This window comes from Pezoporus occidentalis, unplaced genomic scaffold (assembly GCF_034315485.1).
Source record: "Pezoporus occidentalis ecotype Australia unplaced genomic scaffold, CSIRO_AGI_Poc_V1 ctg390, whole genome shotgun sequence".
In the NCBI taxonomy this organism is placed as follows: domain Eukaryota; kingdom Metazoa; phylum Chordata; class Aves; order Psittaciformes; family Psittacidae; genus Pezoporus; species Pezoporus occidentalis.
The window spans coordinates 1-128,255 of record NW_026915714.1 but is presented as its reverse complement, the minus strand read 5'-3'; the positions used below and the strand labels follow the sequence as shown (position 1 = coordinate 128,255).

At 59.3% G+C, this 128,255-nt stretch overlaps 12 protein-coding genes across 35 annotated transcripts in view; 8 read left to right on the top strand and 4 right to left on the bottom strand.

Annotated features, from left to right (window-relative positions):
• Nucleotides 1–2,306, top strand: part of CLP1 (cleavage factor polyribonucleotide kinase subunit 1) — a 2,615-nt gene extending 309 nt beyond the window's left edge. For both annotated transcript variants that reach the window (XM_062632561.1, XM_062632562.1), the window contains 2 exons: nucleotides 1–578; nucleotides 1,547–2,306. The exon at nucleotides 1–578 is cut by the window's left edge. In XM_062632561.1, the coding sequence (XP_062488545.1) occupies nucleotides 1–578; nucleotides 1,547–2,218 (1,250 nt within the window). In that variant the 3' untranslated portion in view covers nucleotides 2,219–2,306. The remainder of the gene's footprint in view (nucleotides 579–1,546) is intronic.
• A 141-nt stretch (nucleotides 2,307–2,447) lies between these two features.
• On the top strand, nucleotides 2,448–21,963 carry ZDHHC5 (zinc finger DHHC-type palmitoyltransferase 5). The gene is made up of 12 exons (XM_062632575.1): nucleotides 2,448–2,564; nucleotides 6,965–8,137; nucleotides 15,812–15,933; nucleotides 16,230–16,387; nucleotides 16,470–16,642; nucleotides 16,714–16,816; nucleotides 17,929–18,020; nucleotides 18,098–18,230; nucleotides 18,628–18,751; nucleotides 19,450–19,562; nucleotides 19,681–20,528; nucleotides 20,954–21,963. The coding sequence occupies exons 2-12, from the start codon at nucleotides 8,034–8,036 to the stop codon at nucleotides 21,117–21,119; spliced, it is 2,136 nt and encodes a 711-aa protein (XP_062488559.1). The 5' UTR covers nucleotides 2,448–2,564; nucleotides 6,965–8,033; the 3' UTR covers nucleotides 21,120–21,963.
• Nucleotides 21,964–22,546: 583 nt separating this feature from the next.
• MED19 (mediator complex subunit 19) lies at nucleotides 22,547–24,077 on the bottom strand. The gene is made up of 5 exons (XM_062632583.1): nucleotides 23,864–24,077; nucleotides 23,317–23,573; nucleotides 23,137–23,233; nucleotides 22,961–23,055; nucleotides 22,547–22,846 (listed from the first exon to the last, which is right to left on the bottom strand). The coding sequence occupies exons 1-5, from the start codon at nucleotides 24,060–24,062 to the stop codon at nucleotides 22,784–22,786; spliced, it is 711 nt and encodes a 236-aa protein (XP_062488567.1). The 5' UTR covers nucleotides 24,063–24,077; the 3' UTR covers nucleotides 22,547–22,783.
• Nucleotides 24,078–24,231: 154 nt separating this feature from the next.
• TMX2 (thioredoxin related transmembrane protein 2) lies at nucleotides 24,232–26,450 on the top strand. 3 transcript variants are annotated; one of them, XM_062632578.1, is made up of 8 exons: nucleotides 24,232–24,454; nucleotides 24,717–24,777; nucleotides 24,907–25,020; nucleotides 25,371–25,447; nucleotides 25,522–25,628; nucleotides 25,724–25,789; nucleotides 25,877–26,006; nucleotides 26,116–26,450. In XM_062632578.1, the coding sequence occupies exons 1-8, from the start codon at nucleotides 24,266–24,268 to the stop codon at nucleotides 26,251–26,253; spliced, it is 882 nt and encodes a 293-aa protein (XP_062488562.1). In that variant the 5' UTR covers nucleotides 24,232–24,265; the 3' UTR covers nucleotides 26,254–26,450. The 3 variants fall into 3 exon arrangements, with proteins under 3 accessions (XP_062488562.1, XP_062488563.1, XP_062488564.1); XM_062632579.1 differs by lacking the exon at nucleotides 24,717–24,777 and having other exon boundaries at nucleotides 24,281–24,454; nucleotides 25,285–25,447; XM_062632580.1 differs by lacking the exon at nucleotides 24,717–24,777 and having other exon boundaries at nucleotides 24,330–24,454.
• A 330-nt stretch (nucleotides 26,451–26,780) lies between these two features.
• Nucleotides 26,781–28,116, top strand: SELENOH (selenoprotein H). The gene is made up of 5 exons (XM_062632560.1): nucleotides 26,781–26,858; nucleotides 27,230–27,376; nucleotides 27,445–27,590; nucleotides 27,668–27,781; nucleotides 27,853–28,116. Exons 2-4 carry the CDS (start codon nucleotides 27,231–27,233, stop codon nucleotides 27,766–27,768), a joined length of 393 nt encoding a protein of 130 aa, XP_062488544.1. The 5' UTR covers nucleotides 26,781–26,858; nucleotide 27,230; the 3' UTR covers nucleotides 27,769–27,781; nucleotides 27,853–28,116.
• BTBD18 (BTB domain containing 18) lies at nucleotides 28,110–29,324 on the bottom strand. 2 transcript variants are annotated; one of them, XM_062632558.1, is made up of 2 exons: nucleotides 29,144–29,324; nucleotides 28,110–29,009 (listed from the first exon to the last, which is right to left on the bottom strand). In XM_062632558.1, the coding sequence occupies exons 1-2, from the start codon at nucleotides 29,271–29,273 to the stop codon at nucleotides 28,186–28,188; spliced, it is 954 nt and encodes a 317-aa protein (XP_062488542.1). In that variant the 5' UTR covers nucleotides 29,274–29,324; the 3' UTR covers nucleotides 28,110–28,185. The 2 variants fall into 2 exon arrangements, with proteins under 2 accessions (XP_062488542.1, XP_062488543.1); XM_062632559.1 differs by having other exon boundaries at nucleotides 28,110–28,966; nucleotides 29,144–29,281.
• A 9,761-nt stretch (nucleotides 29,325–39,085) lies between these two features.
• CTNND1 (catenin delta 1) lies at nucleotides 39,086–62,965 on the top strand. 10 transcript variants are annotated; one of them, XM_062632564.1, is made up of 21 exons: nucleotides 39,086–39,147; nucleotides 47,196–47,313; nucleotides 48,075–48,383; nucleotides 49,415–49,486; nucleotides 49,764–49,922; nucleotides 50,118–50,650; nucleotides 54,306–54,769; nucleotides 54,879–55,062; nucleotides 55,340–55,457; nucleotides 56,087–56,240; nucleotides 56,635–56,652; nucleotides 56,856–56,924; nucleotides 58,267–58,394; nucleotides 58,973–59,123; nucleotides 59,357–59,549; nucleotides 59,656–59,770; nucleotides 60,325–60,412; nucleotides 60,728–60,775; nucleotides 60,912–61,009; nucleotides 61,086–61,235; nucleotides 61,425–62,965. In XM_062632564.1, exons 3-21 carry the CDS (start codon nucleotides 48,189–48,191, stop codon nucleotides 61,434–61,436), a joined length of 2,949 nt encoding a protein of 982 aa, XP_062488548.1. In that variant the 5' UTR covers nucleotides 39,086–39,147; nucleotides 47,196–47,313; nucleotides 48,075–48,188; the 3' UTR covers nucleotides 61,437–62,965. The 10 variants fall into 10 exon arrangements, with proteins under 10 accessions (XP_062488548.1, XP_062488552.1, XP_062488554.1 ...); XM_062632570.1 differs by lacking the exon at nucleotides 39,086–39,147 and having other exon boundaries at nucleotides 47,190–47,313; nucleotides 61,161–61,235; nucleotides 61,428–62,965; XM_062632569.1 differs by lacking the exon at nucleotides 39,086–39,147 and having other exon boundaries at nucleotides 47,190–47,313; nucleotides 61,161–61,235.
• A 658-nt stretch (nucleotides 62,966–63,623) lies between these two features.
• On the bottom strand, nucleotides 63,624–67,104 carry LPXN (leupaxin). 10 transcript variants are annotated; one of them, XM_062632549.1, is made up of 9 exons: nucleotides 66,944–67,104; nucleotides 66,112–66,182; nucleotides 65,956–66,008; nucleotides 65,575–65,671; nucleotides 65,339–65,503; nucleotides 64,674–64,847; nucleotides 64,482–64,606; nucleotides 64,240–64,388; nucleotides 63,624–64,155 (listed from the first exon to the last, which is right to left on the bottom strand). In XM_062632549.1, exons 1-9 carry the CDS (start codon nucleotides 66,954–66,956, stop codon nucleotides 63,671–63,673), a joined length of 1,332 nt encoding a protein of 443 aa, XP_062488533.1. In that variant the 5' UTR covers nucleotides 66,957–67,104; the 3' UTR covers nucleotides 63,624–63,670. The 10 variants fall into 10 exon arrangements, with proteins under 10 accessions (XP_062488533.1, XP_062488535.1, XP_062488534.1 ...); XM_062632551.1 differs by having other exon boundaries at nucleotides 65,575–65,668; XM_062632550.1 differs by having other exon boundaries at nucleotides 65,339–65,500; nucleotides 66,944–67,097.
• Nucleotides 67,105–72,139: 5,035 nt separating this feature from the next.
• ZFP91 (ZFP91 zinc finger protein, atypical E3 ubiquitin ligase) lies at nucleotides 72,140–90,938 on the top strand. Its single transcript, XM_062632576.1, has 11 exons — nucleotides 72,140–72,498; nucleotides 73,170–73,195; nucleotides 83,921–84,136; nucleotides 84,389–84,425; nucleotides 84,911–85,003; nucleotides 85,348–85,470; nucleotides 87,618–87,668; nucleotides 88,158–88,236; nucleotides 88,569–88,683; nucleotides 89,188–89,287; nucleotides 89,663–90,938. Exons 1-11 carry the CDS (start codon nucleotides 72,140–72,142, stop codon nucleotides 90,171–90,173), a joined length of 1,710 nt encoding a protein of 569 aa, XP_062488560.1. The 3' UTR covers nucleotides 90,174–90,938.
• Nucleotides 90,939–91,041: 103 nt separating this feature from the next.
• On the top strand, nucleotides 91,042–96,745 carry CNTF (ciliary neurotrophic factor). Of its 2 annotated transcripts, XR_009967391.1 has the most exons (4): nucleotides 91,042–91,182; nucleotides 93,901–94,187; nucleotides 94,488–95,853; nucleotides 96,527–96,745. XR_009967391.1 is itself a non-coding variant. In XM_062632586.1 (3 exons), the coding sequence occupies exons 2-3, from the start codon at nucleotides 94,074–94,076 to the stop codon at nucleotides 94,959–94,961; spliced, it is 588 nt and encodes a 195-aa protein (XP_062488570.1). In that variant the 5' UTR covers nucleotides 91,042–91,182; nucleotides 93,901–94,073; the 3' UTR covers nucleotides 94,962–96,745. The 2 variants fall into 2 exon arrangements, 1 of the variants encoding a protein (XP_062488570.1); XM_062632586.1 differs by having other exon boundaries at nucleotides 94,488–96,745.
• A 3,001-nt stretch (nucleotides 96,746–99,746) lies between these two features.
• DTX4 (deltex E3 ubiquitin ligase 4) lies at nucleotides 99,747–108,133 on the top strand. Its single transcript, XM_062632546.1, has 9 exons — nucleotides 99,747–100,081; nucleotides 102,942–103,665; nucleotides 104,507–104,568; nucleotides 104,686–104,847; nucleotides 104,967–105,028; nucleotides 105,322–105,474; nucleotides 106,179–106,340; nucleotides 106,684–106,773; nucleotides 107,161–108,133. The coding sequence occupies exons 1-9, from the start codon at nucleotides 99,871–99,873 to the stop codon at nucleotides 107,392–107,394; spliced, it is 1,860 nt and encodes a 619-aa protein (XP_062488530.1). The 5' UTR covers nucleotides 99,747–99,870; the 3' UTR covers nucleotides 107,395–108,133.
• Nucleotides 108,134–109,697: 1,564 nt separating this feature from the next.
• MPEG1 (macrophage expressed 1) lies at nucleotides 109,698–112,932 on the bottom strand. The gene has a single exon (XM_062632545.1). The coding sequence runs from the start codon at nucleotides 112,837–112,839 to the stop codon at nucleotides 110,680–110,682; it is 2,160 nt and encodes a 719-aa protein (XP_062488529.1). The 5' UTR covers nucleotides 112,840–112,932; the 3' UTR covers nucleotides 109,698–110,679.
• Nucleotides 112,933–128,255: the final 15,323 nt, after the last annotated feature.

The window sequence follows — 128,255 nt, the reverse complement described above, 5'->3', positions numbered from 1 at the left end:
AGCAAGTGGCCAAGTTCGAGCTGGAGCGGGAGACGGAGCTGCGGTTCGAGGTGGAGGCGTCGCAGACGGTGCAGATGGAGCTGCTCAGCGGCATGGCCGAGGTGTTCGGCACCGAGCTCACCCGCAACAAGAAGTTCACGTTCGACGCCGGCGCCAAGGTGGCCGTGTTCACGTGGCACGGCTGCACCGTGCAGCTCAGCGGCCGCACCGAGGTGGCCTACGTGTCCAAGGACACGCCGATGCTGCTGTACCTCAACACGCACACAGCGCTGGAGCAGATGCGGCGCCAGGCAGAGCGCGAGGACGAGCGTGGGCCCCGCGTCATGGTGGTGGGACCCACCGACGTGGGCAAGTCCACCGTGTGCCGCCTGCTGCTCAACTACGCCGTGCGCCTGGGCCGCCGGCCCACCTTTGTGGAGCTGGACGTGGGGCAGGGCTCTGTCTCCATCCCCGGCACCATGGGCGCGCTGTACATCGAGCGGCCGGCCGATGTGGAGGAGGGCTTCTCCCTCCAGGCCCCGCTCGTGTACCACTTCGGCTCCACCACGCCTGGCACCAACATCAAGCTGTACAACAAGGTGAGAGCAGGAGCGCCCGTGGGGGTTTGGGCCTGGGAACTGACGCAGTTCAGAGCAGGTCTGTCCCATTGCTTTTGACTCCGCACAGGATAGCGGCATGTCCCTGCCTGAGCACTGCGCCCACTTGTGTGCGCCACAGCTCCACAGGGGTGTAGGGGATGCCAAGGTGGAGAGCAGAGGTGTGTAACAGCAATGATGGAGGGTCTGGAGAAGCCCCTTGAGGGAGCCTGGAGCGGGAGGGCTGAGGGCCTGTGACTGAGCTTCTTGCCCCCGGCCAGGCCCCTCACAGGCTACTGTGGAGAGTGAAGCCAAAGCTGTGGGTTGCATTGAGCGAGCTTGGCCCATGGGATTGTTGAGTGAGAGGGCACCAAGTGTGGGTGTGGCCATGGTCTGATTGCTCTGGTGTGGAGCTGGAGTGAGCCTGAGCGTGGTGGCTGTCACCATGCAGCATCCTACCCCGTAGGGTCCCCCCTGGATCTTCCTGCTGCTGCTGTTTGATGAGAGAGGCCTTGCTTGGCTGAAGGCCACCATAGCCATGTGCTGCCCTTGTCCTTGGAACAGAAAAGCAGCTCTCTGTCCTTTAAGTGCTTGTAGAACAATTTAGGAATGGTTTCTGCTGCTCTCAAGGGAAACTGGCCCTTGGGCTGTCAGCTGAGGGGGGAGTGAAGGATTTTATTCCAGGGGCCTGCTCAGGAGCTCGACATGGCTCTGGTGGCCCAGCAGCACATAACCAAGGGTCCTGGGGAAAGTGGAGTGTCACAGTGTCCCTGAGCAGTGGGACAGGCCCAGCCTCTGGCCTCCTGCCATCCCTGCAGGACTGCTCCATGGAGTTCTCACCGTGTGGTGCTGCTGCAGCGATTGAGATTTTGGGGTGTTGAAGGTGGTGGGGGTGGTGATGAAGTGACCCAGGACATGGGTGCCCCAGTGGGTGCCTGTGTCCTGACCCCTCCGCCCGTGTCCCCCTGCAGATCACGTCCCGCCTGGCCGACGTGTTCAACCAGCGCTGTGAGGTGAACCGCCGCGCCTCGGTCAGTGGCTGCGTCATCAACACCTGCGGCTGGGTGAAGGGCTCTGGTTACCAGGCACTGGTGCACGCCGCCTCCGCCTTCGAGGTGGATGTGGTGGTGGTGCTGGACCAGGAGCGGCTCTACAACGAGCTCAAGAGGGACCTGCCCCACTTTGTGCGCACGGTGCTGCTGCCCAAGTCTGGTGGCGTGGTGGAGCGCTCCAAGGACTTCCGCCGGGAGTGCCGGGATGAGCGCATCCGTGAGTACTTCTATGGCTTCCGTGGCTGCTTCTACCCCCACGCCTTCGATGTCAAGTTCTCCGACGTGAAGATCTACAAGGTGGGGGCTCCCACCATCCCGGACTCCTGCCTGCCGCTGGGCATGTCGCAGGAGGACAACCAGCTGAAGCTGGTGCCGGTGACGCCGGGGCGGGACATGGTGCATCACCTGCTGAGCGTCAGCACTGCCGACAGCCCTGACGACAGCATCTCGGGCACGAGCGTGGCGGGGTTCATCGTGGTGACAGGCGTGGACCCCGAGCGCCAGGTGTTCACCGTGCTCTCGCCCGCGCCGCGCCCGCTGCCCAAGAACTTCCTGCTCATCATGGACATCCGCTTCATGGACCTCAAGTAGGGCCGAGCCGGAGCGGCCCCGGCGCCCCCCCCCCCCCGGGTTTATTTTACACTTTTGTACCGGTTCTTATTAAACCTCGAGGCCTCTCGCTCCCGGGTCGCTGTCGGGGCTATCCGGGGCTGGTATCGGACCGGCCGGGGCGGCGGCAGCGCGGGGCCGGACCCGGTCACGGTCTCTCCACATGGCCCGGCCCCGCCATCCCCCCCCCGCGCACCCGCCGTCCGCGCGCAGGCGCGCCAGTGACGTCAGACGCGGCCGTGACGTCGTGCGCAGCCGCGGAGCGCGGCCGCCGTCCGTGCCCGGGAGTCCTGGTCGCGCGCTCGCGGCCTCCCCCCGCCCGCCGCCGGTGAGTCACGTGGTGCCGCGACCCCCCGCGCCCGGTGCAGCCGCGCCCTGCCCCCCTCGCGGGCCCCATCCCCGCCCCGGTCCCCGCGGCCCCGCCCCGCACCGGAGGGGCCGCAGCCCCGGCACCGGCCCGGGCCCGCCCGCGGGAGAGGGCTCAGACCCCGCTGCTCCCGGGCCGGAGCCTGCCCCTGCCCCCGCCGCGGCCGCCCCTCCCCGACCCCCGCCTCACGGCCCTTCCCGCTCCGCTCCCGCACTCCGGGCGAGGCCGCGGCCCCCTTGTGCCGGGGCGGCGGAAGCGCGGATCGACCCCCGGGAGCAGCCGGTAACCCCGCTCTGCGCGCCCCGGCGGCCGCGCTCCCGGGTTAGCCGGGCGGGGGGGGAGCGTTCGGCCGCGCCTCGCCTCGGGAGTCCCGGATCCCACAGCGCGGGGCGCGGATCCAGGCTCCCTGCGCCTGGTTTCGGTCACAGCCCCCGGCTCTCCGCCCCCCCGCCGCCCCCCCGGTCCGTGAGAATGGATCCTCTCCGGTCCGCGGTGCAGGAGCGGGCCGGGGCTGGGCGCTGCCGGTTCTTTGGGTGTCACAGGCGCTGGGCGCCTATGTCGGGGCCAGGCAGCGGCTCTGCTCCAGCTCAGTCCTTTGCCTTCTGGCCTCCTGAGGTGCGAGCTGGAGCTGGGGAGGGTGGAAACGGGGTCCTGCTTTAGAGACCCGCTGAGGCCGGTCCCAGCATCGCCGTGGTTCCATCACCGCGGTGGCGGTCCCAGGGGCGCAGGGCTGGGCTTGTTCCTGGGGAACGGGACCTTGTTCTGCCCTGCTCGCTCTGCAGAACGGGGCTAATCCCGGGTAAGCAGCGGGAGGCGGGCGGGCAGCTGCTGCCGGGCTGGGGGTGTGCACCCAGGGGTGGCAGCGCTCCACCTGTGCCTGCAGGACGATGCTGGGTCCCTGTGACCCGGTCCCACCCTCCCCGCAGAGCAGGAGCGTGGTGCCCGGTGCTGAGCACGCTCCTCCTGGCTTAAACACAGCAAAGTGCCACCAGATCACCCCTCTGGGGCAGGGTCTGCTTTGCCTCTGTCCAGAGGCAGAACCCCCCTCTGGCTCCTCACGTCTGGGTCCTATGGCCACAGGGATCCCCCTGCAGCAGAGTGGGGCTGGATGGAGCCGTTTTCATCCCTGGTATCAGACAGGCTTGGGGGCCAGTGGGGGCCGGAGGATTTGAGAACACTGCTGTGCTCTCTGCTGGGTTTTAGTGTGCAACCTGGGTGTGGGTGGGAGCTCGTTGTGCCACGACAGTGGAAACAGAGAGAGAACAGGGGTCCCCTCATCGGCAGCCCTGTTCTGGGGCTCAGCCCCCCCTGCAACCGGCTCCTCCCCTCGTTCCAGAGTGGCAACAGGTAGAGCACATCCTGCCCAGGGGTGATCCAGCATCTGCCCTAGTGAAACCAGAGCAGGAACAGGTAGAGCACATCCTGCCCCTGTGTGATCCTGGATCTGCCCCAGTGAAACCAGAGCAGGAGCAGGTAGAGCACATCCTGCCCCTGTGTGATCCTGGATCTGCCCCAGTGAAACCAGAGCAGGAGCAGGTAGAGCACATCCTGCCCCTGTGTGATCCTGGATCTGCCCCAGTGAAACCAGAGTGGGAACAGGTAGAGCACATCCTGCCTCTGAGTGCTCCTGGATCTGCTTCAGTGAAACCAGAGTGGGAACAGGTGGAGCACATCTTGCCCCTGAGTGCTCCTGGATCTGCCCTGTCTGGGAGGTGCCTCGCGGGGCAGGACCTGTTCGTGCTGGGCAGGGTTCCGGAGCTGCCTCCTCCCCGTGCCCTGCCCCGGGCGGTGGTGGCAGCGTGCTCCGGGGGAGGCCGGCGATGGGATGGGTGTGAAGCCTCTCTGGGGGCAGGAGCGTGGGGAGGAGGCCCCAGCAGCGGGTGCGGTGAGGACGGCAGTGCTGGGAGCTGGTTCCACGCGTTCGCCCAGCCCGGCCGGGCTCCGGGTCCTGGTGCCTGGGGCCGAGCCTCGCAGTGCTCGGGTGGGTTGGGAGGTGTCGAGGGGAGCGGGGCGGGAAGGGCCGCAGGAGGGAGGGAGCATCAAGTGCTGGAAGGAGAGGGAGCTGGAGTGGGACCTCACAGGGCCTCAACCAGAGCAGAGGAGACGGGCGGGAAGAGGTGGGCGGCAGCAGCGTTCCTACCTGCAGCCATCCCCAGCGAAGGAATCCGTAATTTCCTCTCCAGAAATGGAGAGGGGAGATGGGAGCAGCCCTTGGTGCGAGTGCAGGGAAACCCTCGGGATGGGGCAGCGCTCTGGGGGTGGCTGAGAGGAGCTGGGAAGATGCTTTGAAAAGGGGGTGCTAGGATTGGAAAACCCGGTGGAATTCTCGAGGGAGAGCAAAGAGGGAGTCACCGGTGGCACAGGGCTTGCCTGGGGCAGGGAGGAGCGGGGCTGAGCCGAGGGCAGGTCTGGAGGGGCTGGGAAGGAGGAGTCGTGGGACTGGAAGCAGCAAAGCCAGAGGAGTTGGGGGCAGGAGCGGAGCCGCGTGTGCCCCAGGGATGTGGGATGAGCTGAGGGTGCCTCCAGCAGGGAGCCTGTGAGTGCCCTTGTGGATGGGGACAGTGACAGAGAGAGGAGGGGTTTGAGGCGGGCAGGGGCTTGGAGGGGCCGGTGGCTGCGGCTTGTCTGGGGCTGCAGGAGGGGACAGATCCGGGGGGCTCGGGGGGTTGTGTTGTTGCTCTTGCACACCGGGGTGGGCATGGGGCAGCCGTGGTGAGGAGCTCCATGTCCAAGGAGAAGAGACAAATGCTGAGCCCATGGCAGGGGTCTGGGCACACTGCCCCATCCCTGGCAGTGTTCAAGGCCAGGTTGGACACTGGCGCTTGGAGCAAGCTGCTCCAGTGGAAGGGGTCCCTGCCCGTGGCAGGGGTTGGAGCTGGATGGGCTTTAAGGTCTCCCCAGCACAAACCAGGCTGGGATTCTGTGATCTCTGGAGGAGGGATGTCCCAGGGAAACTCCTCCAGCTTGGCAGTACCTGTTTGAGTTCGAGGTGTGGCTGTTTCATGGTGAAGCCTGTCGGAGGGCAGGGTGCTCTCGCAGCAGAGCAGCACTTTGCTCCTGCTAAAGCCATTAGCAGTGATCTCATCCCCAAACTTCCGAGTAACCGGCCCCTGGAATCACGGCGCTGGCTCCGGCCTCCAGCACTTCCCTGCGGGGCGGCAGCACAGCTTTGTCCCCAGCTCCTGTGTGTTTGTGCTGGGCTCTGACCCCAGCCCAGTGCTGTGTGTGGGGCAGAGCTGCTGCTTCTGCCGGGGCCAGCACCGGCTCTCTCTGCTGTCACACGTGGGGGGTGCCGGAGCCTCCCCGGCCCATCGGCACAGGGGCAGGGAGGCGTGGGGTGAGCTGAGGGCCGGGCTCAGCCCTCCCAGGAGAGAGCTCCCGGAGGCAGGGCCGCGGTGGGAGCGGCTTCGTTATTCAGCCTGTGTCAGGCGCCCTGTTCTGAGCCCGAACCGATCCCTGTAAGGTGTCCGTGTCGTTAAATGTGCCTTTAATCCGGGGCCACAGCCCTCGGCCCTCACGAGCGTTTGGTCAGCAGGAGGTGTTCTCCTGTGCACCCCGAGAGAAGGGCTGAGAGGCAGAGGAGGAGAGGACTGGAAGGAGGAAGCACAGGGGTGTTCAGTGCGAGGGGAGGCAGCAGCGTGGGGAAGGGGTCCCAACTCTCCAAACCCCTCCTGTGCTGTGGGACCCGTGTCTGTCCCGTCCCCGGGCTGCGCTCGGCTCCCGGTGTCCGGTGCCTCCCGCTCCCATCTCCAGAGGGTTCGGTTTGCTGGAATTCTGGGGTGTTCCCTCCTGCATCCTCATGAGCAGCCGAGGGTGGCACCTTCCCACCGGCACCCTCAAACAGTTGGGGCTGTGCAGTGAGAGGCCAGCGCTGCCTCATCCGGAGCCACGAGGGCTTCCTCTGGCCCAGGGACCCGAGGTTTTTCCATGGGCCCCTCCCATGTCCTGCCCCCCGGGGAAGGAGACGGAGCTCCCGGCTGTCCCCCGCGCTCCTGAGCCCCTTGGCCCCAGGGGCTGGGCGTTCTCCAGCGTTGGACTCAGCTGTGGCTGCAGGAAGGTGTTGGGCAAGAGGCTGTGGTGTCCTGGGCTGGGCTGGGTGCTGGAGCTTTGGGGCTGGGAAGGGCTGGGCCAGGCTCGGGGCTGATCACAGCCACCACGGCCGCTGCTCTGGCTCTGCCCATGCAGGATGGGGCCGCGGTGCCGGGGCCAGGCTTGGGGCTGACGGGTGCCCGCCCACGGGCTTCGATCCTGCACCTTGCACTGTGTGCCTGCTTCGTGCCCAGGGCAGCTCCTGCTCTCTGGTGAGCAGTGTGACCTGCTCTGTCTCTGCTCTGGCTAACCGGGCTCTGTCTCTGTTCCAGGTGAGCTGTGCTGCCGGATGTCGAGGTTGAGTGATTTTATGTTGGGTTTTTAGAAGACGAATGGATTAATGAAGAATTTTAGTGAAGGAAGGGGAGGAAAACATGGAGCGGTTTGGAACAAACTGAGACCTACGCAGGCCATGGGTGAGACAGACCCATCCAACACCATTCTCCCCATCGGCTGTCTTTTGGGGCCGTGAAAGCTCTCTGCAGACCTCCTGCTGACCTGCCCCGTGCTGCTTGGAAATGGTGCCTGCAGAAAGGATTTCATGAGGTTCCTGTGGATCCCCGAGCACCAAGCGGCCGCTGAGCCCACGGAGAGGCCTGGGGGGTCCGGAGGCAGGAGCGAGTAGGAGGAGGACAGAGCGCGGGCTCCGTGTCACGGCCCCCCTCGCCAGGGCAGGATTTAGAGCTCAGCCTCGCGCCAGCTGCTCCTGGCTCCACGGCCAAGGCACAAAGAAGGAAAATTAAACGTGCACGGCGGGGGGACCAGGGAGAGCCCCCGGGAGCGCTGTGGAGGGGGCAGCCGGGACCCCCCCGCGCCGCCGCGGCTCAACGCGGATTAAAAAGGAGAAGTGGCTTCCTTGGGGCTCGGCTGCTCCGCACGGAGCTTCCCGGGACTTGCTCCTGCCCAGCGCCACTGCTGGGAGCTGCTCCTCGGCCCCGAGCACTGGAGGAGCCCCTTCCCCGTGGAGCCTGGCTGCTGCCCAGGGCACTGAGGACCTGCTCTTCCCAGGCTGCTGCTGGAGCGAGGGACGCTCCTGAGGACTCGGTTCCTGCCCCAGCGACTGCTCTAACCCCACATCCAGGGCTCCGGCCCCACATTTTGATGGTTTTACCCCCCCTGCGCTGTGCCCGTGAGCGCCCGCAGGGCAGAGCCTAGCGCCGGCTCCTGCCCAGCCTCGTGCCCTGGGACCACCGGGGGTGTCCGGGCTGCTCCGGCCGCGCTCCGCTGGGAGCACGCGGGGGCTGGGGGCCGGTCTGCCCCGTCCCCCTGCCCTTCTCGCCTGGCGCTGACCCGCGGGGCCTGGGCTATGCTGCGGGGCGGACCCCCCACCACAGCTCCACCATGCCAGCAGCTTCTGGAAAGAGATTCAAACCCAGCAAGTACGTCCCGGTCTCGGCTGCTGCCATCTTCCTAGTGGGAGCCACCACCCTCTTCTTTGCCTTCACGTGAGTCCCATGGCTCTGCCTGGGAGCGGGGAGGGCGAGGGCAGATCTGGGGCTGGAGCAGCTGCTGTGCTCCGGACGCTGGAGGGTGGGTGATGAAGCAGTCCTCCAGCCCATGGAGCGGTTCAGCCATGGCTGGGCCCGTGTCCCTTGGCTTTCCGGTGGGGTGAGGCAGAGGAAGCGGCGCATGGTGGATCCAGCTCCTTTGGCTCCAGCTCCTGGCAGCTGCTCCCATGCAGTGCTGGGCAGTGCTGTGCAGTGCTGGGCTGTGCAGTGCTGGGCTGTGCAGGGCTGGGCTATGCAGGGCTGGGCTGTGCAGGGCTGGGCTGTGCAGGGCTGGGCTGTTCTGTGCTGGGCTGTGCAGTGCAGTGCTGGGTGTTGTACAGCGCAGGGCTCAATGGTAGCTCTCGCGCATGAGCCAGGCTGGGGATTAGTCCATGACCTGCAGGTGGAAGCGGCAGCGATGCTTCTCCCTCTGGAGCCCAGGGCTCTGCAGGGCTGGGGCGGGCTCCCTGTTATTTATAGAGTTTCGTAATTGCTGTGTGAGCCACAAATGGAAGCTGAAGCAGAAGTTCTGTGACCCCTGCGTGGCCCTCACTGCTGCCAGCCTGGCCCCAGGGAAGCGGGGGTCTGAGGGCCATCGCTGGGGCCTTGGGTCCAGGGTGTGAAATGGTTCCGGTTGCTGAAGCGGGCTGGACTGTGCCATAGGGATTTCCCTGGGCAGGGAATGGGCTCAGGCTGCTGCTCACGTTAACACTTTCCCTTCCTGGGTGACCAATGGCTTGGTGACACCAATAGGGACACTGGGAGCTGGGTCTGGGGTCGCGGCAGGGGGAGGTGGCAGAGCTGTGCTGGGGCTGAGCCGCAGTGCTGTGCAGGAATGCCGGAGGACAGCAGAAGGGACTGGCTACTGACCCTGCAGCATGGTCCTGGGGTCGGGTCGGGTCTGAGGGGGTGTCGTGGGGGCCAGCACTTTGGTCTGGGGATCAGAGGTGTTTCTGTGCTCACACCTTGGAGGTGGCTGTGTGTGAAGGGGTTGTTGGGCACTCGGGAGGTCTGGGGTGCAGCAGCTCCAGCTCCAGGCTAGGGAGGAGGAGGCAGAGGAGCCTCTTGAGCTCCCTCCAGCAGGTCCCTGCCCTTGCCTCTGCTGTGCCTCTTGAGCATCCCTCATCTCCCCATGCCTCCCTCATCTCCCCATGCCTCATCATCTCCCCATGCCTCATCATCTCCCCATGCCTCATCGTCTCCCCGTGCCTCCATCGTCTCCCCATGCCTCATCGTCTCCCCATGCCTCCCTCATCTCCCCATGCCTCCCTCATCTCCCCATGCCTCATCATCTCCCCATGCCTCCATCATCTCCCCATGCCTCCATCATCTCCCCATGCCTCATCATCTCCCCATGCCTCATCATCTCCCCATGCCTCATCATCTCCCCATGCCTCATCATCTCCCCATGCCTTCATCATCTCCCCATCCCTCATCATCTCCTCATGCCTCCATCGTCTCCTCATGCCTCCATCGTCTCCTCATGCCTCCATCGTCTCCCCATGCCTCATCATCTCCCCATGCTCCATCATCTCCCCATGCCTCATCATCTCCCCATCCCCCATCTCCCCATGCCTCCATCATGTCCCCATGCCTCATCATCTCTCCATCCCTCATCATCTCCCCATGCCTCCATCATCTCCCCATTCCTCATCATCTCCCCATCCCCCATCTCCCCATGCCTCCATCATCTCCACATGCCTCCATCATCTCCCCATGCCTCATCTCCCCATGCCTCCATCACTTCCCCACCCCTCATCCCCCCATGCCTCCATCATCTCCCCAGGCCTCCATCATCTCCCCAGGCCTCCATCATCTCCCCAGGCCTCCATCATCTCCCCATGCCTCTGTCATCTCCCCATGCCTCCATCATCTGCCGTCCTTCCTGTCCCAGCACTGCAGAGCGGTGGCCGCAGCCCCCATGGCTGCTGGGGGTGCCTGGGGCTGCCGGGCAGCAGGAAGGTCACCGGCTCCAGCGCCTGGCAACAACCGGGCAATAAAGGAGTAATCTGAGGCCTGAAGGACGGAGCGGAGTGGGGCCGAGTCCCCTGTGGGGCGGGGGCAGCTGCTGGTGTCGCTCAGAGCAGAGCCCCACGAGCCCTGGTGCTGCCAGCTCCAGCCTCGGCTTCCGCTGCCCCGGGAGCACAGGGGGGGCCTGGCTCTGTGCTGTGCTTGGGGGGCACAGCGGGGCAGCCCCTGCCGGGCTGGGGGCCGCTGCAGCAGCTCAGCACGAGGCGCTGCTGGGATCAGGTGTGTTGGAGCAGCAGCAGTGGGCAGGGGCTCTGCAGTCGCAGGTCAGTGGATGTGGTTTAACCTGCTTCAAGCCAGCGCGTCAGGGCCTCGAGCAGAGCAGCCGAGCGCCCGCACCCCGGTTACTCGGCCGGGAGGGAATTGTGCTGCTTCTGGGTTACAGTTCCCTTGGGCAGTTCCTGATGGATGAAGGGCCGTGGGGAGCCAGTGAGGTGTTCTGGGGGTCACTGGGCCCCTTCCCTCCCAGGCAAGCAGCCTGTGCTGCCGTGCCCCTGCAGCGCTTGCCGTGTGCCGAGCTGGGGCTCACTCCCAGCATCACACCCAGCTCGAGCTCTGGGAAGTGGGATGGGAGCTGTGCTCTGGGACACGTCCCGTGGGCCTCGTCATGAGCAGAGCAGCTGGGGCGCAGTGCAGTCCTCCACAGGCCCCACTTGTGTTACCTGCAGTGTGCCTGCCTTTGGCCCATCCCCATGGCCCAGGCTCCGTGCGTCTGAGCCGGGAACTCCCTGGAATTGATGCGTTCATTTGGGATGGCTGCAGCAAGGTGAGGCTGAGGCACTGGAGGGAGCAGGCAACAGGAGAGAGGATGTGGAGAGAGCCCAGAGGAGGCCATGGACCCGCTCTGGAGCCAGGCTCAGAGAGCTGGGCTGGGTCAGCCTGGAGAAGAGAAGGCTCCTGAAGGGGAGACCTGAGAGCAGCTCCCGTGCCTAAAGGGGCTGCAGGAAACCTGGAGAGGGGCTTGGGACAAGGGCCTGTAGGGACAGGCCAAGGGGAATGGCTTGAACCTGCCTGAGGGGAGACTGAGCTGAGCTCTTAGGGAGAAGCTCTTCCCTGTGAGGGTGCTGAGGCGCTGGCACAGGGTGCCCAGAGAAGCTGTGGCTGCCCCATCCCTGGCAGTGCTCAAGGCCAGGTTGGACACAGGGGCTTGGAGCAAGCTGCTCCAGTGGAAGGGGTTGGGATTGGAGCTGGAGGAGCTTTAAGGTCCCTTCCACCCAAACTGCTCCAGGACTCCATGCCCTGCCCTCCCTGGGGGTCTCTGACTCGCTGGGGTCTCAGACAGGGGCTGCTCTAGGACTGAAATTGTCCTTTGGGGTCAGTTTGTCCATTTCTCTATCTCCCCCCGGCCTGTCCTTGTCCCTGCTCCTTGTGCGCTCAGAGCTCAGCCTCTCCTTCCCTCTGGAAGCAGGGAACACCTCCAAGCAGCTCCCTCAGCTGCCCTTTTCCTTCCGTCTGCCTCCACTCTTGCTTGTGGCTACGCTCATGGCTTTGGGACTGTGTCAGCGCCTGCACTCGGGTGAATCTGCCCATAAAGCAATGAGCCCGACTTTCCCTCCTGTCCCTGCCCTGGGCAGGCGGCAAGGGACCATCTCCTGTCTGGGAGGGCAGCTCCAGCTCCACAGGAGGAGAGGACGGGGATGGAGCCAGGTCCTGGGGACAGGCGCAGCAGCCCCTGCAGTGGTGGTGCCTCTGGTATCTGGTGGCAGGAAGGGGTCCCTGGGGGGCAGCAGGACCCTGGCACCCAGGGCCCGTCCAGGGTCCAGCCGTGACTCAGGGTGCCGGAGGCTCCCTGGGTTCTCTGATGTGGTGCCAGGGACGAGGCTGTTGGGCGCTGCTGCTATGGGCGTGAGGAGCGGCCGTGGAGCAGCCTCCCTCCTGCTCCTGCTCTGCGGAGCCCGAGCCCGTGCTCCTGATGCTGCAGCAGCGCCCGCAGCCCCTGCCCCTGTCTGGGAACGGGAAAGGCAGGAGTGCGTCAGTGCCGCTGCTGATGGGATCCCTCAGGAGCATCTGGGGGTGCCGGTATTGTTGGGTGCCAGTGGTGAGGTCTCAGTAACATTGGGTTGTTGGGGTCCTGCTTCCCTCCCGTGCGTGGTGGGGCCCCTGGCTCTGCTTGTGACAGGGGAGTGCTCCAGGTGAGGCCACCCTCATGAGCTGCACGTCCCGGGGGACAGTTGGGCTTGCAGCAGCCCATCGGGCCCTAGCTCAGCACACAGCCGGCGTGTTCAGGGCCAGGCTGGCTCCATGCAGAGCAGCCGGTGAGACCTGATGGGCCAGGGGCTGTGAGGTGGCCCCGAGGCGCCGGCTCCCCAGCAGGTCTCAGTTCTGAAGGGCGATGTTGAACCTCATCACCTCCGGTCTGGCAGGTTGGCTCAGGAGGAACCGGGGCCCTGCTTCAGGGCTTGGAGGCTGGGACTGGTGGATGTGCTGCAGAGAGCCCCCTGCTCCATCTGCAGCTGAACACAGCCCCGGAGCAGGGCTGAGCTGGCAGGTACTGTGTCCCTTAACTGTGTCCTGTGTAAGGCTCTGGCACTGCCCCATGCAGGGCTCTGGCACTGCCCCGTGCGGGGAGCCTGGCACTGACCCATGCGGGGAGCCTGGCACTGCCCATGCAGGGCTCTGGCACTGCCCCGTGTGGGGAGCCTGGCACTGCCCCATGCGGGGAGCCTGGCACTGCCCGTGCAGGGCTCTGGCACTGCCCCGTGTGGGGAGCCTGGCACTGCCCCATGCGGGGAGCCTGGCACTGCCCATGCAGGGCTCTGGCACTGCCCCATGCGGGGAGCCTGGCACTGCCCCATGCGGGGAGCCTGGCACTGCCCGTGCAGGGCTCTGGCACTGCCCCATGCGGGGAGCCTGGCACTGCCCCATGCGGGGAGCCTGGCACTGCCCGTGCAGGGCTCTGGCACTGCCCTATGCACAGACGCTGGTATTCGGTCTCCCTGGCTCCCCTCCATCCTGTTCTGGCAAAGGCTTGGGCTGGAGTTTCCCCATCTCGAGACAGGAGCTCCTTGTGGGTTATTTCTGGAAGGACGCTTCCTGCCCCTGGGGCTCTCTGAGCCCCTGCCCCAGTTCTTGCCCCAGAGTCTCCCCTGGCACCGTCAGCTCATCTGCGGAACAGGGAGTGGAGCAGGGAGGCTCCTCTGGAGCTGGGTGCTTGGCTCTGCCCTGCCTCGGGGCGCAGGGACGCTGTGAGTGGCCACCTCCCCTTTAGCACTGTGTGTGTTCCGTTCCCAGGGCATCAGAGCAGAGGTGCCCCTCCAAAAGGGCTGTGGTGCCATGAGGTTGGAGAGGAGCCCTGCTGGGTCAGGACAGCAGCAGTGATGGAGAGAGATGGGGCTATAGAGTCCCTGGATGTCCCTACAGGCCCTTGTCCCAAGCCCCTCTCCAGGTTCCCTGCAGCCCCTTTAGGCACTGGAGCTGCTCTCAGGCCTCCCCTTCAGGAGCCTTCTCTCCTCCAGGCTGCCCCAGTCCAGCTCTCTCAGCCTGGCTCCAGAGCAGAGCTGCTCCAGCCCTTGCAGCAGCTCCGTGGCCTCCTCTGGCCTCGCTCCACATCCCTCTGGTGCTGCTGCCCCAGGGCTGGACCAGGACTGCAGCGAGGGGATCCCCGAGCTCCTGCTCACGCTCTGGGGTGAGCCCCGCACGCAAGGGTTCTGCCAGGGCTGAGGTGGGTGCCGGGGCAGCAGCTCGGTGCTGGCGGCTGGGACGAGCCCTGTTCCTGGGAAGTGATGGGGAAGCGGCTCCCATGGCAGTGCCGGGCCGGGTGGGCTTGCTGTGGTCAGCGCCTGCTTCCCTTGCTCAGCGCTTTGCAATGTCCTGTGCATCCTGTCCCGCTCCAGTGCAGCTCCCGAGGGGCTCGGGGCACAGGCTGGAGATGGCTCCGCCTTGCCAGCCCATCCCAGCTCACTGCGGGACCCGCGGTGGGAGATGCAGGGCAGGTTGTGATGGAGCCGCTCCAGCCCCAGGGCGAGCCCTCCCAGACCTGTCCCACACGGGCAGAGGTGCCCCAGGAGGTGCCCAGCGGCGCGCTGGGGGCTCCTCAGCACAGGGGCAGCGGGGATGGGTGCAGGAGAGGGCTGGGGGTGGCGGTTGGAGGCAGGGCAGCAGCAGCAGCAGCAGCAGCAGCAGCAGCCTTGTGCCGGGTGGCAGCGGGGCCGGGGCCGGCTGCGTTCTGCTGAGTCCAGAGGTTTCTCCTCCGTCCCCGCTCGGGCCCTGCCTTGGCCTTGGTGGGCAGGGCCCGGTGCTGGGTGCAGGGATGGGCCGGGGCATGGAGCTATGCCTGGGTGCACCTCGTGCTTCTCACCCTGCTCTGCTGCCAGGGCGGTGCCGGGGGGGGGAGCCCTGCCCCTGCTGCTGGCCCTGGTGCAGGGGGTGAGCGCTGCTCCCCCTGCCCGGCCCTGTCTCACCTCCTGCTTGACCCTTGCCCAGAGGCAGCCCTTAGCCCAGCACCGTCCCCGTCCCCTCATGCGTGGGAGCGAACCCCTCTACCCTCGGTCATTGCCCTGCCAGCCCTGGACTGGGCTGAACTGGGGCAGAGCCCTGGAACAAGGGTTCATTCCCAGCTCGAGCCTTACCGGCACTGCTGGAGCAAGGGCCGGGGCTGTCCCAGTGGTGGGACCGGTCCCGTGATGGTGATGGGATCTGTCCCCAGCCTGGCCGCTGTTGCTGGAGGAGGGGCCGGGGCCAGCGCCTGCCCCTTCACCTCTGCGTGCCGGGGCTGGGGGATGGCAGCGCGGGCACCATCTGTCACCCCCGCGCCGCCACGCTCGGCTCCCGCTGCCTGTGCCGGGACAGCTGCTGCCCCAGATCTGCGGGATTAGGCCCAAAGCAGCTTAGGGCATTACGGCAGCGATCCCCTCACTGCTCGCGGGGCCGCGGCTGCGGTGCACGGGGTGAGCGGGGGCTTCGCTGCCTGGAGATTGAGCAGAGCCCTTCCCACAGCCCCAGTGCGCTCCCCAGGGCTGGGCTGAGCTGGGTCAGGGGGGCCTGGGTGCAGCTGTGGCTTAGGAGTGAAGGGCACTAGGTGAGAGCAGAGTTCACAGAATCCCAGCCTGGTTTGGGGTGGAAGGGACCTCAAAGCTCCTCCAGCTCCAACCGCTCCCATGGGCAGGGACCCCTTCCACTGGAGCAGCTTGCTCCAAGCCCCTGTGTCCAACCTGGCGTTGAGCACTGCCAGGGATGGGGCAGCCACAGCTTCTCTGGGCACCCTGTGCCAGCGCCTCAGCACCCTCACAGGGAAGAGCTTCTCCCTAAGAGCTCAGCTCAGTCTCCCGTCTGGCAGGGTAAAGCCATTCCCCTTGGCCTGTCCCTGCAGGCCCTTGTCCCAAGCCCCTCTCCGGGTTTCCTGCACCCCCTTTAGGCACGGGAGCTGCTCTCAGGTCTCCCCTTAAGGAGCTTTCTCTCTCAAGTTGATGGCAGTTGATTGCAAGGAACCTCTACAGGTGCCTACCTGGGTGGGAGCCTGGAAACATGGACCAGGAGAGGGGAACAGGGATTTCCTGGCCATGGTGGGAATGGCTCACATGGATGGCTGTGGGGCCTAGAGGGTGGTGATGTGGGGAGTGCTCCATGCAACAGGGCGTGGGTGTCTCACTGCTTCTGTGCCCGCAGATGCCCAGGGCTCAGCCTCAACGTGTCCCCAGTCATTCCCGTCTACAATGCTGTCGTCTTCCTCTTTGTGCTGGCCAACTTCAGCATGGCCACCTTCATGGACCCTGGCATATTCCCGCGAGGTGAGTCTGGCTCTGCTGGGGCAGTGCCTCAGGCGGAGCTGCTTCCTGCCCTCCCTCCGAGGGAAGGACATTCCCTGACCCCAAAGGGCTCGAGGGAAGGCCTCCGTGCCCTGCCACGTGGTGACGCTGGGGTCAGCACCAGCCTGTAGGACTTGGGTGGAAGCAGTGGAAAAGCTGGCATCGGGTGCCTGGGGCTCAGGGGGTGTCATGGCTGCGGGAGCTGGGGAGCCACCACCTCTGGTTGTGTTCGGGGGTCCCTGTGCCCTGACGCGTGGCTGCGCTGCCGCTCCCCTCAGCTGAGGAGGACGAGGACAAGGAGGACGACTTCCGTGCCCCGCTCTACAAGACGGTGGAGATCAAGGGCATCCAGGTGCGCATGAAGTGGTGCGCGACCTGCCGCTTCTACCGCCCACCACGCTGCTCCCACTGCAGCGTCTGCGACAACTGCGTGGAGGTGAGGAGCCGTCGGGCGCTGCCGCGGGCTCTGCCGGCGCCTGGAGCTGAGCCCTCACCTCCTCCTCATGCTCCCACCACAGGAGTTCGACCATCACTGCCCCTGGGTCAACAACTGCATCGGGCGGCGCAATTACCGCTACTTCTTCCTGTTCCTGCTGTCGCTCACCACGCACATCATGGGCGTGTTTGGCTTCGGGCTGCTCTACGTGCTCTACCAGGTGGAGGAGCTCTCCGGTGTGCGCATGGCCGTCACGTATCCTTTGTGGGCTGGGGGGGGGGGCGGGGGTGCGGTGCTGCGGCTCTTCCTTAGCTGCCTGCGCACAGGATGGTGGTGATGTGCGTGGCCGGACTCTTCTTCATTCCTGTCGCTGGCCTGACCGGCTTCCACGTGGTGCTCGTGGCAAGGGGCCGCACCACCAACGAGCAGGTACAGCTGTGGGGGGGCTGCAGGGGTTGGGATTAGGTTGTTCCTCGGTTGCGCTGCGCTCTGCTCCCGGGTTACGCTGCGCTCTGCTCCCGGGTTACGCTGCGCTCTGCTCCCGGGTTACGCTGCGCTCTGCTCCCGGGTTACGCTGCGCTCTGCTCCCCGGTTACGCTGCGCTCTGCTCCCCGGTTACGCTGCGCTCTGCTCCCCGGTTACGCTGCGCTCTGCTCCCCGGTTACGCTGCGCTCTGCTCCCCGGTTACGCTGCGCTCTGTTCCCGGGTTACGCTGCGCTCTGCTCCCGGGTTACGCTGCGCTCTGCTCCCGGGTTACGCTGCGCTCTGCTCCCCGGTTACGCTGCGCTCTGCTCCCGGGTTACGCTGCGCTCTGCTCCCCGGTTACGCTGCGCTCTGCTCCCCGGTTACGCTGCGCTCTGTTCCCGGGTTACGCTGCGCTCTGCTCCCGGGTTACGCTGCGCTCTGCTCCCCGGTTACGCTGCGCTCTGCTCCCGGGTTACGCTGCGCTCTGCTCCCGGGTTACGCTGCGCTCTGCTCCCGGGTTACGCTGCGCTCTGCTCCCGGGTTACGCTGCGCTCTGCTCCCGGGTTACGCTGCGCTCTGCTCCCCGGTTACGCTGCGCTCTGCTCCCGGGTTACGCTGCGCTCTGCTCCCGGGTTACGCTGCGCTCTGCTCCCCGGTTACGCTGCGCTCTGCTCCCGGGTTACGCTGCGCTCTGCTCCCCGGTTACGCTGCGCTCTGCTCCCCGGTTACGCTGCGCTCTGCTCCCGGGTTACGCTGCGCTCTGCTCCCCGGTTACGCTGCGCTCTGCTCCCGGGTTACGCTGCGCTCTGCTCCCCGGTTACGCTGCGCTCTGCTCCCCGGTTACGCTGCGCTCTGCTCCCCGGTTACGCTGCGCTCTGCTCCCCGGTTACGCTGCGCTCTGCTCCCCGGTTACGCTGCGCTCTGCTCCTTGGTTACGCTGCAGTCTGTTCCTCGGTTACACTGCTCTCTTATCCTTGGTTACACTACCTCCACTCCTCGGTTACACTAAACTCTGCTCCTCGGTTACACTGCTCTCTTATCCTTGGTTACACTGCGCTCTGCTCCTCACCCTGTAGGTTACGGGCAAGTTCCGTGGTGGTGTCAACCCCTTCACCAACGGTTGCTGTAAGAATGTGAGCCGGGTCCTCTGCAGCTCCCCAGCCCCCAGGTGAGCCCGGCCCTGCCCCAGCCCTGCTCCATCCCTGCCTTAGCCCTGCCCTCACCTTCCTCCTGCCCCCTTCCCAGGTACCTTGGGCGGCTGAGGGCCGAGCAGACAGTGCTGGTGAGACCCCCCTTCCTGCGCCCCGGGGTGTCAGACGGTCAGATCACGGTCAAGATCATGGACAATGGTATCCAGTCAGAGCTGAAGAGGACGAAGGTGAGGAGGGTGGGGAACAGCACTCCCTGCGCTGGGGCCCTCTGCGGAGCCCAGGGGTGCGAGTCTGCATCCGTGAGTAAAGAACCGAGTGAGCCTTGTCACGTCCCCGTCCTCCTCCGTGTTGTCCTGGTCTGTGTCCCCATGGGACAGAAGCTGTGTCCCACCCATGCGGCAGCAGCCACATGAGGCTTTGCCCCCTCCATTGCCCTTCCCCACCCTGTTCCCCCCAGCAGTGTTCTCTGGTGGTTCCGCTCAGCACTTGCAGCACTCGAGGCACCTCCAAGCGCCAGTGGCAGCGGGAGCCCCCGTAGCGCTGCTGCCCACTCACTCCCTGTCTGCAAGGGGAGGGCTGAGGCCTCGGCCCCCCCCTGACCCCCTCTGCGCTTTGTCTCTGCAGTCCAAAGGAAGCCTGGAGGTGACCGAGAGCCAGTCTGCTGACGCCGAGCCGCCACCCCCCCCTAAGCCAGACCTCAGCCGCTACACGGGCCTGAGGACACACTTAACCCTGGCCACCACCGAGGGTAAGGAAGGTGTCAGAGTCCTGGGCAGCCCCTGAGAGAGAGCCCACGGCTGCACCAGGCAGAGCAGGAGCCAGGGCCGTAGGTGGACCAGGCTGCAGGGCAGCCCCGACGCGCCGCCGCACTGTGGGCAGGACGTGCCCGTGCCCCTGCGGGGCGATGCTGGATGTGGCCCCTCATGCCTGGAGAAGCCACGGGATGCGAGCGGCCGCAGCAGTGCCGTGCGGGAGCATCGCTGGGATGGAGGAGGCACAGGAGGGTCAGGCCTGGCTTGGTGGCAGAGCGCGTGTGGCAGCCTGAGACTCGCTGTGACCACTGCTGCTGCTGCGAGGGCTTGGCGAGAGGTGGGATGTTGAGGGCAGAGCTCGGGAGCGGCTGCTTCCTGCAGCTCTCCCTGTCCCCATCTGGCCCCGCTGCCTGGAGAACGGCTGTGGCCAATGGGGCAACAGGCCCAGGCACCCATGGGGCCCAGAGGTCACCCGGCCCGGGAAGGTGCCAGCCCCAAACCCCTTGTTATGGGGACACATTCTCCATCCCACTCCGTTCCTCTTGCCCCATTGCCCCTCTCCTCCTGCCCATCCCTTCTCTGCTTCCACCCCTGGTCTGTGTGCCCCAGGCTCAGAGCCGGTTCTTGGGGAGGGCTGGGAGGCCCCCCACGTGTTCCCTGTGAGTCTGAGCATCCTCCTCTTGCTCTCCTGCAGACAGCAGCTTGCTAGGCAAGGACAGCCCCCCGACCCCCACCATGTACAAGTACCGGCCCGGCTATAGCAGCAGCAGCAGCTCAGCAGCCTTGCCCCACTCCACCAGTGCCAAGGTAAGGGGAGACCCGGCCCCTGGGGCTGCCACCACGCTCCAGGTTGGGGGGCTTGGGGTGGGCACCGGCAGCTCCGCAGGGGCCCCTGTGTGGTGATGGCTGCGTCTGTGTCCTGCAGCTGAGCCGAGTGAACAGCCTGAAGGAGCCCAACTCCATTGGCGAGAGCGGCCACAAGCCCAGCTACCGCTCGGAGCCCAGCCTGGAGCCCGAGAGCTTCCGCTCGCCTACCTTCAGCAAGAGCTTCCACTTCGACCCCCTCTCCAGCGGCTCCCGCTCCTCCAGCCTCAAGTCAGCGCAGGGCACGGGCTTCGAACTGGGCCACCTCCAGTCCATCCGCTCCGAGGGCACCACCTCCACCTCCTACAAGAGCCTGGTGAACCAGACGCGCAACGGCAGCCTCTCGTACGACAGCCTCCTCACGCCCTCTGACAGCCCTGACTTCGAGTCAGTGCAGGCGGGCCCGGAGCCGGAGGCACCGGTGGGATACACATCGCCCTTCCTGTCAGCTCGCATCGCGCAGCAGCGAGAGACCGACCTGCACGGCCGCTTCGGCGGCACCGCGCCGCCCCGCGAGCCCTCGCCCGTGCGCTATGACAATCTGTCCCGCCACATCGTGGCCTCCATCCAGGAGCGGGAGAAGCTGCTGCAGCAGCCGCCGGCCACGGGCCGGGAGGACGACACGGGGCCAGTGGCCGCCGGGGTGCAGTCGCCGCTGCGCTCCAGCAGCTCCTTGGACGATTCCAAGCGCTCGCCCCTGGGCAAGAACCCGCTCCCCCGCCCGGCCCTGCCGCGCTTCGGCAAGCCCGAGCCCCCCGGCGCGCTGCGGGCGCGCTCCCTGGGCTCCCCCGAGCAGCCCCGAGCCCCCCACCTCGGCAAGTCCGTGTCCTACAGCAGCCAAAAACCAGCCCCTCAGGCCGGCGTCCCCGAGGCGGAGGAGGTGGCTTTGCAGCCCCTGCTGCCACCCAAGTGAGTACCGAGCCGTGCACACAGCGCTCAGCGGGACCCTTGCCCTGGGGGGGAGCTGGGGACCACTGCATCTTCCCCCTTTCCCCTGCCTGGGTTGTGTCCCCCTCCCTGCCTGGCGTGGCCCCTCCCACTGCATCAGCACTCGGGCAGTGACGAGCCCCTCATGGGGAGCGATGCCGCACGCAATGGAGGGGAATCTTCCTCCTCCTCCAGAACAGAGCTTGTGCCCCCCTGGGACCTCCCCCCAGCCTCCTGGGGAGCTGGAGACATGCTGGGGGGCTGGAGGTGCTGGGGGAGGGCTGTGGCTGCGCTGGGTTCTGGGGCCCCCCCATTGGTGCACACGCTTGTCCTTACCCCCACCCCATCCCGTGGTGCCCGCTCCCTCCTCCTCCTCCTCACCCTGTGTCCTCCATCCTCCCCCACAGGGACGAGGTGCAGATGCGAGGAGCCCACAGCAAATCCAACGGGCAGCCAAAGAGCCTGGGCCCGGTGCCTGCGGGCGCGGGGCCGGTGCCGCTCAGCAGCCCCACGCGTGGAGGTGTCAAGAAGGTCTCTGGTGTGGGGGGCACCACCTATGAGATCTCGGTGTGAGCTGGCACTGCTCAGCCCGTCCTGCGGGCACTGGGGCTCGTCCCGCACCTGGACGCTGTGGGCACCGGGGGCACCGGCTCCGCTGCTCCTCCCACCCCCGCCGGGGCTCGTGCAATGGCCTCACGCCGCGGGAACGGAGTTTTTAAAGCAGAACACTTTTTTTTATGATTATTGTTACGGATTCTATTTTTTTTCTCTTTCTGAGTTTCGGGGTGTGTGTACATAGAAATATCTATATCTATAAATATAAATATTCAAAAAAGAAGCAGAAATTATATTATCTTACCCAGAGAGAGGAAGAAACAACCCGTTCCCTGTGCAGGGCCAGGGCTCCGGCCCCAGAGCAGGGATGTGGGGCTGCTTCCGCCTCCTGTGCCGATGCTGGAGCTGCAGGGCTGCGGACACTCGGACATGCTCCTCCCCGGCTCTTCGCCTGTGAAGCGCCAGCCCCGGGGCTGTGAGGAGGAGGAAGGGTCGAGGGGCAGTCCCGGCCCCAGTGCACGGACAGGGGCTGGTGCAGCTGCAAACCCCACTGCAGCTCCTGCTCTGTGTGCCCAGGTTTGTGTGGCCGGGGCGGTCTGTGCCGTGGGGCTGGCGGGACTCTCGCTGTCACATGCGGGTTTGTGACCGCTAGGTGCATCCCTGAAGCAATATTTCCTCATCACATGCCAAAACCCACCCGCAGCCAAGGAGCCCGCGCTCCCCCCGCGCCGAGGCCACGCACTTGAGGCACTACGGGACTCCTCGCCGCAATACCTGCCCCGTGGCCGCGCGGGGCCAGGCCATTGGTTTTTATTGATTACCCATTTTAAAAACGAGGAATAAAAGGCTATTTAATGACGCAGCTGAGTGTGTGATTTGTTCAGCGTTCCTCGAGGGGCCCGTCCAGTGGGATCTCAGCATTCCCCCCCCCATCGCTGTGCAGGGCCCGCGTGGAGCTGAGCCCTGCTCCTCCTCGGGCTTTTTATGGGCAGACCCCCCCCCCCCGAAGGTGAGTGTTCCCAACGTGAGGGGGGCGGCTCTGGGGAAGGTGTCACAGGAGCAGGTGAGGTTCAGGGTCCTGCACAGGGCGTTGGGGACAGGAGAACCTTGGCATCGCTGTGTGGCTGCTGCTGGAGCTCCCACTGCCCACGGCAGCAGCATCGGCTGCTCCACCAGTGGCTGCTTCCACACGGGGTCACTCCTGCCCTGGGCAGCAAGGGGCAGCGGGCACAGAGCCCCTTGGTGCAGAGCGGCCACCAAAGCCAACGTAGGAGCCCCCCTTGCTCCTGCCTCAGCAGGATACGGGCTCAGAGCTGGAGCAGGGGCTCAGCCAGGATCCTTGTGCTGGGGCAGTGCCGATCCCATGCGGCCCCTGGGCTCCTCGGTCTCGGCTCCTCGCCCCGCACTGACAGCCGAGGGTTGCAGCAGCCACGGCCACCAGCCCCTCAGAGCAGACACTTTAATTAAAAGGTGACTAAAAAAGAGAGGCCCCGATGCCCTGGGTTCTTTGGGTATAAAAGGCCGAGGCCGCAGCCCCGGCACCAGCAGAGTCCGTGTCCCCTGGTCCCGCAGACTGGGGCTGTCCTCTCTGCCAGGGGGGTCAGGCCACCCCGAGCGCTGCGGGAGGGATGAGTCCTCCCAGCTCAGCTGGGGCCCTTCCTGGCAGCCAGGGCTCCGTGGCCTCACCGCAAGCTTCCGCTGGCCTGGGAGCTGCCCACGCCCGGGTGCTCCGGGCTGTGCCGGTTCTGCAGAGGAAGGACAGACAGGGTCCGGTGAGGCCTCCCACTCCACAGCAGTGCCCCAGGGAACGGCCCCTGCGACGGCCACAGGGGGACCCTGCCCCAGCTTCCCCCCCCCACCTTCTTTTTCTTCTTCTCTTTCTTCTTCCTCTTCCGCTCAGGGTCCTCCTCTTTTTTCTTCTTCTTCTTCTTGTGGTCGGAGTCTGAGGGGGTTTCTGGAGGAACAAGATGGGGGTGAGCGGGCGCCCCTGGGCTGACGCAATGGGGAAGGGGTGGCTGTGCCCGCAGCCCCATACCTGGGGGGACGGGATCCTGCGTGCGGCTTTGCTTGTGCTTGTGCTTGTTCTTCTTCTTGGGTGGCTGGATGTGCATGAGCCGGCACTGCTCGGGCAGCTGCGGGACAGACGGGGCGGGTTAGGCCGGGCCGGGCCCCTCCGGCCCCAGCAGCCGCCCCCGGCTCCGGGCCCCACGCTCACCGGGCCGGCGTGGAGGCGGAACCCCGTGAGCATGGTGCTGGTGAGGGGGGTAAAGGAGCTGCCGCAGATCGGGGGCTTCTCGATGAGGGAGCGGAGGCTGCTGTTGTCGTGCGAGCCGGGCAGGTCGATCATGCCGGGCAGGTCGGGTAGGAAGTTGCTGAGCTTCTCTTTCACCTTCTTGCCGCAGAACTTGTTGTAGGCGTGCTCCAGGTTGTAGTGCGTGATCAGGTTCGTGCTACCCGTCAGCTCCGTCGTGCCTGCGCCGGCGCCGCAGAAGAGGATGGGGAAGGTGCTGCCCCCGCCCCCCCCCGGCCCCGCTCCCCCCGCCCGGCCCCGGGATCGCGGCCCCCGCAAGGCCCCACTTCCCCACCCGGGCAGAACCGCTTGGCCCCGCCCCCTTCACGGCGATTGGTCCGTTTGCACCTCCTCGTCCACCACCCTGTCCCTCATTGGCCCGTCGCTCAGCCAGTCACCGCCGCACCCTCGTCCCGCCCCGCCGATTGGCCCAGCGCGGCGCCCGCCCCCGGCCCGCTGTCCCGCCCCGCACCTGGCAGCTCCCGCAGCAGGTAGAAGGGGCCGGCGGCGGCCTTGCGGGCCGCGTCCTCGCCCGGCGGCGGCGCAGCGGCAGCGGGGGGCGGCGCGGCCCCGGCGCCAGGCGCTTTGGCCGGCCCGAAGCCCAGCGCGGCGGCGGCGGCGGCAGCGGGCGGCGGCTCGGCCCCGCCGAACAGCGCCGAGAAGTTCTCCATGTTCCCGGCGTGCCCCGCGCGGGGCCGCTCCGCCTCCCCGCGATTGGCCGAGCTCCGCTCAGGCCCCGCCCACCGCCCCGGTTGCTAAGAGACACTCAGTCCGAGCCCTTTGATTGGTCGCTCCTCTCTTCCTTCCTCATTGGCATGCCGGCGTCCGGCTAGCGCGGCGGCGCGGCTCGCCATTGGCAGTGGCGCCGGGCAAGATGGCGGTGCTGGCGCCGGTGCTGGCGCTGCTGTCGGCCGTGCCCGCGCTGTGCCGCTGGCTCGCCCGCCCGTACTACCCGCTGTCCGCGCTGCTCGCCGCCGCCTTCCTGCTCGTGCGCAAGGTGCCGCCGCTCTGCCGCGGGCTGCCCTCACAGCGCGAGGATGGGAACCCCTGCGACTTCGACTGGGTGAGGCGGCGCGGCCCGGCCCGCTGGCGGGGGGCGAGCAGCCCCATAGGGATGCCCCGGCGCTGGTTGGGGGGGAGCGGTGCCCGTCGGTGCAGGGGCACCCCCGGCTCCGGGAGAGGCAGGGAGCGGGCAGCCCTGCGGGGCCTCGTCTCTGTGCCTTGCGGGGCAGGAGCTCCGCTGCGGCTGCGGGCGGCCACTCCCGGGCTCTGCTGCTGCAGAGGCCCAAGGGCGCCTCCCGCTCACGGCGTCTCTCCCATCCCAGCGCGAGGTGGAGATCCTCATGTTCCTCAGCGCCATCGTCATGATGAAGAACCGACGCTCCAGTGAGCCGGGGCCTGTGCGGGGGGGGAGGCTGGTTGGGTTCTGGAGGACCACATCTGATCCCCACTCCCAAACTCCCCAGCTCCTGGTGGGATCTGGCCCCATCGTCTGTTCCTCTCTCCCTTTCCCAGTCACGGTGGAGCAGCACATTGGGAACATTTTCATGTTCAGCAAGGTAGCAAACGCCATCCTCTTCTTCCGCCTCGACATCCGGATGGGTCTGCTCTACCTCACACTCTGCATCGGTGAGACCTGCCGGGGGGGGGGTCCATAGTATGGGGGCAGCAGTTGTGCCCCCAGGTCCTCAGCACCCACTGTTCCTGCTTGTCCTCCACACCACCCTGCTGGAAGGGCTGGAGCGAGCTCTTGCTGCGGGGCTGGCTTGTGCCTTTCAATGTAGGGGAAGGCTGCAGGTGTCAGGAGCCCCGTGGACAAGGGGGGCCTCAGGAAGCACCTTGATAGGGAAGGGAAGTACCTGACCCACAGCTTGCTCTGCCTTGGCTCCCCAGGCTGCTCTGGGGAGGGAGGAACCTCATCCCAAACCCTGCCTGGCCCTTCCAGGCACTGCGGGGGGCTCAGGGCTCTGTCGTTGCAGTGTTCCTGATGACCTGCAAGCCCCCGCTCTACATGGGCCCCGAGTACATCAAGTATTTCAGTGACAAGACCATAGATGTGAGTATCCCCTCCCCATGGTGCAGGGGCCTCTGCCTGCCCCTTCCACACTGAGTACTGTGTCCCTGTGGTAGGAGGAGCTGGACCGGGACAAGCGGGTGACCTGGATCGTCGAGTTCTTTGCCAACTGGTCCAGCGAGTGCCAGTCATTCGCCCCCATCTTTGCCGACCTCTCTCTTAAGTGCGTGGGGCCTGTGTGGCCCCAACGAGTGGTGGGGCCAGGGCTATTGTGACACTCACAGGGCACTCACAGCCGCGTGTCCCAATCCTCCCTAGGTACAACTGCTCGGGGCTGCACTTTGGGAAGGTGGATGTCGGCCGGTACACGGACGTCAGCACCAGGTATGGGTGGCAGGGCAAGTGCTGGGGCAGAGTCCCTGGGAGCCCCCCACCTGCCTGAGGGTCACTGTTGGCCTCTCCCTGCCACAGGTACAAGGTCAGCACCTCGCCCCTCACCAAGCAGCTGCCCACCCTCATCCTCTTCCAGGGTGGGACAGAGACCATGCGCCGGCCTCAGATAGACAAGAAGGGCCGGGCCGTGTCCTGGACCTTCTCTGAGGTGGGTGGGATGTGCCTCAGGCTCTCACCTCTGGGACAGGATGGGGCTTGGCCACCCTTGAGGGGGGCAGGGAGGTCCTGGGGGTGCCAGCGCTGCCTCTCGGCCACAGGAGAATGTGATCCGGGAGTTCAACCTCAATGAGCTCTACCAGAAGGCCAAGAAGCAGGCGAAGCCGCGGGAGGAGGAGCCCCCCGGGGGGCAGGCACCCACAAGGCACCCCGATGGTGAGGCCAAAAAAGACAAGTAGAGGCTGCACTGTGCTGTCACCCATCGCCTCCTCATGTCACCCTGGTGGCACCAGCCCCGGCGCTGGGCCTGCCGGCCCTCGCCGCGCAGGGAGCTCCCGGGTGGGCCCGGGGCGAGCAGAGCCCAGCAGCGGGGCCGCGGGACAGACCCTGACGGGGAACGCGCATCTCATCGCTGACAATAAACGGTTCGTCCCGGTGCCCGTGTCCGTGCCCGGGGGGCGGGGCTTGCCGCGGGGGCGGGGGCCGCCGCTAGCACGTCGCGCTCTGATTGGTCGGCGCTTGCGGCGCAGGCTGCACCGCAGGAGGGGGAGCGGCGGGAGCGCGGACGGAACCACTGAGCCTGCGCGGAGGGAGGGAGGTAGGGCACCGAGGTTTCGGTAAGAGCGAGCGGCTCCTGCGGGACGTGAGCGGGGGGGGGGGGGGGTGGTCCGAGGCCCGGTTCCCATTTCCCGATTCCCAGACCCGCGGGGCGCCGTTCGGCCCCGTCCGCCCCTTCCCGCTACCCCCCCCCCCCCCCCCCCCCCCCCCCCGAGGGGGCTCGGCCGAGTGGCGCAGGCCGGCGCGGTGCCCGCGGTCCCGGCACGTGGTCAGCGCGGCGCGGCAGGTAGGAGGCGGCGGGGCCGCTGCGGGTAGCCGGGACCCCCTTCTGCCCACGGGACTTTTTCCCACTCCCCCCCCGGTCCCGGGTCCTCTCCCGCCCACACCTACCCTGTTCTCGCGGCGGCAGCCCCGGGGCCCTCCTTCCCTCCCGCTCCCCCAAAGTGGGGTCCTTGCCCCCCCCCCCTTCTCACCCTCACACAGGGGCGGGTTACCGGGGATCCCCTCTCTGCCTCCCGTGTTAGGGTCCCGGTGGGGATCCCCCTCTACCCCAGTGGTAGGTCCCTGCCCCCCCACCTCCCGCACCTCCCGTGGAAGGCTCCTCGGGACCCCGGGTACCCCCCGTTGCCCGGCCACATGGCGCCGCGCTTTCCCTAGGATGGCTCCCCGCGGGAGGAAGCGCGGGGCCCAGCAGCCGGCGGCGGCCGAGGCACCGGAGCAAGCGGATGCCCCGCGAAAGCGGGGGCGCGGCCAGGGCGAGGGCAGCCCGGGGGGCACCGGTCCCCGCGTCGTCATCGAGCACTGGTGAGCCGGGCCGCGGGGGAGGGTACGTGGGTGCCCTCCCGGGTTCTGACCCCCGTGTCCCCCCCTAGCAAGAGCTGACGTGTGTTCGGGCGCAACGCGGCGGCGGTGAGCGCTGCCCTGCGCGGGGCCGTGGCACACCTCGCCGTGGACATCAACCCCCGGCAGCCGCGGAGAAACAGCTTCGAGGTGTCCCTGGTGAAGGAGGACGGCAGCAGTGAGTGCCGGGAACAGGAAGGCTGCGCGGGGGGGGGGCGGTCCCGGCACCCCTGACCTGTCCCCTCGTTCCCCCAGCTGTGGAGCTGTGGAGTGGCATTGGGAAGGGGCCTCCCCGCAAGCTGAAGTTCCCCCAACCGGAGGACGTGGTGGAAGCCCTGAAAAGCAGCTTAGCATAAAGATGGCGGCTGGGTGAGTGACCACAGGGACAGGACAGCACAGGGATGGCAACGAGGATCACACACAGCTCCCTCTCCCCGCAGCCAAGCTGGGACCAGTACCCGCGGCAGAGCGTCCATGAAGAGGCGAGACCAAGTGGGGGGCAACTGCCAGCCCCAGTCCTGTCTCTGATGCTGCAGCTCTGCCGTGAGCAGCCACTGCTGGACCCCCCGGCTTCCCCCGCATCCCCCTGCCTACCCCCTTTTCTCCCCTGCATCCCTCTTTTTCCCCCTGTATCCCGCTTTGTCTTCCTGCATCCCTCTTTTCCCCTTCTCATTCCCCAATAAAGCCCCACAGCTGCTCTGCCAGCTCTGATGCTTTATTTCAGTACCACAAAGCCAGGGGTGAGGGCAGCAGCAGGGGCAGAGCTGTCCTCCCTAGGTGAGAACATCCACCTCCTCATCAGACTCGGACGAGGGGCAGGGCCAGATGCAGACAGTGCCTGGGGGCAGGCACAGCTCCAGCGTCCCCACATCCACCTCTTCCTCCTCAGGGTCACCCATGGGGTTCTCCAGTGGCACCAGCCTGCAGCCCTGCTGGGGTGCAGCGCACCCCTGGCACTGCTTCTTCCAGGATGCCCGTGTGCAGCGCCTGTCCGCCTGCCCCACTGCACCCGCACCCAGGGTGGGCTGGGGGGCCATCACCCCCCCATCGCCCGTGGCCATGGTGCTGGGGGGCTGCCTCTCCTGCACCACCTCCCAGCACCCCCCACTCTTCACCTTCCGCAGTTTCACCCGCTGCACGGGGCTGCGGTGCATGGGCTCTGGAGAGTGCAGGGGGGGTGTATCAGCACTCTCTTGTGGGGAGACACAGGTGCTCCCATAGGGATTATCTGTACCACCGGGCGCAGCGCTACTGCCTGCAACCGGCAGGGAGCAGTGCCGGGTGGAGCGCAGGCAGGAGCGGTTGAGCTGCCGCTGGGGTCCCGGCCTCACCAGGCGTCCCCCCTGGAGCTGCAGCGACTCGAGCTCGGTGACCTGGAGGCGGCGTGCGGCCGCCAACACCTCTTGCACCTCCTCCCATGTGGCGTCCAGCTCGGCGGTGTAGAGGAAGCGCACCAGCTTGCGCAGCGCCCTGATCTTCAGCCCCCCCAGCTCCAGCACCACCCTGCCGCCCCGGGGAGGCAGCTCCCGGCCCAGCTGCTCCATGAAGAAGGGGCTGCAGACGGAGAGGACGCAGCAATGGGCCACCACTGCCTCGCCTGTGAAGGAACAGCGGCTGTCACTGCCTTGCAGCCCACCCTGCTCTCCCTGATCCTCCTGGGGGGGTTCCCAGGACCCTGCCGGCAGTACCCCAATGACCACGGTGCCTCCATGGGCCGCGCTGTCCGCTCACCTTCAGCCTGCAGGACCACGTCACAGAAGACATCGGCGCGCTGCTGCTGCTGGTGGAGCTGCTGGAAGGCCGTGCGGAGCAGGCGGGTGCTGCGGTAGAGCAGCCTCGGGGCAGCTGACGGAGAGCCCATGGGTGCCCTGCGGGGATGGGCACAGGGATCAGCACCCGTCTCCCCTGCTGGGACCTGCAGCGGGGTGCGGGAGCGGGGCGCGGGACCCGGTGCACCACGCGCAGTGCCCCCCCTCGGCCGCCAGAGGGCGCCGGACGCGCCCAGTTTGGGGTCAGGCCGGGAGGGTTTGGAGCCCGGAACCAGGCTCCGGCCTGAGGCGCGGCCGCAGGACCCAGGAACCCCCCAGCTCGCGCCGGGAGGGCGCCTCCCGCCGCGTACCTGCCCGCGGGGGTGGGAGCTGCCGCTACGACCGGGGCCGGGCCGGACCGGGACCAAAACCGGGCGGACGCGGCCGCGACCCCTCCTCCGCCTCCTCACAGCACCCACGTGCCTCGCGCCCGCAGCCTCGCCCAGCAACAGCCGCCGCCATTGGCTCACCCCGCCCGCCCGTCGCGCCCTGCTGGCCAATGGCGGCGCGGAGGGGCTCAGGCGGGAAGGGCTGAGCGAGGCGGGGTCCCGCCATGGCGGTGCGGGCGTGGGGCCTGCCCGGTTCGGAGCCTGCGGCCGGCACCTCCCCCGGGGACTTCGCTAAAGGCAGCCCCGGGCCGGGTGCACGGGGAGCACGGGGCGGCCGAGCCGTAGTGCGGGGCAGAGCTCCGCTGCTCCGGGCACCGTCAGCGCAGCGCGGGGCTCCCGGGCTCGGGGCCGTGCGGTGGTGTTTGACCGCGGGTGTGAAGCGGCGGCTCCGCGGCCCTGCCCGGCCCGCGTGCGGGCGGTGCTGCCCGCCTGGCTTGGGAGCGTTCTGTCGTGGTACAGCGCGTCCACTGTGGAACTGTCTGCGTCAGTCACTGCATGCCCAGGGACAGCGATTCCAGCAGTCCCATTGCCTGCGGCTGTCGGCGGTTCCTGCAAACAACCAGCGCGAGCGGAGGCCTCGGGGCCTGCAGCAGGACAGGAGTGTGCAGTGGCACCGTGGATCATGACCCTACGAAGTGCTCAAACACGGTCTCAGCCCCTGAGGTTTCCGCGTGTCCCAGATGTTTTCTCCCATTTGACATCTGAGGGTGCTTTTTTGGGTGCTTTTTTTTTGTTTTCCTCTTGTTTTGTTGTGCGCAGAATGGATGCAAACTGAGAAGCGAGCCCGATGATGGGTCTGGGCCAGCAGCTGCTGAGGTTAGTGGCAGCCTTTCTGCTGACCTCTGGTGGCTTGGAGCCCAGCTGTAAATACCAAGGGGTACAGCAAAATCAGTAATTTGGTATCAAAGTGCTATCATATGCTCATAAAAATAGAAGAAAAGGAGGTGTTTCCTCCCCCAGCCCTTCCATGTTCTGGAATTACAAACTGCCACTTGGAGAGCTCGAGCTCCTCAGGAGCAGATGGATCAGACACTGAAAAAGCACCCTGCCTGGTCCCTGTGGTCCCATCCCTGGGAAGCTTCAGCTGCAGAGACCTCCTCAAGCCCACAGAAGAGTCACAACTGGCTCTAGGACATGGTGAGCGTCCGGGCTCCCCCACTGCTGCGAAACACTTTGTGTGGTGCCTCAGCCACAGCAGGGGAGGGAACAGGGAGTTAATATCTTGAGCGGGGACCAGAAGTGAAGCTGGGAGGAACAGCCGTTCCCTCCAGCCCAGGCTGAGGTGCCTGGTGCCTGCCAGCCTGCTGCAATGGGCTGAGCACCGTTGGCAGGAGGCCTGGCAGCAGAGGCCAAGGTGCTCACCTCGCTCCAGCTGTGGAGGAAGGAGCCACATTTGCTTGTCCACCCCACGGAGGATGCCAAAGCATGGCTGAACTCTTTCTCCCCTTTGTATCCTCTTTCCTCTCCCGTGGCCACCCCAGAGGCAGGGGTGATAAAACAGTGAGTGACCCAGGTCTGTCCCTGTCCTTGGACATGCTCAGGGCCAGCTGAGTTCCTATCTGCAGGAGGAGCAGAGCGCCGGTCGCTGCCAGGCACCCCCTTGGATCACAGGGGTCTGGAGGCCCTGTGGGCTCTCGAGCAGGCAGATGACAGGAGGGGTGAGGCCTCTGCTCCAGAGGCACTGGTTACACTCACCCAGTGCAAAACAGGTCCCTGAAAGGGCAGAGGCGCCCTCACCGTGCCACCTCCCAGCCTATGGGAAGTGCTTGTCAGGTGGAACATGGCGGATACTCCTCTGCCTCATGGGTCCTCTGTGGATCCCAAAGTCCTCCAGGGGTGGCCCTGCAGCCTGAATCCACCCATGGCAGCCCAGTGTGTCCTGGGAGAGAGTCACCTTTTGTCCCACTGACCCTCTCTTTACACACCAGGGCCGGTGTTTGCAGCCAGGATTTGAGGGCTGAGGATTTGAAGTGCCCGTGGTTCCTGCTGCTGTGTAATGCTGATTCTTTCTGTCTACCCCCAGGTGCTCGGAGCTGGTGACCCGAGGCTCAGGCAGTCCTTTGTCCTTGGCTGGTGGCTGGGCAGAGCCATGGGTGACTCAGTGACCGGGAATGTCAGGCAGGGTTTATCTCCTGGTGGGATTCCCTGGGGAGGGGAAGAGATCTCAGGCTGGAGGTGTGCTGGTTTTCCAGACTGCCTCTGCAGTTGGTAGCAAGAGGCCTCCCCACAGGACAAGTCACATCTTCTCTGTGCCTCCCAAGCCAAGTCCACGAATCCTGAGTTGATTTCTGTGAGAAAGGAAATTACCTTGGGTCTCGCAGCTGTGATGGTCTCCCAGCAATGTCCCCTTTTGCTTTTGTTGCTACATTGCAGGGCAGGAGCTGCCTCTCTTCCCATTCTTGGGAGGTACCTTGTGCTTTGCTGCCACAGAAGGGAAGGATGGAGGCAGGAGCCCATGGCTGGGAAAGGCTCTGAGGGCAGATGGAGGCGGGAGACGTGGGGCTGCTCCAGGAGGAGCTCAGGGCAGGCTGTGGACTTGCCTTACTGCCTTGTGCCTGCTCCAGGCTCCCCTCCTCCCTCCCCACTGCTGTCTGACATGAGTTGTTCCATCCCCCGGTGCCGCACTTCCACTTGTACAGGGGGAAGACAACAACCTGTTGGGATTCCCATAGGAAAGGGGCTGCGGAAGTGCCTCGTTATCCTGATTTAGAACAATGCAGCCACCCCTGTGATGGGCCTGAGGCTGCAGGCTCCCCTCCCTCCTCCCCTCTTCACCAGAGAGCACCGAGCTCTCCTGTAAACAGTCTTGCTGTGTCCCAGTGGCTCTGCCCCCATGGCTCTGCTCTGGTGGCAGCCGTGTCCCATGGATGCCACAGCTGGGTACAGCAGCACTGCAGGGAGAAGGGGGATGTGCGAGCTGTTGTGACACATAATTCCTGTAAGAGAGGGCACATTTTTCCCATACCAGTCCCACATCTCCTCCTCTTCCCAGGACATCGTGGGACGGACGCTCCGCCACGGGACTCAGATCCAAACGAGCTGGACCAGCTGCTGGGGGAGTAGACACAGAGGGTCAGGGCTCAGCCTGTTTCGAAGGTATGCACAGGTAAGCATACCTTGCTGGGTGCTCTGGGGGCTACTGGGGCAGGGCTGAACCAGGAGTTGGAGCTGATGGACCCTGTCCAGCACCATCCTGCAGCTCTGGGTACAGGAGGCACATGCCCAGCTTCAAAGAGGCCTGGCCTCCAGCTCCAGCTTGGAGCCTGCAGAGGCGTATTCTCACACAGTGTTTAGCCTTTAAGGACGTTAAAGAAATTCTTTGTGAGCTGATGTGGGGCCGCTCCATGGTGGTTCCCCCACACCAGCACTGCTCTATGCTGGTTTCAGCTGTGTTGGCCCCAGGTTTGTGGGAGCTGATGTCCAACCACCCTGGCAGGGGTCGTGCCAGGGCAGCTAGTGCTGGGGTGCAGGGACAGGGAGGGACAGGGTATCACTGCTGCTGCTTCCCTGAGGGAGAGCTGTCCCTTTGGAGGGGTCACAAACCCCCGGGACTGCCAGGCCAGGACTCTTCTCCCTCCTTGTCCACAGGGCTCAGGGGATGCACCCACCTTCCTCCTCATGTGGGTGAAGAGCAGGGGAGGGAAGCTGAGGGTTGTGCGCTCCGGGAGCAGTTCTCAATAAAGGCACAGGGCCGAGAGGGACCTGACTTTTGGGTGACCATGAGAATGGGGGGCCACAGGGATGAATTGGTTCCCTGCAGTGGGATGGAGAAGTCCTCCCTCAAGGAGCAGAGGCTGGCTCTCTCTGTCCTCTGCAGCCTTCAGCCTGAACAAGCTGGTTTACAGATCAGGGAGGATTTTGGGGTCCCAGGCCCCCATCACCTCCTTGAGTGTGCCCTTCGTGTGCATGGGTCTCACTTCTTGTGGGTTTTTGCCACGGGTAGCAGGCCCTGGATCACTTTCTTCAGGCATTCACAGGCTGCTGTCGCCTCTTCCTCACCTCCTCCTCACCTCACCAGCAATGTGTGTTTACCCCAAGCATCACCTGTCCCCACCCAGAACCTTCCCCACCTCTTATTCTCTTGTCTCACTGACAGCTTGGCCATCAGGAGCCCGCAGGATTACCCCAGTGCATGAATCCCACCAGCCCGGGCTACAGCCACTGCTGGGGGACTGGGACCCGGACTTCTCCCAGGTGAGGGGCATGGACAAGAAGGGGCCGGCTCCTCAGCACTTCCTCCAGTCCCAGGGAAGGGACTGGGACGGAGGCTGCAGCCACGCAGAGCGCTGCCGGTGCTGGAGCCACAGCTGCCTGCCTGGACCAGTGCATTTGTTAAAACTCACGTTTGAATTCCCTGCCCCGGGCTCGGTGCCGTGGCCGAATCCCTCCCCTGAGCAGCACCGGTGGCTCCTTCCCCATCTGCTGCGAGAGGCGCCGGGACGGCAGTGCCAAGCCCCGCGGCTGAGCCAGCCCTGCCCCGTGCTGCCGTTCTGGCGTCGACCACGCGGCTCGGCCCGTGCGAGGGGCCTCTCAGCAGAGCCCGCGATGCCCGCGGCGGGGCCTGGGGGTCACAGCCCGCACCCCCGCTGCGCCTCGTCCCGCGCCCACGGCTCGGGTGAAAGAGCCCGAGGGACGCAGCGGTGGGGGCGCGGGGACGGAGCCCTCCGGGAACGAGCTCCAGGGGCCAAGCGCTGGTGCGGGGCTCGCGGTGGTGTCCCAGAACGAGCTCCGGCCACAGCGGCTCCCTGAGCCTGCGGCGGGCGGTGACCCCCGGTGGATCCGCAGCCCTGCGCGACGTCACGCGGCTGCGCTGCTACAGCGGCACGGGGCCAGGACCGCTCCCGAGGCAGGATCCCGCGGGCGGGCCCTGTGCCTGCACGGGAGCCCCTGCTCGGGAGCGCGCACCGGGAGCGGACCCCGCGGGGCGCGGACCCCACCGGGCACAGACCCCCCCCATCCCCGCTCGGGCGCTGCCCTCTCCCGCCCTCAGCGCGGCCGCCATTGGCGGGTCGGGGTCGCGGAGCGCGCTGACGTCAGGGGGCGGAGCCTCGGCCCCGCCCCGCCGGAGCAACTTCCATTTTAGGTGCGGGAGCGGCGCGGCCCGACCCGACCCCTCCGCCCGCCCTGGTCCCGGCCCCGCGCGGCGCCGCCACCACCCGCACCCGCCGCGAGCCCCGCCGAGCGCCGCGCTCCGCCACCGCCGCGGAGCCCCGCGGGCCGGGACCGCCCCCACCGCCGCCACCGGAGCCCGGCCACGGTGAGTCCCGCTGTCGTGGCCGCGCCGCTGCCCGGGGACAGGGGACGGGAGGGGAGCCGGGCCCGCAGCCGGCGCCGGTCGGGAGCCGCACCCCCCCGCGGCAGGAGAGGGGCCGGGCCTGCCCTCGCCCACCCCGCGCCTTCCCGTGGGGGCCGGGGCCCGGCCGCGCTTTCCCGCCGGGCCCGATCGGTGCCGGGACCCCGAGTCCCGTCGCCGCCCGGGAGCCTGGAGCGAGGCGAGGCCGCTCCCCAAGGGCCGGCCGGAGCGGAGCGGAGCGGCGGTGCCCGGCCCTGGCGGGGGCGCTGGCGGAACCCAGCCCAAGGGGGGCGACACAAAGGCAGCTGGGCCGGGCGGCCGCCGCGCTCCCCGCCCGGTGCCGGCCCGCCTCCGCCGCCCGCCCTGCCCGGAACAAAGGCAGCCCGTGTGCCAGCTTCCCGCGGCCAGCAACGGTGGCCGCCCCCCCCTCCCCCCCCCCGCGCCCTTTGTGCGAGGGTCGGCGCTCGGCTCCGCCGCGGGTCTCTGCCGGGCACGGCACTGGGCTCCGGCTCTGCTTCCCGGGGTAGCCCCGTCTCGGCAGCCCGGGCTCGCCTCTGCCCGGCCCTGGACGGACTCCTCTCCCGGTGTATGCTCTCTCCGCGCCTTTGTTCTGGCAGGGAAGGGGCTGGAGTGCCCGAGGAGGGTCGAGTGTGCGCGGAGCAGGCGTCCCCGCTCCTCCCGGGTACATCTCCTTAGAGAGCTGGACGCTCAGAACCGGCTCGGTGGAGCCGCGGGGAGCAGGTGATGCCGAGAGGCTTCCAGGCGAGGCACGACCCGGCTGGGCCGGGCCCGGGGTCCGGCTGCACTGTCAGCTCAGCGGCCTCCCCCCGGCGCCCTTTGTGCGGAGTCGGTGCCCTTCTGCGGCTTCGCCTCCTGCAACGCGGGCGCTCCCCCGCCAGCGCCGCAGGGACTCGGCTGGGGGTGAATGGGTGAGAGCTTGGGGAGCTCTGAGGGATTCTGGCGTGTGCGAGGCACGGGCGGCTCCGCTGTGCCCGCGGCTCCGAGCCGGGGCAGCGGAGCTTCCCCTCCACAAAGGCCCGGGCTCTGCACGGCGCCGGCAGCACAGGAGCACCGGGTGTTACTTGGGCTGCCCTCCCCAGCCGGGAACCCGTGGTGGGGCTGAAGGTTGCTGTACCAGGGCTGCGGCACCCGGCCCTGTGCTGGCTTCTGCCCAGCTGCTGGTGAGTGGACGGGGGGGTCTAACTGCAGTCCTGCTGTCCCCTGTGCTGTGCGGGTGCTTCTGGACTCTGCTGCCCAGTTCTTGGAGTGGGATTGAGAACGGGCTTGTCCTGGGCGTTGCGCGGAGCAGGGGAAGCTCCGCGCTGTGGGGACCAGGCCCTTGGTACTTGCAGCTCCTGCTTGATGCCTCCGTTCATGTTCCTGGACTCCCTGCTCTGGGAACCTCCTGCCGGTGGTAGGTGAGGTCAGGGCTGGCTGCACAGGCTGAGTGTGTGGCAGATCCGTGTAGGGCTGCGGGTACTGGGAAGAGCCAGAGCAGGGTGATCGCTGGTCCTGCCCAGGGTGACCTCCGTGCTGCTCCAGCGCTTCCCGGAGGCAGGGTCCTGCCTGTCCTGGTTCCTCCTGTGCGTTAGAGAAGAAAAGGCAGTTTTAGGGCTGCTGTGCTTCCACGGGACGGGCTGTGGCCGGACTGCTGCGGGAGGGACTGCAGTGTGCAGCCTTGGCTGGAGTCTGGCGTGGAGCCTTCATAGGAGGGGTGGGAGGATGAAAGCTGGTTCAGTGGAGTGTGCTGAGGCTGCCTGGGCTGAGTCTCCTCCCTTCTGACATGGAGGTCAGGCCCCAGTCCTTGTGGTTGAGGAGCCCTCGAGGCCATCTCTTCCCTAAGGATGGGCTGGGAGTCAGGCGATGCTCCAGCCCAGACCGCAGCTGGCATCTCTGCCCCTGGGTTACCGCTCATCCGTTCCCTCCTCCACCCTCTGGCATGGAGATAAGACGTTGGTCCGTTGTATCTTCGCTGGGGGTGGTTTTAGGACACCTAGAAAATAATAGCCTGGCTTGGCCCATGCTTGGGAGGCTGTTGTCTTCTCAGAATAGCTTAGCAATGTGTGTGACCTCAGGGGAGAGGGCTGGCTCCATCTCTTGGTTTCTCTTCCCAACAACCCCTCAGAACTGTCTCTCATTTACTGCTGGCAACGACAGACCCTGTCCCAGGCTGAGTGGTGCTGTCTGCAGGGCAGTGCAGAGCTCTCCCCGGCTCTAAACCCCCCTTTGCAGAGTGGCTGTTGCCCCATCCCAGCCCCTCTGGCAGGGGAGCAGGACCCAGAGCTCGTTTGGTCCATAAAAGGCAGCAGGTGTTGCCTGGATGCGGTGACAAAGCCCAAACTTGTTGGTGATTCAGGCAGCTCCGCCTGTGACGTGGGCTCAGCGCAGGAGGCCAGAGTGCAGGAATGCTGCTGGAAAGGGGCTGGATTTACTGGCTCTTGACCAAAGTCCTCGACTTCCCCAAGGTGGCCACAACCTTCTCTCTGCTGTGTGTCATCGAGGAGGCTGCTGGGGGGGAAGTGGTTCTTGGAGCCAGCTCTTGTCTGGAAACTCCCAGCAGCAGCAGGGCCATGAGTCTGTCTGGCTCCTGCCTGTCTTGTGCTTGTTGCTAATCTGCCTCCTTCCATCCGGGAGGGCCAGTGCTGCGCTGCTGGAGCTGCTTCTGCACGGGGTGCCTGTCCCCCCAGCTCGCCCTGTCCCCTGCTCACTGCACACAGCGTCTGCACTGAGGAGTAGCTCCTGTTCTGTTCCCGTGTGAGCTCAGCCTGCTGTGGGCTCCGGGGTGGGAGCGGGACCTTGTCCTCCTGCAGTGCTGTTCCTGTCCCCAGTTCCTGTGGAGGAAGCAGGGGCTGCTGCTTCCTTGTGTGAGCCACAGGAAAACCGCCCCTGTGGTGCGGAGGGGCAGAGGAGGTGGCTGCGGGGTGTGGGGCAATCCAGTGACTCAGGAGCATGAGCTGCCAGGCGTGGTGCTGGGATGGGTGAACCCTGAACCAGGCTGGCCGCCCCGCTGTTTCCAGCCCAGAGCAGCAGGTTGGAGGCGGCAGTGGGATGCCTGGTGTGTGTGGGCCTTGGCTGAGGTGGGGAGGAGTCTTGGCTCCCCCCATCCCTCTGCCCAGGGACATGAACTGCCTTGCAGGAGGGCAGTGACAGAAGCAGTGTGTGCCCCAGAGCTTGTCCCCATCCTGCGGGTCCACAGTGACTTTGTGCTGCAGAGCTTGCACCCACTGCAGAGGTGTTTGTGCCAGTGCAGGTGGGGGACCTGGCCCAGGCTGATGTCTCATTTTGGCAGCTCATTGCCCACATGTCGGTGCTGATGGAAGGATTGGTTTTGTGTCACCAGAGCTCTGGTGTCTCAGGGTAGCTCTGGGGCTGTGGAGGTGCTTTTGGGGTGCTCATAAGGGCATGGGTGCATGGGCTGGCTGCACCACACAGCAGAGCAGGCTTGGTGAGGTGATGGTCCAGGCCAGGGGCCACTGGCTTTCCAGCACAGATATGGAAGGGTCTGGGCAAGCTGGGGAAGGGACATGAGCCCTGGGAGTAAATCCCCGTGTACTCCTAGGTTAAGAACATTGGGGCTGCTCAGCCTGGAGAAGAGAAGCTGCGTGGAGACCTCAGAGCATCTTCCAGTGTCTGAAGGGAGCTACAAGGATGTTGGAGAGGGAGGGACTCTTCATCAGGGGCTGGAGCGATAGGACAAAGGGGAATGGGTTCAAACTGAAACAGGAGATTCAGGTATAAGGCAGAAGCTCTTCACTATGGGGGTGCTGAGGTGCTGCCACAGGGTGCCCAGAGAAGCTGTGGCTGCCCCATCCCTGGCAGTGTTCAAGGCCAGGTTGGACACAGGGGCTTGGAGCGAGCTGCTCCAGTGGAAGGGGTCCCTGCCCGTGGCAGGGGTTGGAGCTGGAGGAGCTTCAAGTTCCCTTCCAATCCAAGCCATTCCATGATTCTCTGGCCTGGCCAAGGTGTTGCTGTCCTGGGAGGGCCTGTCAGACATGTGCAGCTCCAGGGGTGCTGGGGGATGTCCCCTCTGCACCAGGCCGGGCTGGGTCGCTCTGGTGGCAGCAGGGGCAGGACCTGCTCCTGCTCCTTCATCCCAGCTCCGGCTCTATGGGGCGTTGGCCCCAATTCCAGCTAATGCAGCTCAAAGTTCACGGGCTTCCTGCTGTTGGCTGTGGGCACGGGGAGCCCTGCATGGGCCGCGTTCCACAGGGACCAAGAGGAGCTGCTCTCCCCTCGCCACGCTGGGTAGGACAGCGAGTACCTGGGGCTGGGGGTTCCTCCCGGCAGCGAGGTGGGAGCTGGAGCACCCCAGGAGGCTCTGGGGAGCTGGGTCCACATGGACCGGAGGGTGGAAGGGGCCTGCTGGCCCCAGCCCTGTGTGTTCCCATCGCCCCGCTCTCGCCTGGTGCCTGGGCTGGGCTTTCCCAAGGAGAGCTCCCACATCCCGGTGTTGCCCCCCCTCGTGCTCCGTGCTGGAGTGGGGCCGCGGGCACACGGGTAGCAGCGGTGGGAGGGAGCGCGCGGAACTGCAAAGACGAGTTTTTCCGAGTGGGAAGGGCAGGGTGGGCCGTGCCGTGCTTGCGCCGCTGGCAGGGCCCTTGCCCGGTGCCGGAGCACATTCCTGGGGCGTGTTGGAGCTCGCCGAGCTGCCGGCGCTGCCTGGCTCCAGTGCGGGCACCGGGATGTGTCATCCCAGCGCTGTGCACCAGGCTCTGCTGGGGAGCAGGGGCAGCTGGGCGGCTGCAGCAGGGATCCTGCGGGGTTGTGGGGAGCCTGCTCCAGCCCTGCCACTCTGCTGCTCCTTTTCTCTGGTTTCCATGCAGGAGGGAGCTCCCGGGGCCCTGCAGCTCCCCTCTAGAGTACACTGGGGTGGCACACATGAAACCTGCTCCCCCTTCTTCTCTGCCTGTCGCCAGCAGCTGCCTTGGGTGGAAAAGCACTTCCATTCTCCATTCCCCCTTCGATAGTGAGGGCAGCTGCCCTGGGCAAGGAGGGGTGGATGGGCCTGAGGAGCAAAGCTGTGGCAGCAGCCTTGGTCCAGGAGGGGTCTGTGGCTGTGCTTCCCAGGAATGCCTCCATCCTGCCTCTGGGAGCCTTGGGAACACTGCAGTGGTTCAGGTGTGTGACTGTGTGCTTCTTGGCTGGGGGGAGTTGTGCAAGTGAGCAACTGAGGGGTGTGAGGGGATGCTGGTTGGGCAGCGCATGCTTACTTCCAGCCTTGGTGGGCAGATGTGCTGGGCATAGGCTGTTGGTGCCCCTACCAGGTAGCTGGGGCATGGTGAGCACAGCCGTGTCCTCCTGGGGCTGGAAAACAGCATCTTTCAGCCTCTGCTCCTAGGATACTCCCAGCCCTGGGCAAGAAGAATGTGATAGCAGCACAGATGAGGAGCCCTCCTGTGTGTTCCCCAGGGGCAGGGCGCTTCCAGCAAGCAGGCTGGGTGTCTGGTCTCCTGGGTGCAATGTGCTGACCTGGCTGGGGCCAGGCTAGTGGTGCCCGTGCCCGGTGATCCCAGCCTGGTTCCAGGGTGTCTGCGTGCAGGCTGGGGGTGGGGGGGAGAGGCCCTTGGCAGGACGTCGTGTTTAGAGGCTTACAGGAAAGGGAAGTCACGATGTCACCTCCCGTCTGACCAGGAAACGCAGGTTTCCTTCCCTTCAGCTCGGGCAGGAGCCTGGGAAGCCACTTCTCAGGGAGCAGCAGCCAGATGTGGCACCAGCGAGCAGTTTGGGCAGGGCTCTGGGGTAGGGTGAAGTCCTGCTGGCCCCTGAGCAACTGCTTGGCCTGCTTGTCCCTTGCTGTTCAGGAGCCCTGGCTCGTGCCAGCCTGTGTGTGTGCACCATCCGTGGCCATGGGCACTGCAGGGTCTTGGAGCACCGTGCTGGGACCTGGCTGTTACGCTGCGGGGCAGCAGCCCCTGCACCACCCCAGCTATGATTCAGTCCCTGGCTCTTGCCTTATGCTTCTCCAGTGGCTTTTCCTTCCATGCTAGGGCTCTGGCCTGTCCGCTGTTAGGGAGCAGGCACCTGAGGAGGTCACCTCAGTGGGTGCTGTGCCAGGGGGGTCCAGCTGCTGCTGCCTCTGCCTGGCTGGCTGCACCCCAGCAATGTCCTGTGGGCTGCTCCTGCACCCAGTGCTTTGTGGCTCCTTGGTGGCTTGAGTGTCCTTGCAGGGCCGGCAGATGGATGGTGCCGGGTGCTCTCTGGATGAGCCCAGGGGTGCAGTTCCCACTGTGCTTCCAGTCCTGTGACGCTGTGCACTGGTCGGGACTGGGTTCTGGGGCCTAGCATGGCTGCAGGTGTTGGGAGAGGAAATGAGCTCAAGTGCCTTTCCTGGGAAGAAGGATATAGAGGCTGCAGTGAGGGCTGTGCCAGGGAAAGGGACCCAAATCTAGGTGCTTATTTGGGCTGGCACCGGGTCCTGCAGCTCTGCATCCCAGGTTCTGCTGGCAGGGGCTGTGCAGGGTGGATGCCTGCTGTGAATGCTTGTGCCCGTGGCCCAGGGGAGGATGGCTTCCCTTAATCCTGCTGGGAATGTGGGCCACCGGGCTGTGGCCTCACTGCCTGCGGACAGATATGAACTCTTGAGGAGCTAAATCTGCCCTGGGGCAGCACCGGGGGTATCAGAGCGGCTTCACCGCATCTGCCCTGCCCTTGTCCCCCCACTGCTGCAGTCTCCTCTTTCATGGAAGGGACTTTGCTCCCTGGGCCTTGCCGGCACAGCCCTTATCTGTGCAGAGCCCAGTTCATGTTTGCTTTTGCCGCGGGAGTGAAGCAGCTGAGTGGGAAAGTTAGCCTGGGGTGGGTTTGGGGAGAGCTGGGTGCGGGGCAGGGTGCTGGTGTGGCTGAGTCCGAGGGCTGCATCACCACCTGCGCACCCCGGGTGCCAGCAGAGCCCTGTGGCCGTGGGGACACCTGACGTCCCCATCGCGGTGGCTGCTGCCCTGGATCCCCCCCGCTCACCTGGGGCCCCGCGGGGCCGCCGGGGCGAAGCCGGACCCGCTGCCTGCCGGAGCGTGGCCTGCCCCGGGAATGCTCTGGCCCCGTTCCCGGAATCCGACGCTGGGTGTTTGTTTGCTGCTGCGCCCCCGAGGTCTGGTGCTACTGTGACAGGAAACGGGAACGCCGGGGGGAGGGAGGCAGGCGGCCGGCTGGGGATGTGCCTCTGAAATCCCTTTGTCCCTGCCGAGCGCTCAGCTGCGAATTCCCACCGAGCACAGAGAGCCGCCTTTGTGCTGCCGAGCGCTCGGCATGGGAATGCGCTGGGCCCGGGGGTGCGAGCTGCGGGGCTGGGTGCCGGGGACCCGGACTCGCTGCTGGCCCGGGGTGGGGGCACCCACGCAGCGGTTCCCAGCGGGAGTGGGGGTTTTGGGGCGACCTGGGGCAGCGGGATGCTGCTGGCAGGGAAGTTCTGGCCCTGTGGCCAACCTGTTTGGAGTTGCGGGTGCATAGCCTCTGCCTGGAGCCCTGCAGCTCGGCTGCCTTCCTACCGGGGGGGGGGGGGGCGGCTCAGCCTCTTTGCCCCACAAGCGCTGCTGCGAGCTCCGTGTCCCGCTTGCCGTGGGGCCGGCGCAGGGGATGGCAGCAGTCCTGCCCAGCCCGGGGGGAAGGATCTGATCCGGTGCCGTGTCCCGGCTGCGCTCAGGGGTGCCCCGAGTCCACCGGGCCGCTGGCGTGCGGGTGGAGCAGGCCTGGCACTGGGGCTGACCCCACGCTGCTGCTGTCTCCCGCCGCCTCCTCCTTCATCCCGGTGACCTCGGGCCGGGCCGGGCCGGGATCAGCGCACTGTTTCACAACCCTCGGCTGTGTCCGGACCCATCCCGCGGACCCGAACGGTCTTGTTCATTCCTCGGCCCCCCGTGCTAGGGGGACAATGCGCACGCTGCTTCCCCCAGCCCAGCCGCCGCACCCTGCCCTTATCTCTGCCTCCTTATCGCCGCGCTGGCCGCGGGCCCGCTCCCTCACAAGGCGCGGTGCCGTGTCGCTGCTTGCACCTCCGCGGCTCCCTGCTCTCTGCAGGGCGGTGTTCCCAGCGCGCCCGGGCGCTGGGGGCGGCAGGCGAGGCCGCCATCCGCTGCCGGTCCAACCAGTCGGGCGCGCTGGGCGGGGGCGAGCGGCTGCCGGCTCCGTGCCCGCTGCCGCTCCCGGCGCTGGGATGGGGCAGGCCGGAGCCCGGGGCGGTGTCTGACCCGCCCGCGGGAGCTGCCGTTGTCCGAAGTCCGGTGCTCCCCAACCCGCCTGCGGGGAGAGGCGCGGCCGGGGGCCGGGAGGCAGGTGAGGGCCTCGGCAGGACACGGGGGAGCACCGGGGCCTGGCAGGGCTTGGGCAGAGCTGGCCATGCGCTGGAGCAAGCTGCCCGGCACAGTGGAAGGAGGGTCCCTGCCTGGGGTGCTGCTCTGTGGTGGGCATGGTCCTGCCTCTGGGTGCTGGCTGAGAAACAGCCATGGCCAAAGCTCTCCATGGCCCACGTAGGGATGTGGGAGCTCCTGCCCACCATCTGGGGTCCCCTTCCCGTGGCTGAGGCCTGTGGCGCTCCCCTGAGCTGAGCACTGGGGCAGGCAAGGTGGGAGGAGCTGGGGCTCGTGGGCTTTCTGCCCAGCACCCGCTGTGCTTGGCTAGTGCTGGTGCTTGCCACCTCGGGCAGGCTGAAGGCTGATAGGTGAGCCTGGACCCTGTGCTTAGGGGGGTGGAACGGTGCCAGAGATGCTGCCTCATTTATTTTTTAGCTAATTGAGACTGACCAGAAGTCTGTGGTGAATTAGCAGGGCTGTGAACCTGTGCAGAGCAAGCAAGTGTAATGCACTGCAAGCGCTCGGGCAATTGCAGGCTTGAATTATTGATGGGGTTTCTGTTTTTTTAAGTGCATCATGATGGCAACTGGAACCAGGAGCAGAATTTGTTGCTTCCTGTCTCTCTGGAGGCCAGGGTCTGGTCGATGGCTTTCGAGGGGCAGGCAGCTCCTGGCTCCCCTCTAAGCCCCACAGCGTGGCAGGATGAGGCCAGCTGCTTGAGCAGCGCTGTCATTTTTCTTGTGTAGCGGATGTGCTGGAGCAGGAACAGGTTTTCAGGGCAGAGCAGGGCTGGGAGCCTGTCCTCGGGCAGCCCCAGGCAGGGGGCTGTGTGCTGGGGGTGCCCCACGCTGCAGTGGGTGCTGTCTGCCGGACCTCCTGCCTGTGTCTTACCTGCCAGACCCTGGCCTTCTCCTTGGCCTGTGGTGTCCCATTTCCCACCCGCCGGCTCGTCCTGGGCCCTGGGTTGAGCTCTGTGGCTGACAGGGAAGCGCTTCTGGTGAGGAGCCTTCACAAGGCTCGAACCCATCCGCTGGCAGCCGTGGGTGCAGGTGGGCTCCAGCTGGGCAGGGCTGCGCCTGTGCCCTCGGGGTTGTTTCTCGAGGCCCAGGGTTTGCTCTGGGATCCCACTAGGAAGCAGACTGGGAGTTCTGGAAGGACAGTGCCATGTTAGGGCTGCTCTCAGGGGAGAGCTCTGGAGGGCTTGGTTAGGTTTAGGGTGTTGTTCTGGCGGCTACCAAGCCTTTACTGCAAGCAGGAAGCTGGGAGATGAGGCAAGGCAGAGGGATTTGGGTGTGAAGCTTTCTGGGTAGCTGTGCAGGTCCCTGGGTCCCCTCGTCCCGATGGCCACCAGGGAAGTGCTCTGGTGCTTCTGCCCCGGGGCAGGCGCTGCTGGGGTGTGTTTTGTCTCCAGGCTTTGGCTTTGCCCTGGCCGGAGCCAGCTCAGCTATTCTTGGCTGCTGGGTTTTTAAGTGCCGGGTGTGTCAGCGAGTGCCTCTCTTGATGAGAAGGCAGCGACTGTCAGGGTCTGGCTTTGGAGAATGCTCTGTAGTTGTCTCTTCAGAGGCTGGGCAGGAGGGGGGGGAATGGGCGCAAAGCGATCCCTGGAATGTCACCCTTGTGGGATCCGGAGTGCTTGGCTGCAGGCTCTCACTAGGGGGCTGCCTGGCCGGGGCTCTCCTGTTGTCCCCCTCCCTGCCTTGCTTTGCAGATGAGCTCCGGGAGGCAGCGAAGCCCCTGCCCGAGGGGTTCTGTGTGCCAGTCCGCTGGGGTGCTGCTGGCGGGCGGCTGCGGGCAGCGCCGGGTCCAGCTCTGGACCTGGCACTGCCTCTCAGTAATTATGTCTTTAATCCCGGATCGATGGAGACTCGATGGCTGGGACGAGTGCAGAGGGAGGAGGCGGTGCTGGTGGTGGCGGCCCCAGGAGCGGAGCTGGGGGAGCCCCCCTGGCCGCGGGTACCCCCGTTCTGCTGGTCCGTGGTGGAGCTGTGCCCCTGCTCAGGTATGCAGGGACAGCTCCAGCCCTGATTCCGGGGTGACCCTGCGGTGGCTGCTCCTGAGCTGCTCCGTGTCCATGGCTTTGCAGAGCCATGCCCCCCCCAGCCCCTCCTGTGCCTGCCCTGATGTGAAGGGCTCTCAAAAGCCCCTTGGCTGCCTCCTCTCCTTGAGGCTTCCTGCTCTGATCTGGGGGCCCAAAGGGGAAGGGGGGCCTTCTGTGTGTCCCCACACATCCTCTTGCCTGGGCTGGAGGAGCCTTGGTGAGTGCAGGGGACAGGGAGAGCTGGTGGGCGAGGGACCTGTCCTGTTCCTTCCCCCTGCTGTTGTGTTTACTCCCAGTGGAAGGAACGGGAAGGAAACAGCCTTGGCTGCTCTGGTCCCTTATCTGAGGCCCATGAGGGCCCTGCAAGCTTCATTGTTAGTTCCACATTCTCCGGGCTGTGTTCCCAGGGGGATGTGAGAGCTGGGGACGTGGTGCTGGGGCAGCGTTGCTGACTGTGGGGCAGCAGGGATCTGCTGGGGTTGCTGGCTCTCTTCTGCCTTCCCACAGATACCAACCCCGCTGCTCTGCACTTGCTGCTCACTGCTGAGGCTGCTTGCCAGCAAGTGAAGCCTGTTCCCGAGAGCAGGGGCTCAGCTAAATCTGCCCTTGAGGCCAACGTGTTGGCTCCATCCTCACACACCCCCAAATCTGCCTCTTCTGCATTGAGATGGTCAAGGGCTGGCTGGGAAGGTGTTAGGAGCACAGCTGCTCCGGCAAGGTCGTGTTGAGGAGGATCTCCTCTGCAGTGGCTGTTCCTGTCTTTAAAAGGGCTCAGTGAAACACCACACTGGAGGTGAATCACTACGAGCTGGGGGGGCTCTGTCAGGATTCTGGGTGTTTGCAGTGTGTGGGGGGGAAGGACCACCCCTGACCTGATGGAGAAGTCTGGGACATTGCAAGATGTTCCCTTGTCCTGTGGTTGAGGGCTGGTGCCGGTGGGTCCAGGCTGCCTCTCCCCCGTGCCTCCCTGCAGAGCTGGGCCCTGCAGCCCTGCCCCATGTCCATATGGGTGACGGTGACCTCCAGTGGGTCCCGGAGGCCCCAGGTCTGTGCCCCTGCTTGGGGTGCTTTGGGTGGATGCCCACCAAAACTGAGCGTGTGACTCAAGGGTGAGAGTCGGATGCGTCAGCGCAGCTGTGGGAGGCACCAGGCCTCTCCTGAGCAGGATCCCTTGCAAAGCCACGGGGCAGGTGGGACCTCCAGCAGCAGGGTCAGAGCTGCCCCTGCATCTCCATACAAGGCTTGGGGAGTCGGTGCGCTGGAAAAAGCCTCGGGGCGGACCTGTCGCAAGGTGGGAGGGGTGGAAAACCCGCGCAAGAGCCAGGAGTCGCGTCTGGGAACCTTCAGGAGCCTGCTTGGGCACCTGGACCCGGAGTCGTGCCTGCTCCTCCGGGGTGCGGGCTGGGCAGCGAGGATCCCAGCCCGGCTGGGGTCCACGTGCCGCGGCTCCATGGCCACGCATGGGCATGGGTGTAAGCGCTGGGCTTTTGGTGAGGGCAGATAGCAGGGTGCTGGTGAGCGGACGTTTGGGTGCGCTGAGGCTCTTGCAAACCAACCCGGCTTCATGGATGGTGCTGTGCGGCGCAGTGGTCAGGGCCAGGGCTGCCTGCGTGCGAGGGGGGTCACTTCCAGAGGGGTTCCGTGTGGACACCTCCAGGGAGTTAATTCTGACCCCCAGAAGCGCCGCTGCCGCGCACCGTGGGAAAGCAGCCGCGGGCGAGTCCCCGCACGCCTGCGCGGGCCCGGGCAGGGCTGCGGGCCCCGAGGGCCGGGCTGAGCCCGCCCGCCTGTGCCGCTGCCCCGGCGGAGGGAGCGGCCGGGGGCTGCTGTGGGAACCCCCCGGCTCCAGCTCCATCCCCGTCCCCCAGCGCAGAGGGGTGGGAGGGAAGAGCCCGGTCCCGGCCGTTGCCTCCCCACCTTCGCGTTGCGTTCGCGTGTGTGACTTTGACCTCCTCCTGCTGTCCCTGCAGCTCTCTTCCCTCCTGCTTCCTCACTGTGGTGGCTGGGCTATTCCTCCCATGACTCTCTGCGTCTAGACCTGGCTGTCCCGTGCCTTTGCAATCAAACCTGAACTTCCTCCTCTGACAGGTCTGTATGGAACGATATTGCCTTTGTCAATGTGTTGATTGGGGTGTGCTGCTTCACTGCTCTTCCTGGGGAGGGGATGTTAGAGGAGTGCTGGCCAGTGACCATCCCTAGATCTGTGGGCTGAGCACCTCCTGGGGAAGCTGCAGCCTTAAGAACCCTTGTGAGAAGCTGGAGGGTGGGGAGTATTGGCAGCAAAGGGACTCATGGGGTCCTCTTTAGGGGGATCCTCTCCCACTTTGTCCCCTTTCCTGGGCAGGTAAAAGCTGTGTTGTGGGGGCTGTGCCCCCACCTTGTATCACACTGGGGAAGAGGGAGCATATAAGTGACAGCGTCTCCCTCCCTCCCTGGTGAGATAATAGGACGCGGGTCACTTCTCATTCTCCAGGAGTATCCCCTGTTCTGCCCCAGGACCTGCCCTCCCCTCCCTGAGAGCAGCGGTTCTGTGAGGCCTGAGGAGGCCCCTTGTGGGAAGAGGGAACCTCCCCAGCACAGAGCAGCTCTTCTGACCCTGGCTGCTTGCTGTGATGGGGGAGCACTTTCTGACCCAAAGTGCCACTTCTTCAAGCTTAAATCCCGGGGCAAGGAACATCCAAGTCATGCCTGGGCTGTGCTGCCCCAGACCCCTCTTGCCAGCTTGCTGGTGGGTGGGAATGGGTGGGAATGCCACGAGATCATTTTTTCCCTGTTCCGAGGATCTGTCTCCCTGAAATCAGTCTCTTCTGACCGGTCTTTTCCCTCCTTCCTTCCCAAATCACATGCAGTGCAGAGAGGGGCTCCTGCCCTTCTGGCTCACTTTTCTTCCCCTCGCCTGACGCCAAGCCGCCTCCGCTTGTGCCTCCCTGTGCCCTCCATCCCACCCTGGGCGCCCGGCACCCATGGACGACTCGGAGGTGGAGTCGACCGCCAGCATCCTTGCCTCTGTCAAGGAGCAGGAGGCGCAGTTCGAGAAGCTGACGCGGGCGCTCGAGGAGGAGCGGCGCCACGTCTCAGCCCAGCTGGAGCGGGTCCGGGTCTCCCCGCAGGACGCCGGCCCGGGCTTGGCCAACGGCACGCTGCCCCGGCGGCACCAGGTAAAGCCCTGGCAGCAGGGGCTGCGGAGGCTCCCAGAGCCCCAGTCCACGTCAGCCCTCCTCGGTGCGGGCAGCCCTGGGCACTTCCGTTGGCCCTGCTTGGATGTGAGGTGGAGGAGGGCTTAGGCTGCTCTTGAACACTGATGGTGCTGAAGGTGACCGGGGGTGTGCAAAGCCGGAGCCTTGTGGGAAGGAAGAGGGTCTGGAGACCTGGAGTGTCTTGCTTCCAGGCCAGCTCTGGTTTGGTTTCAAGGAGGTCGGAGGCTGGCTGTATTCAGTACTGGGGCATCTTTGCTCCCCATCCCACTCAGCTTCTTGGAAGGTGGTCGAACTGCAGGGACTGGTGTATAGCTGTGGGGAAGCGCATGTCTGTCTCCCTCTCATGTGACAATGGGCGAGTCCCTGGAGTTTCTGTTTATCCCCCAAACAGCCAGACCAGGGCTGGGAGAGATCTCTCTTCTGCAGGGCTGGAAGTGTGGTTTCATCTGCCTTGGCTTGAGGTCTCCCTCCTCCTGTCCTCCCTTTCCTGGGCTTTGTTGTGGAGAGGGGTGCTCGGAGGGCTGGTGCGTGGCGGTGTGCAGGAGGCGGGTCCCTTGCTGGCTGTGGAAGGTGGTTGTAGGGGATATGTGGGCTGGGCGGGGGGGGGGTCCAACAGAAGCACCCTGCAACAGCCACCAAGCAGCCGTGCTTTTCCCTTGCGGTCCTGCCTGGCCCGGAGGATGTGGAAGGTCTCCAGGGCTGTGCCGGGAGCAAGAAGGGGTCTGGGCCATTCCATCAGGAGTGCTGGGGCTGAATGATGTGTTCTCCAACTCGTGTCAGGCTGGAATGGGGTGGTTTGCTGCACGTCACACAGGCCCCAAGGAGCGTGAGCCTGTCCTGGGGGTGGCACGTGGGGTGTGCGCTGGGTGGCTGTCACATCCAGGAGGTGGCCTGCTCAGGGCCTGGCAGGGAAGGGGGGAGCAGGTACATGGCATCCCAGCAGTGGGAGATTAGTGCAGTTAACGGGCCTGCTGTGGTGCTCTTTGTTTCAGAACGGCCGTTTCTTGGGCGATGCTGACCTGGAAAGGCAGAAATACCAAGATCTGAAGCTCAACGGGCCACAGGTAAGGGGAGCTGAGCCCTCTGGCTGCAGCAGCCTGCCGGCTGGCTTGGGGATGCAGGGCAGAACTCCAGTGTCTCCACCCTACCTGGGAGAGGGGGACTTGTGTTTCTGATGTGGCCACCCTGGCTTGAAGGGGCTTTGGTGTGGGATTGTTGGTACCTGTTCTCATGCAGGAGGATACCGGGGCTCCCCAAGAGGTGAGATCTTTTACCAGGCTGATCCCAGGGAGGCCCATGTTGACAGTGGGGGCCTGACTGCCTGCCCCTTGCTCCCCTTAGGACCACAGCCACCTCTTGTACAGCACAATCCCCAGGATGCAGGACCCCGGCCAGATTGTGGAGGAGACATACACCATGGAGGAGGACCCAGAAGGGGCCATGTCGGTCGTGTCTGTGGAGACATCAGATGATGGGACAACCCGGCGTACAGAGACTACGGTACAGGCCTGGGCGCAGCATGGAGGGGCAGGGCTTTGGCCGGGGACCCGATGGCTGGGGTGCTACACCATGATACCAGCCAGCTTGCTACATGAGCTGAAACACGGATGTGAAATCTGCCTGAAAGGGGAGTCCAGGGGTGCGGGGCTGTGGTGGGTTTCCTGACAGGAATGTGTCCTGCATCCATCCCTCTAGGTGAAGAAAGTGGTGAAGACGGTGACCACCCGGACGGTGCAGCAGGTGCCGGTGGGGCCGGACGGGTTGCCTTTGGAGACTTCCCCTGTCACCAGCAACTACGTCCAGACCATGGACAGGAACTTCCGCAAGAATGGGAGCGGGGGCCCGGGTGGGTTCCTGAGCCAGGCGGGCACAGCCACGCTCCCTCGGAACTACCACTACCCTGATGGCTACGGCCGCCCCTACGAGGATGGGTACCCGGGCAGCGACCACAGCTACGGCAGCCTGTCCCGCGTCACCCGCATCGACGAGCGCTACCGCCCTTCCATGGACACCTACCGGGCCCCCAGCCGCCAGGACATCTACGGCCCCCAGCCTCAAGTGCGCGTCGGGGGCAGCAACATGGACCTCAACCACTTCCACCCCGAGCCGTATGGCCTGGAGGATGACCAGCGCAGCGTGGGCTTCGACGATGCGGACTACGGGCTCATGTCTGACTACGGCACGGCCCGACGGGCAGGGACCCCATCCGATCCCCGCCGGCGGCTCAGGTACAGGGAGGGGGGATGCTGTGGGGTCCCTCTCACTTCACCCTCTTTGGAGGAAGGGGGATTGCAGAGACAAAGGCACGAGCTGAGTCAGGCGCAGCACGTGTAGGAGAAAGTGCATCCAGGAGGAAGCTCAGCTCATGCAGGAGAAAGCTCGCTTCCACTTCTAATTGCCTGCTTAATTGGTGGTTAAAAGTTGGTTGCCAATTGAGCTGCTCTTCCTGCAGCAAGGAGCTCCACTGGGCAGTTGGATGTAGCTCCAGGCCCTTCCCTTTCTGTGCCACCCGTTCTGGTGGGAGGGCAGGTTCACTGGCGCCCCAGCTGGCGTTATCCTGTGGGAGCCATGCTTGATGCGTGGCGCAGCCCCACAGCAGCCCTGGGAGTGGTGCTGAGCCCAGTGCTCAGCCCCGCAGTGCCCTGGGGAGACAGCATTGCTGCAGCACGGCCAGGACCTCACCAGCCCTCACCGGCAGGCTGCGAGAAGTGGCTCAACCTGTTCAGCACCAGCAGCTTCTCCCCCTCCCTTGTCTGTGGGTGATCGGCGGCTCCCACAGCCGGGCTCTGAGCAAGTGCCCCACGAGGCTGGGGCTGCCCTTGGGCTCGGGTGGTCCTTGCACTGTCCTGCCAGTGTGTGGCCCCATCCTGGAATGTTGCATCCCTGAGGCAACAGCTCTATAGGCTGATGTTTTGTGCCCGCTCTGTCTCTTGCACAGGCACTGCTGCTGCCTGCTTAAGCCTCAGCTCAGGTGGGGTTTGGGGAGGTGCTGGAGGACGGTTGGGAGGGTGGTGAGGTACAAATGGAGAGAGAGGCTGAGCATGGGTCCCAGATAGGGATGGATGTACATCTAGCACCCTGGGCAGGGGGAGACAGGTAAGGCTGAGCACAAGCTGCTTAAGCTAGAACATAGGCAGGAGGGAGACCCAGGGGAAGGAGGCTCTTGCCACCCACTGCCGGAGATCCGCCCAGCTTGAAGCATGCACTGCAAATCCAGGGCAGCTCCCGAGGGGCTGAAGGAGGAGCTTTGTCCTTTGGGCAGTGCCAGCACAGGCGTGTGCTGCTGTGCTGAACCAGTCAGGGCGGTTGCTCTCACGAGGGGTTCCCCCCCTTGCATCTGAGGCCTGTGCTCACGGAGCTGCCTGTGCCCAACGGGCAGCCTGGAGAAGCCAGTGGCGGCTGCTCTGAGCCCGTGGCCATGGGTCCCGCAGCGAGCAGCTGGGCAGGGGGGGTTAAGCAAGTGTCTGACCTGTGGCTGCTCTGCTCCAGCTGGGGCTGCAGGGGAAGGGGATGCAAGCAAATACAAAAGGCACCCTGGGTTGCAAACCCTCCCTGGGCTCATGTCCCACCCAAAACACAGGAGCAGGAGCCCTCCCTGAGGCGCCTGATCTGCTTGGTCTTTTGAGACCATAAGCCCTCTATGCTGAGCTGGGTGGTGTCCATTCTCCTCCCACCTTTCCAGATCCTGGAGGAGGGGAACAGGAGACAGGTACAGGAGCTACGGCCAGGCAGGACACTGGGGGGCTTGGGTCACAGCAGAGGGAGAAGGTCCCACAGCCAAGAAGCAGCTCTGGTGGAGCTGTCACCTTGTCCTGCAAGGATGGGCAATGGGTACGATATGGAAGAAAGGTTGATGTGGCCCATGAGCAGGCTCTCCCTCCCCCTGTGATAACCATCACAGTAATCTGTGGAATCCAGGCGCTGTTGAGCTTGGCTTGTCCCCTGCTTCTCAGTTACCATTGCAGGAATGGAGCAGCACGATCAGCATCCCCCTGCCCCAGAGCTGTTTGTCTTGAGCAGGGGACTGGCGGTTAATGGCCTCCTTCAGGGCAGCAGCCAGCCAGGCATGGGGTCACACCGTGGCCACACAGCACACGGGTCTCCCTTGTGGCTCCTTTTGTAGCTCCCTCTCTGCAGGGGCAGAGAGAAGGGGGTTCAGTGGCAGCGCAGGGTGTGCTTCCCCCTCCCGGACAGCCCCGTCCCTGGAGGGATCTGGCACTGAGGGGCCCTTGGGGCTGGGCAGGAGCTCCCTTTTGGGGTGTGGGAGCAAGGCCAGCTGGGCTGTGTTGGTGAGCATTGGGTGGCTTCTTTGCAGTTCTGGCACCTGCCTGCATCTTAGAATCATGGAATCCCAGCCTGGTTTGAGTGGGAAGGGACCTTAAAGCTCCTCCAGCTCCAACTCCTCCCACAGGCAGGGACCCCTTCCACTGGAGCAGCTTGCTCCAAGCCCCAGTGTGCAACCTGGCCTTGAACACTGCCAGGGATGGGGCAGCCACAGCTTCTCTGGGCACCCTGTGCTGTGGTCTTGCTGCTGCCCTGTCCTGCTGTGGGATGGAGGGGGGTGGGGGCGGCACCGTGCACTCCCTCCATGCCCCACAGGCACGGGAGTGACTCCCTGGCATGGCCGGGCTGCTCAGCACCTCGGAGCAGCCGTTCCTTGCAGGGATTTGCTGACAGCCAACCTCAGAGCCTGCTGCCACCACCCGCGGCAGCACCGGGGTGGCTGCCACACGGGGCCAGTGCCTTTGGGAAGTGCCATGACAGAGGCCGTAGGAAGCAGAGGTGCAGGGAGCAGAACCTGTTGTCATCCTTTGTGGAGCTTTCCCTGCTGCCAGAGCCTCGTCTGGGAGCTCAGGAGGTTGCCGAGCAATGCCCAGGGCAGATGTGAGCTGGGAATGGTGCCTCACCCTGGACCTTGGTCGTGTGTTGTTGGTGCCCTGGCACAGCCCGGTGACAGCAGGGGTCAGGCCCCTCGTTTAAGTGCCAAGTCCCCTCCCATCCCCTTCTGCTGAAAATCCCTGGATCCCTTGGCCGGGCTGGGGAAGGGTTAGGTTGTCAGTGACAACAGAATTAGGGTGAGAACCCAGGATTTTGGGGGTGCATGTTTGGGGTGTCCAGTGTCACCTTGGGGCAGCAGTTGTGCGTTCAGCTTCCATGTGCTTGTTGGGGTTCATTCCCGATGCTGCTGGGAACTTCCAGCAGGGCAAGGGGCTGTGGGAGCACCGCTGTTCCCTGTGCCCGAGTTGGGAGCAGTGAGGTTGATCCCTGCAGTCCCTTGATGCGCGGCTGAGCCTGTCCCTGGGCAGCCAGTGCCACTTGTGTGCATCGCCGGGCATCTGCCGGCAAAGGAGTTGGAGCCCCGTGTGGGTAAAACTCTGCCGTCGCCATGGGTCGTGGAGCTGGGCGGCCCCGGGAGCCCGCTGTGCCCGTGCGGTGCCGGGTGCTGGCTGCGGAGCTCCTGGGCGAGGGATGTGTCTCAGCACCGCGCTGGGATGAACCTGCCCTCTAGTGGTCACAGCCCCGCATGGCTTCTGTGCCTCGGGGCTGGTTCCTGCCTCCCTGGAGGTCATGCGGAGAGCCGGGTCCAGCCTCTGCCCTAAGCCCGGTGCGTGGGGAGGGGCCGGAATAGCTCCTGGGGCTGCCTTCTCCTGTGGAACAATCGCCTGCTCCCTGAGCAGGCCTGGGCATGCCCGAGGGTGGCCTCCTGCAGCTGCATCCTGTGTGGGGAGGAGGAGGGTGCCCAGCGCTGCTGTGCTGCCTGGCTGCCAGCCTTGATGGGGCTGGCGGTGCCTAGGTGCCGTGTGCTCTTCCGCCCATCCTGGAGGGGGCTCAGCACCCTCCCCGGTCCGAGGCTCCCGCTGATGCCGCTGTGTTCTCTGGCAGGAGTTACGAGGACATGCTGGTGGATGAGGTGGCTCCTGACCGGTACTACTGGGCACCCCTGGCCCAGCACGAGCGCGGCAGCTTGGCCAGCCTGGACAGCCTGCGGAAGGGAGGCCCCGGCACGGGGAGCTGGCGCCAGCCGGAGCTGCCGGAGGTGATCGCCATGCTCAGTTTCCGCCTGGACACAGTCAAGTCCAACGCGGCCGCCTACCTGCAGCATCTCTGCTACCGCAACGACAAGGTGAAGACGGAGGTGCGCAAGCTGAAGGGCATTCCTGTGCTCGTGGGGTTGCTGGACCACCCCAAGAAAGAGGTGCACTACGGTGCCTGCGGAGCCCTCAAGAATATCTCCTTCGGCAAGGACCAAGACAACAAGATTGCCATCAAGAACTGCGATGGGGTGCCTGCTCTGGTTCGCCTGTTGCGGAAGGCCCATGACATGGACCTCACGGAGGTCATCACGGGTAATGGCTGAGGGAGGAGAGCAGGGGCTCATCTGTTGGGTGAGGGATCCACAGTGTGAGGTTTTTTAAGCCCTTGTGGTCTGATCACCTCCTGCCTGTGGCATTGCAGGAACACTGTGGAACCTGTCCTCGCATGACTCCATCAAGATGGCCATCGTGGATCATGCACTACATGCTCTGACCGATGAGGTGGTTATTCCCCGCTCAGGCTGGGAGAGGGAACCCAACGAGGACTCCAAACCCCGCCACATCGAGTGGGAGTCGGTGCTCACCAACACCGCTGGCTGCCTTAGGTATGGAAGGGGGCTACCAACTGCTGCTGGAGCACTGGTGTGGGCTGGGGCCGTGGTAACACTCCATCTTGGCTGGTCCTGGTGGCTTTCTTGGGCTGCCAAGGGGCAGCTGCTCTCCCAGGGCAGCTCCTGGTGATGCAGTCCTTGGATTTGGAGGAGTTTCTCCCAGTGAAGGGGTGCTTCAGGAGCTTTCCTCTGTCTGAGTTCTGCTGGGTGCTGGTAGCTCTGCGCCTGCCCTCAGCTCTCTCTCCCATGCTGCTTCTCTCTTGCCTGCCAGGAACGTGAGCTCGGAGCGGAGCGAGGCCCGTCGGAAGCTGCGGGAGTGTGATGGGCTGGTGGATGCCCTCATCTACATCGTCCAGTCTGAGATTGGTCAGAAGGACTCGGACAGCAAGGTACCAGCATGGGGCACGTGTAGAGCTCTGCCCTTGGCAGCCAGCTCCAGTAGCGTTCTGTGTTCATGGTGGCTGGAGCTGGGTTCATCCCAGGACAGATGAAGAATGGGTGGGTGGAATCTTCACCAGGGAGGGACTTGGACTGACAGGACCAGCTTGGGAAAGCCCAGTCCAGGCTCCTCATGCCTTTCTCCAGTCTCCACTTGAGAAGAGAGGGCCTGTGTGGGGTGTGACCTGGGCACGTTGACCAGGAGGTGGCTGGCACTCCGCTCACAGGAGTCTGCTGGTGTCACTCACCCCATAGTGCTATCCCTTGGTTCGGGGCTCCCTGATCTGCCTTGACAAGGCCTTGGCTTGAGTTTTTCTTCAGCCTTTCCCTGGAGCTTCCATGCTCATGGCAGAAAGATTCTGGCCTGGTAGAGCATGAGCTCATGCACACAGACCTGGCCATGCCTAGTGTGGGATGGGAACGTGCTGCAGTGGAGGTGGAGCTGAATCTCCCTCTGGGGCGAGATCAAACTCCCTTGGCCTGGCTGTAGGTTGCAGGCTGTGATGGGGACCTCACTCAGGCATGGCGTGGGCATGACTTGGGCATGGGTGCTCCAAGCCAAATCTGGTTTTGTCTGCAGCTGGTGGAGAACTGTGTGTGCCTGCTGAGAAACTTGTCCTACCAAGTCCACCGGGAGATCCCCCATGCTGAGCGCTACCAGGAGACACCCCTGGCCCCTGCCAACAATGCCGGGCCCCACGCTGCGAGCTGCTTTGGTGCCAAGAAGGGCAAAGGTTTGTGTGGTGGCAGCAGCGTGGAGGGAGGTGGGATAAAGACAGCTCGACAGTGGAGCTTGGGGGTGGTCTGGGGTCTCTGTGCTCCTGCTCTGGCATCTCTTGTGTGAGGGTTAAAGTGCAGTTCTCTGGAGGTGCAGTGGCCCATGCCTCCCCTGGCTTTGGGACCTACTGTTTGCCTTACCCAAAGCATTTGACACAAGCTACTGGTGGGTTTCTGTGGTGGCAGGATGGTGACGCAGAGATGGCCACTAACTTCACACCTTCCCTTCTCTCCTGTTTGCCCCTTCCCCGTCCTTTGCTTTCTTGCCAAATGATCTGCCCCATGATGCTGTCGGCACTTCTCTCCTCCTGCCTTCCCTCTCTCCTGTCCTTCTCTCCGCTTCGCCAATAGATGAGTGGTTCTCCAGAGGTGAGTGTGCTCCTGGTTCTACTTCTCCCATGGTTGGATCGATGGGTGCTCGCTCTGGCCTGCTTTGGTTCTGCCCCAGCTACATGCTGGTAGCTTGGCTTCAGCTCACCTCTGGACTTGTCCTTGGAGCAAGTGGCAAAGAGCTGTTGGGCTGAGGTGGGTGGGGAGAAGAGGTGTCTGACTCCTCTGTTTTCCCTTTGAAGGTAAAAAGCTCCCAGAAGACCCTGGTGCCGAAACAGTGGATTTTCCCAAAAGAGCAACTCCAGCCAAAGGTATGTTCCTGGGGGGTCTGTGGAAGGCTGGGCTCTGCAGGGCTGCTCTTGCACAAGCAGTCTGGGAGGGGAGTGAGTAGAATTCTCCATTAAAGTGAGCCTCTCAACCTGGGCAGGGGTTTGGGTTGGAGGAGGTGTGTTTCTGGTTGCCCAAGTGCCTGTTAAAACATCAGCTCTGGCACAGACGTTGTGAGAATGCTGCTTGTGCTTGGAGGTTAGTGCTGCCTCGAGACAGGCTTTCTGGAAAGGGAGCTATTGCCCTAGGGACAGAGGGTCAGCTTGGTGACAGAGCCCCGGGAGGGGGAGCCCTCTGTGGTGGTGGTCTCAGACTTCCCAGCACATTTGCCCTCTTTCCTGCTCTTCTCCTTTGGGCATGAAGAGCAGGCAGGATTTATAGCCTAAACCCTGCCCAAAAGTGTTCTCCAGCATGAGTGTGAGGAAAGGTCATGCCAAGAAGCCCTTGGGGACAAGCTTCTCAGTGTCTTGAGGGCTGTGAATCACAGCCCTTGCTGGCTGCCCAAGCAGTGGGCATTAGTCCAGGGCTTGAATTCAGCTCCTTCTGCCCCAGAGCACCCTGTAGTTCCTGGGAGGACCCTGCTGCTCCCAGGGGTATGAAGAGTTAAGCTGGAAGACTCACAAGAAAGCTCAGGACAGACCTGATGATGTGAGCAGCTCCAGTGGGCAGTGGTGGCTCCTCAGGCTGACCCAGGCTGTGGGAAGAGTCAGCACCATCTCTGGTGGAAGCCTGAGGAGCCGCCTGCTCTGTCTTTGGGGGCTGGAGACGTCCCTCACCTCAGCTGAGAATAGAGAACAAGGTGGAAAACTCCAGCTTGCAGTTGTAAAGTGCAGTCTCGCTGCTGCCTTACAAGTCACCTGTGGGTGTGTGTTTCCATGGAAAAGAGTTCGTACTTGAAGGCCTGATCCCTGCCCGCGTGCTGGGGCAGCGGGAGCTGGAGAGCAGTGCCTTCAGTCTTAGGGTGAGCTCAACCCAAGCTGCTTCAGCATGGGGTTGGTGGCCGCTTGCTCGAGGTGTCCCCACCTTCCTCCTGCTGCACAGCGCCTGGCTGCCAGGCTTGCCCCAGCCCATGCCCTTGTCTGGGCACTTCAGCCAGGCCTTTCGTGAACCTGAGGTCTCTGAACTGAACTGCAGCAGTGCACTGGGGACTCCGGGCAGCAGCAGTCAGGGGTGAGGCTGGGGGGCAGACTGGTTCCCACCATACCCAGGATCCAGCCTGCAGGGAGCTTGGGTCAATGCTCCCAGCCTCAGCTGCCCGGCAGTGCCCCTTTGGAATTAGTCAGATGTGAGCAGAGCCCTTGGTAAGTCCTTCCTGTTCTCTGGCAGGCTACGAGCTCCTCTTCCAGGCAGAAGTGGTTCGGATATACATCTCCCTGCTGAAGGAAAGCAAGACCCCAGCCATCCTGGAGGCTTCGGCGGGAGCCATTCAGAACCTGTGTGCTGGCAGCTGGACGGTGAGTGCCTTCGGAGCTGGCCCTGTCCATGTTCACCTGTGCTGTAGGGAAGGAGCTTCGGGGAGCGGGAGCATCGCCCATGGGGTACCAGCAGAGCTGTGGATGGCCTCGGCTCTGCTGTTTCAGGCTGTTCACTTTGTAGAGGGCTCCCTGCTCAGGAAGGCTGTTTAACAGCATAGTTCATGTGTGGATCAGGCCTCTGCTGTGCTGTTAAGGGCTCTGTGCTCCCTGCCATTTGTGGGTTCCCAAAGGCTGCCTGTCTGTCCCTACCTGCAGCGGGCTCACTGCCATTCCTTCTCTTCCATATGCTGGGGACAGGGAATGACGGTCTGGGCTGCTGCACAGATCCCGGACATGCATTCTGGTGGTGTGGATGGAAAGACCATCTGGGAAACTGCTTGCCTAGCCTGTTGAGGGGGGCTTTTGGACAGGAGTGGGACCTTTGCAGTCTCACTGTGGGTGAAGCCAGGACCCACAGTGGTGGACTGAGGGTGGTGGGAAGGCTCCCTGGGTGTCCCCAGGAGCAGGGGGGCTGTGCCTGCCCAGGTGACCCCATGTGCTGTGCCTCTGCCCTGCAGTATGGGCGCTGCATCCGTGCAGCACTGCGCCAGGAGAAGGGGCTCTCCGCCATCGCCGACCTCCTGAGCCACGACAGCGAGCGCGTGGTGAAAGCTGCAGCCGGAGCCCTGCGCAACCTGGCTGTGGACCTGCGCAACAAGGAGCTGATAGGTGAGGGCTGCACGGGGTGGGACATGGGCTCCATCCATCCGGGTCATGCAGGGACATCCTGAGCTGAGGGGGTGTGTGAGCATGGCATCAGTCCAGTGTCTGTCTGCTGCTGCTCTCCCAGAGCACCATGTGCTGAGAGGGACATCAGAACTGGTCGCTGGTCCTTCTGCAGTGATTTTTCTCTTGCAGACCTCTTCCTCACTTGCTCATGCCCAGCTCTTTTCCCTCCCCAGGTAAACATGCCATCCCCAACCTAGTGAAGAACCTGCCTGGAGGCCAGCAGACCCCAGCCAAAAACCTCTCTGAGGATGCAGTGGTATCAATCCTCAACACCATCAATGAAGTAATTGTAGACAACCTTGAGGCTGCCAAGAAGCTGCGGGAAACTCAGGGGATCGAGAAGTTGGTGCTGATCAACAAATCTGGGTAGGCTCTGCTCGAAGGGCAGTGCAAGGGGCAGAGAAGGGCTTCTCCAGCAGCTTCCTCCCAGCCATGGGTATCTCCAAACATCTCTTCCTTCGCCCCTTTCTAGGAACCGCTCCGAGCGAGAGGTCCGAGCGGCCGCCCTCGTCTTGCAGACAGTGTGGGGATACAAAGAGCTGCGGAAGCCCCTCGAGAAGGAAGGCTGGAAGAAGTCAGATTTCCAGGTACGGAGATGCCCTGCTGTGGCTAGGGTAGGAGATGGGGTCCTGCAGCAGGGAGGAGAGTGTTCCGGGAGCTCAGTAATAGTGGATTTCAGCTCTTACCTTGCTGATGGGATTGACACCCTTGGAGGTGTCCCCTTTGCCACTCCTCAGCGGGTGGCTGCAGGAAGTCTCTGCCAAGGAAGAACCACTCTGTAGAGCTTTAAGCCGTGTGTCGCACCCAAGCTGCAGATCTGCAGGCAGGGGAGCTTGCAGGACTGCAGGCCAGTGGCAGTGCTGAAGAGCAAGGTTCTTCAGGGCTCGGTTTCTTTCCCAAAGGCTGGGGCTGTCCTTGTTTGCTGAGGGCTGGGTCCTGCCCCAGCCCAGCCAGCCACCTCCACTCAGGCGTGGATGCAGCCCTGGGCTCTGCAGCACCCTCTGGTTGCTTCAGCCCTTGCTCAAGGGCTGTGGTAGGGTTCCTGGGCCCGTCCTGGTGCTGGGGGCTGGAGGGGTGGGATGTGTGGATCAGGAAGGAATGTCTGGGCCAAGGTGTGAGTGGTCACTGTCTGATGCTCCAGGTGAACCTGAGCAACGCCTCTCGGACCCAGGGAGGTAACTCCTTTGATGACAGCACCTTGCCTCTCATTGACAGGAACCAAAAAACAGGTACGTGCCTTCCCTGCAGTGCCTGTCCCCGCTGTCACCATTCCACTTGGGGGTACACAGAAGAGTGGGCCTTCATCCCCTCCCTGCTATTCAGCCCTGACTTTCTTGGCAGCCACAGCTGCTCACACAAGGCCATCAATTTGGGCTTTAGATGGCTTCTCAGGGCTAGAAAGGACCTATGTTCATGTGGATCCTGTAGCGTCCTTAGGTCAACAGTGCTGCAGTTGCAGCTGGGTCTGGGGTCTTGTAGCTGGGGTAGGCAGCAGTTCCTCTGCTGCTTGTGGCTGTGTCTGATCTGCTCTCCCATGCTTGTAGACAAGAAATCTTCCCGGGAGGAGATCCAGATGAGCAGCATGGGACCAGGTAGGACTGGGACTGGAATGGTGGGAGCATCTTGCTTCCTTGGTATGCTGGGAGGGGGCAGAGATCACGTCTCCTGTGGGGATGATGCTGCCTCCCGTGGAGGTGACATGACTGACTGTCCCCTTTCCTGCTCCAGACAACTATTCCACACTCAATGAGCGGGACCACAGCAGGACACTGGAAAGATCTGGTGAACTTGGAGACACGGAGCCGGTGAAGGCAGCGCCCTTGATGGTGAGCAGCTCCTCCTGACTGGGGATGTGAGTGGGGCTGGGGGCAGGAGATGACCAATCACTGTCCTGGCTGGCAGGAGGAGGTTAGAACTGGGCTCCCCCAACTAACACCCCCCTGCTCCATCGGCCCCACTAACCCGGTGTGTCTGCAGCAGGAGGAGGGGCAGGAACCGCAGCCTGAGGGAGAGGAGGTGCAGGAGGATGCTCCCGTGCTCTCCCCCGTGTCGGTATGTCCCATGGTGTCCTGCCCAATCTGAGCAGGAGTGACACGTCCCTCTGCTGTGCTCTTGGGGTGCTTTGGCCAGCCCAGTCCTGCTCTGATCTCTGATCTCTGCAATCACCATCAGGCCATGATCACACCTCGGCTGCTCCCGTGCTCCCCAGGCATGCTGACATCTTTCCCTTTCTCTCCACAGCAGAAGATCTAGCTGTGACCTCCCCGCCTCCACTCAGTTTGGGTTGATAATATATTATATATATAAATATATATATATATAACTTTGTGGTGGAATGGACCGACTTTGACCTTGTCTTATTCCTGGAGTTTCTGCTGGACTGTTGGTGCCAATTCGCCAGCCAAACGCCTGGGCCCAGGGGCAGCCTGGACTCTGCCTCCCCTGGGCCACTGCACCTCCCGTTCTGGGACGCCTCGACCCATAACTCTTCCTCCCCGTCCTCCACCACCTCCTTCCTCCAGCGTGAATCCCTCCTGCCCGACTCTGCCGGATCAACCGGCGTGGATGCTGCAAACAAACTCCGGATCTCTGCCTTGACCAGGAACTGCCTTCTCTCCCACACCTTCCCTCTGCTCAGATGTCTGCAGGGATGGAGACTGGACCTCACGTGCCACCACCTTTTTGTTTTGGTTTTGTTGCCTATAGGTTATATTTTTGTGCAGGGTCACTCTTCAGCCGGGGCTGTGGGGACAACGGGAGCATCCCTCCCTGGTGGCGGTGGGACCAGGGTGAAGGGAGGCTGTGAGGGGAAGGAAAAACAGCAATAACTTCTTGCTTTGCTCTAAATAAGGCTTTGGGGGCATGGGAATGAGGACCTGGCTCTGGTTCCTGCGGAGGGGTCTGCATGGGGCTGCTAGCCCCCACTGTGTGAGGAGGGATCCTTACATGGGGAAGATGGTCAGTGCGAGGGGCTTGGGATGAGCCTCCCTGCACGGGAGGTGGTGGGTCCCTGTGGAAGGAGATGTGGTGGGCTCCTGCGGGGAGGCAGCTTCTTGGGTGTCCTGTGTGCCCGGGGTGAGGAGCAGGCGCTGGCAGGGCTGCCACTGCCCTGCCTCCTCGTGACATGTGCCTTTCTTTTGCCACTGTGAAATAGCTCTTGGAATCGTACTGTTGGCTTCGCTGGGGACGGGTGGCTGGGCTCCTGGCAGAGCTGAGCTCTTCTCTTCCCCGCTAGGAGCCTCCACTGGCTGCAGTGGGGCTGGAAGCCCATTTGGGGGGATCCCAGCCCCACTGTCCTCACTGAGGGGATGCAGGTCTCTTGTCTCCATCCTCTTTCAGGAGGCTGGGCTGCCACAGGGACTGGGGTGAACGCATCCTCCTCTCTCTGTGGTGGTGGTGGCTCATTCAGTGCTGCGATCCTCGGGGAGCCCTCGGGCTTCCTGCACAACTGGAAGCCGCTGCAGGAGGCTGCAACTGGAGCAGGAGCCCCCGGAGGAGCCCCTGGGGCCCTGCTCCTGCCTGCGCCTCCAGCCCCACCAGCTCCCGCCCTGGTGCCCGGCTCCAGCCCTCCCTCAGCTCATTCGGTTCGTTCTGGGGTTTAACTCTTCCTTTAACGATGTAAAACACTAATTCCTTTTTTTAATGTTTAATTCCAAATGAACCAAAAAGCTCCCCCCGCGCGGGGGGTGGCGGGGCCGGGGCTGCCCCTCCCCCCTGCGCACACTCTTGTAACGCTTTTCCAACGAGATGATTTTTTATATAAATAAAGTTTTTAAAGTGTGTCGGTGCCGCCCTCGGCCAGTCCAGCCCCGGGGGTCCCTGGGTGATGCTGCTTGGACAAACCCTTCCCAGGACTGGAGAGGCCCCTGCTCTTCCTGGCAGGAGATGGGAGTTAAACCTGTGCTGTGTTCGCGGTGGTGGCTGCCCCTCCCCCCCAGTGCTGGGGGCAGCCTCCAGTAGCCGGGCTCAGGGCACCTGCAGAGCAGGGCTGGGCTGTGGATGTGCTCATCCCTCCCCAGGGAGCCTGGAGTCAGGCTCAACCACCACGTTCCCACTGGGGTTTCTCCCCTGTGCGTGCACGTGGGAACAAACACAAATCCTGTACCTCTCTGGGTTTGTGTTTTTGGAGCAGTTTTGTGGCTCCTGCTTCCGGCCAGGTTTGCTATGAAGCCATGTTGCTGTTGGGCAGGTTTTTGGTGGGGCACAGGGCAGCTCTTTAGAGCAGGACTGGGCCCCGTGTGGTGCCACTTCCCTGTGCTGTGCAGTGCAGCCGGAGCTGGAGCTGCGCCCCAGGCAGGCTGGGGTTACGTGCCACCTGGGTGCAGGGACCCCAGTGCACCTGCAGGCAGGGGAGTGTTGATGGGTGCATGTGACTGGGGGGGCTCCAGCCCTCCCACCTTGCTCTGTGCCCTTGTCCCTAAAGCCACCAGTGAGCAGAGCAAAGGCAAAGCCAAGTGTTTTATTGTTTCAGGTCAAGGGGGCAGAGCCTACGACGTCTGGCTGGGCAGGGACAATGTCAGGAATGTCTTGGAGGGGGGGATGACAAGAAATGATGCTTGGGATGTCTGGCTTGGCAAAGATGAGGCCAGGGACTTTGGCTCAGCAGGACCCAAGCAGGGGGCTGATGGCTGGAACAAGCAAATCACATTTGTGGCAGCAGGGACCATGCGAGGGACGTCCAGGAGGAGCGGCTGTGCGCTGGGGCTCAGAGGAAGAGCTGCTTGTGGCAGGCCTGGCAGTACATCTTCCTGCCGCGCTCGCGGACGGTGCCCTTGTGCAGCGGGCACAGGCAATAGGTGCAGGTGAAGTGCTCGGGGTGGTACTTGTGCCCCACAGCTGTGATGCAGCGGCCAGTGACAGGGCGGCCGCAGCCGTGGCAGATGCTGCCCTGGCGCTGGTGGAAGTGCTGCTTGCAGTAGGGCCGACCCTCCAGCTCGAAGAAGGAGCCGCTGCTGAAGCCGCTCAGGCAGTCCTGCGGGAACGGGATGGGGACAGCTGGCATGGCCGTGGGGACACGCTTGCCCTGGTGGCCTCCCCCAGCCCTCCCCACACTCACCGTGCACACGAAGCACGTGGGGTGCCAGACCCCGCTCAGGGCTGACAGGTAACTGCCTGTCACTGGGCGCTCGCAACCCTGGCACTTGGGGGCAAACAGGGCCAGGAAGTCCTGGTGGCAGTATGGCCTCCCATCCCGCACCTGGAAACCTGCCAGGGGTACGGGGGGTCACTGCCGTGGGGGTGCTCAGGGTAGGAGGCAAGGGAAAGGCTGGGGAGGAGGTCGGATGGGGCCGGGGTTACCCAGAGCGGGGCAGAATCCCCCAGCCTGTCCCCTGGGATGTACCGTCATCGCCAAACACCTTCCCGCAGTTGGTGCAGAAGAAGTGCTCGGGGTGCCAGGTCTGGTCCAGCGCCGTGAGGACCTTCTGCAGGAGGAGGCAGGGTGAGGCAGGGGGCCGGGCGTTTGGGGGAGGGGGGCTGGAGGAGTCTCACCTCGCGGATGGGGCCAGCACAGTAGGCGCAGCAGGGTGCGAAGGCCTGGTGATAGTCATCCTCGCAATAGGGCTGCCCATCCCGCTCGAAGAAGGGCCGGGAACTGAGTTCCTGTCCGCAGCGGATGCAAGTGAAGTGCTCGGGGTGCCAGGTCCTGCCCAGCGCTGTCAGCACCTGTGGGGAGGTGGGAGGCACTGAAAGTAGCTCCAGGGACCCCATGAGCTGTGGGGAGATGGATGGAGATGCAGCAGGGATGGTGGCACAGGATGAATGGAGGCAATGGATGGATGGAAGCACAGAGTAGACGGAGGCAATGGATGGATGGAAGCACAGAGTAGACAGAGGCAATGGACGGATGGAAGCACAGAGCAGACAGAGGCGATGGATGGATGGAGGCGCAAGATGGACGGAGGTAATGGATGGATAGAGGCAATGGATAGCTGGAGGCACAAAGTGGTGGAGGTGATGGATGGAGGCACAGGGTGGATGGAGGCAATGGATGGAAGCAATGGATGGAGAAGGCACATGATGAATGGAGGCAATGGATGGATGGAGGTGGAGGGTGGATGAAGGTGATGGATAGATGGAGGCAATGGATGGAGAAGGCGATGGATGCATGGAGGTGCTGGATGGAGGTGGAAGGTGGATGGAGGTCAGGGTCTCACCTTGCCAGCGATGGGCTTGTGACAGGTGGTGCAGACACTGGTGGGGGTGGCCGTGATGCCCAGCTCCTGCAGGTCCTGGGTGAGGCTGCCCAGCATGCTGTCCAGAGAGGGCTTGGGCTTGGTCTCCTCTGGCTCCTGGGCTCCCTGCCCCTCTGCTGCAAACTGCTAGGCAGGAGGATGGCGAGAGCTGCTTAAAGGTCAGTAACCAGCCCCTTTACCCCAGGGCTGGGGCTCACCTTGCTCTGCATGTGGCCCAGGTCAGCCAGGAGCTTGTCCAGCTGCTGAGCGGCTGCCGTGGGTGGGAACAGCGGCTGCGGGACTGGAACAGGGCTGCTGGGCACAGAGTGAGTGGTGCTGCAGCTTCCACCCCACAGATGGAGGCGGCAGGGGCTGAGAACCGTGCACAGGGGATCTCTCTGGGGACATGCGGCAGGGAGGAGGAGGCTGCTGGAAGCCCAGCCCTTGCCCCAGCAGTGCTGCAGGTGTGCGGGATGCATCCCCCGCCCCAGTTCGTGGAAGGAATTGTTTTGGGGGCACACGCGGGTGCCCCTGTGGGAGGCATCCAAGTGATGGAAAGGGAAACTGCAGAGGCTTTGCCTTTCCAAGGCCTGTTTTACCTGTACACTGTGTCCACAGCCTCGGCAGGAGGCTGAGCCCGAGGCGACTGCACCTGGAAGGACAAACCCTTGGAGCCTGCAGGATGCTCCCGGCAGCACCACCCGTGTCACGAGCTGAGCGGGGCCTCAGTCACCAGCCCCAGCTCGAAGCGTTACCTCCAGGCGTGCCGGTGCCTGCCGCCCATGGGCCTCGCGAGAGCTTTGCTCCAGCTCCTCCAGCAGCGCATCTGCATGTGGAGAGCAGGGTCAGCACCGGCTGCTGCTGCCCCCTGCATGCTCTGATACCTCAGAGCAAAAGCAGCATCGCAGCAGCTTCTGCCAGCGCTGGGGCTCGAGGGGCTGTGGGGACCCTGAGCACCCTTAACCGGGCCCCCCTTCCCAATGGGAGCCGTTGGCAGCAGGGTCCCGCTTCCCCACGCCCCCCGCGCACCATCTCTGTCTTACAACGAAACGTCCCCGCCCTTAGCTTCACCCCAGCACAAGCCCCACATGGGAGAGCCCAACCTCAGCGCTTCCTGCGTGCCGCAGCGCTGCTTCCCGTGGGGAGGGCGAAGCACTTGCTCTGTCTGCTTTTACCTCGCTGCTGTCCCTCAGCATCCCACTGCCCTCACACAGGGACACGGGGGTGATGCCCCCACTGTGGGGCTGCTTCCCTGCCCGCATCTCCCCAGGGATGGTTCCCAGCACCCCAGACACTGTGCTGCGCCCTGGTGCTGCCCCGCTGCGGTGCAGCCAGGCTCGCGGTGCTGCCACAGCCAATTTCCTGCCTTCAAGTGCTCTCCATTGCTGGCCAAGCACTTGCTTGGTCGCTTGGGCCCTGTCTATCCCCTGGGAAGGGGGGCAGAGTGGGAAGGGCAGCTCCGTTGCTGCCCCTTTGGCAGTATCCCCACTTCACCCTGAGGCAGCGGAAGGACAAATCTGCCCCCGAGCTGCCGAAGGCACAGCCCCTCACCACGTGATGCGCTGGCTCCGGTGGGACCTGGCTTACCCAAATCCTCCATCCTGTCCCAGTGGGGGTCAGTGCCGGGAGCTGGCTCCAGGGCTGCGTGGGGCTTCAGTTCCACTCACCGTCTCCCCACCTGCTGGGCTGGAGTTTGCCGTCAGGGTTCTTCCGCTGTGGGTTGCGTGCTCTGCACCACGTGTGACCACGGCAGAGGCTGGGGCAGGGGGAACTGAGGGCACTGGAAAGAGGAAACCAGGCAGCAGGCTGTCCAGGGGGCTCCTGACCCATACAAGCACCCAAGCTTCTTGGACTTCTCAGCTGGAAGCCAGAGTGTGTGTTCCACAGAGCCAGGCCCTTCCTAGAAGCCTCCAGCCACGTGTGATGAGGGACATCCCTGCACCAGGTGGAAATGCCTTTGTGAGGGTGTGATGGAGGCAGACACAGGACCTGCAGTGCCAGTGTTTCCAACACAGCCTTGTCTTTTGGGAGGATTTGTTTGGAGCTTCATCTTGGATTCGGCATGAGATGCTGTTAAGGTCCTTCCCAACCCAACACATTGCATGGCTCTGCAGTTTCCTGGTCATTGCAGATCTCTGTGTGTCACCTGGAGCCAGCGAGGCCTCGGCTCCCTGCAGCGCTGTGGGCAGAGGGGCACTGCGACAGCAGCTCTATGCTCCCTGCGTTCATGCTTTGGGCCATGTATGTTCCCTGGCGGCACCACGCTGTGGGCACAGCCCTGCCCAGCACTGCGGGCACCAGGACACGCTGCTCAGCACGTCCCCACAGCCAGAAGCAGCTGGAGCCACCATCTCTGCTGTTGCATTGAGGCATTCACCCACCACTGGGACTCCTCTCTCCTCCCAAGCCAGAGGCTGCAGGCGCAGGGCTCTGCCAAGGAGCAAAGGGACACGGCACTGCACCAGCTACTAAGAAGGAGGACTGCTACAGCTGAACCCAGAACACCCACGCAGCCGTTCCAGGCAATGAACCCATGAGCACCTCCCATATGAGGCCAAGCTGAGAACACTGGGGCTGTTCAGCCTGGAGGGGAGAAGCTTCGTGGAGACCTCAGAGCAGCTTCCAGTGTCTGAAGGGGGCCACAAGGATGCTGGAGAGGGACTCTTCATCAGGGACTGGAGTGACAGGACAAGGGGTGATGGGTTCAAAGTGAAACAGGGGAAGTTCAGGTTAGATCTAAGGCAGAAGCTCTTCCCTGTGAGGGTGCTGAGGCGCTGGCACAGGGTGCCCAGAGAAGCTGTGGCTGCCCCATCCCTGGCAGTGTTCAAGGGCAGGTTGGACACAGGGGCTTGGAGCAAGCTGCTCCAGTGGAAGGGGTCCCTGCCTGTGGCAGGGGCTGGAGCTGGAGGAGCTTTAAGGTCCCTTCCAGCCCAAACCAGGCTGGGATTCTGAATGTGTGTCTTGAGGCAGGAGTAACGCTGGTACATCTCTGCTGGTTTTGAACAGAATGCAGGTTCAGATGCAGTCTGCCTGCCTCCAAGATGCAGGCAGAGGTCCCCACAGGTCTGTTGATATTCAGGACCATTTGGGAAGGCAGCCTCACAGGTCCTGTCATTACCCATTGTCCCTGGTGCCCCCAGCAATGCCCAGCAACGCTGAGGATGAGCCAATGATATTTAGGATTTGCGTTTTCAGCTCACCACTAACCTGTGTGCATGGCTAAGGAATGAACACGTGCTGCACAGGCCAAGCTGGCATGGCTATAGGATGAACACGTGCTGCACAGGTCAAGCTGCCATGGGCTTGGCTGCCCCTTCTCACACTCTGCTGACCCGCCTTTCCCCATCAGGGTGTAACAAGGTTGAATTAAGCCCCTTTGTACAGAGTTGGACACCGAGGTTCACTCCGTTACTGACACTCCATGAATGGTGACAGCTCTTTTGTGATCTGCTTGCAGTGGGGACACCCAGCAGGGACTGCCTCAGGAAGACCACACGGGATGCTGAGCTGAGCCCCACAATGTGTTTCAGGACAAGCCCCAGAGACCTACCCCAAAGCCACGCTGAGGCACTGCTCGGGTCACTCCTTATGGCTGCTGCTGGGACAGGGTCACTGCATCAGGTGCTCCCCTTTCTGCAAACAGCAGAACCTCCCTGTGGAAAGCTTCAGGCTGGTTTTAGACTTGTCAGTGATTTCCGATCCCCGCCGGTGATGGGTGAGCCCCAGGTGGGCCCCGGTGGAAACAACCGTCTGGAACCATAACTTTGTATTCTAAGATTTCCCATTGTAAGGCACAAGCCGCTGAGCCTGCTCGGGGCTGTGCTTCTGTGCACTGCTTTAGCTGGTGCACTTCAACAAGCGACTGCATGCCTTGCCTACAAAGGTGAAATCAACCACGGCAGAGACTTAACAGCAACTGCCCCAGCAAGACTAGTTTGAAACAAAATTGATTTTATTTCAGAATAAATGCAAAGCCATTTCATACCAGAAAGTATGGCTGAACTGTAGCAGAAGTTAGCTGGGAAAGTGATGCCAGTCTGTCTTCCAGCTAGACAAGTCCTCAGGGAGAGAAAGAATGTTTTCCACCACTTCCAATAGAAGCAGCAGATGTTACTTAAATTTGTGCTGAGATTTTCTTCTTGAGAAGAGAGAGGAGAGGAATGGTTCAATTGAAAGAAAACGGAGAGATTGACACTGGACTGACACAAAGAGCCAGCCCAAGAGTCTGTGTGCTGAACAGGAGCCTCAAACCACTCAGGTAACCAACTCAGGAGGTGCACACACGGCCTTTGAGACCCACTGCTGCTGCAGAAGCACACTGCAGCTCCTGCCGGAGGCTGGGCCAGGAAGGGACAGAAGGAATGGATCCCTGTGTCAGTGTCTCAGACTTGTCTGGTTCTGTGGCTTTCCTGTTCAGATGTGCTCCCACTGCCCCCAGCCCTGCATCGCTGCCAAGAGGAATTGGACTGTCTGTGGTCCTGCACAGTGAGGAGTTTATCGGAGCACTCTTGGGAGCTGAGGAGAGGTGATTTGGACATGCTTTTGTTTTCTAGTCAGGCATCAACAATAAAGCTGAGGACTCAAGGCTCAAAAGCAGGAGGAAATGAAAGGCAGAGCGAGTCACCGCAGCATGGGTATCAGTTTACAAAACAGGATTTACCAGCTTTCAGGCTTTTTGAATTCCCCTGGTTTTGCTGTCTGTGGAGAGGGGATGAAGACACCTCGTTGTGCTGCACTGGTGGGGCACCTTCCCAAAAGGGCACTGCACAACTTTGGAACAAGCAGTGGAGGTGGGAGCAGGCTGAGGCTGTGCTTCCCCCTCCTGGCCCTGCTGTGGGGAGCTGAGGGGCACTACTCCCACCTCGGGAAGCCCAGCAGGGCCTTTGGTGGCTCTTTGCCACTGTCACCCCTGCATCAATGACTGCTCGCACCTCAGGCTTTGCCAGGTTCCTCTCCTTGAGGACAACGGCCTGAGGCCTGGCACTATCCAGCCAAACAGGCTTTACCAGCACAGGAACTTCCCTCTGGAGTTCCATTTACCCTCGGACCATACAGCCCTGACAGTCCACGGCACACAGGGCTGTGGCTGCTCACCAGTGAGCCCTCTGGCCGGAAGAACGCAGGCGCTGCAGTGCTGGGTTCTGGGGTGCAGGGCCACCTCCTCCCTCGCCACTGCTGCGTCTGCCGGAGGCCGTGTGCAGGCTGAGACAGGACAGAACGGGTCCTCGGGGAGCAGGTATTTTCTCTTAATGTCCTTTGATGCACTGGGCGTCCTGTCGTGCCTTCTTGAACAGCTCATCCAGGATAGGATGCAAGGGCAAGGAGAGCTCTCCTGTTGCAGGAGAGCTTTTGATCCAGATACCAATCAATGGCACTCCCTACTGACTCCTGGAATGGAATTCCAGGAAATCCAACTAGTTTAGCCAATCTTTTCAAGAAAGAAAAGATGGGGAAAGATGGATTTTCTGATGTGGAAGTTTCACCCTCTTGTTCTGCTCTAAACTGGTAAGTAAGATCAGCCAAATCGTCCTCTCCAGGGGAATCACAGCTCCCAGAGAGCAGCGCCCAGGTGAGTCATGCCCCGCTGTTGGTGAGGGGACACTCGCAGGGTGACAACGGCTGTTCTGAGACCAGTGGCAGAGGCATCATTCCACTGGAGGTAACTGCTTCATCTGCTGGCAGGGACAGCCCCATCCCAACCATGTCCAGGCTGTGCCAGAGCTCACCAGAGGCTCTGCAGTCCTGGGGGTCTCTCTGGGCCCAAGGCAGCCTCAGCACCCAGGTGGGCTGGTGGACCTGTGCCCCGTGCAGTGACCCGATACCACAGACTTGTTTTCTCAGGCCTGGAACCCCCGTGAGCACTCCACACCCCAGGCACATGGAGCAGCCTCCTCCTCACCTTACCCACAGAAGGTGCAGGAGGTCCACTCCCGCCTTCAAGGACCGGTTGTAATGTATGTATAATTGTAATGTTTGCTGTGTCATCCCTCCTATCACTACACATAGTGAGGGGAAAGGTCTTCACCTGGGCCAGGTCTTTTCGACCCGTGGATGTGATTTTTAGCGTTACAATGAGGACAGTTCACTTCAGAACACCTTAAACATTTGTTCCTTTGCCAGGGTAGGGAACCCAGCGGTCACTTTACCAAGTGTCCAGTAACTCCTCCTTTAGCACAACCAACCCTGCCTGTTCTGTTGCTCCCTCAAACATAACTAAGCTCCAGTTATGCCCTTGAGTTCCTGATTGCTTCAGGAGGGTCACTTCATCCCAAGCCCCAGGGCAGGCCCCGTGTGGCTGTGACTCCCGCTGCCGCGCACAGCGCGGCACTGGAGGGGTCAGGAGGACAGGGTCCAGCTTTACAGAAGCAGCTGCTGGGCCCCGGTCAGGGCTGCGCTGCGGCGGGTACCGCGGCTCCAGAGGTGCTGACACCGGGTCCCGGGGCGGGCCCGCGGCCGGGTACCCGCAGGCTCCGCTCCGAACGGACCGAGCGGCAGCACCCGGCGCGCCCTGCGGCCGCTTCCGGCCACCAGCGAGAACTACAGCTCCCGGCAGGCACAGCGCATGCGCCGAGGGCCGAACGGAAGTGGGCCGGGCAAGCCCCGAAAGCACCACCCCTTCTGCGCGGCCGCCATTTTGTCACCGACTTTCACCCGCCGCCCGACGGGGCGTTTTTTTTTTCTTAAAGGAGATTGGGCGCGGCTGAGGCGCGCGGGGGGGTTTGGCGGGTGGTGGGGCAACGCGGAGCAGCCGCCGCCGCCGCGGTCCCGCCGGTCACCGTCCCGATGCCGGCGGGCGCCGAGCAGCCGCGGGGCGCCGAGCAGCGCCCGTCCGCGCAGGGCCCGCCCGCGCAGGGCCCGCCGCCCGCCGCCGAGAAGCCGCCGTCCTCAGGCCGCCGCCGTGCGCCGGCGCCCGCCGCCGAGCAGGGGGAGGAGTCCGGCGGTAGCCGGGTGCTGAGGGGCGGCCGGGAGCGGGGCCGGGCAGCCGCCGCCGCCGCTTCGGCCCCTGGGGGAGCCGCCGCTGCTTCCCGCCGCCGTAAGGCCGAGTATCCCCGGCGCCGGCGGAGCAGCCCCGGGGCCCGACCCGCCTCCGAGCAACCCGCCGCTGAGACGCTGTCCGCGGCCAAGAAGTCCTCCCGGGCTGGGTGAGTGCCCTACGGCAGGGGGGCCGGGGGGTGGGGTAGGGGCTGGCGGGCGCTCTGTACCCTGTCCCGCTCGAGTGGCGCCCGGGACCCGCCCTTAGCCGCGGGCCGCCCCGCTCCTCCGCCTCTTTGTTCTGGACTGGCCCCGCAGGTCCCGAGCGCTGCGGGCCGTGCCCGTCCTCCCTGTTGCCGCAGACGGGTCCTTGGTTGTGAGCGGGGCCGTGAATGCCGTCTGCGCGAACGCCCGGGTGCTCCCCGGCCCCGGCTCTTTTCGGCTCCGCGGCCAGGTGAAGGCTCGGTGAAGGAGGCAGTGGGATGTGTTTCCCGAGAGGCGATGCCGGCACCTCTCTGTCGCCTTACATCGGGAATGGGAAAACGGCCACGTGTGCACTTGGAGCGCTCGGAGCTGATGTTCCTTGTTCTCACGAAAGAGTCTATGCGCTTTAGAAACAGCGGTTATGGGCAAGACTGGGCTTCTGCTGATACGTTATTATAGTTCACCCAACCTTCCTCTGTGTGAAATAATCCCCGTTGGTGTGAGGGGCTCAAACCTGCAGTGCAAGAACAAGGTGGTGGGTCTGTCCACAGCTGGGAATTAGAGTCATTGTGTTCATTTGGTTTCTGCTGCCGTGCTGTGGGAGCTGTCTCTTATTCTTGTTTTTGTGCTTTTTCAGGTGCACGGATAAAGCAGCTGGTAAAGGTAAGAGCTGAATTACTGCAGCTGTTGTATTCCACTCAGAAGGTCAGGGACCTTCCCATGAAGATAGCCAAACATCTGTTGGATCTTCCTTTAAAGCATGGTTTGTTGCTTGATGGCATGCCGCTTCTTTCCAAGGTCTCCCTCAAGACTGTGGATCTGGGATAAGCTGCTGATGCTGTTTGCACGTGCCCAACGTGCAAAAACTTAGTATTCCAGATAAGCACTGGGGCATTGCTCCACCAGCAGAAGGTGGAACCATGCTGCACGCAGTGTGACTGCTCTGGTTCCACAGTGGCCTTGCATTGCTGGCATACCCTGGGCTTGCATGCGTTCTGCTGCTGTCGCAAACACAGCTGTAGGGCCTCGAGAGATGTGGGAATAGGAATGTTCAAGTATTTACACTTGTACTTTTCCTGCTTTAGTGGATGGTGAATTTTTTACGCTTGTGTCTTCATGGGATGAAAGAAAAGTTTTGAAGGGGGCAGGACAGCTTAATGGATCTAATCAAGAAGGTCGCAGCTGTGGGGAGCTGTGATCAGGAGCAGAACTTCTGTTCTTCCAGAGTGAGCTATGAACTCTGCATTGATTGAACAGCTTCTTGTACAAAAAGAAAAAAGGAGGGTTTTGCTCTTCACCCAGTGATGGCTTCTGGAACAGTTCCAAGTAAAAGGCTCTGTGTGGTGTTGGTTTTGACCTGGCACTAGAGAATGGTCACAGAAATGGTGAGGAGTGAAGGCTGTACACCTATGAAAATGAATCCACCTTTCTGCTGGAGCTGTTTGGTTCTTCTTTGCAGGCATTTGTGTCTTGAAGGCTGCCTTTATTCTTGTAATCCTGTAACTCTTTATCTTTATTCCTACAAATCTATAGCTTGCTTCCATTTGGGTGTCAAATGTATCACAGTCGTAGCTGGCAAAGTGTATTTTTGCAGACCACAGCAGAATTAACCAGTGTAGTTTTAGCAGGCACCGATTTGTGTGCATTTACCTCTTGCTGCATGAAAGGTGGGGAGTGTATTATAAGAGCTTCAGCCTTCTTCTAGCTCAAAGCAAAGTTTCTGAAACGTGTGAAAAAGTGTGGGGTTGTCACCTAATACGTGCCTACTGTTAACATTGTGTTTTAATGGGAATTCTCAGTTGCTTTGGATATCCTTAAGCTAAAATGTTTATGTGGTGGTGGTGACAGGAAACAGGCAGAACAGTCCCATATTTAGCCTAGTTCCTTGGGATGTGCTTGGAAGTGGCACATGTCAGTCTGAAATTTCCCAGGTTTGGTGCTGCTCTGTGCTCGAGCCATTACAGACTTCAACTTTGGGCGCTGAAAGATTCGGCTGCCTCTGAATGTGAGAGTGGAGAAAGTGTTGGTTAAATTTCTTGTGCTCTTTTTTTATGATGAGACTTGCAGCCAGGATGGATGGAACGAATGTTTGTGAGGAAGTTGGCATGGAGAAGCGGTGGTTACTTGTATCATAGAGTCACAGAGTGCTTTGGGTACCTTAAAGCTCATTCAGTCCTAACCCCCTGCCACGTGCAGGGACCCCTTCCACTAGAGCAGCTTGCTCCAAGCCCCTGTGTCCAACCTGGCCTTGAACACTGCCAGGGATGGGGCATTTACCACCTCTCCAGGCTACCTGATTTCACCACTCTCATTATAAAAAATTTCTTCTTTTTATCTAGTTTGAATCTCCCTTTGGGCAGGTTAAAGCTATTCCCCTTGGCCTGTCCCTACAGGCCCTTTCCTGAAGCCCCTTCAGGCACTGGAGCTGCTCTCAGGTCTCCCCTTCAGGAGCCTTCTCTTCTCCAGGCTGCCCCAGCCCAGCTCTCTCAGCCTGGCTCCAGAGCAGAGCTGCTCCAGCCCTCGCAGCAGCTCCGTGGCCTCCTCTGGACTCACTCCAGCAGCTCCCTCTTGTGCTGTTGCCCCAGAGCTGGGTCAGAACTGCAGGGGGGGATCCCCAGAGCACAGCAGAGGGGTAAGATCCCTTCCCTGACTTGTTGTAGTCCAAAGGAAATCTGCCTTGGTGCTTTTTTTTGTTGTTTTTCAGTCTGTGAAAGGGCAGGAGTGAGAACGCTGCGGGTCTGTGCCCAGCTCTGCACAGGATGAAGTTCTTGCTGCACCTTGTGCTTATTGGGGAAGACCCGGAAAGCGGCTGAATAAAGAGTCATCCTTGGGCAGGTCATGAGGCAGGAGAGGAGCTCCCCTCCCGCTCCCTCCTTTTTGGCCTTCAGCATAAAATGTTTGAAGAAGCCTAATCAGGTGTAAGCAAACTGCAGTTTCCTCGCGTGGCAGGGCTTTGTAGCTGGGAGCCCTCTCATTCTGGAGGATAAAATACCCTTGGACGTTTCACCCCTGACTGGAGCTGCCTTGGAAGAAATCCATTAAATCTGTTGAGTGGTTCTGCTGAAGGCTTTGAATTTAGTGCTGGTGTTTGCTGGCACGAGTACTGTTGTTCTCTGCTATAAAATACTACAGTTAGAACATGAAATTGGCATGAGCTCAGCCATAGCGGTTAGCCTCTGTATGTAAGGCACATGGCCTGTGGAACAAGGTGACATATCCTGTGGATCTATCCAACTAATGACAAAGTTGCTGCATCAGAGTTTGTTCACTAAGTTTTGTTGCCTTATGCTTGCGGTTATATTTTGAAATAGTTGTTGGGAAAGAAAGCTTAGAGGTGTTGGGTGCCTTCGATCATAACTGAGATGCTGCAACAATGGAAGTGTCTTGCTAAGTTTTATGTTCTTCTGTGTAGTGCCATGGGTTTTTCTGCCCATTGACTTGGGAGCCCAGGCACAAAGGTATGGCTGTGCAGGTCTGATAGGAAGACTACAGGAAGGTTAAAGTCGAAGGTATGTGTCGTGTCAGAGTTCGTGCGTGCTTGTGACCGTGCTGGTGTTCATGAAGGCAGTTGCAAAGTCAGCTCTACCAGCTGCATTTCCCATCTCGTCTGCTTAGTCACGCAATTGCTGTATCTCCTGGTGTGTTTCTGTAGCAATATTAGTTACATAAGTAGAACATTTAATCTCAGTTTATAAATGAATTCATGCAGTTGGAGCCAGACTGTGCAGTGTCATTCACGTTCGACTTCCCACGATGCTGTATGTTCTTGTGGAAATAATTTTAATTTTAGTTAGGCCTGACTAACTTTAATTATTGGAATATAGATTTAATAAACACAGATCATGTCCTTCCATCGCTCCATTGAAAATTCAGTGCTTACTGTGGCTCTTAAAATCATGTTGGCAACCAAACAAAACCTGCTTCTCTGATTCAGTTTGACACCCAAACCAGTTTCTGACTATCCACCTTTCTGTAAGATTTTTATCTGCTGTTTAGGAACCACTTTGAAGAGTCTGATTGAAATCTTTCAGTTGGTCACAATTCAAACCAGGTTGTGTGGTGGTTCTGCAGAAAGTGCTGGAGTAGCGGCTGGATACATGAAGCCTTGATTTACTTACAGCTGTTACCGAGAGATGTAGTGCCATGTGCCTGGAGTCACCTCCTTGGGAATCTGTTCCCAAATCAAGGGGTTCTGCCCAGCAGTGTGGGCTGGAGGGTGATGCCAGCAGTGCTGACATGCTCCTGCAGTGTATGGTTGTAGAAAGCATGTGTTGGAAATGCAGTTGGGTGGAGAACTTGTGTTGGATGCTCACATGTGGAGAACTGTCTTGGGGATTTGTTCTGTGATTTCCTCCCCAGTCTTTTCCATATGAGGCCACTGTAATGCACTATATGGGTGGCTGGCCTATCAACCACCCTCCCATCACAGTGAATTTCCAGCTGTGGTTTGGAGGCCCAGAGAAGGTCAGAGACATTTCTTCAAGGGCTGTGCAGGGATATGAGTGGGGAATACAAGTTTGCTCTGTAGAAGTCCACTTTTAACTTTTTAAGTTTCTCTCTTTAAGAGAAACAGTAAGATTCCGCGGGCTAAAAGAAGACTGGTTGTGTAGCACAGGTAACTCATGTTACACCTCGTTGTTTGTGTTCTTAAAGGTTTCTGCTGCTTTGGTGATGACTGCTTTGCCTTAAGACTTTGTCAGTGTTTTGAGAGAAATGTCATTACTTAAAACCAAACCTCATAAAGACAGGTGAATTTAAATAACTGAGTGCCCAAACCTCCTTTGACTTCTACAAGGATTTTCCTGGCTCCCGTGTGTACAATTTCACAGCTCTTTGGTCGGGGGGGAGCTGTTTGGATAGAGGTTTTCACTAAGATTTTTCTTCCTGAGTTTTATTCTCATCTGTGCTGTTACGGAAGTATGTGTTTAGTGCCTGATCTGTTGTGTAGTTACTATGGTAAAACTCGCAGTCAGAGATGTCTATATGTTGTTGTGATTTCTGGTTTTCACAGTAGTTGTTTTGTAGCTTAATAATTCACAGTTGATTTTCCTTTTACTTAACTGTACATAGGTATTTTCTGAAGGTGTCTACCAAGGACAGCAGTGACTCCCAGCAGCTGCTGACTTTGCACAGTGGCATCTGCATCAGTGTTCCTTCTGCACACCCTTGCTGCAGGGAATCCTGCTTACATTTCCCAAAGTCCAGGGCAACACTGCCACTGCATCTGCAGGGGACGAGGGGAGCAGGGCTAGGAGAGTGGTGGCAGACACAGCAGGATCCTGTAATGAAGGAAGTCCTACTGCTTCTTCAGGAAGTAAATGCAGTTGGTTTGGACTTTCCTTTTCTGCTCCTTGCAGTGAGTAATTGATAATGGGCCTGTGACTTGTGCTCTTTCAGTGCTTGGGAAGAAGGCTGGGGAGGTGCTGGCTGTGGGATATGTGTATTTACTGCTCAGGTCCTTGTCAGCTCGCTGTCAGTTACTCGGATGCACTCAGCACTTCCTGCAACCAGTGGTGTAAGGAAGCAGCAGTATGCACCCTGTCCTTGGACCAGTCTCCTATAGAGAGGATGCTGTGGGGCTAGGGAGTGACATGAAGCAACAAAGTGTGATCAAGTGCAAGTGCCACTTGCTGTGGCTTCCCGTGAGGATCCTTCCTGGAAAGTGGAGTTACGATATAGGGAGGAACTGAAACTTGTAAGGGTGGGTTTATCCTGTGGGCTTGGAGACAGTGAACAAGCTTTGGTATATATCGCTTCTGTTTCAGTTTGTGGCAGCACTAGTGCATGTAGAAAAATATGACAGGGGTTCTGAGAGAGATGCTTTTGCTGGTGTGGTGACCCTGCTTGCAGTGCTCTGAGGCAGAATTAGAGTGTGCATGAGAACACGTTTCTGTTGTGTGTCTGAAATGGAAATTTGTGCTGACTACATGTTGAGTTAAGATGGGATGTTACTGGGGTCAGCTTTTAAGAAGCAGAGCAGTGCCCAGAGTCTTGTCTTTTGGCTGTCTAAACGATTACCAGAGCTTCAACTTTAGTTATTTTCCTCTCAGGTTTCCTTTTCTTGTCCCTTTTCCCAGTAATGTGTTTCCTTCACAAATGTTAAGATTAAACCTCAGACTGAAATGGGAGATTTAGGTTAGGTGTAAGGCAGGAGCTCTTCCCTGTGAGGGTGCTGAGGTGCTGGCACAGGGTGCCCAGAGAAGCTGTGGCTGCCCCATCCCTGGCAGTGTTCAAGGGCAGGTTGGACACAGGGGCTTGGAGCAAGCTGCTCTAGTGGAAGGGGTCCCTGCCTGTGGCGGGGATTGGAACTGAATGAGCTTTCAGGTACGTTCAACCCAAGCCAGTCTGATTCTATAAAGATTAAAGGATGTTTGATGCCTCTTATGTGCCATCATTCAAATCTGCAAGTGTGTTCTGCCCTGGATGCTGTTAGGTTTAAAGGCTGTTTGGAGGAATTGGCAAAATGGTGAAAGTACCTCCCAGGGGAAGCAGTTTATCATCTGCTGACTGACTTAAGGGGCAGATCAAGGTAGGAAGAGGCCCAGGACCAGAAGATTCAGAGGATTGGTAGGGCTTGGAACTGGATGATCCATCAGGCCCTTTCCAACCTGAACCGTTCTGTGATTCTGTGACTTTAAAAGGTGATTTTGCCCATCTCTCTTGAATTACTCTGCTAAGTGCAGGTGCCCACACTGTTCCCAAAATTTGTGTGGAGGTTCTGGGATGAGGTGGATAATAGTGTCAGTGCTGGAGGGTTACAGAGGGGTGCACATGGGGGCATTTTCCACAGATTCATTTACAGAGTCATAGCTTCCATTGCCCTTCTCTGTGCGACGTGACTCGGGCAGAGGGAAGGCAGCTCAGCTGTTCAGCAGCAGCTTGGTGCTGCTTCTTGCTTTGCACTGCTGCTTTGACACCAATTATCTCATTCTTTTGTCCTGGAGTCTGAGTTCTTATGATCTGGTGTCCATCGCCACTGTTGACACTGGCAACGGAATAACAGGATGCTGGCATATAACCCATTTTCTGTGCGACTTCTGGGATGACAGGAGCCCTCCAAAGAAACTGCAGCTAGCCAGAGCTGGGGTGTCAAGTTTATACAGTTTGAAATGCAGAATTGACGGCAGCCTTTCCCATTTAAAACCTTCCTGTGTTTCAGCTTCAAGACATCCCAGCGGCTGCTTTTTTTGGTGGAAGAGCGGAGCCTGATGATCTTTTAATCACCTCTGTGTTGTTTCTCTATCTGCTTTATGCCATTAGGCAAATCCTAACTGAGGAGCATGGCTTTCTGTGTAGAGATGTTTGTGAGAGGAGATGGATAACGCTGTGTTCATCCACAGGGCTGGGATTTGACCAGGCTAAGTGTGGTACCCAAGAGAAGACTGAAAATAACTGTGAGGTCCTTGGGTAGTCAATTGAAAGAGGTTGGCACCTCCCAGCTCCTTCCACTGATGTTATAGAGAAGGACAGCTGTGTTCCTAACCTTGACACAGGCATGAGTCCTGACATTAAGCAGGAAGTATCAGAACCTGAGGGAGGAATCCTCAAACACAATTAGAACTGCAACACCTCCAGTGGCAGCTTGTGATCACCTCTAATGCCAGGTCAGTTGTGTTGGACAAGAAAGCAGCAGGAGGAGGAGGTGCTGCTTTCCTCTGAACAGCCAGTTGCTGTCTCTGTGTTTAGTGTTTTGAGTGTTGGTTTGTATTTTGTTGGTGGTTTGTTTTTTGAGGCTTGGGCTGCATTCATCAGAAAGGTGTTTGTGTGAAGGAGAAAGAAACTGGAAAGAGGCATAAAATATATTGAAAATCCCCAACTTTCTTTCACAATGTTTGATTTGAGGCAGAACCTTGGTGAGTGCCGATTCCCGTTGCTTGTGTAGCTGAAAACTTTGCAGGTGCAAGTTTCCTGGTGCAACTCTGGCCTTTGCACGAGGGACCTGTGTCCCCACTTAGGAGGCCCTAGAATTGTAAGGATTTTCAATCAATAGCTCTACACTGTTTTAGGAGTTCTACAAAGTAAGCTATTTGATTTTTTGGAGGTACATAGGCATTCGCAGCATGTGAAAGTGCAGTGATTATGTTAGACAAGCATGCTGAAGTGAAAAGGAAAAATCATGGGGAAAGGCTTATTAAGCACTTTCACTTCAGAGAAAAGAAAGCAAGATTGGAAGGTGGTGGGATACTCTGTAGAAAACTATCCTGAGGGAGGTCTGTTTCAAATCCATAAGGCTAATCTTTAAAATACCAGCTTTTGCTAAGAAATTAGCTGAATGCCTGATCTTCCAAGGGAATAAACCTCTTTCAGGAGCAGCAGTGTGTGCTAACACTGGCAGCATGGTAATGTTGGAGGGGGGAATTGCCAGAGTGTGGTTCTAAGTGGTTTTGGATTTGATTTAACATTTGAAAGAGCCTGAGGATGTCCACAATTTGGATTAAAGACATAAAGCAGTTGTAGTTCACCGTGAGGTCTGCTAAAACAGAATTCCAAAAACGCGGTGTACTTCAAGCTCTGATGATGAAGTGGCTTTTATACATGCAAGACCTGAGTCTTGGTTGCTGTTTTACGGCAAAACTGATGCCTCACATCCTGTGTTCCAGTCAGATTTTTTTCAATCAAATGCTGATTATTCCCACCCTGTTAATCAGGGACTGGGAGTGAGTCACACAAAGGTCCATGCTAGAAGTAAAAGGATTATTTGTTTTGAAAGGCTTGATGCAATTTGATGCAAAATCAGTGATTTCAGGTTGGGAGGGACCGCAGTATATCGCTGATCCCAATTGCTGTTTAATGTGGGTTCAGCATAGGGTTCACATCTTGCTGCTCAGGTCCTTCTCCAATCAGGTCTGGATATGCTCAAGACATGGGCCCATGCAAACCTCATGAGGTTCAACAAGGCCAAGTGCAATGTCATGCCCCCTGGGTTGGGGCAATCCCTGGTATCAACACAGGCTGGGAGGGTGAATGGGTTGGGAGCAGCCCTGAGGAGAAGCACTTGGGGATGTTGGGTGAGGAGCAGCTCCCCATGCCCTGGCTTCAGTGAGTACTTGAGCCCAGACCCCTCCTGTGTGCTGGGCTGCACCCTCAGAGTGTGAGCAGCAGCTCAGGGAGGGGATCCTGTCCCTTTGCTGCATGAAGGGGAGACCTGAGAGCAGCTCCAGTGCCTAAAGGGGCTGCAGGAAACCTGGAGAGGGGCTTGGGACAAGGGCCTGTAGGGGACGGGCCAAGGGGAATGGCTTGAACCTGCCCGAGGGGAGACTCAAACTAGATACAAAGAAGAAATTTTTTATAATGAGAGTGGTGAAACCAGGTAGCCTGGAGAGGTGGTAAATGCCCCATCCCTGGCAGTGTTCAAGGCCAGGTTGGACAGAGCCTTGGGTGACATAGTCTAAAGTGAAGCATCCCTGCCCATGGCATGGGGGTTGGAATTAGGTGATCTTAAGGTCCTTTCCAATTCTAACTGTTCTGTGATTCTAATGAGTGCTAAGTAAGGGGGATTATCAGTGTTCCTCTGCTCCTGACTGTGCTCCTGTTAGTGGGACTCAGGATGCTGTGGGTTTCCTCTCGATGTGCAGTTTGCTCTTCACTGGGACTCCAGCATGGCAGGGCTGCTCCCCAGCCAGTCCTTAGGGGACTGCCCATGGGGTTTGCCAGCAGATGCTTGATAAACTCTGCGGCATCTCAGGGTACTGCTGGCTGGTGCTGAGGCAGCAGAAGCCTTTCTGAATGGGGCAGCAACATAAATGCATTTGGGTAAAAAAGAGCAGGTCAGAGCTCAACCTAGAGCCCAGGCCCTGCGGAGCACTGCAGGTGCCTGTGTCTGCCAGACCAGTGGCAGACGTGGTCACTGAGCACAGCCATCTACTTGGCATTAATTTCTTCAGCTCATCAGGTTTGAAATGTCCCAAGGCATTTGAATTCACTGGGGCCCAGTGTCACAGCGAGCACCAGAACGCGAGAGCAGGTGAACTGTACTTGGGTATTTTTAAGGGATGAACTTGCTCACATAGGCATTTCAGCCAGTTCTGTTATGCCAGAACGTATCTGGAGATCAGCCATCAGCTGAAAAGAAACCACCTGTAGAAACTATAAATGAGTGCAGAGACCTTAGGCTAACAGCACTGGTGATGCCTTTTGCTCTAGCGTAAGATCAGAGACCTCCAGCTTGGATTCCTCAGGGTTAGTACCAGGTGATAGCTTGACTTCGCGAACGAAGATTTGGGAAGGGCTTTGCCCACCCTTACTACAAGTGTGCTGATGACTAAAAAGGCCAGCGTGGGATAGGCAAATCCGATTGCAAAAAGCACAACGAAAGGTCTCCTTGGGTGGTGTAGGTGAGGCACGATTCTTTCTACGTTGTCTTTTCTCCTTGAGACTAATTCTGCTTGTGTTCTCAAAGGAGACAACAGTGTTATGTATGGTGTGCCTCCAGGTCTCCCGATTGGAGGCCAAGGTGGACCACTGATGGTAGTCAGTATGGCCAAGGCTGAGGTATTGTTTCAGGTAGTCCTTGTATCTCCTCTTTGGGGCACTTCTCTTGCGGCAGCTGGTGGCGAGTTCACCATCAAACACGATCTTAGGGAGGCGGTGATCCTCCATCCTGGAGCCGTGCCCTACCCAGCACAGCTGCAATTTCAGCAATAAGGCCTCAATACTGATGACCCCTGCCTGCTCTAGGACTAACATTTGACACACAGTCAAACATCCAGGGGATGTTTAGAATTGTACGGAGGCAGAGCTGATGAAAGCGTTTGAGGAGTTGCAGGTGATGGCAGTAAATAACCCATGATTCAGACCCATATAAAAGAGCAGACAGTACAATGGCTCTATAGACACTAATTTTTGTACTTTTCTTCAGGTGTTTATTGCACCAGACTCTTATGGAGTTTTCCGAAGGCTCTATATGCCTGTACAATACCTATATGCCTATATTACCAGGTATACAATACTGATTAAATGTGTTTGGGGGATTCTCCAAACTTGACTTTTAATGTGTTCCAGTTCTGAAGCTAGTCTTTCAAAAAGTAGTCGCTGAGGTTTATGAGTGTCTATCTTGTAGTGCTTAGGGGAGATGGGAGCCAGCAAATAATCATCTTATAAGCCTTTATCAGAAGGAAATGTAAGCTGCTTTTAAACATTTGTGTCTTTACTCAGAGGCAGTGGGAAATGTGATCAGATTTTCAAGTGCAGCCTGGCTGAGGCAAGGCCACAGGATGTATCGTGTCTGGCTTAGTAGAGCTGTGCTCCACATCTGAGAGAGCTAGTGAGTGGTTTCCCCATCAGAGTACATGGAGGCAGTTACACTGTTCACGATGGTGCCCCAGAGTGTGAATTAGTGATGGGCTTGATGTTTTCATTATTCTTAAAGAGATTGCAATGGTGTTTCAGATCCCAAAGAAGAGAAGGAGGAGGAGGAGGTCTCCAGTGTCCTCAGCCATGGCTCCCCTGTCAGCACAGCCAGGCCCAGCAGGAGCTGGCGCAGCAGCAGGGCAGCCACCGTGGCCCGCCAGCGGGACACCGAGAACTCGCGTGCCTCCAGATCCAAGACAGGCTCCCTGCAGCTCATTTGCAAGTCGGAGCCAAACACAGACCAGCTCGAGTACGGTACGTGAGGAGCCCTGGCATGAGAGTGCCTGGAGAGAGTCAGGTCTTGGGAAGCTTTGAAGGGAGCTGAGTGTGAGTGTAACGTTGTGAGCTGTATGCAGACTGTGGCTGGTACAGGTGTGGTGCTGCTTGGTCATGAGTACCTTCTGCCACCAGCACTCCTGGCACTGAATGTCGACGGAGGTATCTTGAGACAGATGAGCTCACTGCAGCGAACACAGATTGAAACCTAATGGTGACTTTTCCTTTCAGAGGTCACAGAAGAGCATCAGTCTCCAGCTGGAATCAGGTAGGAAATTCTTATTTTGTGACATTTCTTCCTCTTTAATGTCTCAAGAAGTTAAAATAAGGGCCTGAGTTTTCTTCAGAATAAATGCTTCTGTGAGAGGATCTGTGGATGGAGAGTAGCTCTGTTTTCATTCAGTCCTGGACCTTTGCATTTTCAGTCTGGGTTGCAGATGGACTGCAGATGTCAGGAGATACTATGGAGAAATGGATTTTAAGATTTAATCTGAGCAGTTCACCTGGTAGCTTTATTCCCTTAGGAGCAGAAGCTCTAGTTAGGTGGGTTCAGAAGAGGAGGCTGCTCTGCCTAGCTTTGTCTGTTTTGGCTGTCATGTTCTTAGTCAGTGCAGTCTGTTGGCTTTCCCCAGTCATGCTGGATGAGAAAGTGCTGTGTAATAGAGTCTTTCCAATCCCGAGGGATGATGCATGAATATTATTGCAATAGTGCTTAAGCTGTTGCTGCTAAAGTCCTTCTCTTTTTTTTGCCAGCAGTGATGACGAGGAGGAGATGCTCATCAGTGAGGAAGAAGTTCCCTTCAAAGATGATCCGAGAGATGAAACCTACAAGCCCCATCTAGAGAAGTAAATTATTTGATTACATGCTTACTGTGGGTTTAGACAAAGAAAAAGTACATTTTAGTTGAATGAGCTCAGTACTCCCCAAAGAACCTGAGGAGCTGCTAAGGTGGAATGGCTCCCACTGGGCACAGTGTTTTCTAGATACTGTCTACAGGTATGGGTCTGTTCTTCTCCAGTGGACTGCAGTCTTCAGAGCCATTCTGTCTGCCAGGTTCTTCCTTATTTCTCCTCAGAAGTGGGACTTGATAAATAGACCTGAACTTTTATCCACTTTTTGCTTTAATCTTTGTGCAAAACAGACAATGGGAGGAGTATTGGAGTAATGCATTGTATTTGTATCTTTGTAGGGAAACACCAAAGCAAAGGAGAAAAGCTAGCAAAGGGAAGGAGGAAAAAGAGAAACAGAAAGAAATTAAAGTAGAAGTCAAAGAAGAAAGTGAGTTTCGGGAAGATGAAGAACCACCAAGGAAGTGAGTAAAACTCTGCAGTTACATGTAGCAGTGTGTTGTGTATATTTTGTACTCTTGCTAGTGTACGACAGTGTTGTGGTGGTTTTCCTCCCTCCTGGCTGGGGCAGAATCTGTTGTTCTGATAGAAGTCCTGCTTCCTTGTATCTTGGCATGTTCAACAAGGAAAAATAGAGTTGATATTTCCATATAGTTTAAGATGAGGGTTTTCTCCATACTGTGGTTTTTGTCACCTTCCTGAATATGGCCACACAGTGTGAAATACTTCAGATCATTCTTAAAATTGGTTTCTGCTGTGATGTGTGAGGTGGATTAGACTATATTAGAAAGCCAGTTGGAGAAGACAGCGTCTCCTCTGTTCTGGGCCTAGAGGGAGACACGGGAATATTCTGTAAACATCCTCTTTGTACGTTTGGGACCATCGTGCCAGGGTTCAGGAGGAGCAGCGGTGTTCCCCTGGCTTTGGAGAACAAACTTTTGCTACCTGGTCGGTCAGTAGTACTTTGAGTGGAGACTTGAAACCTTTAGGAATGCTGTCTTTGGAACTTTCATCTGGCAACTGAGGTAGATTGGATTTGTGTGTCAAAGCCACTCCTTGGCATGGGGGTAAGCAGGTTTTGTACTTGTAGCTCTTGTGCGAGCAGTTGGAACAAATGGGGCTCCCTCTGCTGGTATGTGTTGTGGCCTCTGCTGCTGCAGAGCTGATCCCACTGGGGAGGGGTCAGGTGCTGATGGCATTTTGAGAACTGGTTTGGTTTGGTTTTTATTTTCCTGTTAGAAATGGCTTTCTGAGCCTCATGCTCATGGTGTTTGGCTCAGATGCTACTTTTGTGCATAATAAAACCTGTGCCTCTTCTGAAGGCTTGACTTGAATGCTGAGTGTCAGTTCAGCATGTTACTGGCATGGTCTTGCTATTAATAAAGATGTCTGAGTACAAGGTAGGAAGGACTTCCATCAACCCACTGTTAGTGTCTGTGCAGCAATATGATCCAGCAGGTGTGATGTTCTGAGCAGGATGCATCTTACATAGGTCTGCTCAGATGAGATGGATTTTTTTTTGTCTTGATAGATGTATAAGCTTCTATGGTTAATTCAGAGCACTGTAAAATTCTATAGTTAATTCAGAGCACTATGAAAGAGCTGCTAGATCATTCACCCCATTCTTCCCAGTCATGCAGATTGATGTTTTTCATGTGGTATGAAACCCAACAGAGCAGAGAAAATGAAGAGCACCATTAATTTTGGACTGTGCTGGTAAAATTACATGTTTATAAAAACTGCATTAGGAAGTGATAAAGGGTTGTGAGAGCAAAGCACATGAAGCATCTCTTTCTCAAGAAGGCTGTCTTCATCTGAATCTGCCTCCAAATTGCACTTGATGGATCTTGCAGGAGCTCACAGCTCATGAGGCAGCAGCTTGCTACCTGTTTACAGCAGAAACTGAGCAGAGCAGAATCTTGTGTGCTGATGCACAGCCTAGAGAGGAAATTTAATGACAAGGGCGCAAGTTGTTCACACGGTTGAGGTTTAAAAGAGAAAATGTGAAGTGTGTGATGCCTGATAGAGGCTTTTTTACAATAGCCCTTCCTCTCTCCGTGGTGGCACAAGGGTTGGTGGCTTCTGACCACAGCCTCTTGGGTTGTGGCTGTCCCACAGCCACGCGGATTCCAGTGGACAGGTATCAGTGGTCAGCTGAGACACATCTGAGCCAAGCCAACCACATTCAGCAGCATAGTATGCCAGACCATGTAGCTGCAGCCTCACTGTTGGCATAGGCAGTGGGATTTGAGGTCAAAATCCAGGTATCAGACACATGGGGACTGCAGCCCCATAGGAGGGTGCTCTGTGTGGTGTGGCAGTTCTGCGAGGTGCAGGGACGGTTTGCATGGAGGCCTGGTTACACCACTTCTTTAGGGAACCTGCCCAACTATTGTAGGAGTGTTTTGTTAGCAGCTCTGGAGTGTTGGGAGCTGGTGCAGGTGCTGACTTGCCAGATGCAGTGTTACTTTTCAGCCTGGAAGTGTGTAGTGCCTGGAAGAGTTCTGTAGTATTTCCTGCAGCATGCTCCTGCTTTGTAGCGTGCACTTCAAAAACTCTGCCTGCCACCAGTGTAGAGTCTTTCAGTTCTGTTTCTGTAACCCTGTTGCAGGAGAGGAAGGAGGAGAAAGGATGACAAGAGCCCAAGGCTTCCCAAGAGAAGGTGAGTGATCCTCTCTCAGTTCTGTTCTGAAGACTTGCATCTCTTGTGTCCTGCACAGAGATGTTGATTGTCTCAAAGCCATCTCTCCTGCACAGTGTAGAAGTCTGCTTTGAAGATGGAGAAGCAGTGTGCTTTGTCTTCCCTTCTTCAATTACCCCTTCTCCCTGTAGTTGTGGGGTTTTGATTTCTTCCAACTGAACCGGCCCCTCCCACCTTCTCCTGACCCCACTTCTGAGTTCATCCCTTGCTGGGCATTGCCCAGTGAAAGGTTTGGGAATTCTGTGTCTCCTGGAGTTTTCTCAGCAAGTCCTCAAGGAGGGGAAGGAACTCTTGGACAGAGTCTGTAACAGCACAGCCCAAACAGGAATATTGGAGCAGTAATCCCTTGCTCTCATATCATGGAGCTGCACTTGTGCTTGTTTCTCTTGCTGCTGCCCTGGCTTCAGACCCCAGAGTTAACCGGGGCCCATTTCCTCACTGCCGCTTTAGGAAGAAGCCCCCGATACAGTATGTGCGCTGTGAGATGGAAGGCTGCGGCACCGTCCTGGCTCACCCGCGGTACCTGCAGGTTTGTTGACATTCCTCAGCTCCCAAATGGTGTGAGGGCAGGGATGGGCCGCTGGAAACTGGCAGCTAATTCTTACCCAGCACTGAAGCGCTCGTTTCTGATGCTGTCTTTTTGGTAGACGTACTCAGTTGTGGCCACATGTATCTCTCTCTGTCCTGTTGCTAGATGTCCACATTAGTTTGGCTTTCTTCTCTCAATGGAGATCAAAGCCTTTGTGTTCATGGTGTAAGGGTGTCTTGTCATTGACTGGAGTCTGGTAGCCTGCTGAGGGGTTCCAGCTGTCTTCTCAGCCATGTAGAGAGAGTGTACAACCTTCCACTCTTTTTTTATAGCATCACATAAAGTACCAGCACTTGCTGAAGAAAAAATATGTGTGTCCTCATCCCTCCTGTGGTCGGCTCTTCCGACTCCAGAAGCAGCTGCTGCGGCATGCCAAACACCACACAGGTACAGGGAGGTGGGAAATGAATACAAACTGCTCCTTGGGACAGTGAACAAAGAGGGGAGGAAATGGAAAAGCCCAGAGGCTAGAGGATTTCTGGGGAGCGTGAAGCCAAGGCAGATGGCATAGATGTGCATCGGCAGCAGGGTATTATTTCCTTCTGGATTATGATCTTTATAGCCTGTTTGTTTTGTATTCTTAAGAGTTTTTAATCACCCCCTGGCAAGTATCACTTGGGAGTTCTGTAGAACTCCAAGCTTTATCCTAACTTGCCAGTCCTGCAGTATCAGTCAAGATGGATGATTGGCTTTTAGGAGAGTCTTAATCATGTGTCAACTAGCCAGATGAGCTGCTGTGGTATATTGTGGGACTCCCGCTCTGCTATGCCTGCTGGCTTCCCAGCACTTCTGGTTCTGCTGCTGCTTCAGCAGCTTCACCTGCAACATGTGAGAGCTCAAAGGGGAGCAGGTCTGCAGGAAAGTAATGCTCCAACTGGTATTGCTTTTTAGATCAAAGGGATTACATCTGTGAGTACTGTGCCCGGGCGTTTAAGAGTTCTCATAACTTGGCGGTGCACCGAATGATCCATACGGGCGAGAAGCCTTTGCAGTGAGTACTTCTGGCTGTCTCTTGCTCCCCTACTTTGAGGGACCCTTGGATGCACCCGTTCATGGACTCCACTGAGAGAAAGGTTGGCTCTGAAGTCAGGGCTGGAACTTGTTCATGGTGTCCAAGCACTCCTTAAACACACACCTAAAGGAGTGTTTGAGCTGCCCCTTCTCTTACATACTCCTTGAGTTAGTGTCTCAGGAGAGATCTGAGGAATATAACCCCTCTACAAATTAAAACTGGAAGAGCTGGAGCTACCGTGACATCCTATTTTAGTGAGCCCTGGCTGTTTTCCTGGGCTGCCTCCCTGCTCTCCTGTTCCCACAAGTGTGTGGGCACATCCCTTTGTTGTGACCTCCCCTTCTCCCCTCCCAGGTGTGAGATCTGTGGATTCACGTGCCGGCAGAAGGCTTCCCTCAACTGGCACATGAAGAAGCACGATGCGGACTCCTTCTACCAGTTCTCCTGCAACATTTGTGGCAAGAAATTTGAGAAGAAGGACAGCGTCGTGGCCCACAAAGCCAAGAGCCACCCTGAAGTGCTTATTGCTGAAGCACTGGCTGCCAACGCGGGTGCCCTCATCACCAGCACTGACATCCTGGGCACTAATCCTGAGGCCATTGCGCCACCCACTGATGGCCAGGGCCTGCCCCTGCTTCCCGACCCCCTGGGAAGCACTGCCCCTGCGGATTGCCTGCTGCTCAATCCCGACGGGATGCCCAAGACGTTCTGCGGTGCGGCTGAGCGCGTGAGCCTGGTGGCTGACGGGAAGCTCTTTGTGGGCAGCGGCAGCAGTGCAAACCCCGAGGGGCTGGTCATGAACACCGAGATCCTGGGAGCCACCGCTGAGGTGCTCATTGAAGATTCAGACTCCACTGGACCCTAGTGGGCGGGAGCAGGCGGGTCCTGGGACAGTTTGGATTCTGTATTTAAAAGGAGGAGAAAAGAGAAAGAAAGAAAAAAGACACAGAAACAGAGGAAATTTAAACAAATCTCACAATTCTAGTAAAGAACTGAAGGGTCTGCTCCCCTCCAGCTTGGATCACAGCACATCCTCTTTCTCCCAACCACTTCTCTCTCCCACTACCCCTTTGCAGAAAGGGGCACATGCTGCCATTACCAGAGCAAGTTGGATTGAGTGACATATTTCTCCAAGGGAGGCGGGGGGGAGAAACTGCTGAAGCCCTTCCTCTAGCCCAAAGTAGATGCCTTTCTGGCTCCTTGATGTGGCACCATTTGCAAATTAGAAAGCATCTGATGTGCTCTGTACAGGTTTCTTAAGACTCCCTCTTGCCCCTGGTCCCAACTTCTATGCATCGCTGCACTCTGGTCCTTGCAGTCTCTTTCTTCCTCCTGGGGCTGGGAGTTTGGTTTGGCACTTTAGGCCCCTCACGTAGCAGGGTGAGCTCCGGAACAGGCACATCCCTCTCCCCACTGCGCTTCTCTGCTCCAGCTCTGGCAGGAAATGGAGGGAACGCCCTGGCTCATAGATCATGTTTGCTTGGAGAGGCCCGGGGGCTACGGGAGCCCTGCGTGGGAGAGGCGAGGAGGAGCATCCCAGTTTGACGACAGTAATTTGCACTTTGAACATGCTTCGTTTTTGTGTTGTGGTAACAAGATTCGTTATTTATTGATTAAAAAAGGGTCGGTATTCTTTAGTTATGTTTGTAGGGGGTGGGGGTGGAAGGGGTTCAGGCTGTTTCCCAGGCTGCTTCGCACCACTGAGCTGCGGGGAGCACGTCGTGCCATTGGAACAGCAGCTGGGAGAGCCGAGGTGAAGGCAGCCTCTGGAGTCAGATGTGTCTCGCAGCTTTTCCAGAGTAGAGGGAGAGCCCTTGGAGAAGAGCCTGTTTGCAGTGGGAGCCTCTGCAGCAGTGTTTTAGCAGGAGGATGAGGTGAGTGATGGAACAGCTGGCTCTTGCCTCCCTTCCTCCCTCCCTCCCAGGTCGGGGGGAGCTCCTTGCATTAAATGCTCTCTTTGCCCTCCCTTGCTCCCTAGCTTGTCAGGGAAAAATGTCATTAGCCAGGAACTTGTTCTTGAGACTTAGGACAGTTGTGAGCTGCTTGCTGCTGAGGGATGTTGTGCTCCTCATCCAACTCTGCCTCTCCTTTCCAGGTCTAGGCAAAGACACAGAAGGAGGGGCTGGAGAGGGTGGTTTGTCCATGGCAATAGACTGACGCGGGGCTTGGGGGCTGTCGGCTTCTCTCCCTGACCCTGTTTTGTGGGGAGGGTGTTGTGCACTGTGTTCCCAGAGCTGCTCTTTCCCACCCAAACGGTTCTGCTTTCCATGAAACACGGCGGTTCGTGTGTTGCCGTGCAGTTAGGATAGCACTAAGCCCTTGGAAAAGTTTACGTAGGATACCATGTGTCTGCTATGGAGACTTGGATCTTTTTGCCCTTATCTGACACTTTGTGTGGTGATTCAGTGGCCTTGAATTCCTAGTGCTTTTGAAAGAGGTGAAGGAAAACCTGGGCTTTTTGGTTGGTTGGTTTTTTGGTTGGATTTATGCAGTTGGGAGCAGAGCCGAAGTATCTTGCAGTATTATGAGCACATAATCAGCTGTATTGGCTTGTAGCACACAGCAGCTAGGCAAAAGTGGGTGCCTGGGGACTGGAGAACAGCAGTAAAACAATGGAATTTAATTGGGAACTACTTACAGGAAACTGACTCTGAACACCCACACTGTCCCCTGTGCTGCCTCGAAATCCAGCTGTGGCCCAAGCCTGACAGCTTCTACTAGGCCGTTTGTCCTGATTTGCCCCCTCCCTTTCCCCCTTACACTAGTATCTTTGGCAGAGCAAGTTCAAACACTTCTGGTGTTTGTGGCTGAGCAGCTTGCACAGTGTCTGTGCCCTGGGTGTGGGCACCCCCTGTTCTTGCACTGTGGCAGAGGTTCAAGCCTCTCCTGGAGATAAGGATGAGGGCCCAGTGCTGAATGCCCATCTCCCGGGACAGCGCACATCAGGTCTGCTGCCATATGGTGTTAAACTAAGCCAGTTTCTTCAGTTGGGATGATCCAGTTTCTTGCTTGGATCATGTTACCGTGATTTCCAGAAGGAAGCTTTTGGGTGCCCAGCCAGTGCCCTCCCCTTTGCAGACTACAGAGAAGCAGCAAGATGCAATGTGTTCAAACCCAAACTAGCAGTGTGGATCTCATGTCGGGTTAGTGTGGGGCTTGCCGAGCCGTGTTGTGCACGGGCGTGTCTGCTGGCTCCTCGCCGCGGTGCCTGGTCCTGTGCCCTGCCCCATGCCCATGGCACAGCCTTGCTAAGGGCACTACAATGAGACTCGTGGGTTGCTGGCACTAAACTGCTGTCGGGTCAAGATCTTGCTCCCCTCTGGTTACCGACATGTGGCACCAGGCTGGGAGGCAACAGGGGCTGCCTCCTTCTGCGACTTCCCCAAGCAGGGCCAAGAGCTTGCCATGGGGTGGGGAATGGAGCAGCCCCTTTGCTTCCCAGCCCGGACACCTCTGCTCCCTGCCACTCCCTGCCCTACCCTTCACGCACACCTCTTGTAGCAATCCTTTTTCTTTTCCTGGTCTCAGCCTCTAACCAGAGCCTGCTGTCCCTGGCGCAGGAAAGGTGGTGCAGCTCCTCTCCCACTCCCATTTGAAACCCTAAAACTGACAGAGCCCCCTGCAGCTCCTCCTCCCCTCGGTGTCTCCGTCACTCGCATGCAGTTCGCTTCAATAAATTATTGTAGTAGTTTGCAATAAACTTTTTTGTATTCCCCCCCCTCCCCCCGTATTTATTTTTTCTCTCCTCCCGGGGAGGGAGTGGAGGGAGCCCAGGGCACTGCGCCCGCGCTCGGCTCCGGGCAGGGGTGCCCTCGGGGGCCCTGGGGTGCGGGGTTGAGGCTGGAGTCCCGCAGCGCTCTCTGCAGTAGCCACCAGGTGGCAACGACGCTGCTGGGTTTGGCCACCGGCCCCGGGGCTCGGCAGGGGGCTCGCTGTGCTCCCGTGCCGCAGGGACATTGCTCTGCAGCTCCTCTTGTTTCTCTTAATCTAGGTAATGCATAACCAAAATAAATGTACTGAGGAAAAACCAAACCAACCAGCAGGGCTGTTTTTGTCTTGGTGCATGCAGCTCACCTGCGGAGGGTGGCTGGGACCGTCTCCTCCTCTGTCTGCAGGACCCCTCTGGGAAAGGGGGTTTAGACCTGGGTGACCCAGTCGCACACAGCCATGGGGTGAATAAGAGGGCTGGATGTGGCCGGGACAGGCCTCTGCAGCCTTCTGCTGGGGTCTGGGTTGCAGCGCAGACTGCAGCTGGTGCTGGAGCTCCAGCCTGGGGGTTCCCCTCACCCCCTTGCTGGTGAGCCCACAGTGCTCTGCCTTGCTCAGGCCCCAGCCCTGCCGCCCAGGCCGAGGTGCTGAGCAGTGTCCGGGCTCTGCTCCCCTCTTCCCAGCAGTGGTTTCCCACTCTCTGGCTCTGCCATGAGCCGGGGGGATTAGCGTGCTGCTCATGGCACTGTGCGGCTGGTAGGGAGGGATGGGTCGTAGCTGGGGTTGGGAGCCTGCTGCTGCCAGGCAAGCCTGTTCTGGGCAAGGCGCTTGGAGTGGCGACGCATGGGGGAATTAGGGAAATAATCTGTTGCCGTTGATCCCAGAGGCGGGAATTTGCACCGTTGTGCCAGGCCCCAGGCGCAGAAGAGGGGGAGAGCCAGGCCAGCAGACGTGTGAGTGGAGCTCCCGGCTGGAATGCACCAGCTCAGCAGGGGATTGTCCTCCCCGGGCCGGGCAGGCGCCGTGCCCTGAGCTGGGTGCCCCGGCTGCCCGCGCCATGGCTGCAGCAGACAGCGCCTCAGCCACGCTCCGGCGCCGCGACCTGTGCAGCCGAGGCATCCGCCTGGCCGGGAAGATGCGCTCGGACGTCGTTGACCTCCTGGACACCTATGTGAGTTTGCGCTGTCACCACGGCCCTGCACGGCGGCCGCTGCCACCAGAGTCCAGGGGGCTTTCAGCAGCTGGTCCATGGTAGGGACGAGGGATGAAGTGCAGCTGGTAACGGGGCCTTGGCGCTGCTGGGCAGTGCGTGGGCAAACCTTAAGCACCAGCTCCTGCCCTTGCACTGCCTGAATGTCCCCTGGCCAGCCCTGAAGCTGAACCGGGGCACCCTGGAGCCGGGGTTCGGGCAGAATGGGGGTCCTCTGTTTCTCCTGCCGCTGGCAATTCCTGGCTGCTGTCGTCCCTGCAGGTGGAGCAGCAGGGCCTGGATGCATCGGCCAGCGTGGCGGCGGTGGAGGGGGTGCCGGTGGCAGCGGTGGAGCGCTGGGATGAGCAGACGGGGACCCAGCGGCTGCTGGAGAACCTGGCGGCATACCGGGTGTTCCGGGCCCTGCTGGCGCAGATGCTGGAGGAGCAGCAGGAGCAGCTGGGGGAGGCCGATGCCACGCTGGGCCGGGCACTGGCGGCCGTCCTGCTCCAGGTCTCGGCCTTCACCTACCACCTCGAGGAGCTGCTGCAGCTGGAGAACCGCGGCCCCCCTGCCGAGGAGGCGGCTGTGCTGCCCGTGCCCCCCCCGCTCAGCCTCTTCGAGAGGAAGCTGCGGGGCCTGGGCGTGCTGCGGGAGCTGGCCCAGTGGGCAGTGAGGTCTGTGCGGGACCTGCGGCAGCTTGCCAAGCCCAGCCCGGGCAGTGGCACAGGCCCCAGCCCAGCCGAGAGCCCTTGAGGGCAGGCAGGGGGCAGGGGTTGGATCCCGCAGAGTGGGGGGCTCCTTGCCCACCTCTGCAGAGAGCTACTGACAGCAGAGGAGGTTGTTCCGGGAGGGGGGTGGACGGGAGGGACCGTGTCACTGAACCCTGGCACCCCCACGCTCTTGGTGCTGTTCCCTGTGGGAAGCTGGGCATGGGCCGCACTCCGTGCTGGAGGGAGCGAGGAAGCCGATGTGGGGCGAGCCTCGGGGGGTGCAGATGTTCCCTGGGAAGCAGCTTTGCCGCTCGTCCCAGGGCCATGGCCCCCAGGGGGCTGTGGCAGTGTTGGCCTTTTCTGTGAAGCCTGGTCACTACCCGGCTTGCCTTGGCTGTGCAGGCAGGAGCTGCCCCAGGGCTGTGTGGAGGCAAGGCAGGAGTGAAGGGACAGAAATGTCACCTGGTGAAGGAGCCTCAGGACATGCCCCCAGCTGCAGGACGCAAGGCTTGACCTCCTTCACGCGTGCTCTCACCTGGCTCACAATTACTGTGTTGGAATTTCTGCTCTAACTGCTTGTTGTTTTTTTTTTTGCGGGGGGGGGGGGGGAGTGGGGGTATGATCAAGAGGGGATTTCTTAGTCGCTTGGACAAGGTAACGGAGAGGATCTTTTAGCTGAAGGCTGTGATTCAGAAGACCCTCCACAAGGAGGTTTGTGCTTCCAGAGGTTACTTTGGGACTGGGATCAGCATGGAAGATGAAACAGCTGAACCACATCGCTCACCCCGTGAACGGGAATGCCCACAACCATGTTTTACTTGCTGAATGGATGCGATGACTTCAAAGCAAATAAAAGGGATGGGTTATCTACTATGATGACTGGGACTTCTTGGGGAAGCCTGGGCTGCCCCCCTCCTACCCCACCCCAAGGGAAGGTCGGTTCCAGTGGGGTGGGAGGTTTGGGGGGAACGGGACCTGCTGGGAGGCCATGAGGAAGATGAGGGAGATGGAGGTGGCAGGAGGAGGATGGGGGGGGGTGTCACTGAGACTCTGCCCCATCCTAATGTGGTCCTGCTTCCTGACCTGCATGAGGGAGGCAACGCGAGGGGACAGTGGAGGCATGGGGTGGGGAAGTGGCAGCTGGGGACGTGCCCAGCGGGCTCCATACAAAGAGGCTTTCCTGTGGGTGGTGGCAGCACTGGGCCCAGTGCCTGCCCCAGGGCCAGGAGTGTCTGTGTGGGCGCTGGGTGCTGTGGTAGGACAAAGGCTGACACTGAGCTGGGGCCCTCAACTCCCATGCTGCCCACTTGGGGAAGGTGGGGCCCCAGGGATGGGGCTGCCCTGTGGCACTGGGGGTGGTTTGGTAGCACCCAGTTGTTTTGTGGGTGATGCCCAAGAGGTAAAACATGCACCTTCTTCATCACCACTTTCTGCCTGACCTCAGTTTTGCAGCTCAGACTGGATTATTTGCAATGTTTCTGCTTCTGGGAACAACAATTTATGGCATTTTTTTTTTCGTGATTAGTCAAAGTGAGCCCCTTTCTTGGCAAATGTTTCCCAGTTTCAGCTGCTTTGTGTTCTTGAAACCATCTTGCTCTTCCCTTGCAGCCCCATGCTCTGCAGCGGCTGGATGCTCACATCCTTGCCCACCCGCTGCCCATCACCTTCCCGCAGGCAAGCACAGACATCTTGAACACCGCACATCCAGCACCAAGTCTTGCCACCCGCACAGGCAGGAGCATAGAATCATAGAACCGACCAGGTTGGAAAAGACCTTTTAAGATAATCAAGGCCCAGCAGTGCCAAGGCCACCTCTAACCCATGGCACTGAGGCCTCGTCTCCACGGTGTGTGAACACTTGCAGGGCCGGAGCCTGCAGCCCTGTCCTGGGCAGCCTGTTCCAATGCCTGAGCACCCTCTGGGGCAGGAATTGTTCCTCAGCTCCATCTAAACCTGCCCTGGTGCAGCTTGAGGCCGTTTCCTCTTGTCCCATCCCTTGCTCCTTGGGAGCAGAGCCCAGCCCCTCCTGGCTCCATCCTCCTGTCAGGCACTTGTAGGCAGCCATCAGGTCCCCCCTGAGCCTTCTCTTCTCCAGACTGAGCCCGCGAGGTCCCTCAGCCCTTCCCCATCACACTTGGCCTCCAGGCCCTGCACCAGCTCCGTAGCACTTCTCTGGCCCTGATCCAGCACCTCAATGTCTCTCCTGTAGTGAGGGGAGACCCCTTTTATCCCTTTGCAGTTGCCCGGGTACGAGGTGACCTTCACATTCCCTGGAAGCAGGTTCCAGCAACTTGATCCTCCTGACCTGGGGCTGGCGGTGCCATGAGCTCAGCTTGGGCACTGCTGCCACGCTCTGGGAGTTGGAATAGCACTGGGGGTTGGAGGTGGATGGGGATTGAAAGTCGATGGGGATTGAAAGTGGATGATGCTGCTCCAGGGGCTTCCCGGGGCTGTGCTCAGCAGCACCACTGCCACCTTTGCAGCCTCACTCATTCCTTCCTTGCTGGCAACACTAGGTGTGTCTGTTTGCAGAGCACCCGCAATGCTTTGAAACGGCCACGATACAAAGGAACAGCATAAGAACACAAGCCATAGGCCAGACCTGCACCTCTGGCTGAGTGAGAGGCTCTGGAGCTCTCCCTTCCAGCAAGCCCCCACCACGGAGCAAATACGTGGTGATGTCCAAAGGGAACTGCGGGTGAACTCACTGGTGAGAATGGTGGCACCTGATGGCCAAGCTCTCTTACTGCTGGGAGGCCCTTTGGGCTTCTGTTGCTGTGGGCTGAAGTTAAGTTGATCTGGGTGAGGTGACTGAAGCTGTTGATCTTGGAAACAGATACGAAGAGCTTAAGGGGAGCACAGTCATACCCACATGGCTAAAGCTACCGAGGACCCTGAATGGCCTCCTGTAAACTAAATACCCACCAAAAAGCCATCTGAGATTGTGCTTTGGGAAGAGATAAAGGATTCGCAGTGCTGGTGGGAATGGGGAAGGGGTGTGTGTGTGCTCCCTAATTGCAGGGGGAAGGAGCCACCAAACCACCAAAATAAACCCACAGATGTGTTTAATTAAAAAAAAAAAAAATCTTTGGGCTTAACATGTGGTTGTGTTGGGCACCCTTTGTGGGATTGAAAAGGTTTCAAGGTGACTGAGGCAGTTCCCTGGCCTCAGGCATGCCCATACTTGGGTGCTGGCATTGGTGCTAGGTGTTGGGAGAGGATAAATTCACCATGCACCATCAGCCCCAGCAGCTCTCCCAGCCCCTTCCACCATCCTGCACCAGCATTATTGTGCTGGCTCCTGACACTGTGATCCTGAGCCAGGGGTGCTGGGATGTTCACCAACACTTTCGTTTTTAATAGCAGGAAAACCTTTTCCTCCATCCTGAGTCAGCAGAAAGGATTTCCCTGGGTTTCCCTGTTGTGGCTTTGGCTGCACTCTCTGTCCCACAGGAGCGGGTGAAAACTGCCAATGCCACACTGCCTTCCAGGGAAGAGCTGGCATCTCCCTTCTCGCAGGAAAGCACACTTCCAGCACAGCCCTGCATGTCTCTGGGAACAAGCTGGAAGGAAAGATGTGCTTGAACTTCTGTGGTTTGCCTCCTCTTTCATCATGGTGCCCACCAGCTGGCAGCACCGCAGTTACTCTCCACCTTTTTCTTTCCCACTTTTTAGCTTCCCTTCTTTTTTTTTCCTCTATTTAGAGCTTGCCTAATGGTTTCTCACCACAAACACCGCTGGCAGTGCCTGGGAAACAGGTTTGCCAGGAGAGGAGCTGCACTGAGAGCTCAGGAACATCGAGCAGCAGCACTGTGGGCCCCATGGCCGGGCCTCTAAGATGACATTGACAATGAATGGGAGATATGCCAGTGCTGGAGAACCTGTGCGCGGATTGCTCAGCTCTCCCTGAGCCAGGTAATGGCTGTTTCGTTTAATAGCCAAGAAATGGTTTTGTGTCTGAGCAAGATGGTCACCAGATGAAGTGCCAGCCAGCACTTACTGTTGCCAACACCCTGCTGCTCAGGGGTGCTCTGGGAAGCTGCTCGTGGGGCTCAGTGGAAGAACAAGCTCAGTTGACTTTTCTGGGGCTGCAGGAATGGGGCAGTGCTGATTGCTCCACTCCCAGGGAGTCCCGTTAAAGCAGAGGTGCCCACGCACACCTCCGGGGGAGTTGGGGTTTGTCTGCACCCGTTCCAGTTTGCACAGCAAAGCCCCGAGGCAACACGGAAGCTACAGGAGCATCCCGAAGGATTTGCAGCCTCGTGCTAGGCTGGAGCTGCGTGTGAACTTCCCAGAACCCTCCCGGGGCACACAAGCGGTGTCCGGCAGCCCGGTCGCGGGCGCTGGGGTCCGGCCCGGGTGCCCGGCGAGGCACGTGTCGATCCTGGGCTCTGAGCTCAGCTCCGTTCACGGCGGGCCGTGCCCAGGCAGCTACCGGGGCAGGTCCCTGCCAGCCAAGGCGCTCGGACCCGCGGCTCTGTCGCGGCGCTGGACGAGGGTCCGGCCCCGACGTTCCGCCGCGTCGGGCACGTGACGGGCTGTCGCACAGCGGCGGGTGCGCACCGGGACCCCCGGCCCGGGCGACGCCGGGGGCCCGGGGACTGCAGAGTCGGGGCACCGGGACACGGGAAGTGCGGCACGCGAGAGAGGGGCTCCCGGGTCCGCGGGGTGCGTGGAGCCGAGCCGCACCCAGCTCCGCCGCCCCCCCCGCGGGAATGGTTCCTCCCGGCCGCGCTCTCCCACTCCAGCGGGTGCTCGGCGCCGCCGGGCCGGGCCGGGCCGGGCGTGGTTACGTCAGGGCTGGCTCCGCCCCCCGCTGCAGCGCCGAGGGGCGGCCCCCGTGTTCCGCGCCCGCAGGAGCCGGCCCCGGGGTGGGGGCGGGCAGCGTCCTGCGCCGCGCCGAGCATGCGAGAGCCGGCGAGCCGGGCTGCAGCGGCCGCGGTGGCGGAGCCATGCTGCTGGCCTCGGCCGTGGTGGTGTGGGAATGGCTGAACGAGCACGGGCGGTGGCGGCCCTACAGCCCGGCCGTCAGCCACCACATCGAGGCTGTGGCCCGCGCCGGGCCGCGGGCAGGCGGCAGCGTGGTGCTGGGCCAGGCCGACAGCCGCCTGGCGCCCTACATCATCGACCTGCAGTCCATGCACCAGTTCCGCCAGGACACCGGTGAGTCGGCCGGGCCGGGCCTCCCGCGCTACCCTCGCGTTGATTTGCGCCGCTCGACCTGGCTGCACGTTGCACCGGGCCCCCGGTCTGGCCTTGCCGTTGGACGGCGGCCGGGGCGCAGCACTACCCGCGGCTCTCGGCTGCAGGGTGCTCCATGCTTCGGATTTGAGTTGCGCCGCTCGGTGCCGGCCAGCGGGGCCGGACCTTGCACTGCATCGTGCTGACCGCTCTGCAGTTTCACCGCACCGCGCCACCGGGCCCAGCCAGCGCTGCCCGCCCTGGTCCCTCGGGCAGCCCCGCGCTGCCCTGCTCGGTCAGGTGCTTTCCTGCCTGCCACCATTGGTCCGGAGTCGTTCTGCATCCCAGGGCCCTTGCTGCATTGCACTGGTTGGTGTGGATTTGCTTCGCTGCCAGGTCCGGTGTTGCATGGCGCTGCCAGACCTGGGCTTGCCTTGCACTGTGTTGCACAATGCTGTGCTGCCGGGCCCCATACTGCATTGCCTAAGCCGGAGCTGGGCTGTACTGCGCTGCCTTTCCCAGTCCCGAATCACATTGTGGTGCCTTGCCCTGCCTTACATCCCTTCCATCCCATCACCCACTCTGCCATCATGTTGCTGGCTTTACTGTGCTGCTGGGTGCTGCACTACATTACACTGCTTGATCAGGGATTGCACTGCCCGGTCCCATACGGCACATGGATTTGCCTTGCACTGCCCTGTGCAGCTTGCCCTGGAATAGCACAGCTCTGCTTCTCTGTACCCAGCACCATGCTGCTGCCGAGCCCTGCCTGATGCTGCCTGAGCCCATGCTGCCTGGCATCACCTGCTGCCAGCTTGCGTTACGCCGTCCCGCCTCGTCCCCCCCAGGTGCTTGTCATATCGTGTGCTGCCCAGCCTTGCCTGTGCATTCCTGGTCCCATATGGGGTCATGCTACCTGGCCTCCTCCCTGCTGCACCTCCCTGAGCCCTGTTGCACGCTGTGGCCTTTTCCTTTCCTGCTTCACAGCCCCTTTGTGTGTGGAGCCTGTCCTCTGCAGACCCTGCCCAGGCCGTGTTCCACCATGCCTAGCTGCCTCTGCTACCCTAGGGCTGCCGCCAACCCCAAAGACCCTGTGCTATGCAATTCTTGTGGGCCAAATTAAGGCATAGGCAGGTGGGAGGTCCCCAGGGTGATGGTTTGGACAGGTGAAGCAGTATTCGGTGTGTGGGGGAAATGAGCAGGCACTGGGGGGGTCTACAGGGTAGGGTGCCTGGAAGGGCTTCCAAAGTGGTGGGACATGTATGGTCTTGGATGTGGGTCACAGGCATCCATGGGGGAGAGCTTGGTGCAGGGGATTTGTGTCCCCCAGCATATGATGGCCACAGGGAGGGGACCAGCCAGTTTCCTCGTCCCTGGGGCAGGGGGTGTTGGGTGCTCTGAGGTGCTGGGCACTCTCCTTTGTCCTGCTTCCCCTAGCAGCCCCGGGGGCTGGTGGGGACCCTCCCCTGCCCGGGGGTGTGGGGATGAGGGAACTCTGCGGCAGGGCTGGGGGCCAGCCTCTGAGGGCTATTGTCACCAGGAAGGAGGCCTGAATGGGGGATTGTTCTGTGTCTCCCTGGGTTGCTGGGGATGTTGGTATTTTGGGTCATTAAACAGCTCTGATTTGGGGGGGGGGTCGTGACCCTGGCAGGGCCTGAATAGCTATTGTCCCTTTTCTTCCCCTGCTGAATGGGAGGCCGGCTGGCCACGCGGGTCTGGGGGAACGCCTGGCATTCCCACACCACCGCCCGGGGACCGACAGATGCCACATGCCGCTGCTGCCGCCCTTCCCGCCTCATGCTGGATTAGGATAAATTATCGTCCCACTCCCCTCCGGCCCTGCTTTGTGCCACCAGTGCCAGCAGCTCTTCTCCCCTGGGTGTCCCTTGGCAGGACAGGAACAGTGGTCTGGCTTCCCTGGGGTGCAGCTGCACCCCATTCTTCATAGCAGGGTGCTAATGTAATTAGTGCTAATAAACAGCTTTTTTTTTTTTTTTTCCTTCCTTTTTAGCCCACTTTCTCGTGGAATGTGTTCTTGTATTGGGTCAGGTGGTGGTGACTGCTCCCAGTGGAGAGGTGGGGGTAAAAAGGACTGAAATTCTTGCAGGCTGTGCAAGACACGTGGTGAAAAGCTGAAGCAGGCGACTTAGTATTTCTTCTCTTTGAGCCTTCTTGTTCCTGCTGCTGGCAGTGGGGCTGAGCCATGGGGGTTTGCATGAGTGTGGAGGCAATGATGCTCATGAGCTCATCCCACCCACTAACAAACAATTCTGGGCACCAGAGGCATGCTCAGGATGGGACCCCAGGGCTGAGCCTGGCCACGTTCACCATTGCAAGGCTCAGAGCTGCTCCTTAAATCTTTTGTTACCCATCCTGCTCTGGACCTGAGAGGGAGATGGGGCCATGGCAGGCACTGCAGGTGTCTGGTGTCTACATGCCTGGTTTCATCAGGCTCCCATGGAGGGCCCTGGGAACAGGTTGGATTGGCCAAGCTTGTGGTTCTGTTTCCCCATCAGGGCTTGGGCTAGGAGGGCAGCTGCCACAGTAGACCAATCTGGCCTTCCCTCACTGGGTGCACCCCAGTGCTATGTGTTATACAGCCATGGGGCTCCCTGGCCTTTCAAGTGTGGCTGTGGCAGGGCAGTTTGCAGGCAGCAGTGTGGGAGCACCAAGGCACAGCAGTCCCCTGGCAGGGCGGAGACAGTGGCTGAGCCAGGAAGCCAGAAAACTGTCCCGTCCCCCTGTGGAACAACTCTGGCAGGGCAGGTTGGGGTGGTTTTGCTCCCTGCCTGCAGGTGGATGCTGGTGCCAGGGCCTGACAACATCTCTCACCCTCCCTCAGGCACTATCCGACCTGTCCGGCGCAGCTACTATGACCCATCTTCAGCGCCAGGCAAGGGAGTTGTCTGGGAGTGGGAGAACGACAGTGGGACGTGGACGCCCTACGACATGGATGTGGGTATCACCATCCAGCGTGCCTACGAGAAACAGCACCCTTGGGTGGACCTGAGTGCCATTGGCTTCTGCTATGTCATCGACTTTGCCACCATGGGCCAGATCAACCGTCAGACCCAGCGCAAGCGCCGTGTTCGCCGCCGCCTTGACATGGTCTATCCTCTGGTCTCAGGCACCCTGCCCAAGTCACAGTCCTGGCCGGCCAGCCCTGGTGCGGCAGCAGCCCCCCCAGTTCCAGCCTGTGCCTGTCCCCAGTGTCTCCTGGTCATGAGTGTCAAAGCCACTGTGTCAGCTGCTGGCCCTGGCACTGCCACCCTGCAGACCCGCAAAGTCCCCCCTGCGCCACCCGCCACCTCCAAAGCAGCAGTGCCAGCCCTGGGGGCCAAGGCACCGGACAGCGTGGCTGCGGTGCGTGGCTCACTGCAGCCGCTGGCAGCCCAAGGCAGCCGGCGCCAGGCAGGCAGCACGCCGGCCTTGAGCTCAGCCAGCACCACCTCCAGTCCCCCTGGCGTGGGCAGCAGCAAAGCTTCCCGCCCTGGCCTTGGCACCCTGAACCGCAGCCACCTCCAGCGCCTGGCCATCGCCCAGTCCCGTGTCCTCATTGCCTCTGGGTGAGTCCTGTCATGTGCGAGCCAGAGGGTAGCTGGGGGAAGAACAGGGTCAGTGTGGGTTTTGGGTTGGTTTTTCCCTGGGGCACAGAGGGGCAGCAGCCCCTGGGGGCTCCCTGCTGCAGGGGTGTGATTGCCCCCGAGCCTGGTGGGAGATCTCATGGTCTCCAGCCTCCCATGGACAGAGAGCTCTGCTGGGCCCCTCGCCTTCCACACTGGTGCCTGGGGACTGAAGCAGGGATGGGGTGGCTTCTGCATCTCAATGACTAGGTTGAGGCTGCTCTTTCTCTCGGTGGCAGGGGATGAGTGGGGGACTGCAAAAGGCCCAAAGAAAAGCCATTCAGAACCTATGAGAAGGGGTCCCTCCAGACCCCCACCCTCTGAAGACATTTTTTTTGAGGGAGTGGGCATTTAATGAGCCTGTTTCTCTCCTTTGTCTGGCTCTGCCATGAGCCTTCTGTTGCAGCCTGCCCCCTTTTCTCTCCCTCTCCATCCTCCCCCTTCCCTCCACTCCTGACCTGGGAAACTTTCCCATGGAAGAGAGCCCTAAGGGGAGGGGAGAAAGAGCTGTGGCAGCAATGTGGCCATAGGAGAAAAGAGTTAAAAACCAACAGACCGGCCCAGGGAGCAGTGACAAAAAGGGGCTGTGAATGGAGGCGCAGGCAGGGTTTCTAAAGAGTGAGAGAAAAGGCGGCAGTGGGGCAGGGGGGCATGTCGCCCCATTGGGGGATTTTCTATTTCCAGCCTGTTCAGTTGCTCAGGCAACTATTGTCTGGCCCTGGGGCCTGTGGGGCTGTGGGTGCCTGCTGCCAGCCCTGATGTGCTCTCTGCTGGCTCTTTGTAGGGTCCCCACTGTCCCTGTGAAGAACCTCACAGGCTCTAGCCCCGTCAACCCAGCACTGGCAGGTGAGGGTGGGGTGACTGATCCCTGTCCCCAGGGGGAAGTCAGCCCCAGCTGGCTGTTTTTGGGGGGAGCATCTGGGGTTCTGGGTGCTGCTGGGTGATCCGTGCCGTTTTGCCCAGGGATCACAGGGATCCTAATGAGTGCAGCCGGGCTACCCGTCTGCCTGACGCGGCCCCCCAAGCTGGTGCTGCACCCCCCTCCTGTCAGCAAGAGTGAGATCCAGTCCATCCCTGGCATCTCCCACTCCTGCCGCAAGACCACCAAGAAACAAGCCAAGAAGGGTAAGAGGAGCTTTTCCACTTGGCTTCCCTACCTGGTTCCCCTATCCCCTCCTGCTGCTCCCAGCAGTGGGTTTCCCCGACGCTGCCATCTAGTTCCTCTGACTCTTGCTCTCCCGCAGGTAAAACTCCAGAGGAAGTACTGAAAAAATACCTGCAGAAGGTGCGGCATCCGCCGGATGAGGTGCGAGCAGCAGGGGCTGTGCTGGGGTGTCCTGGGGTTCTCTGGCCCGGGAGTAGTGACTGGAGACATGGGTGATGGAGAGATGCCATGCAGTGGTCTCCCACTGCCACCTGTGGCTGTGCCCTCTCCCCATCCAGAGAGGGTCTCTGTGCCACATGCAGATGTTGGCCAGCCCTTGCAGCCACCCAGGGGTGGGTGCTGGTCCCTGCGCAAGAGCTGGGCAGCTCATCAGCCCTGTGTCCTTGGTGAGGCTCTGGCTACATCCATCCTTCTGACCCTTCTCTTCCACGCAGGACTGCACCATCTGCATGGAGCGCCTCTCTGCACCCTCTGGCTACAAGGGACCCCAGATGGCCATCAAGCCTGACCTGGTGGGCAAGCTGGTGAAATGTGGCCATGTCTTCCACCTCCACTGCCTGGTCGCCATGTACAACAATGGCAACAAGGTGTGAGACTGTGGCCCTGCTTGGTGGCTGTGCTGAGGTCCACCTGCCCTCAGCAGGGCAGTGCACAAATCCTGGCGTGCTGGAGGGCTCAGACCTCCCTGCTCTGGTAGGGAGTTTAGTTTTTAGCAGCAGCAGGACTTCAGAACCATTCGGTCACAAACCAGGGTCGTGCAGGTGTTTTTCCCCCACTGTGCCCAGTTTTGCATCCCTGCTTTCCTCCTCCTTAGTGAACTTTGACCCCTGTGTGTTTGAGCAGAGCTACCTGGTGTCTGGTGCCAGGCAGTGCTTTTTCAGCAAGTGCTGGGTTTTCCTGAGCCCCCTTGTGCTCGAAGTCCTGAGGAAAATGAGCCGTTGTGCTCAAAGTCCTGAGGAAAATGTGTTACTGCGTTTCACGTGGCTTGAGGAAATTGAAATATTTCCTACCTTTTCCTCTTTGAAATAAAAATGTAAAAAAAACAAGGCAGAGGTAGGGAAAGTAGCAAGGACTGTGAAACTGGTGAGGAAGAGAAACACAGACCTTGGGGGTTTGGTTGCAGTTGGGTCAGTGTAGCAAATTTCTCCAAGCCCTACCCCTGCATCCCAAGTGCTTTTGAAATTACTGATTTCATGAGAAAACCAATTGCCTGCGCTGCTCAGGGATGACGTGTCCAGTCTGGCTCATTGTTGGGAGATACCGGTTTCATTATGTTCCCCTCTTCTCTCAGGATGGAAGCCTGCAGTGTCCCACCTGCAAAACCATCTATGGGGTGAAGACGGGGACACAGCCCCCAGGGAAGATGGAATATCACATTATCCCTCATGCGCTGCCTGGCCACTCTGACTGCAAAACCATCCGCATCATCTACAACATTCCCCCAGGGGTGCAGGTGCGTCCCAGCTCCATGCCCAGTGGGGTATGTGTATGGTGCCCTGTGGGAACTGGTGGCCCTTGTCATGCCTTGGCTTGGGGCTCTGGGTTCAATGATGTCTCAGGAGCTGCATGTCCATAAGGATGTGGGAAGTCTGGGGTACATCTGCATGGAAGCGTTGGCCCTGTCTGCTTAAATGGCACGGTAGCAGGCGGTAGAATTTAGGGTCACTGTGCTGGATCATGTCCACCTAGCACAGAAGCAAGCAGCTCTGCATCCACCGAGGTTGTGGGTTACCTTATGCCCAGAGCATCCCTCTGAGATTCAAAAGGATTTTGTTCTTCCAATCCACACGCTGCAGGGACCGGAGCACCCAAACCCTGGGAAGAGCTTCACCGCCCGTGGCTTCCCGCGGCACTGCTACCTGCCAGACAGCGAGAAGGGCAGGAAGGTAAAGGGCAACCGGGGTGGCCCGAGCCAGCCAGGGCACACTCAAGGGTGTATTGAGGCGGAGAGGGAGCAAGCAGCTACTTGGAGCATGGGGAAAAGCAGATACGGCTTATGTAGGCAAATCTGGGTGGAGGTTTTCCCCACAGCCCACCCATCATGCTCTGCAGGGGCCCAGCGATGTTCCTATGCACTGGGGGAGCTCTGCAGCCTGGTCCACTATTCCGGTTGGGGTAGGACCCTGTGCTGGGATCCCAAGCTCCCTGGAGGGCTTGGCTGTGGGTTGCTCATATTGCCGGGGTGTACCGGGATGATCAGGCGTGCCCTGCGCAGAAGTGGGTTCTCCCTCCAGTGTTTGCCTTGCTGCCTGCTCCAGCTCTCCCCTCCACAGGTACTGAAGTTGCTGCTGGTAGCCTGGGACCGGCGCTTGATCTTTGCCATTGGGACCTCCAGCACCACAGGCGAGTCAGACACGGTGATCTGGAATGAGATCCACCACAAGACAGAGTTTGGCTCCAACCTCACTGGCCACGGCTACCCCGACATCAACTACCTGGACAATGTCCTGGCTGAGCTTGCGGCCCAGGGCATCACAGAGGAGAGCCTGGCACAGGAGAAGGACTGAGACCACAGCAGTGAGGCCAGGGAAGGGGCACCTGTGCCACTCCCGAGGATAAACCTGCTGAAGAAACCCACCTGGGTGCTTTGCAGGGAGCACCTGGGACCCCTGCTCCTGGTGGCACCCACCCAGTGAGAGCATCTGTAGACTGGCTGGGAATCTGAGAGAAGGTCTTTTTGGACATCCCCTTTGCTCCTGTGGGAAAGCCTTGCCCCACAGAGCTGCAGGGCTTTACGCTGGCCCTGCCATCCCCTCTGGCTGGTGTCCTGTCCCCCCTGCTGCTGTGCCAAGGGCTTGGGGGGTGCCAGATTCCCCTCTCTTCTCGTCCATGGATGGTCCGAGCTTGGCTTGATGCCGCTGGCATCCATCTGGGGTTGGGACCTGGCCTGGGGTGGGAGTGGGCCCATGGGAGTCCCCCTTGCTCTGCCTCTTCCCTCAGCCATCTGTTTGTTCATTTGTCCTGTCTGGTACCTCCCCACTGGTCTCCTGTGTCCATGGAGGTTGGGGGCCCCGGTCTGCTCTGGCTGGCCCCTAGCCCTGTGCCCTCTTCTCCTCTTGGCTGTGTCTGAGCTGTGCCCTGCAGGGTTCCCTTGTCTGGGCTGCCCCCATCCTGTGCCAGGGAGGGAAGGGCAGGGTGGGGGGAGAGGGGGAGCATGTTTCCTGGCCCATCTCCTGCCCTCCGTTTAGTGGGTTCCTTGAACTGTTCGTATGGGGGAATCCCCGCAGTGAATTTTTATATACCTCGTGTTTGGGGGTTTTCGTATATATGTACATATAGGTGGTGGCATTCTGTGAGGTTGCCTGGGGGGGAGAATGCGATGCTGTGGCCAGGCTTGGTGGCACTTGGGGTGCTGAGGGGACAGGGGCAGCACTGCTCCCCTACTGTGGAGACCCCCCACCCCAAAGAGGGTCTGTGCCCCATGGTGGGGCTGTCACCTGTGGGTCACAGTATCACAGTATGCTAGAGATTGGAAGGGACCTCGAAAGATCATCTAGTCCAATCCCCCTGCCGGAGCAGGAACACCTAGATAGTGTTACACAGGAATGTGTCCAGGCGGGTTTTGAATGTCTCCAGGGAAGGAGACTCCACAACCTCCCTGGGCAGCCTGTTCCAGTGTTCCGTCACCCTCACTGAGAAGAAGTTTCTTCTCAAGTTTAAGTGGAACCTCTTGTGTTCCAGTTTGTACCCATTACCCCTTGTCCTATCATTGTTTGCCACTGAGTAGAGCCTGGCTCCATCCTCGTGACACTCCCCCTTTATATATTTATAGACATGGGGCCAGGTGCAGGTGGGAATCATTCCCCTTCCTGCTAGGTCCCAGCACCATCCCCAGAGACCCCTGAGAGGGGGAGGCAGCCGGCAGTTAATTGTCACTGGTTTTGGGCTGGGGCCAGGGAGGGTGGCATGGGAGGACATTATGGGTGATGGGGGGTTGCATGGGCATCTTGGGGTTCCTGCCAGGCCTTGGGCACTTAATAGGGCCTCTCAGAGCCACCTGTGAGAGGGTGCTGAGGAGGTGCCGGCAGTTCTGGGGGTCCTGTGGGGCACTCCCTGTCGGTGGGGTTGACTGTGTTCATGTCCCTGTCCCGCAAGACCCTGGGATTTGAAAAGTGGGACCCTGGGGTTGGAGAATGGAGCGGGAGGCAGTGCCCACCACTGCCCATGCTGACCCCAGTCCTGCACTGCTGCTCCCAGGGCTTTGGGGCTTCCTTGCCCGTTTTGTTGCATTCCCCTCCTGGTGTTCCTGAGGGGTCACCTCCCCCCCCCCCGTCCCTGGGGACAAAGCTGCGGCGGGGAGGGGGGGCCGTCCTGCTGTGCATCGTTCTGTTGTCGTGGCTGTTTTAACTCTCCCCTCGTGGGGGTGTGTTGGTCCCCGCCGGCCGCCCCACGGAGCGAGGGCTGGGGGGTCAATAAAGCAGATGGCGGGGATGCTCGCTGTCCCTGCACGGCCTGGCCTCTCTGTTGTCTTCTGTCCGTCGTCTGTGTGGCCAGGTGAGCGAGGGGGCACGGCAGGGAGGGCCCGGCACCCTTCGTCCCCTGATGCCCCTTTGCATGGGGCTGACCCCAGCCTTCATTAGCATGGGATGGTATTTTCTACCTCAAGGAAGAAAACCTCTTTCCGCAGGAAAACCCCGTTTTGGGCGGCTCTGCAGCTGGGGGAGCTGCTGCAGTGCCATTTCTCTTCCACCGCAGCCCTGGACTTCCCCCCTGCAGAGAACTCGTGGCTGGAGCTATGCAAAACCCTCCCATGGCCTGGGGGAGCCCCCTCGCCCGCGCTGTCACCATCACACAGACTCTTCACAACGTGACTTTTTTCCTTTTTTTAATGCTGTGTTCCCTCCACAGTTTCTGGCTGAAATAAAACTGATCCGTGCCTCTGCGCGTGTGTGTATATCTATCCCGATAGATATACATGGAGACAGGGGTGCCCTCCCGCTGCAGCAGGCAGAGGTCAGTGGCTAATGCTGCGCGTGTCTCCATGAGGTCGCCCTGCTCCCTCCTGTCCCACAGGGAAGTGCTGCTCCTGCCGTCTGTGCTGGCCCTGGGGGCTGCAGGTCCCGGGGGCTCTCTGCAGGGCTGGGGCTCTTCTCCCCAGGAGTCAGGCTCCTGCACGCATCCTGACCCGGTTTTTACAAGGAGCAAGTCTCCACTGTGGATGTGCCCATGCACTGCTGGTGTTGTGTGTGTGGGAGAAGGGAAGGTTGCACAGCTTTCACTGGCTTTTTGGGGCCATCCTGGGGGGAAGAAGATGTCTGTGCTGAGGGTTTCTTTTTCCCTGGGTGCCCCAGCGTCCTGAGCAGCTTGTTGAAGGGTACACTGGGTCCCCTTTTTCTGGTTTTGAGATGGGGGCACAGCTGGGGCATGGCTGCAGTGGAGGGGAAGCTCATTTCAGCTCTGAAGCGGCAGAAACCCCAGGACTGGTTGGAAGGGGAAGATGCAGTCATGGAGGTGCAGGGCCTGGTGGAGGGATGTCATGGTGTGTGCTGGTGACAGGTTGACCCTGGGACTTGGCCTCTGAGGCCAGCTGGGGACAGGTCTGAAAGGCCATGGAACCTCTCAGGAGCTTGATGCTGGAGCTTGGGGATCTGGAGGGCAGGAGCATGTGTTACCCCATGGACAGGTGAGCCTTGGTTCTCTGTGGGGACAGGGACCCTCAGCTCCAGGGGGCTGCTGGTGCTGCACAGCTTTGCCTGTGGCAGGGGTGCTGGGTAAAGGGCTTGGCCTGGGTTTGGGGGACAGTTGGGATGGGAGGGGACATGGGATGGGGACATGGGACGGGGACATAGCAGTCATGCCAACAGCCCCTCCAGCTGTTGCTGGTACCCCTTACCCACAGAGAGCACAGTCCTGTCTTCCAGGCTTGCAGCAGGGCTGTCCCCTTCGCCCACTGCACGGTATCCCTTTGCCTTGTACCTCCAGCGGCTGTAGCAGACTGTCGCCAGGATGGTGGCCAGCCCCGCCAGCACTGCTGCAGTGATGCCGGCCACTTCTCCCCCTGACAGCCCCCGGCCCCTCACCATCTCTGTTGCGTGCTGGATTTCTTCTGGCTGGACTGGCCGCCACGTGTGGCTCTGCCCATCCCTGACCCAGGCGCTGCCCCCATCCGCGCTGCTCACCAGCACGGTGTCGATGGCCGGCGGGCTGGTGGGGGGCCGGGTGAAGGGGGGCAGTCGGGCAGGTGGCAATGAGCCCCCTGTGAGGATTCCAGCCTGGACGCAGTATTCCACCTGGCAGCTATTGCTGATGAGTGCCAAGTGCTGGCTGAAGCCTGGGGGGCATTTCTTGTCATGGAAGTTCTTGGCAGTGCCCTGCTGCTGCCTTGCCCAGGGGTTCCCTGCCTGGCAGCTAAAGAAACCCCCAAAGGGCACTGCATACTGGCTACCCCCCTCGTAATCCTGGCTCACGCACACCATAAGCTCATCAAAGAGCTTCAGTGGGAAGTACCCCAAGGGGCAGGATTGGGCACCGGTGATGGGGTTGACGCTCTGGCTGCTGAACAGCCCTCCAAAGAGGTATCCCAAGCCTGGGGCCACTGTCCTGCTCGCAGCACACCAGTAGGCTCTGAATTGCACCCGGGAGAGCCAGAAGACATCCTGGCACTTGCGGTGACAGAAGATGCCCAGGGTGCACTTTTTGTGGCACTCCAGATGGCTGTGACCTTCCTCCTGCTCCTGCATGCCCAGCAGCACTGCAGTGTAGGTGCTGGGGCAGGAGAATGCTCCAGTGAGGGGGTTCCTCTGCTCCAGCCCCTGACAGAGCATGCTAGTGTCGGGGCCGGCCAGCCCAGTGCACTCCTGGAAAACTCCCCCAAAGGTGAAGTTGGTCATGGCACCCTCGCAGGAGCCATCATCGGTGTTGGCATGGAAGTTGAAGTTGGGTGAGGTGGCATCAGTGCAGCCCGGGTAGGTGTTGAAGGTGTAGTAGCGGCGGATGGCCATCTCCACATGCCTGGCCAGCTTCTTTACTGTGGGGGACGGCAGCTCTGGCAGGGTGCTGGGCTTGATGAAGAAGTACAGGGGCAGCCCTGAGCGGTCGAGAGCCACCAGCTGGTTTCTGATTCCCTCCTGCCAGGTCTTGAGGGTGATGCCTGGGTAAAACGGGGTCCCGCCAATGCTCTCTACCCTGGAGCTGGTGCGGTTCTCCAGATACTGCTTGGTGAAGCCAGAGCTGATGTTCAGGGACTCCTCGCTTTTCACACTGATGATGCTGTGGAAAGCCACACCGGCTGAGGCTGTGACAGCACTCCGTTTGGCCGAGCTGTCTTTCAGGAAATTTGCCTTGATCTGATCCTCCTGCACCAAGCTTGCTCCAGCGTCCACAGACGTGATGGTGTGGGTGCCGTAGTTAAGCACCAGCACCTCAGCCAGAAAGTCAGCCATGCGTGTTTGGTTGTTCTCCAGGTGGCTGGCGATGGTCAGCAGCTGCTTCTTGAAGCCCTTGTCTAGGACTGCCCCTGGGTCGACCTTGGCTGTGTAAACCAGGTTCCTGACTTGCACGCGGGTGGTGACGGCGCGGTCTTTCACTTGGTGGGTCTTGGTCCTCTGAAAGTCATACGAGAACTTGCCATTGATGGAGGAGAAGAGGAACAGCTCCAGGTTGATGGAGGCAGAGGTGATGCTTTGGTAATCTTTCCAGGACTCGATGATCTCAGAGTTGATGTCCAGGTTGCTCTGCTTGCGAGGGATAGTGAAGACCTCATCTGGAATGATGTAAGATCCATCTTCTGTGGTCTTACACAGTGAGTAGCCCAGATTGATGACTTTGCCCATATCCAAATTCCTGAGGTTATCCCAGCCGCCCCCTGGCAGCACTTCCAGACCTGGGAGCTTCAGGGTCTTCTTGCACTCCGGAAGCCTGGTGGAGGGGGACAGCTCCTGGCTCAGCTCAGCCCCTGTCACCAAAGCCACCAACATGGAGGCCAGCAGGACCCCCACCAGCAGCCAGCCCATGGCCGAGCCGGCACGGGGCCTTTGCCAGACGCCTGGGTGCTGGGGCTGCAAAGGGGAAATGAGCTGCTGGGGCTGTAGCTGTGGGTGTTTCCTCCTTTGGGGGTTGAACAAATGTGAAAGGGAAAGGAGAAGTGAGAACTGAGGACTGTGAAGAATGGCCAAGTGGAGCTGATCAAGTGGGTGGGGAGTAGCATGCAGAGGTGCCCAGAGCCCAGAGCCTCCCTGGTGTGAAAGCTCCCTGTCCCTAGGAAAGCTGCTTTGCAAGGGATGGAACAGGGAGAAACCTCTCATCTTGTCACTGTGGCCAGGGAATTTCAAGGTGTCCCTCGGCAATGCCTGTGTGACTCCCTCAAGTTAATTCTCCCTTGCTCCTGAGTGACCCTTCTTGCCACGTGAGGGACCTGTCCCCAGACTCTTGGCCAGGGGGTCCCACTCACACAATGGGGTGAGACCTGTCCCTTGGTCACATGGACCTTGCTGCTGCCTCCAAGGCTTTCCCTCGCAGCAGAAGCTAGGAGAGGAAGCAGGGAGCTGGTGCAGCGGGGTTTTGGTGTTGGGGACTGCAATATTTGTCTCTTCTCTCCTGGGGAAGAGGCTGCCCTGCACCCTGGGACAGGGTCTGGTAGGTTTGGAGGTCTGCCCATGGGGGCTGGCCTGTAGCACAGGTGTCCTCCCATGCCAACATCTGCAGTAGGGTCCTCTGCAGCCTCTTCTACCCCATCCCAGACCTTTCCCAGGTCAGCACTGCTCAGGGTTGCTGTGCTGCTGGAAGCTGCTTCCAGTGGTACTGGGCTGGCTCAGCCCAGGGATGCTGGCACATGGCTGGGACCCAGTTCCAGCAGCACAGGGCAGCTGCTGGGTGTTTTGGGGAACAAACAGTTAAAGCAGCTTCTGCTGTGAAAGCTGTGGCTCTTTCCATGTGGACAGGCTCATTTCCCCTATTTTTGCTGATTAGTTCCTCTGCCCAGGAAAGTCCTGGTAAGGACAAGGCTGAAGTGAGAGCTGTGGTGAAGCAGGGTGGGGATGGGACATCACAGATGCATGTGTGCCTTTGCCAGGATAATGCTGGCTGTCTGCGTGTGGAATAGACAAGATGAAAACTGTTAGGGATGGCCATGCTGGCACCAGTGTGAGGCTCCCACACCAACCTGGAGCCATCTGCTTTTCAGACCAGGTTGTGAGGTCATCTTACCTAAAATCCAGCTGCTCTGAAGCCTGAGCAGTGGCCCCTGGCAGGGAGCTGCAGCTGGCGATGGCTGTGGCCCCTGGGACCAGAGGAGGGGGAGAAGTCCCGTGGGGCAGAGAGGAACTGCCTTATCTTTCCACGAAGCTGGAACAGAACAGGGCACTTCTCTGTGCTGCATCAGCTGCTGCAAGCCATCCTGTTCCATGGGGACCAAGATGCGGTAGAGTAAGGCACAACCTGTCCGCCGCATCCAGTGGGGGGATTTAAATCAGTGAATTTCATTCCTGACTGCCAAGGGGAATGAGCGAATGCCAGAGTGGGAGAGCAAGCCCTGCTCACCGGCTGGGGGGCTCTGGGAGGGTGGACGAGGACTTAGACAGGGCTGCTGCTGCCTACTGGAGTGTGAGGAAGGGGCACTGAGGAGGATGGCAGCAGTGGAGCTGCAGGTGCTGCAGCAGGAGGCAGAAATGTGGTTTAGTCTCCACTCCCCGTCCTGGGTTCAGTGTAACTGTTAAGTGTTCTCCTTCCCAGGATCTGGTGCAGTGCTTAGTTCCACCTTTACTCTGAGAATAACGCTGGTAACTCACCGATGTTTCAGTGATTGCTCAGTCCCGCTTACTGCGATCAAGGACTTTTCTGTTGCTTGTGTTCTGTTGCTGAGGAGGGGCACAAGAGCCAGGACGGAGGAGAGACAGGACACCAGACCTGAGCTAGCCAAAGGTGTATTCCATACATACCACAGCACATCATGCCTGGTGTAGAAACTGGGGGAGTCACCTGGAAGGCTGAGATCGTTGCTTGGGTTGGCCCGGTTATCGGTTGGTGCATGCTGAGCAATTGTAGTGGGCATCACTTGTGTTTATTGCTTTTTTTTCACTACCCTTTTTGGTTTTATATTCTCTCCCCTTGTTATTTCCCTTATCATTATTACCATTGGTGGTAGCACTAGTGTGTTTGTGTTATACCTTAGTTACTGGGCTGTTCTTATCTCAGTATGTGGGGTTTACATTCTTTCAATTCTCCTCCCCATCCCTCAGGAAGCAGGGGGGGTAAAGGTGGGAGAATGAGTGAGTGGCTGCGTGGTTCTGAGTTACTGGCTGGGCTTAAACCATGACACCCCCAAAACCAGCAGAGCCATTAAATCCTCACAGCTGGGGTGAGGGGTGGCACGTACTGCTCACAGCAAGCCACAGAGTTTGTGCAACCCAAATCCACAGAGCCTGGCACGGATGGAGAGATGGAGGCAATGGAAAACATTTTTGGTGCTGCTGGGTGCTAGGTCTGACTTCTGACCAGGTCCGTCAGGGACCCTTGGCCAGGTTTGTGCATCCTCATCCTGCTGGTGCTTCCTGTGGGCTGGGCTCCCCTGCAGCAGTGTGTCCTTTAGCTTTGTCCTGCTGCTCATCCCCACACTGGGAAGTCAAGAATGAATTAGGCTGGGAGGGCAGCACAGTTTAGTGCTTGGGCTGTAAAAAGCAGATGGCCTCAGAGAAGTGCCTGAGGGCTACTAATAAATATATCCTGGAGGGAGGAATTAGAGTTTGCTACAGAACAGAAAACCCACAGGTCATAACCACTGAGAAGTATAAGCCTAAGTGCTTCCAGGGATCACCTGAGACTGATGTTACACTGGAAAAGCATGAAGTATCCTACAGCCACCAGGTCGGCTGCTGGCTTGGATAGATGCTCAGCACCAGAACGTGGAAATTGCTTAGAGCTGATGAAAAACTGTATATGTACCATGTCAATAAATAAACAGGCAGACAGAGAGGGTCCATATATCTACACCCACACAAATAGGTATTTAAGCTTTTCTTGGCTATGTGGAAACCTGAACGGCGAGGGGATACTTTTACAAGAAACATGCCTTTTGTCCTCATTGATGTTTTATTTTTAGACAAAGCTTGGGAATCTTGTTACAAGGAGAAGCAGAGAAATGTAAGCTCAAAATCCATCAAAATGAAGCACATGGGTTTTCCAGTTTTGTTCCCTTTTCTGCCTTTGTCTATTACAGTCGGTAAAGGAATGTCCTGATTTGTGGGTTTCTGTGGAGAAAAAGGGACTGAGCAATTTTGGGAGCTCTGTGCCGGGCATGTGTGCTGGTAAATGAAGGATACAATGTGGGAACTCAGGCCATGCAGATGCAGGTACAACTTGAGTGGCTGTAAGCATGATCCTGGCTGTTTGTCTTAATTAACATCTCTGCATTAAGATGCTGATTTGACTGGTGTCAAGGCCTGTCTGCCAGAGAGACCCAAACTCAAAGCACGTTCAGGCAGAAGGGCCCTTTCTCCTGAAAGTCGGCCACAGCCTGGTTTTCTGTGAGTGAACTCCTCAGATGTTCAGGCTCTGTCAACATCCTGACAAGGTCATTCCCAGCATAGCCGCAAAAACTGCAAGGAGCCCCAGAGGTCCCTGGGGACACTTTCACTTCACCCCTGGGAAAGGTGACAGCCACCACACACCAGGGGAGGGCAAGACCAGACACGGGAGGAGGAAGCATGACCTGACCTCGATGCATCCAAAGCCAGCTTTGGCTGTTTCTGTTCCCTGCCCCACCTGGTGCAGACCAGTGCTTTAAGTCGCTTTTAAACTAACATCATTTAAAGCCGCTGTTCTTTTCTCTTTCTGTCCCATGTGCTTGTGCAACCTCTGACACCAAACACATAACAGTTAGTTTTGTAAGCACTTAAAGACTTCTTCTTGGGTAGAGTAAAGCGAAATCTTTTAGCAATACCCTTACAGCACCCGAGGGAATGGGGGCAACTGGGGCACGCTGGTTATTGCCTTTGTGACATGGCAGCTGATTGCTGCCATTTAATGGGCCCTGTAACATCCCCATCCCATAGCAACCTCTGTGTGGCAGCTCTGTGGGGTGATGTGGCTGCTGGAGGCACTGTGGCAGGTGAGAAGAAGAGATACCTCCAGCATGTTCTTCTGGATAATATTTCTCAGAGAGGTATTAACTGTGACTTTTACTGAAGATTGCTGACTTGGTTCTACAGGGGCTTTCCCAGCTTTGGAGTACAAGAACAGAGAAACCAGGCAAGAATCACCGGATGACTGCTACTTACAAGGTCAGGCTTGCTCAGAGCCTGAACCCTGTTATTATGGGTATGTAATCAATATTGAATAATTCTGCCCAGGGCATTTCACTTTTCTTCATGTTGATCAAAACTTAAATTTTTCTCAGTGGTCACCAGCATTATTTCTGGTTACAAATAGAATCATGAAATGGATTGGATGGGACATTAAAGCTCATCCAGTTCCAACCCTCTGCCACAGGCAGGGACACCTTCCACTAGACCAGGTTGCTCCAAGCCCCATCCAACCTGGCCTATATAAAGATAGGATTTTTCTCTTTGAGTATTTTTTTGGGCATGGGAAAATAGCTCTGAAGTCATGAACATCTCAGGAGGGATAACTTCAAATTGTCTTTCCTTGTGTAATCATAGAATCATAGAATCGTTAGGGTTGGAAAGGACCTTAAGATCATCCAGTTCCAACCCCCCGGCCATGGGCAGGGACACCTAACGCTAAATCATATCACCCAAGGCCTCGTCCAACCTGGCCTTGAACACCGCCAGGGATGGAGCATTCACAACCTCCCTGGGCAACCCATTCCAGTGCCTCACCACGCTAACAGGAAAGAATTTCCTTATATCCAACCTAAACTTCCCCTGTTTCAGTTTTAACCCATTACTCCTTGTCCTGTCACTACAGTTTCTAATGAAGAGTCCCTCTCCAGCATCCCTGGATAGTCATCTAGCTCCAGAGTGGATGGAATGGCACTATTTTCTTGTAAGCTCACTTGCTTTACTGAAAGGGAGCAATAAATGAGCTTATTTGGTGTAAACTGACTTTTAGACTTCTTTTAAAGTTGTTGGGGCCTGAAGGGCATTAATAGGCTTTAATTTCCCTGGGCAGCCTCAGATGGCCTCACACCCATGGCTGCAGGAGGCACAGCTGTGCTCAAAACTGAGCCCTCTGTGCTCTGTTGCAGCTGTGCTGGTCTGCAGCCCTGTCTGCTGGATGGATGCCGTGTAAACAGCTCCTCTCCTGCATGGACCCATCTGGTGCACGTTGTAGCTCAGCCCCATGCTCCTGGAGGACGCTGGGCCTTGGTCATCACTTGCTGTGGCTTTCGATGGAACTGGTCACGAGCGCTGGCTTTGCTCGCCGTGCCCATGCGACTGCATCTGCCCACGAGGGTCCTGCCGATGCTGAGCTCCCTCCTGCCTATCCCCATGTGTGGGGGGCAGGCAGTCCTTGCTGCTCCCTGACAGAGGCCACCAAACCAGTCTGCATCATGCATTAATGGTGCTACACTATCAGCAGAGCTGGAGCTGAGCCTCAGCCCGCCCGGAGAGCCCGAGTGACGCCTGTGGCCGTGGGCAAGGGGCAGGCAGGGAGCCCTATCCCAAACGTTGCGGCGGGCACAGGCCGGGGAGCCGGCGGCGCTCCCTGAACGCCAGGAAACCTTTCACTGAGCCGCCGTGTGGTCAACTCCCGGTACCGGAGATAGCGGGTAGCCGGGGAGGGCTTCATGTGGCGCCCGGCGCGCTCGCTGCTGCCATCCTGTGCCCAGAGCTGGGTACTGCAGCCCGGGCTCCGCGCATGAGCCGTGCCGCTCCCTTTGTCCCCACAGCTCTCCCCGGAAGTGGGCGGTGTCACGTGGTAGCTGCTGGCTTCCGGTGAGCAATGGCCGGCGCGGCCCCACGTTGGGGTGTGGGCGGCCCCGCGCGGTGCTCGTGGCCGCAGCCCGGTGTTCGCGCTCCGGCTCCGGTCCCTCCGGCGCCGTTTCGGTGCCGCATGCGCAGCGCCCGGGAGCAGCATGGCGGCGGGCAGGGTCCGGGTCCCGGCAGCGGCGGCGGCAGCAGGTGAGATCCGAGCCCACCGGGGGGGCCTTGGGCGGGCGCAGAGGGGCGTCTCCTGCCCGCCCGGTGCGGCAGGGCTGCGGTCTGCCGGGGACGAGTCGGGTCAGGAGCCCCCGGTGCGCTTGATTCTGCCTTCATCTCCCTCGATGAATCTCAGGCACCTCGAAGGCTCCTGGCCCGGCATCCTGCGCCCTGCCACTGTGCTTGTCTCGGCCTTTGCCCTGGTTTCAGCTGCAGCAGAGTTAATTCTCTTCCTAGGATCTGGTGCAGCGCTGAGTTTCGCCTTTACTCTGAGAATAACGCTGGTAACTCACCGATGTTTCAGTGATTGCTCGGTCCTGCTTACCGCGATCAAGGACTTTTCTGTTGCTCGTGTTCTGCCGCTGAGGAGGGGCACAAGAAGCCAGGACGGAGCAGAGACAGGACACCAGACCTGAGCTAGCCAAAGGCGTATTCCATACATACCACAGCATGTCGTGCTCGGTACTAGGGGGGGAGTAAAAAAACTGGGGGGAAATAAGGAGCTGCTGTTTATTTTTTCATGCTTTAAAATAGAGAAGGTGTAAACCAGGCACAGGCTGTCAAAAAGAGAAAATAATGGATTAAATGATAAAAAATTAAAAATCTGTATGAAAAATGATGTACTCACCCAAAAGAGAGAAGATCATTTGCAAAGAAGCTAATATTGTTTCTTTGCAAGCAGGGATTTTAAATGGAGGACATAAACCAGCAACCTCCCTGTACACAGGTATTTCTCCCATTTAACTTTCTGTGCTAGAGATTAGGCCATGGTGTGAATAAGGCAGTGAGTTGGTCAGCCAGTGTAAATGACCAAACCAGACCTGCACTGGTCTTGTTCAGACGCCCTGAGAACTTAGTATGCGCAAACATTTCTGGCTGTGTCTTGTGAGACCATCATATATAATCTGTTTCTAAGAGCAGAGAGCCATGAGGAAATATTTCATAAGGAAGATTTTGAAATACATGCTTACAAACCATTCTCCTACACGAGATGAAGTGACCCTCATTTGGAGTAAGAGGCATGCAAGAAAGATTCTCAGACTTGTTCTCCCTGTGTTTCTGTTTGTTGTCTTTCTAGTGGGTTGTTCATTGCAGTGATTGTGAGTCTGCTTTTCCTTGTGTTATTGAGCTTCACAGCTGGGGTTCTCTTCTGGATTTTCATCTTGGGCATGACTGGAATTATAGGTTATGGTAGGTGTAATCCTCCAGCCTCTGAGGCTATTTTTCCTTCTTGCTTAATTTTGGGCAAGAAAAATCGGTGATAACATCAGTTAAATGCTATAGTTGGGAGAACTAGTGCCTAGGTTTAGACACAGTTAAGTGAGAAGGGCTTAAATGGCAGCAAAATTTAGTAAGAATCCAGCTGTGCTGATACTTAGCACCAGATGTAGTAACCTGAATTTGCTACTGTCGTGGTTTAAACCCAGTCAGGCAACTCGTTCACTCACTTCCCCCCCTTTCTTGCCCTCCCCCTGCTCTACTGCTGAACCCAGGACAGCTACCCACAGCATGCTTAGTCCGCATTCACTTGTACTGGTCTTGCTTTTCTATAGATATGATGTTATAGCTGACTAGTCTGGCAGTAATGCATGTTTGGGTTTCGCTTACCTGACATGCCGAGGGCAAAACGCTTCACTTGTCAAGGTTTCAAACAACCCCAGCATGGTCTTTGCACTCTTCAGAAGCACTCATTTGATCTTGACTGTTTCTTAACAGGCATGTGGCATTGTTACGAGCATCTCGAAGGAATACCTTGGGTCTGACCTCACTGTTTCTGATACTGGATTCCAGAGAGACTTCAGAGCGTACCTGCAGCTGAGGCAGATGTGGGTAGCATTTAGTAAGTGCCCTTTAAACTTGGTATCTGTTAATAGATATTCAGGAGGTTCAGTCGCTGTCTTGCTACAGTTTCTGCCTTGGTAAATCTCCTCCTCTACATATGGTGCTCATAGAAGGAAGCAGAATTCTCTTTCTTTGTATAGTACAAAAGTCTACTTTTTATGCAAGGCTACTAATGTATTTGTAAGGGGACATGATGCAGTCGCACTAGTGATGAGAGTGAAAAATGCTGGTGTCACTAGCATTCTACTTCCTGTGTGTTCAGTTTTCACAATGAGGAATCAGAAGGCAATAACTAAGTCCTGATGAAGATAAGGAGGAGCATTTTTCTCTCTCAGTCTGTGTAATCCCCCTCCTTGGGGGCCGCAGAACTGAGAATAAAAACTCTGTGCATCTTTTGTAGACCTGTTTACATTCAGGTCACTGCATTTTCTTGGAGGCTGATCTGCGTGTGTGGAATGAACCATCACAAATGTCATCACTTCTGGTTTTCAAAAGTGCTTCGCTGCTTTCTCTTACAAGGGCAGTGTATTTAAGACAATCCTACTGCAGCAAGACAGCCTGCAGCGTACGCGTCCCTCCCAAGGGAAGGAGGGGCACAAGAGAGCAAATACGTGTCAAATACTACTTGCACTGCTGTTACTGCTCTGTTAGCAGGCACGCAGATACTAACTGATGATGAATGGCACATAACCTGAAACACTGCCTCTCTGAATTGGTAGCTAAATTAACAGAGCAGTAGTTTACTGCTTAAATCTCCTTTCTGTGTTTTGTGTCTTTGTGTAACTGTGTTGGATCATTGAGCTGCCAGGCATCTTCTACATATTGTTGAGGCAGAGCTTTTTAGCATGCTGGCCCTAGAGAATATTAGGATTTTGTTAAGTCTTTTCTTGTAACTTCCCTGCCTGATCCTTAGCAGCCAATGTACAGTTTATCCAGAGGTCAGTGTCACTTTCAGATGAGTAAATTGAGGTACTCAGGAATTAAATTACTTTTCCAAAGTCACCCAGCGAATGAGTTAAATGTCCTTGAAGAAAACGTAGGTCCTCTTAGTCCTAGTCTAAAACTCAGCACAGAATGACATTGCTTTCCTTTTTCACAATGCTTGGGACAAGCAACATTAACTTGACAGAGCTGAACTGGATTGAGACCAGCTTCAAAGGAACCTGCCTATGTATTCCTTCAAGGAGAACCATATCAAAAATAGGTGTTGAAACGCATGTAACAAAAACTTTGCTCTGAAGAAGGTCAGTGGCTCTGAGCACCACAGGGGTCACTTGCCATGTGCAGTTCTGATGGCTAGGGGTGCTGATAGTATTTGGGATCGCAATTGAACATCATCTCTGACTATCTGGGTCTGGATTCTGAGACTGTGTCAGATCTGTGGGACCTGAAGACAACTACCCTGTCCCTGTGCAAACCTCCAGACACCCCACGGCTGAGGGATACCATCCCTTTGTCTTCCTCTGCCTCTGCAAAACTTCTTGGTTTCAGCTGGAGGAGACAGGGCCTGCTGTATGTCCACCACTGCTGGGCTGGTTTAAATGTTGTCTAAACCTCTGAGGCACCCGGAATTAACGGATGTGTCTCAGGGTCAGAGGAGGTGTGCTTCAGGAATTTGACTCTGCCTTCTGGAGGTGGTGTCCAGAGAAATCTTCTCCTTCCTATTGCAGCAGTAGGATTTGAACTGACACAAGTAGAAATGAGACAGAAGCTGGCTCCTTAAACAAGATCTGGTTTATGAATCAAACACTGCTCACAACTAAGGGAGGAAATGTTCCGGGGCATGGTGCTTTCAGCTCTCTAACCTTAGAGCAAGTTTGTGTGATTCCAGCAGTACAACTGGAAGGTGAAAATCATTTGTCCAAAACTGTACTGTCTTAGCCTCTTTGTTTTTTTTGACGGGAATGAGGGGAAAGGAGCTCACGCCAAGCTAACGCTCAGACGAGCCTGTTGATTTAAGTACACGTAAATGTTAGAGGAGTATGTATCAGAAAACTGCACTCTTCAGGAAAAGTTGACTCTTTGTCTCCTTTTTCTTTATTGTATCAAAATACTACAAATGAGCAGCATTAGAGTATAAACATGCAAAATGTGTGTTACATAAAGCAGCATTTGTTAGGGGTGAACTGCCAGGGTCCTGCCCGTTCTGACAAACTCTGGGCATGTAGAATTTCCCCCCACAAAGCTATGAAATGGGATTGAAGATTGGCAGCTGCCATGAGATAAGGAAAGAGCTGCTCTAGCAGGGAGTTCTGTCAAGCTCATGTACAATAGTCCAAAACACAAGCGGGGTGCGAGGGGGGCGTGAACTACAGAGACAGCCTATTGGTTCAGGTCTTGATAAATCTAACTTTTGTTTGTTTCCAGTGATAATACTTTGTGGTGTTGAGGTCATAATCATACTGATGCTGATCTTCCTAAGGAATCGGATCCAGATCGCCATTGCACTTTTGAAGGAAGGCAGTAGGTACGTTTGCCTAAGTTTTGGGAATATATTTTGAATTTTATTAGACAATCTCTGGAGTCTACTCTTCTTGAGCTTCATCTTGCAGTACCAAGGGCAGGAAGTTGGAGTTGAAGTACAGCACTGGATTTGTCCAGCCATACAGATAGTATAAAGAACACCAGTTCTCTGTTACTGAGATTGTGCTTATAGGAGCTTTCTCTTTTGCAGCAAGACATTTCTTATCTCCCAGCTCCCTGCCTTAAGAGTACAGATGCTGTTAGCGGCAGCATGTATCCTCTGTGCAAGGAGGTGTGTGTCAAGTGTGGGGCACTGTTAATAGGAGCCTAAGACCTATAGCTGCCAGCTTTACCCTGTCATTGGATTGTCTCCAGAGAGACAAGCTAGTGGTAGAGGAGTGGTGGTGTTCTGGCTGGGGCTTTTAATTTACGAAAGACTGGATCCTTATGGCTCCAATCAACCTTTTGTATGGACATGCATAAATCTGCAGAGAGAAAAGGAGAATTCCATGACCAGACATCGTAATATGGTGAAGTCCAAGGCTCTTTTCAGCTCTGAGTACAGAGAAAAGTAGAGCAGAATGTGAGAGTTAGGAGGCCTCTTCATTTTGTGTTTTCCAAAATCTGTATAGGCTTTATTCACAGTGGTTACCGGTTTATCCAGTGCTAACTCTTAGTTCTGATTTGGGTTTGTTTTAATGAGAATATAAGAAAGGAGAAATGGACTTCCCACACCCTTGGATTTCATTGCAAATAGCTAAGGTCTCATAGGCCTTGGAAGTAGGGCTCTGTTAGAGCATGTGGAGTTAGCTCTAAGTTTATCTGTGTGCACTTGCTTGTAGTTTTCTGCCCTCTCTATTGATGTTGTGGTTCTCAGGAGTCAGGGTTTAGGATTTTTGTAATGGGATTAGGAAATGCTGAGGTTCTGCATTCAGTCAGGTACCTGTTTCCTGTCTTATGCTACTGTGCAGTTAAAGCATTGCAATTAATTTTGGCAGCACTGAATTATCCTCTTTAGTTCCTGTTCATGACAATCCAGGAACACTGTTAAAGCTCTGCAGCACTTTTGTTCACAACCTTGACAGGTAGAAGGATTTCAGGAAGTTCATAAACTTCCTGCTGGGAAGTGATAACATTCTGTAGTTTTTCAGCAGCACGGAAAGGTCACTTGAGGGTGATGGTTTTACTCTCATGCATAGGGCATGAGGTGCAGCACTGTGTGCAATTGCTGTAAACCTAACAGCCCATGCCCTGTATTTGGGAAGCTGCAAACCAAGCTGCTAACGACTGGAAATCAAATTGCATTTTTCAATACCTTTTAACTACTCTTTCAAAAATATTACAATTATCTTGAAATCCATAGGGGCAAACAGTTAACAGTTGTTACTCCGTCCATGGTGTCAGTGGAAACCAAGAGGCCTACCACCATGAGCTGCTGCACACTGCTATTATGTAGTGACTGTTTCTCTTGTGTGCCTCTTACTGGACTTCTGCATCTCTAGACTCAGACAGAAATCGATGTGCTGCTCTTCAGCTCCTGATAGCACACAAGGGTTCCCTTGCGCTCTCCCAGCATTTACTAGTTTAGCAGCAGGAATTGGATAGCTTTGTCTGCTTTTGCATTTTGGAAACTGCCTCCTGACAAACACACAGCATCAGAAATGCCACAAATCAATCCTGTAGGAAATACTTAGAGACAGAAAGGCTTGTGATAAGCTTACACGGTCACTGGAAAGACAATTTAGAGTGACAGGAAGAGGTAGGTGGCCAGAATGCGAAGAGAACCAACCTGTAAGCTTGAGTGAACAAACCCCCGCTCTCTGCAATCCCATCCCATGAGATAACCCAGCTGGAGGCACTCAGCTCTGAGGATGCTGTGGTCGATTTACCCAGCAGGGCTCTATCCACTCACTCGCTTGCAGAGAGGAGTCCCTGCAGGAGTAGGGGCTGGCATGCTCCAGTTCCTGCTGGGTAGCTGCATTCTAACAAGAACTATTAGCAGAATGTCAGCCTCTAGAACATCAGCCTTGATGTTAAAAGGAGCTCTCCAAGCTGCCGACAGTGAAAGGCCGTTCTTCTTTCTGCCTGCCATCAGCCAAAGGCAGGCACCATTCATTTAGGGCACGTGCAAGGAAAGTCACATAGTCACAGGAAGATGTTAGCATGTCCTGGCATTACAAAGACAAACTGAATGTCCCTGCCCCAAAATAGTCAGTACTTAAGGCAGGAAAGGGGCTGGGAACAGAGTCCTCAAATGCAAAGTAGCAGGAGGTAATTTTAGGTGTGTAGGTGCTGCGGCAAGAGCATATGAACTGAGCAGGGTGGTACAAGGAAATAAAGGGTCATTACTGAAGGAAAAAAATGTGATTGAAATGGGTTTTGTGGCCTGGGAAGAGCTGGATCTGTGAAGTAGTAATGGAGAAGGAGGAAGGAGAAGACAGGCTGGAACATGGCAAATTGATAATGTTGATTGTAGTGCTGGTGATCAGAGTGGAATTGTAGATATGACAAAGTGAAGATGTAAAGACATCTGAAGAAAGAACCCGCAGTATTCTGAGATCCCAGCTCTAGATTATGCTACCACTATTAATGAGTAGCTCAGAGTAAGAAGGAAGATGCTAGAAGAGGCCTGATAAAAAGCTTGTTTCTTAAATTGCTGCAGCTTACTGACATGTTTCTTTCACAGGCCTGCTGGCTATATAATTTCAACATTGTTCTACCCAGTTGTCACCTTCATACTCATTGCAGTTTGTATTTCCTACGGGGCTGTGACAGCTGTGTATCTGTCTGTCTGTGTACCTCTGGTCTACAAGTCCAGATAATTCTCTGTTTCACCTTGGCCAAACCAGCATTAAAAGTGCTGTTTGGTCACTTGGCACTTGATGCACCTGTGCACTCTTCATCACTGGGCATTTGCATGTGATAAAATGGAAATAAAGCAATTTTACATGTTGTGTATGATGTACAAAAGCATATAGGTATTACTTACTGTCAGATGATCGAGTTTCTGGTATGCAGGGAGAAGATAGAAGGCATCCCAGCAGTCTTCCCTGGATTTCCCCTAGTCTTGCTCTGGACGATCGCACGCAGACAGGAGCAGCAACAAGGCTGAGGAAAAACAAACAAGAATTGACAACATTTGCTCAGCAAAAGCATTACTGGAGTGCTCTAAGCCTATTTGCTAATACAATGCAGGAGCATCAAAGCTCTTTGAAACATAAGGGAGTGCCAAAAAGATGCAACCACTTTGGAGAATGTGCTGGAACCCTGAAAAATGACTTTAGACTTTTCTGTTTCCCCCTATTTTCCTTTGAACCCTTTGCTTACTGCCCGTGCAGGACTGGTGTCGCCAGCACACTCTTTTCGCTGCAGCACAGAATGGCTGATGCCTGTGTAGCTGACTCAGACCTGAGGCCAAGGACCACTTGGTGCTTACTGGTGGTAGCTGTCTTCCAGAGAAACACAGAGAGGGATTAAATAAAAACAGGAAATTGGAAAGCGCAGAGAAGCAGAGGAAAATTGCTGTTCTTCCTGGTCTACAGGTAGGGAAACTGAGGCACAGAAGGCTGAAATCTGGCCAGAGAAGCTCTAAGGGGAGAAGTGGAGAGCTTGAAAAAGACCCGGAGCAGGGCTTCACCAGGACACAACCTGAATCTGTCTTCGCCCTAAAGACCTTGCTTTGCCACCTCAAACTCTATCTGCGCACCACCTCTCCGGTGCCTGCTCTGAGGCTTCCCGCAACGCGGCGCACAGAGTGTGAGCGTCCGGCCTCTGCTCCCACAGCCAAGGAGCCAGGACAGAAAGCTGCCACTGGCCATCCCCTACACAGGTCTGCTCAGCATACTGGTGGCACCATTCCGGGTGCCTCTGTGGGTAGGTGATGCCCAGCACCAGCTTTCCGTAGAGGCTCCTCAACTGTGGGAGCAGGGGCTGGATGCTTGTGCTCCATGTGCTATGATTGAGGATACTCAAGAGCACTCAACAAAAGGGCAGTGAAAAAAACAAAGAGGGCAAAGCGTGGCCAGACTGCTGTGTTGGTGGAACTGATCATGAGATCCCCAGCTGGAGGTGATGGGCAACAACCACCAGGCATGCCGCTCCCTTCACCAAACTACTGACATTTATAACACAACTCTTGCTTCCACCTCCTTGTCACTGCTCTGCTTTGGGTCTCCTAGCAGTAACGGTTTCAGCTAACAATCCAATACAGAACACAAGTGATAAAAAGCATTCTCAAAACTCTGCTTCCAGTAAAGAAAACATTCAGAGCGCAAAAACAAAAATAGCAAAATGGACCAATAAGCAACCCTAGAAAATCTAAACTCCTATAAATATAACACCTCCGAAAAGAAAACCGTACAGAGATACTTGTTAATGCACACACTGGGAAACCTTGACACATCCTGAAGCTCTTCACTCACCTGATTCCATTACAGCAAACATCAAAACGCAACAGCACAAAACTCCACAAGACTCCAAAGCCACAAAAGACAAAGCAAACCCACCTTGCTGAAGCCCAAGAGCTGAATGAGCTCCCCCTGCAACACTGTGCCTTTATACCCCAGGCAGCACCCACAACCCCTCCCTCAATGCCCTGGGGCAGGGGTGGGGCAAAGCAAAGGGCTTTGCTTTTGGGCTGATGTCTGTAGCCCAGAAGGGGGCCCAGAGAAAAAAGGGGCTCTTCCATAGAGCAGACCCCAGTGTGCTTTCTCCAGGAGTACATCCCCAGCCCTGGATGCCGAAGAGCAGGCACCAGAGAGGCCGTGCGCAGACGGAGTTTTAGGCGGCCAAGCGAGGGCAGGAGCTCCGTGTGTGCAGGTGATGCCTGCGGGAGAAACGCTGTTGGGTTCGCAGAACCAGGAAACCGCTCCGAGGAGCGCTCCCCGGAGGATGGAAACCGGGCGGGGAGCAGCGGTTTCGGAGCCCGCTGCCTCTGCGGCACCGAAAAGGTGAGCGTGTGCTGCCACCGTGTGTCCAAACGGCGGTACTGCACGTGGGGAAGCGGAGGAACGGCGCCGGGAGACGCT

What these genes read in the sequence shown, in the direction of transcription:
- ZDHHC5 (XM_062632575.1), top strand. Translation starts at nt 8,034, where the DNA reads ATGCCAGCAGCTTCTGGAAAGAGATTCAAACCCAGCAAGTACGTCCCG. An exon ending in GCCGCACCACCAACGAGCAG is followed by an intron (nt 16,817 to 17,928) that starts GTACAGCTGTGG and finishes CTCACCCTGTAG; the next exon opens with GTTACGGGCAAGTTCCGTGG. An exon ending in CAGCCCCTGCTGCCACCCAA is followed by an intron (nt 20,529 to 20,953) that starts GTGAGTACCGAG and finishes CCTCCCCCACAG; the next exon opens with GGACGAGGTGCAGATGCGAG.
- MED19 (XM_062632583.1), bottom strand. Translation starts at nt 24,062, where the DNA reads ATGGAGAACTTCTCGGCGCTGTTCGGCGGGGCCGAGCCGCCGCCCGCT. An exon ending in CCTGCTGCGGGAGCTGCCAG is followed by an intron (nt 23,574 to 23,863) that starts GTGCGGGGCGGG and finishes GCGCCGGCGCAG; the next exon opens with GCACGACGGAGCTGACGGGT. An exon ending in AAGAGAAGAAGAAAAAGAAG is followed by an intron (nt 22,847 to 22,960) that starts GTGGGGGGGGGA and finishes CTTCCTCTGCAG; the next exon opens with AACCGGCACAGCCCGGAGCA.
- TMX2 (XM_062632578.1), top strand. Translation starts at nt 24,266, where the DNA reads ATGGCGGTGCTGGCGCCGGTGCTGGCGCTGCTGTCGGCCGTGCCCGCG. An exon ending in TACACGGACGTCAGCACCAG is followed by an intron (nt 25,790 to 25,876) that starts GTATGGGTGGCA and finishes TCCCTGCCACAG; the next exon opens with GTACAAGGTCAGCACCTCGC. An exon ending in TGTCCTGGACCTTCTCTGAG is followed by an intron (nt 26,007 to 26,115) that starts GTGGGTGGGATG and finishes TCTCGGCCACAG; the next exon opens with GAGAATGTGATCCGGGAGTT.
- BTBD18 (XM_062632558.1), bottom strand. Translation starts at nt 29,273, where the DNA reads ATGGGCTCTCCGTCAGCTGCCCCGAGGCTGCTCTACCGCAGCACCCGC. An exon ending in CGTGGTCCTGCAGGCTGAAG is followed by an intron (nt 29,010 to 29,143) that starts GTGAGCGGACAG and finishes GTTCCTTCACAG; the next exon opens with GCGAGGCAGTGGTGGCCCAT.
- CTNND1 (XM_062632564.1), top strand. Translation starts at nt 48,189, where the DNA reads ATGGACGACTCGGAGGTGGAGTCGACCGCCAGCATCCTTGCCTCTGTC. An exon ending in CGCTGCCCCGGCGGCACCAG is followed by an intron (nt 48,384 to 49,414) that starts GTAAAGCCCTGG and finishes TCTTTGTTTCAG; the next exon opens with AACGGCCGTTTCTTGGGCGA. An exon ending in GTGCTGATCAACAAATCTGG is followed by an intron (nt 59,550 to 59,655) that starts GTAGGCTCTGCT and finishes GCCCCTTTCTAG; the next exon opens with GAACCGCTCCGAGCGAGAGG.
- LPXN (XM_062632547.1), bottom strand. Translation starts at nt 65,835, where the DNA reads ATGCATCCCGCACACCTGCAGCACTGCTGGGGCAAGGGCTGGGCTTCC. An exon ending in ACAAGCCCATCGCTGGCAAG is followed by an intron (nt 64,848 to 65,338) that starts GTGAGACCCTGA and finishes ACCTCCCCACAG; the next exon opens with GTGCTGACAGCGCTGGGCAG. An exon ending in CCACGTGCTTCGTGTGCACG is followed by an intron (nt 64,156 to 64,239) that starts GTGAGTGTGGGG and finishes CCGTTCCCGCAG; the next exon opens with GACTGCCTGAGCGGCTTCAG.
- ZFP91 (XM_062632576.1), top strand. Translation starts at nt 72,140, where the DNA reads ATGCCGGCGGGCGCCGAGCAGCCGCGGGGCGCCGAGCAGCGCCCGTCC. An exon ending in CAGTCTCCAGCTGGAATCAG is followed by an intron (nt 84,426 to 84,910) that starts GTAGGAAATTCT and finishes TTTTTTTGCCAG; the next exon opens with CAGTGATGACGAGGAGGAGA. An exon ending in CCAAGGCTTCCCAAGAGAAG is followed by an intron (nt 87,669 to 88,157) that starts GTGAGTGATCCT and finishes CTGCCGCTTTAG; the next exon opens with GAAGAAGCCCCCGATACAGT.
- CNTF (XM_062632586.1), top strand. Translation starts at nt 94,074, where the DNA reads ATGGCTGCAGCAGACAGCGCCTCAGCCACGCTCCGGCGCCGCGACCTG. An exon ending in TTGACCTCCTGGACACCTAT is followed by an intron (nt 94,188 to 94,487) that starts GTGAGTTTGCGC and finishes TCGTCCCTGCAG; the next exon opens with GTGGAGCAGCAGGGCCTGGA.
- DTX4 (XM_062632546.1), top strand. Translation starts at nt 99,871, where the DNA reads ATGCTGCTGGCCTCGGCCGTGGTGGTGTGGGAATGGCTGAACGAGCAC. An exon ending in CGTGTCCTCATTGCCTCTGG is followed by an intron (nt 103,666 to 104,506) that starts GTGAGTCCTGTC and finishes GGCTCTTTGTAG; the next exon opens with GGTCCCCACTGTCCCTGTGA. An exon ending in ACATTCCCCCAGGGGTGCAG is followed by an intron (nt 106,341 to 106,683) that starts GTGCGTCCCAGC and finishes CACACGCTGCAG; the next exon opens with GGACCGGAGCACCCAAACCC.
- MPEG1 (XM_062632545.1), bottom strand. Translation starts at nt 112,839, where the DNA reads ATGGGCTGGCTGCTGGTGGGGGTCCTGCTGGCCTCCATGTTGGTGGCT.